Here is a 144,179-nt window from a genome sequence, read left to right as displayed (position 1 = left end):
ATAAGCATAAAGAATACAGATAAGATTTCATGCAATAATTTAGAGAAATATATTTACGATAAATTTATAATTCAATTAAGCATTCATGCAATAAAAAACCATTATTAAGCATGAAGAAACATTTAATAAATAATAGAGAACACAATTTTAGTAATACAATCATTTAATATGCTTTAGGGAACAATATTATGCATTCACCAACACTTAACAATTAAGAGAACAAGTAAACATGCATGATCTAATGCATAGCAGAAATATGCATGATTTATATGCAATGCATGAACACTTTATTATCTCTCCTTAAAGTTTTCTTTTCCATATGCATGTACTATTAAATGCACACAATTTAAGTTTTTTTTTAATTATCGTTGCTCGCGGATACATCAAACAGGTAAAAAAATTTTAGGCCAAGTAAGGTTCCCAGAGTAACTTAGCACACAAGTTGTATTTTTTTACTGAGTTTCAAACTTAGCCCTCGACCGAATCACCTTCGGAACATTAGACCTCCACATCTAATGTCGGGACACCAGGGACCCCACATGCCCACAAGTGTCACTTTCTTGGTATACCAAAATAATAGTTGTGTCTACACACCACCTCCAGGCAAAGTGGCGGACTCTCCCTAAAACCATGGCTAGGAGAAAGAACCTCAATATCGGGTTCAGGGGTAAACAATAATGCACATAGAGTTTTTATATCTTTGTGGTCTCCTAAAATCGAAACTTTAAGGTTCTCATTCTAACGATGGAAGATCTCAGAACATACATTACACTGTTCTTTTATCTTTATTAGATTATTATTATTCTAATTCTTTAATTTGCAATTCAGCATGTAAACAAAGGCAAAAGCTCACATATTCTTCTGTGAGAACCATCACGAGACCACCACCCGCAGAAAAGCATCGAACAATGCAATACTATGCAAAATATTAATGTGATTTTTGTGATGCATTATAAACAAGTAAAGAAAAAACAAACCAAAGCTCAGGGCTCTCAAGGTCTACGATGATTCATTTCGATCATCGATGCACCATATGCAACAATCATAATGATATGCAATATATATAATGATGTTAACATCTTTTCAAATGCACAATTATTCATACCAATTTGATAATGTGCATGAGCCACCATAATCTTATGCATGTGTTCACCATCCATGTGCAAGTGTTTTAAGTGTGGTCATTTTTGCATATGCTTTTATACAATTCATATACTTATGACAAGTGCACGCTTTCATTTAATGCATATATTCAAGTCAATTGCATGTTTGTTTATTGGTCATGCATGTGAACACCCACGCAGCCCCATACATGTGTGCCTTTATGAATCTCATGTATGCTCATGCACTATGCACAAACTTTGTACTTAATATAATACATAGGCATGTCACATCCCACCAACGCACATGAAAGATGATGCTCATCATGTAGAAAAAAATTAAAGTGCTAGCTTTCATAACAAGATCAGGGAAAAATATGTTTACTTTTTTTACTCGACTCCCAGAGTTAAATCACATTGTCAGCATTCCAAAAATTAAAGTTTTATGTATGCATGTGATAACCAATATGCATATAGAGCCAAAGCAAGCAAGGTGTGTCAACTCAGCATGTGAAACATTCCATTATTAGCATGAATAAGAGTTAAACTGCAAGGTTGATCCAGTATAAATCATCATGTTTCTCAAGCAAAGATCTGAACATGTAATAACATCACAGGTGTGTCCATCATACCAAGAATCTTGCAAATTTAACATGAATACAGAATATGAAATTTCTAGGTTTGCATAACACCAAGTGTTAAAGACAAAATTTTTAAAGTTGGCTTATTAAACCTAGTTGACTTCATCGACTGGGGTTTAGCCCGACTCAGCTAAATCCAAACAGCCCACCCACTGGTCCCATAACTAATTTTTTGTCTTAGCAACCTTTGCCTTCAAGTAATGTAGTTTATATATATATATATATATATATATATATATATATATATATATATATATATATATATATATATATATATATATGCATAAAAATTTTGAAAACAGAGCGGCATTGAGCTCGGCTTCAACCCAACCGAGTTGTGTCGGTTGGATGGCCTGGACAGGCCCTCCTACTAGTCCTGCTACTCGGCTCGACTGTTCCTGGTAGGACCCAGCCTGCCTTAGTCCACTCGAGTGGTTGGATTGGGCCTGACAAGCCGAGTCAAGCACACAGGGCTGTCAAGCCAGCCCCAACTTGACAACCGATGCACAGGCCTCTAGCCCGGGCATGCGTGGGAGGTCTTATCTGAGCATGGCAGTCAGTCGAGTGCCCCTCCACTGGCTGCCAATCAGCCCAGCACTGTAACTGTTTTAAAACCTTTTTTTTCAAACTGTTGCTCAGTCAAGTATCACTCGGTTGGGCCCTGTTGGCCAAGTCAGGCCTGACATGCAAGCTGAGTCATGCTCGGCTGGACAATAAGGGCATAAGTAATAGGGTTCTATACCATAAAACAAACGTAAATGCACATATTGGGTGTACTTATAAACACAAGAAGCGTCATAACAGTATGCATGTTTATACATATATGCACTTACAAACTTCATGGCTCGAGTATGCTTACTTAGCCATAACTATATGCAAGTATGCTCACAAAATAAAACACATCAAGTGCTCATGGTTATGATGCCTTTCATGAAAGATTAGCTCACCATGAAATATGTCTTTGTATCATGGTCACAAATCGATTATGCATTGTTTCATGACATACCTATACAATTTTTTTTCATGGAACAACACCTATAAATCTACCATTATCATGAATAAAATTTTGTTTTACCACGAAAAATACATCTATAGAAATTTATTTTTAAAAAAGTGAATGAAACCAAAAATGAACCCATGGAAGAGGATCCATAGATCCTATTTCATGTATTATAGAGTAGACATATAGATCTACCCATTTTTTCCTGGATTTACATCTAAATCTTGCATAGAATCGAACCAACATTTGATTTCTGACTTGGATTCAAAAGAGGAGACCTATACCTTTGCAAACATTGAAGAAAAATTGGGGTTGAGGTGCAAAAATGTGGGTACCTTCTTCTCTCACTCTTCTTCCTCCTTCTTTATCTTCCTCTCCGCTTTTCCCTCTCTCTCACTCTCTCTCCTCTTTCCCTCTTTCTTTCTTTCCCTTCTTCTTCTTTTTTTTTTATAAAGTGAGAAAGAGGGGGTGACGTTCCCCCTTTCTCCAACCCTTTTAGAAAGGGCTGGAGAGTCTCTAATAGGAGAAACTCTCCCCTAGTTTCCTAATTTTTTGAAACTCTAAAAAAAAGTTTACTTTTCTTTTTCTTAAAACTCCCAACCCTTTTAAAACTCTCTTAGGTAAGAATAGGTACTCTTTTAGAGAGTCCCACTCAGCCCAAAAATAAAAAATCAGAATTGATATTATTTATTTATTTAATTAATTAATAATTATTAATTAATTAAAATTATCTAAAAACTTCCAAAAATAACCAAATTAACCCAGAAGGCTCCCTAACTTTATTAAACTCCAAATTAAAGCTTTATATTGAATTTAAAGCTGGAAAATATGGGGCTTGGATTTGGATCCGGATCTGAATCTAAAAATCCAAACCCATGCCCAAAACGAAAATGAATCAAGAACTGGATTAAATCCAAATTTAAGTAGGTCTTAAGTAAGATCCAAATCCATAAAAATTTGGAACCTAGGCCTTGGATCCAATCCGATCCAACTCCGGATCCATTTCAACAAACTGCTCAATTTTTAGAAAAATATGATTTTCGGTGAAACCGAAACTCGAACTCAGAAAAATAAAACATTGTTGCGCTCAACATTTTGAGACGCATCCAACAATATATTAGACAAATACCAAATTCCAAGTTTTGCCCGAATATAACCTTAATTTCACTCAAATTTAAAGGTCAAATTTAAAACTCTTTACCACATTTCGATTGGCTCACCTCGACCATGTCGATGAGACATGGGTCAAGCCCAGACTCAAAGACATCAGTCTAAAAATTGAGTCTCAAATGATTTTTCTCACAGACAGCCAAATTTTTGAGAAAATTATAAAATGGCTAAGTACCGAAATACACGATATTACATAGGGAGCCGAAGGAGCGAAGGAAGGAAAAAGAAAGTCAGAGGATGGAGGGAGTAGATGAGGAGGAGAAAAGTGTGACAAAGGTACGTAAATCAATCATATCTATCTTGATTTACTGTGAGAGTTATTACTATATATAGCAATTAATATGATAGTGATTACTATGTATAGCGATTACTGTGAACGATTTATTGTTATAGGTATGATTATGTATAACAATTATTGTGATAGCGATTACTATGAACGATTTACTGTGATAGCGATTATTGTGAATGATTTATTGTTATAGGTATGATTATGTATAGCGATTATTGAGATAATGATTACTATGTATAGCGAGTGTGCAACGATTATTATTTATAGTGATTATGATGTAGAACGACGTGTAGAAGTACAAGTGGTTCTAATTTTGATTTGATACAAATAATATGTTATTTTGTGTTACAGGGAGGTCGCAAGAGAAGTAGAGAACCAGGTGAAAAGCTAAGAGGGCGGTGTCAATGGCTTATAGTTCTGTCGTGGTATGAACAACTTAGTGAATATCAGAAGGATCAATTGTGAAATATTCACTTCAGCGGCCTTGTAGACCAGCATTCTTTTGAAACATGCTAGAACACCATGACCCACTTGGTAAATAAGTGAAATAATAAGACGAATACATTCCAGTTTGATTCATTTGAGATCACAATGACCCTAGAAGATATGGTGCAGATTACAAGCCTTAAGTGACATGGAAGTGTTGTCTTATTACGGGATTCAAACTATACCGCAAGGGACAAGTGCATGGCCCTTCTAGGAATGTCGATGGAGGACTGAATGCAATGCATTTCTGATGGAAGCAAATCCACATTGATGAAAGTTTATTCTTTTTATAATAAATGGAAAGGTCGGTCTGCTACATATGCATATGAAAGAGTTGACCAAGAGTTACATGACTTCCTTCTTTATTTTTTTGGACTTACTTTATTTTCTGATTTGTCTGGTTCGAGAATAAGTTACATGTGGCTGCAATTCTTGGAAGACTTAGATAAAGTCGACAACTATGTATGGGGTGTTGCTATGCTCGCACACTTATATAGTCAATTTTACCATGCAAGTAATGGTACAAAAACCGTCGTAGGGTTTTGGACATTTGTCCAGGTAATTGTTTATTACATATTTTGTAGGTGTAGACTAAGATAGTTGAAGGTTATAGTCTTACTAATATGTATGATTTTATAGGCCTGGTTGTGGGAGCATATTGTCGCCTTGCATCCTCAGTGTGGCCCTGTGATTTGTGATTTTTCAAAGATCAGTCGGTGGGCTAGAATAAATATAAAGCAATATAATACTAAGTTCATTTTATATAGTCTACAATTAAATGAGGTAAATGGTTTAAAATTGTTTATAATCGTTTCAACATTTATCATTCATTAGTATAAATCGTTGAAATGTTTAGCATTCTTAAGTAATCATCGCTGCAGGATTTTTACTTCGTTAGTACAAATCGTTCTAATGTTTAACATTCTTAAGTAATGATCGTTACAGGATTTTGTATTCCTTAGTACAAATCGTTATCGCTTTAGCATTTAACTTTTGTTAGTGTAAATCGTTGTAATCGTTAGCATTCTTAGGTAATGATCATTGCAGGATAAATCGAGTTAACTTCAACGATACATTACAACCACATTCATTTACAAAATATATGAGTATTTAGTTACAATACATGACCATCATCATCAAAGAAAACAAATATCATCATCAACATCATCCCCACGTCCAAATAGTTATGTGTTTCGAGTGCAATTCAGGTGCGCAAGAAATCTAGCTTGCTTTTAGGCAAAACTGAAGTATATCGAAGGTATGGATTGCAACATGAAGAGAAGATGCAGCCCGCACAACTAGCACCTTCAGTTTACTGAGTGGCCTTTGCTAGTTATAATACACCATGAAAAGTTATTTATGGGAGGACATTTTCGTTAAACGCATATCTATCTTTTAGAGACTCTCATTTTTACAGAAGAGATCATAAAAACAACCATATTGTTCATCATCGAGTTTATTTTCTACTACAAAATGATTCTATGTGCAGCTGAGGGTACATCCTCTCCAAGAACATGAGTTCAAAATGATTCTATGTGCAACTGAGGATACTCCCACTGCACTGCACCATTTTGTCATGAAGTATATCAAAGATTAGTCAGATATTTTTATAACTGTGAAGTATGGTTTGTGAACAATGGAGGGACCGACAGTAGGAATAGATCAAATAGATGGACATCAACATCACCCCTTGTCTATCATGCAGAATATTTATGCTTGCTCCAGTATGACGGCAACGATTGAAGATAATTATGGTCATTATATTTTGTGTAAGCTTCGATATACTTCATGACAAATATGCCACAATCGTATGTGTCATGAATATATCGATGTATAGACATAAGATAACAACCATAATCATCATCGAAGATTATACAGATCTTTCCTCACGACATGAAATAACTACGTTATCAGCATCAAACCCCATCTATCAAGCACAGGTATAGTGAACACAAAAGAACAAAGAAGAAAGAAAAATGCAAGAAAGAAGGAGAAGAAAAAGAAGAAGACGAAGGAGAAAAAGGAAGAAGAAGTTGCGTTGCCGCAGAAAAGAGGAAGAGATGTTAAATAGATTAAGGTTTTAGACGTGGACAACAGTTTAGGTAGGGTTTTACACAGATCTATATTATGGTTTTACATAGAATAGGGTTTTACCCATGTGTACACAAATCGACACAACATTTAGACTTAGTAAAGTATAAATCAATTTACAACTTGATATAAATATTTAAGTAAAGTTGCAAATCACTATCACCGTTTTATAGAAGGTATTTTATCAGGATCTGTACAACAACAGACATAAAGCGAAAATGATTTGTCCTATCGTGATTTGTGTTTATGAGCTTTGTCTATGTGAATGATGTCCTATCGTGATTTACACAATGCTATATTAGTAAGAATCCATTATTATAAATCATCAACTCACGTTTAGCACTCATAAATAAAAATCGTGATTTACACAATAATGCTATATTAGTAAGAATCATGATTAGGGTTTGTTGTCCTATCGCAATTTGCTTTTATGAGCATTTTCTACATGAATGATATGTTGTATCGCGATTTACACAATGACTGATTCATAAACAAATCGATGTGATGTTTAGACTTAGTAAACTATAAATCGAAGAAAATAGACATCATCATATGCCCAATCACAATTAGGGTTTAGGATTTAGGGTTTAGGATTTTAGGGATTTAGGCTTTATGGTTTAGGATTCAGGGTTTGCGGTTTGGGGTTTGGGGTTTGGGGTTTATAGTTTCGGGTTTAGGGTTTAGGGTTTCGGGTTTTAGGGTTTAGGGTTAAGGGTTTAGGGTTTTAGGATTTAGGATTTTAGGGTTTAGGGTTTATAGTTTAGGGTTTTAGAGTTTAGGGTTTAGGGTTTTAGGGTTTAGGGTTTAGGGTTTAGGGTTTAGGGTTTTAGGGTTTAGGAATTAGGGTTTTAGGGTTTTAGGGTTTAGGAATTAGGGTTTTAGGGTTTAGGGTTTGGATTTCATGAGAGCTAAATGGGTCTCACAACCAACCCAATCCAATCACCCCCCCCCCACCTAAACCCATAGACAAACAGGATTTATGTTGACAAGCATTGTCTATGTGAATGATATATCCAACGCGATTTACATAATGACTGATTAATAAAAGGCAGAAAACTAAAACAATAAAAAAATCAAGACAATGTTTAGAATAGATAAAGTAAAAGTCGAGGTTACTTCTTAAATACAAATCGATTTACAACTTGATACCGATTTAAGTCACAGTTGCAAATTGATTTCACTGCAATGATTTATCCTATAGCGATTTGGTTTGACGAGATTTGTCTATGTTAACGATTTTTCTATCACAATTTTTACAATGACTGCTAAAAGGCGAAATAGAGGATGATTAAAAAAATCGACACGATGTTTATTGGTAATGTGAACGATTTGTCCTATCGCAATTTGTTGTTATGAGCTTTGTCAATGTAAACAATATATCAAGAAAAACAATAAATAAATCGACACGATGTTTAGACTTAGTAAACTACAAATCAAGACTTAGTTGCAAATCGATTTCACTATAACGATACATGCTATCCGATTTGCTTGATACGTCCTATCGCATTGACTAGTTTTATAAAAGGTAGACGAAATGACATTTTTTAATTTAATTAATGCGCAATGCAATTTATTTGCTCACGCTTTTTGAAAACTGGTGGTATGTGAAACGATGTTTCTTTTATATATGAATGACACATCGCACAAGTTCAGGACGGTGTTGCTTCGCTTTGCTTCATGAACAAGGAATAGATTAATCGATGTTTCATTTATAAACGACATGTTTGTAAATCGAACATATAACCAGTTTCATTGCAAGGGGGGTATCGATGTCGAAGAAGGAGAAGGCGACAGCTACACGACCTGCAATGGCAGATCAGGCGTATATTGTCTAAACCTCATGACTAGTTTCTTCAAAATATATTTTTTATAGCGTATATTCAATTTATGTTGTGTACTGTAGAAAGAAATTTCAATATCATTTCTTGAATATTTTGCTAATGTCAGTGGAACATCCATAAAAAGTGGTGCCTGAAAAGTCAGCAAAGAGCTCCAAGATAACATCAAACGGCTGCAAAATGAATTTGGAAAAGGAAACACTATCAGTAATTTTATACGTATGAAACCACTATCAGTTATATATTACATATGCCATGGGTATGTATGTTAACACATGCATATTTATTACAAATAGACTATATTTGATTTCGTCATGTATATTCAAACCAACGCAACAACCAATACTAGATGCATTGTCACCCCTTATTTCATGGTATATCGGTTCTCTTATATGTTTATTTTCTTTTTTGATTTACTCTTGTTGCTTCGTGTTGTAACCTTACTATTATTACTATTTTGTTCAACAGACTTCCGTTCGTCGATTGCCATACTCCATTGGATTTCAAGATGGACTACCATACTGGGGTAAAGATGATCACTGCGGAGACTTTTGGTCAAGCAAAAAGGTAAGTGAAGAAACCTCTTATCCAAGGTTTAGGCATAACAGTCCTAACACGATTTGTACTATCGATTTGTAAGATATTTTATCGATTTGCAGATATTGATTCCTACACTTTGGAAAACTGCTCAACATTGGGTCTTATATGTGATGGATTTACAGAAAAAACTAATATGGTGCTACAACTCATTGGACTCACAGTGGTGTACATCATGACATTTTGCATTTGGTAAGTTTCCATCTATAAGGGTATCATATCATGTATGGTGGCCAGGAATTTACTTGCTTCTGCATTAACCATAGGTGGGATTCGTCAAAGATGCTTTGGGTGTCGACATTGGCGAGTGGAGGTTTCACTCAACACATGATGCTCCTTTACAAAATAATTGTGTCGATTGTGACATATTTGTAATGAAGTATATTAAAGCAATATATAATGAACGAGAACCTGATTTTGATGTTGTATGCTCTTTATTATCCTCTATTATTAAGGACTCAATTTATATATTGGTGTCACATTACATTTTTGTTGCAGGATGATATACCTGGATTTCGCACAGAACTATGCAAAAAATTAACGGAGTTTCTAATTGCGGAAGAGAAAAAAACTCATTCGGCAAGAATACCTAGAAGGAAACGAACGACGCAACCCCCCAGAAGTAATATGATATACATCAACTTCTAACAGATTTTATAGACTGTACAACAAAATTTTGTAAGACTGTGTATATAAATTATGTAAATCTCTCTGGGTTGAAATAAATAAAATTTTAATTTTACTAAACATGCCAATAAGTTTGACTGTTATTTGTAGTAAAGGAAAATCGTTGTTATGTTCGCCCTTCATAAATGAAAATCGTAAAAGCGATTAGCGTTGTGTATAGTGAAAATGAGCTATTTTTTATCATGTGACATTCTATAAGTGTAACACACAAATGTCACTGAATAAATCATTGTAATGATCGGCCTTCATAAATTAAAATCGAACAAGCGTTTATATACGGCTGAAACAATTTGCACAAACATTGATAAATGGCTGAAACGATTTGCACAAACATTGACTGTGCACTTTTACAGTGATTTAAACTCATGCACAGTGCGATTTTCATCCAGTTGTGGTCGACATAGACGTCAATGTGTAAATCGTTATACCATCGCGATTTACACAATGACGTTTGTCTTTTAGACAATGAGCTTTGTCTAAGTGAATGATACGTATTATCGTGATTTACACAATAACGTATGAAGGCTACGTGCTATCACGATTTTCTTTTATGGGCTATGTCTATGTCAAGGATATTTCTTAATCGCTTTTACAGGCGATTCAAGTTGAGGGTTTAGGGTTTAGGTTTTGGGGTTTGGGGTTTGGGGTTTAGGTTTTAGGTTTAAGGATTTTGGGTTTTACTTCAACTATACAAAACGAGTTAACTTCTTAAATATAAATCGATTTCGTTCACAAAGATAAACAAAGACATATCATTCTCCAAGAAAATAAGCTCATTAGTAATGGCAACCCACTGCACCATTTTCCTCGGACTGAGACTGATTCTTAGAGACTCTAGCAATGGTGCACTCTTGAGAATATGCTTCACAAACTTTAGCTCAGGCACTCTCCCCTTGAAGGAGCCGATGGGCTACACGATAAATCATTTTTATGTATTTGTCATGAAGTATATCGAAGATTAGGCAAATATTTTTTCAACTATGAAGTATGGTTTGCGAACAAAGGAGGGTCTGGTAGTAAGAATAGATCAAATAGATGGACATCAGCATCACCCCCTGTCTATCATGCAGAATATTTATGCTTGCTTCGGTATGGCGACAACGATTGAAGATGATTATGGTCGTTATATTTTGCGTAAGCTTTGATATACTTCACGACAAATATGTCATAGTTGTATGTGTCATGAATATATCGATGTATATACAGAAGATAACCACCATAATCATCAATGAAGATTATACAAATCTTTTATCATGGCGTGAAATAACTATGTTATCATCATCAAACCCCATCTATCAAGCACAGGTAGAAGGAACACAGAAGAACAAAGAAGAAAGAAAAATACAAGGAAGAAGAAGAAGAAAGAGAAGTATAAGTTGCGCTGCCGTAGAAAAGAAAGAGGAAGAGAGGTTAAATAGATTAGGATTTTAGACCTGGACAACGGGTCAAGTAGGATAGAGTTTTATATATAGATCTATATTAGAGTTTTACATTTTGTAGGGTTTTACGCACATGTACACAAATCGATACGATGTTTAGACTTAGTAAAGTACAAATCGATTTAAGTAACAGTTGCAAAACGTTATAAGTAAATTACGATATTACATATCGATATCGTTCACATAGACAAACAAAGACATATCATTGTCGCAGTTACTTCATAAATATAATTAGACATCCTGATAATTACCTACTGATAATGATATCTATTTTTTTATGATGATGGTCATGTATTTCATCTAAGCCAAACCATTGTGGTCAAGTAAAAAAGAGTAGGTTTTTTCATAAATGATTGCAGTTGTAAATCACATCGATTTGTAGTTTTAAAGTTATCACGACAATGATATGTCTTTGTTAGTCTTTGTGAACAAAATCGATTTGTATTTATGAAGTTACCGCGATGACGATATGTCTTTGTTAGTCTTTGTGAACGAAATCGATTTGTATTCACAAACTTTTATCGTGATTTGTACTCATGCAGATTACGATTTTCATCCAGTTGTGGCTGACGTAGACGTCATTGTGTAGATCGTGATAAGACACTATATGGTATAACATCTTACAAATTGATACTAAAAAAGACATAATATCTTACAAATCGATATACATATTGCATAATATATTACAAATCGATACAAAAATTCAGCATAATAGCTTACAAATCGATACTACAAAACACATAATATCTTACAAATCGATATACATATGGCAAAATATATTACAAATCGATACGAAAATGCAACATAATAACTTAAAAATTAATATTAACAAACAAAACAACATCTCACAAATCGATAGTATGTTACTACAACTGTGATTTGTGATACATTGCATATACTGAGTGAATGGACGATACCAGATGAGGTAGAGGCTCTCCTATACAATATGGATGATACAGTATATGTATAACAATTTGTATATGTGAAGGCTAGATGAGACAATAATTTTTACTAATTGCATAAGCACTGAGCAACAGCAATTTACCTACGGTATCAAAACTGTAGCTCTATAGGCTATATGAGACAATGATTTATATATGTGAATGATACATATTACAACGATTTATACATGTGAAAGATATATTATTAAACAAAATTCGCACGTCATTCCTGTGTTTTATAGTTTTTTGGATGAAGCCATTTTCATGAACGATGATCCACAAAAATATTAACAATTCTATTTTTGTAGCTCACGATTCATGAAAATAGCTTCATCCAAAAACTCTTTTTTAATAAGACCATCTAGTGTATAAGCATATTCAACTCCTATTTTGTTAAACTCTTAACAAATCCGACAATATGAAAATTAGGTCATGCAAAGAGGCATAACAACTAACTTTATGGTAAGACTTAAATAGAATTCACACGCAATTCTTATATTCCATAGCTTGCTTTCGAATTGATCTGATCCTCTCATGAAATAGAACGATATAAGACATTACATTAAGTTTCACAAGAAATGCAAACATCCTCTCAACATTGATTACATACCAAAAGACTTGTAAAACTGAAGCTATCATTTTGGAAAAACTGGTTGGAAAGATTGAAGGTTACAATGTTGTAGTGCACGTCTGTAGGGTATTGTTGTATGTTGAAAATTACACAAGTTAGATATTGATAAGTTGCACGTAATGCAATTTATATGGGGAAGCAATATAATGTATTACAAACATATTTATGTGAAGGGATTAGTTGCTTTTGCTTAGAGGTTGGTTGTTTTTTAGACCTTTTCTTGTCAACCAATTCTAGTGCACCCTTTATCCTCTGACGACTGTGATTAGAGGTAGGTTTTTTTTTTTTATAGCCTTCGCTAGGTAATTTTTTTCATCATAATCTACAACATTCACTCCTGACTTGTTGAAGATGATGTTTATGCTTCGATGCAACTTCTCATGAGTGTCCAGAAAAGCATGATTTTCACCTTTGTGGTTAGCTTTCATTTTCTTATACTGGTCTTTATGAGCTGCAACAGACTGATGGTGAATTAATTGCACATTTTCAAGTAACTTCCTTAACACTTTTCTCATGCATACATAGGTTTCTTCACTTTTCGATGCCAAGTCTGCAATATGCATAAGTGACCTACATAGTTGTTGGTAACGGGCAGCTAGCTATGTGGCACTTTTCATCAATACCAGATTGACTGACATTATCTGTATCCAGCAGTTCAAACTTTGCTTGTCTCATCTATCTTCATATTAAATATGACTCAGGTATTTCTTGTATATTCTCTTGATTATCTTTAATGCATGATAACATAAAATACCTTTAAATTCATACATTTTGCATGTATATTCAACTGTTATATTGTCAACATTGTACGTAACATATGCTTCTTGCCTTTTCGGATGCTCTTTGCCCTCCCATATAATATGGTATTTCTGTATATTCTCAGTTTGCATGCATCCTTCTATAATGCAATTCATGACCTGTATAACCTCATTAATTCATTCAAATACAGTTAATGTGTACAGATCTGCAGGTCATATCAATATTTTTATACCCAAAGTTACAGGGCGTGTATTGAAGCATTTCACATCTTGTTCAAGCCCATTTTGTCTAAGACCGTCTATAAATAATTCATATTATTCCATAAAGCAAAATATTGTTAAACATGAATACAGGGTTTTCTTCAGTGTGGCATATATAGATTCAGCTCTTTGTGTGCTTATCATACCTGCACAAAAGTATTGTCTTCCATATGTCAATGTCAACTTCTTCTTTTTTGCATATAAATTTTATAACCACAGACAGTCTTCAAGGTCATATATCTGAATCATTGCCTCCCAATCAGACATAAATGTAAGCTCGTTTACGCTCTCAAGTACATACATTGTAAACTTTTCATCAAACCCTGTCTTCTGATTAAATATGTGTCCTATGTTCTTTGCTGCATTTTGAAAGGTATGCCATAAACATTAGCGATGATATGCATCTGGCCATACATGAGACATTGTAGTCGTTATTGCGTGATCACCATCTGTAAGTATAGCTTCAGGTTGCTTCTCATTCATTGCTTGTGTAAATACTCTGAACAACCACTCAAAGCTTTTTTTGGTCTGGTCATACAAAAAAGTGTCGCCTAATATACAACTCTGTGAGTGATGGTTCACTCTGACAAATTGCGCAAATGGCCAGTGTTCAATATTAATCTTCACTGTCATATAAAAAACAAGCACATCATTGAAGCATTCATAATCAATTCTTGACTTTGAATCTGCCCAAAATATATTCACAGCATATTCATCTTCATCCAGTTGCATTGCACTAAAGACATCAGGGTCAATGCTTGATTTCTTCTGTAAGTAATCAACCAAAGAACATATTTCTCCATTCTTCATGTTATCTGTCATCTTCCTTCTCAAGTGGTTTCTTAGATCCATAGGTGTGAATGGCACATTCTTGCGACCACCATCTATGTGCACGCATAAATTGTATGTCTTCCTTGGTGCAATGCCGACGCTATTAGCTATTTCAACAATTGCAGCATGCACTTCAGTTACTTTACGATGTGACCTTAACATAGGAGTCATAAATGAAGCAGATAAATCATAGTTATGATCACTGATTAAAGTCTTCTTAACACCATTCTCGTTGGACATCCACATCTTGAATCTGGCTTGCTCCTTGTTGGATTTTCACTTGACTTCTTTCAACCTTCCTTAGAACAAACATATGTCTTTCTCACCACGACATCTTATGCATTTTTTGACCAAGAATACCTTCTAACACTGAAGTCAAGTTTTAATGCATAATCATTATAAAATTTATATACAACTTCCTCATTATTTAATTATATTTCTTCTACGGGAACAGAGTCAAGTGTACTATCATGTTCTTTCCTAGTGCGTGCACTTTTATCAAGTGTATTGTCATGATCATCTACCTCATTATCAAATTGCATTTCTTATGCTGAAACATTCAAGTCAAGAGTGAATTCAATGCCTGCACCCTTCTTATCATGTGCATCATTAGTGTACACATTCACTTCTTCATAACTTTCCAATGATTGAGATAGATCATCTTCATTGCAACCATGTCATAAGCTCACCACTGTCATAAGCAAGATATCATTTTGCGTTAAACGGATACCGATAAGGTTAAGCAAGTCAAAGAAACAATTGAATGAATCATAGTATAAAAGCAACATCGATTTCTTATTTGCTTATACTATGCATCGAGTTGTTACTTACCATGCCAATAAAAGAAATGATTTGTCGTATATGTGTGTTGACGATAGCGATTCACGTGACAGCGATTTAATTATGTTTACGACGCTATGAAGCAATTTCAATAAAAATCGCTAGATGAGCAGGGATTTGAATATGAAAATCACCACCGCAAGCGTGCAACAATGTATTTTCGCACGCACACGTTTTAAAATTCTTTCTACAAATATCTTACAAATCGATATTAGAAAACACATAATATCTTATAAATCGCTATACATATCACATAATATATTACAAATCGATACGGCACTTCAGCATAATAGCTTACAAATCGATACTACAAAACACATAATATCTTACAAATCGATATACATATCACAAAATATATTATAAATCGATAAGGAAATTCAGTATAATAGCTTACAAATCAACACTACAAAACACATAATATCTTACAAATCGATATACATATCGCAAAATATATTTCAAATCGATACAAAAATTCAGCATAATAGCTTACAAATCAATATTAACAAACAAAACAATATCTCACAAATCAATAGTATGTTACTACAACCGCGACTTGCGATACATTGCTTATACTGAGTGAATGGATGATACCGGATGCGATAGCGACCCTTACTCACATCTGTAAACAAGCACTCTTGTTAACAGGTCCCAGTGTCTTACAAATATCTTTCAGTTTCCAACCATCGAGAGGACAAGATCCACCTGCAATAACAAAACAACGCTTTAATGACACTCACAATGATATACGTTCTTCAACAATAACATGATGACATGGAAAGGTACTCTCGATGCCTTAATGGCACTTGTTGGAATGTTTGTGTGCCATTGCTTTCTTCCATATTGCCTAACGACAACGAAAAAGAAGAGAAGACTGTAAAAAGAGATGGCTGACAAATGCTCCTATGATGCCCACCAATGATCGAACCAGTCGATCGCGAACCCAGGAATGTTTTGTAATACAAGGCAGGAATGAGAAGGCGGCAATGTGTTGTAACACAAGCTAAAAACCAAGGAGAAAACCTGGACTTGCGACAATAACAGAGGTTGCTTTGTCGGCAGCAGACGACAATAAAGGGTGCATCGTCAAAGGGAGCTCATGTTACAGCAGATGGTGCAAAAGTTTACTGCTTAGGGCAAAAATAGAACATTTGGACTTTAAAGAATTAACATCATCCTCGACTTTATGGATGGAGGATATTTTTGTTTTCTCAAACCATCGTTTCCCTTTTTTTGAATAAAGGACATTTTTATCATTTTCTCTAACCGTCGTTTCATGGCGAGAATTGCAGGAAAGGGTACTTAAGTCTTTGCAACTGCACCAGACTTCGATGCTAAGTGATGCCAACATACACGAGAATACAAGCCCCACATGCTTATATACATGACGCTCATTCGGACATTGAACACGCACTGTAGCAAATAGTGCATCTTCGGGGGAGAACACGCAACACCCTCCCACAACCGCACGTTCATTTGGGCAGGTCTCTAGCTCATACTCAAATGGTGTGCCAATTGAGACATTTCTCCAAGAAAATATGAAGGTCCTCCCATTGGTCCCATGCTCGCTAAGGGAATATTTTGTCAAATAAAGTAGTAGAATACCCTCATAGACAAGTTGCGGAGAGGAGAATATCGTTGAAAGTCACCGTTTGCCATAAGGTCAAGTTGGCGATCGCAAGAGAGTTAGGGGTGGCAATCGGGTCGGGTTGGCGGGTTGGTGGGTCAGTATACCTCAACACGAACCCGACCTGTTTATTAAACGGGTCGGCTGTGGCAAACACGAACCTGACCCATTTATTAAACGGGTAACCCAACACGACACGGTTAACTTGTTTAATAAACGGATCGGGTCGGGTAAACGGGTTGGCAGGTCGAGGTCGGGTAAACGTCGGGTTGACCCACCCTCCTAACCCGTTTATTAAACGGGTCAGCCGGGTTGGCGGGTTGGCATACCCCTAACATGAACCCGACCCCTTTAATAAACGGGTTAGGCGGGTCGATCCGTTTATGACACGAACCTGTTTAAGCCAAACACGAACCCGCCTAAGAAGCGGGTTGGCGGGTCGTGTCAGATTTTGCCACCCCTAAAGAGAGTTAAGAGGAGCGCATGTTCTGAAGGCTTTAAACAATCAACGACTATGAGTGGCCAAAAGAGCTTGAAAGGTGGGCCCCTATCTGATATTAAAACTTATGAATCTCTGTTATACTTTCTTGTATAAGATGTATAAATTGAAGTGAGCACTCGGAAGAGCAGTGCCAAACCCTAGAGATGGAGCAGCAACCAGTGAACATCAACCCTGACGATGGGTTCACAAAGGACGGAAGTGTTGACCTCAAAGGCCGACCCATTCTCCGATCACAAAGAGGAGGATGGAAGGCCTGCTCCTTCATCGTAGGTAATCTCTCTCTCTCTCTCTCTCTCTCTCTCTCTCTCTCTCTCTCTCTCTCTCTCTCATGGGACTTATAAGCTGCTAGGTTCTGGATCCATATGGGACAAGGAAGCTTAGCTGATTCAGTACAGTTCTTATTTGTTGGTAGCCCGCAGGACTTGCCTGAGTTAGCTACCTGATCCAATTGGGTCACATAGGTTTTGTACCAGTCATCAGATCGACCGAGAAATCCATATAGGCTTGATTTTAGCCCGAGTTGTCCTGCTTGAAGCTGCAGCTAACATGGAGTTTGTGACCTAGAGACTAGTCATAGCTGAAACCATCAAAGAAATCATTTTGGGACCATAAATCATGCATGGAAGTTGGTATTTTCTGAATAGAAGCGTACACAAAATTCTATAGATACAATTGGTATGTAAATAATAGCTTTGTGAACAAATAATTTTCACATGAAACATGCTTAATTTAATTTACTCAAAGAAATAGAGGAAATCTATTAGATGGCTAAATATTCACCTAGAAATGGCAACCAAAGGTGCATAACTCAGCTGTAGGGTTGATAGTCTTTAGGGGACTGGTTTTGATGCAGTGTCCCCTTTTTTTTGAAAGAGAGAATTGATGCAGTGTCCCCTACCACACTTAGCAGGCAAGTTAAGCTCACGAATCTATGCAGTACTAAAGATATGGGAATAAATGAATAGCGATGATTTTGTGTATGTTTAGGTGCAGTAGGCTGGAACATGAAGTTGGTCTGGAGTGGTAGTTTGTTAGTTGTGGATTTTCAGGGAGAATTAGCCTATGAGTTTAGCCCAGTTGCTTCACACAATGGATTTTTATTGTTTTCCTCTTTCTCTGGCCGGATACTGACTGGGGTGGTTTACCAAGGCGGTGGACTGAGTTGGCTGTGACGTCTAAGTTTGGTCTGTGTTAGGTTAGCCTGGTCAAACCAGTAAGGGGTTAGGTATCAACCCGTCATAGAGTCGCTGGCAGGTAGCCCGTCATAGAGTCGTGGACTGAGTCCATGGTGGAGTGCTGGCAGGTAGCGGGTTCGGTGTTCTCTTTTTATCATATAACTGGCATAGCGACAAATATCACGATATTTTTTTTGAAATATTTCAAAAAAAGTGTTTCTTTCCAAAAAAAGATGAAAACAGAGATCAAGTCACGATATGTTCTCTAAAAAAAGTCGCAATATGTTAGGATGCAGTGATTTTGTTATTAAAACCAAAAATATTGCAAAGCATGGTTTTTGCTTTTTATAGGCATTTTCTTTGGAAAACAGAAGTTTTTTATATTTATATTGTTCTCTTATATTATTTAGTTTATGTAATTGCAAGATTTCCCAAAAAATGGAAGAATTACACATTTTTTCTGTCTTCCGATAAGTACATGGCCGAAAAATTGCCATTCTTTAATTGTGTCGCTGTGGTCGACACCGGAATGGCTATAAACTAGGGATGTCAACAGGTCGGGTTTACCCAGACCCGACCTGTACCAAAAATTATAGTCCGGGTACGGTGATAAATAAGAAGACCCAAATATGGCCTGGGTCTGGACCCAAATGTCTGATTAATACATGGATCTGGGATAGTTTGTAAAATTTTATACTAGACCCAGGCCCAACCTGAGTTTCAATTAAAACCCGCAAATTTTCAATGTAAAAATGATAAGTAACATTATTTTCAATTTTTCAATGTATTTCTCGGGTCCAGGTATAGTTTCTCTTATGGTAGGTCTGATTATACCAGGGCCTAGACCCAATTTCATACCCGAAAATCGGGGTCAGGTGTGGTTTCACCTGAGTCTGAACCAAACCCAACCCCTTTGACACACACACACACACACACATATATATATATATATATATATATATATATATATATATATATATATATATATATATATATATATGTGTGTGTGTGTGTGAGAGAGAGAGAGAGAGTGAGAGAGAGAACTAAAAATATGGGCATTTCCAATACTTTTTTTGCAAATCCAACCATGTGGATGTGTTTGGCATGTTGAATTTGGTAGGAATCAACCATTGGATTGTGTGTTTCATGAAAAAATGTGATTTTTGAATGATTGAATATTTATGAAGATTATTGATTTTAAAGCTTTCAAAAAATATCATTTATACATCAAAATCGGATGATTCAAGAGCGGGTTCTTATAAAAGAAGCATCTTGATCACATCCGGGTTAGATTAGAAAGAAAAGAATTAAAAAATCCATGATAATCCTAGCATGAAGGTTCATTGATCAAGATAGATTTGTATTTGCATGAATAAATATAGGGACGTTGATGGGTCCAGTTTATGACATCATGAGCTTAGAAATATGAGGTCAAATGCTACTTTACACCCTTAGTCAACTCAACTAACTCCTTTTCACATGGACCGATTCCAGCATCCAAACATTATGTGACCTGGTTGACCGTAATTGGCGTCCCTTAACCAGGTCGTGGATAATCTATCAAAACGTACCAGTATTTAGGGTTAGTGGATAGCACAGATTGAGTGATTGGTATGTTTCCGCCTGTTAAGGTGTACACTCATGTGCACCCATCTTTGACCAAGTCAAAAGACTCTCTCTCACTGCATATGTGTGAAATGATAGGTGCTAAATGATTTTCAGGGTTTTTCCTTTTTATTTATCAACTGTCCAAAATCTTTATAAATTTTTGAAGTTTCAAATATCATTCTTTTCATCGAAAACGGATGATCCATGTATGAATAAATCATAAATTGACCATGCCCAACGAACCGTGAAAAAAAGTACGGAAATGGTAGAAAAACCCTGCTAAAATTTTGCACCTACCCATATATATGAGAGGGTTGTGTATGTTCGCCCCCGATGATTCACTGAATCCCACGTCTGTGTTTGGGGCTTTGAATGAGCACCACGTATACAAGCACATGGGGCTCGTATTCCCGTGTATGTTGACATAACTTTGCATCGGACTCTGGTGTTGTTGCAAAGACTTAAGTACCCTTTCTTGCTATTCTTCTCATAAAGTGATGGTTTGAGAAAATGACAAAAATGCCCTTCATTCAAAAAAGAAAAAACAAACAGTTCAAAAAAAGGATAAACATGTCCTCCATCCAGAAAGTCGAGGATGATGTTGACTCTTCAAAGTCTTCTTCTTTTTCTGTTCAAAAAAAGGACAAACATGTCTTCTTCTTCTTTCTCCGTAAAACACTGTAAAACCCTCTCTCTGTAGAGAAGAAATCAAGAGAAACAAAGAGTTCTTTCTAGAGAAGGCCATGAACAACAACTCTCTCATTTTCTCTCTCTTCTCTCTCTACTTCTGTGCACATCCAACAGACGATCCTACATTGCTCCATCATCATCTTCTTCTTCTTCCTTCTTCGTAAAACACTGTAAAACCCTCTCTCTCTGTAGAGAAGAAATCAAGGGAGGTAAAGGGTTCCTCCTGGAGAAGGCCATGAACACCAACCCTCTCACTCTCTCTCCCTTCTCTCTCTACTTATGTGCCTGATTTAGAGTTTTTGCCCTTACATGAGGGGGGTCCGAGGGCTCCCCCCCGGCGCGGATCCTGCTGCGCGGTCAGCGGGCGGGGGTCCAGGGGGGGCCGCCCCTGGCGGGGGGCTCGGGGGGCAGCGCCCTCCGGACCAAATTTTTTTTGGGCCTTCCAACAATGATTTGTAGTATTATCGGGCTTTCCTACAACAATTTGTAGTATTTTCGAGTCTCCAACGAAACGCTATAGCGATTTGTAATGTCTTCCGTAAATCGCTATAGCGATTTGTAGTGTCTTCCGCAAATCGCTATAGCGATTTGTAGTGTCTTCCGTAAATCGCTATAGCGATTCGCAAATCGCTATAGCGATTTGTAGTGTCTTCCAACAATGATTTATAGTATTATCGGGCTTTCCTACAGCAATTTGTAGTATTTTCGAGTCTCCAACGAAACGCTATAGCGATTTGTAGTGTCTTCCGTAAATCGCTATAGCGATTTGTAGTGTCTTCCGCAAATCGCTATAGCGATTTGTAGTGTCTTCCGCAAATCGCTATAGCGATTTGTAGTGTCTTCCAACAATGATTTGTAGTATTATCGGGCTTTCCTACAGCAATTTGTAGTATTTTCGAGTCTCCAACGAAACGCTATAGCGATTTGTAGTGTCTTCCGTAAATCGCTATAGCGATTTGTAGTGTCTTCCGCAAATCGCTATAGCGATTTGTAGTGTCTTCCAAAAATGATTTGTAGTATTATCGGGCTTTCCTACAGCAATTTGTAGTATTTTTGAGTCTCCAACGAAACGCTATAGTGATTTATAGTGTCTTCCGTAAATCGCTATAGCGATTTGTAGTGTCTTCCGCAAATCGCTATAGCGATTTGTAGTGTCTTCCGCAAATCGCTATAGCGATTTGTAGTGTCTTCCAACAATGATTTATAGTATTATCGGGCTTTCCTACAGCAATTTGTAGTATTTTCGAGTCTCCAACGAAACGCTATAGTGATTTGTAGTGTCTTCCGTAAATCGCTATAGCGATTTGTAGTGTCTTCCGCAAATCGCTATAGCGATTTGTAGTGTCTTCCAACAATGATTTGTAGTATTATCGGGCTTTCCTACAGCAATTTGTAGTATTTTCGAGTCTCCAACGAAACGCTATAGTGATTTGTAGTGTCTTCCGTAAATTGCTATAGCGATTTGTAGTGTCTTCCGCAAATCGCTATAGCGATTTGTAGTGTCTTCCGCAAATCACTATAGCGATTCGCAAATTGCTATAGCGATTTGTAGTGTCTTCCGCAAATCGCTATAGCGATTTGTAGTGTCTTCCGCAAATTAGGACCAACTTGTCAGAGTCATATCTCCCTAACCGGAGGTCATATTCCAAATCCGTAAAAAGTGGTGTCTTCGTTATTGAGTTTAGTTTATTTCTGTAAATTTTCAGCAAATTCTATTGTCATTTCATCCCCCATTTTAACTTCAACGATACATTACAACCACAATCATCAAAAGAAAGATTGCCCAAGCTAAGAGTCACTGTTCTCGCCCTCCTCCTCGACATCAACCCAGTCGTTGCAGTCGCGCTGAGGATGGTCAGCAGAAGCTCGCAGAAGCTCCACCACGTCGTCTTCCTCTCCCTAGCGAGGAGGTCTCAGCGGAGCCGTCATTCCGGTGACGGGTGTTCATCTCGTTCCGGTGATGGGTGTTTTACGAAATGTAAATCCCCCCTTCTGTAAGGGCAAAAGGCCATGAACACGCTGGGAGGAGCCCTCAGACCCCCCTTCTGTAAGGGTAAAAGCTCTGAATCAGACTCCATAACTCTTCAAGTTGAATGATGCTACCCACACTGGGAGGAGCTCTCAGACTCCCCTTTCTGTAAGGGTAAAAACTTTAAATCAGACTCCACAACTCTTCAAGTTGAATGATGCTACCCACGCTGGGAGGAGCCCCCAGACCCTCCTCTTGTAAGGGTAAAAACTTTGAATCAGGCTCCACGACAGTAAATGTGCAGGTCAGTCGGTGCTTGATGGAGCAATGTATGATCTTCTAATGGATGTGCATAGAAGCAGAAATAGAAGAGAGAGAGAGAGAGTTGAATGATGCTACCCACGCTGGGATGAGCCCCCAAACCCTCCTCCTGTAAGGGTAAAAACTTTGAATCAGGCTCCACAACAGTCAATGTGCAGGTCAGTCGGTGCTTGATGGAGCAATGTATGATCTTCTAATGGATGTGCACAGAAGCAGAAATAGAAGGGAGAGAGAGAGAGTAAGAGGGTTGATGTTCATGGCCTCCTTCAGGGGAGATTTCTTTCTCGGATAATCCTGCAGTGCAGAGACTGGGTCTTAAATAATCATCTTCGGGGCACTTAAGTCTTTACAATCACTCATTTTCAAGAACCGTCATTTTTTTTGCACCAATGGAGGAGAGGGTACTTAAGTCTTTGCAATCGCATCAAACTCCAACGCTAATTAATGCTGACAAACATGGGGATACGAGACGCACATGCTTACATACGTGGTGCTCTTTGGGACCCCCGATCATGAGATGTAGCTAACTGCCCTGTTCGGGGGGGGGGGGGAACATATAACCTGCTTCGCATATATATATATATATTCAACATTGCTTTGTTTGTTAGGGATCACAATTTTGTAACAAGGTTTTTAAGTAAAAAATCGCTACTTTTTTTAGTTAAAAAAAGTTTCTAGGTTAGGGATGGTTGATTTGCAAAGCCCTTGAAAATCCTTCTTATACGTCAGAACGTTGTTCTGTGTTCGGAGGTGAACACCTTAAAAGGTGTTCGCCCTTTTAAGAGGGGCGCAGACAGGGCGGTACACTGAACACTTGCAAATTTTTCATGAGTCACTATTCATTATATATCTTACCTTGTTCTAATCTCTAAAGTTGAGTCAAGTGTGTACCAGTAGAATTTACAAACAACCCAACAAACTTGGTGGACTCATCCATGGATTTGCAAGACAGAGGATGCTAAGGAACAAGTTTAAGTTGTCAAACCTTAATATCTTGCACCTATTCTGTGCAGGGTATGAGGTGTTTGAGAGATTGGCATACTATGGGATTTCATCAAATCTTATACTGTATCTTACAACAAAGTTTCACCAAGGCACGGTTTCTGCTTCAAATAATGTGACCAATTGGGTAGGCACTGTTTGGATGACCCCTATCTTAGGGGCTTATATCGCAGACGCTCATCTTGGTCGCTACTGGACATTCATGATCGCCTGCATCATCTATCTCACGGTAAATTTCTCATCTAATTTTGTGCTCTTAAATCATCGTAAAGAAGCCCCGAGGGTTTGGCATAGTGGGAGGAAGCCTTCACTACCAGGCGGGTGGTCAGGGTTCCATTCTCACTGATTCCAGCCACTTGCATTATCAAGAGTAAGGGTATCATGGCCCTTGCTTATGCCGAAGCATGGTGACTCCCTAGGGGCAAAAGGTGTGCCACAGGTTTACACCATTGGGACAGTGACCGTAAGTACCGCATGCAGGCATGGCCAGCATGATTAGATCTCTGATCCTCGGGTGGTTTTCCCATTCCTCATTATATATATATATATATATATATATATATATATATATATATATATATATATATATATATATATATATATATATAAGATCATTAGTTTTCATGAGTAAGTTCATGAATTCCAATGCACATGCACATGCTAGTGAGTGAGATGCAAGATCTTAAGTTCCAGCATGGGTGGTGTGCATGCTGTCAGGCATTCACTTTAGATTGTGTAAAAAAGAAGTAGCAGCAGGTATCAACAACTAACTGACCTTGGAAAACTGCCAAACAGGGGATGTCCTTATTGACACTGGCTGTTTCAGTCCCAGCACTAAAGCCTCCCTCTTGCCACAACCAAGCTGCCGACGACTGCCATGATCACGCCAACTCATTGCAGGTTGGCGTCTTCTTCCTCGCACTCTACATAGTTGCACTGGGCACGGGAGGTACCAAGCCCAATATCTCGACCATGGGTGCCGACCAGTTCGACGACTTCGAGCCGAGGGAGCGGAAGCAGAAGCTCTCCTTCTTCAACTGGTGGATGTTCAGCATCTTCTTTGGCACCCTCTTTGCTAACACTTTCCTGGTTTACATCCAAGACAATGTGGGTTGGAGCCTAGGCTATGGAATACCCACATTGGGGCTGACTCTGTCAATTATTGTATTCTCGATTGGCACTCGATATTACAGACATAAAAGGCCATCAGACAGTCCCTTTGCTAAGATGACAATGGTCTTAGTGGCTGCCACTAGAAAATGGAGGGTGTCTCTACCTAGTGACCCTAAAGAGCTCCATGAGTTGCAGGAAGAAGAGTATACTAAAACCGGGAAGTTTCGGGTGGAGCCTACCTCTAGCCTCCTGTAAGTTTGAATTCCTTATACTGTCGGGTTTAGTTTTGATGTAGACCTAGCGACCTTGTTGCTTGGTCTAATCGCCAAAATCTTTGAGAGATTTTACAAAGATAAAAAAAAGTGCTGGCAAATTGGCATGGACGATAATCTTGGTAGTTGTGCTTCTGTGTTCAAGGGAAAACTGTCAGGGCAAGTCAACTTGCCCATATAACTAATAACCTAGTTCGGGTTTTGTCGTATTACAAATAAACTGCCAAACCCAGACCCGAATAATTAAAAAAAAAAATATTTTACTAATATATATATAATACTCGGTAGGTTCGGCTACCTGGAAAAAAAGACAGGTTGGGTTGGGTGCCCTGCAAAAATCATAACCCAAACCTGGCCCACATATTGAACGGATTGGGTTCCGGTTTACCCAAATATTATTTTGGTCAGCACTTTCCACGCCCATACCTGGAAATTCAGGTTCGGGTAGGATCACATATCCGATACAAACCGGATCACATTCATGAGTTATGAATTTGAGATATGAGGATACCTTTTTAATATTTAATTGATATAAATTACTTTTCAACATTTTTGTATATACGAATTGAAATATAAAAAAATATAATCTTTCATAGCGTGTCATGTCTAGGGGATACGACACCCCAACTAGCGTCCCCTTGTAACATATCTTGAAACCTTTCGAGTCTTTGGTATCCTAACGATTCAATGGCCTAATTGCTAGGCATGTAACATCTTTTTGCTGCTACCAGCATGATTAATGTCGATGGGTTCGACTTGGTCCGGATGCAGTCAATGCTGGATTTGACATAATCTGAGAAGGTGTGGATAATCAGTTCAAAGTCAGATCGAGAATTATATGGCTGCTGGGTTCAGGTCAGCCTGTCAGGTTGAGTTGGCCCAATTGAAGCCCGGTTGTCATGGGGTCGGGCTGGGCAGGGCAGGGCCAATATCTATACCGTTTACAGTTCGGGCCAAGTTAGGCCCGATACCTATTGGACTTCGGTTTGCTGTGGCAGCCCAAATCCAGGCTCTCTCGGGTCAGGTACCAGCCCGATGTCCACCACGCATAACATCCATTCTAGGCATAGTGACTGTGTTCTTTTTGGTATAGATCGGCAGCCCAATTCTTGTGATAAGTTCAAATTTTCTATTTTTTGGCATTTTTCTATCAAAATACGACAACAAAACTAAAAAAAAATTAATTACTTTTAAAAATAAAACATTAAAAATAATTTCTGCTGTTCTATCGAAAAATATCAGCAAGCCAATTTCTCACTTTTTTTTAGCTTTTTTTCGAGAAAAAAAAAAGATATTTTACACTTTTGCATATGGGTATATACTTGATGAATCATTCAAATGTTTCATATTTTAAACACGAAGGTTTCTTAACAAAGCGGCAGTGAGAATTGGGCCGATTACACCCTGGACGCTCTGCACGGTGACCCAAGTGGAGGAAACCAAGCAAATGATCAAGATGGTCCCAATCTTCCTGGCATCAATCATCCCAAGCACAGTCATTGCCCAAAGCCAGACCCTGTTCATCAAGCAAGGGACCACTCTAGACAGGAGCATGGGCCTCCACTTCAAGATCCCCCCAGCCAGCCTGGTGGCCTTCATCACCATTTTCATGCTGGTCAGCCTAGTCATCTATGACAGGTGGTTCGTTTCCATGGTCAGGAAATACACCAAAAACCCTAGAGGAATCACACTGTTGCAAAGGCTGGGAATAGGACTAGTCATGCACATCATCATCATGGTGACTGCTAGCTTGGTTGAGAAAAAGAGGCTCAGCTATGTAAGGCACCATGGTCTTCAAAACAGCAAGGAAGCAATCCCACTCACAATCTTTATCCTCCTTCCTCAGTTTGCACTAATGGGCCTGGCTGATGCCTTTGTGGAGGTTGCCAAGATTGAGTTTTTCTATGACCAAGCCCCTGAAACCATGAAAAGTTTAGGGACTTCATATTTTACAAGCACCCTTGGAATTGGCAGCTTCTTCAGCAGTTTCCTTTTGAAGACTGTGTCCAAAGTGACTAGGCATCGTGGGAATGGTTGGATTAGAAACAATATTAATGTGTCTCACCTGGATTACTATTATGGTTTGTTGGCTACTTTTAGTGCGCTCAACTTCATTTACTTTCTCATAGTGTCGAGGAAATATGTGTATCGGATTGAGGCACATGGGTCAGATGTGAACTTGCAAAGATCCTCCGAGATGAAAGCCAACAAGACTTATGCCTTGGAGGGTGCAGCAAGTGAGGTGGAATTGTGAAAGCTCAAAGAAAAATATCATGTACAATTAATAGCCCTTTTTTTTAGAATAAAGGCAAATTTTATTCCTGTAATTTCACTTTAATACGCCATTACATATACATGTTCCATTACAGTGCTTTTAGGAGTGACGAATTGTCACCCTAGACCCCGTTTGATAACCATAACCAAAACTCGCTTTGATAGTGATGCAACAGCCTAGCCGATGCAGTGTTTTTCTGTTTTCGGCTCCTTCAAGGAAATGGTTCTTGACCTTAAGTTGTGAAGCTTATTGTCAAGAGCGCACCAATGCTAGAGTCTCTAAGAATCGGCCTCAGACCGAGGAAAATGGTGCAGTAGGTTGCCATTACTATTGAGATCATTTTCTTGGAAAGGATGTATCATCAGCTGCACATAGAATCGCTTTGCAGCATAAAAGGGCGTGACGATGAACAATACAAATATTTTCGTGTTCTCTTCTGTAAAAATAAGTGTCTTTAAAAGATAGATATGTGTTCGACGAAAATGTCCTCCCATAGATATTGTAACTAAATACTAATAGTTTTTCTATATGAATGTGGTTGTAAATCATGAAAATCATGTGGATTTGTAGTTACGAAGTTATGACGAGAATGATATGTCTTTGTTTGTATTTGCGAACAAAATCGATTTGTATTTAAGAATTTAACTTATTTTATATCCTTGAAGTAAAACCCAAAATCCTTAAACCCTCAGCCCTAATCGCCTGTAAAAGCGATTAGAAAATATCGTTGACATAGACATTGCCCGTAAAAGCAAATCGTGATGTCACGTAGCCTTCATACGTCATTGTGTAAATTATGATGGTACATATCGTTCACTTAGACAAAGCTCATTGGCTAAAAGACAGATGTCATTGTGTAAATCGCGAAGGTATAACGATTTACACAATGATGTCTATGTCGGTCACAACTGGATAAAAATCGCTCTGTGCATAAGTACAAATCATGGTAAAAGTGCATTGTCAATGCTTGTGCAAATCGTGATCACCGTTTATGAATATTTGTGCAAATCGTTTCAGCCTTATATAAATGTTTGTTCGATTTTAATTTATGAAGGCTGATCATTACAACTATTTGTTCAGTGACATTTGTGTGCTACACTGATTAAAATAGATTTATACACTTATAGAAAGTCACGTTAAAGAAAATAACTCATTTTCACTTTACATAACGCTAATCGTTTTTACGATTTTCAATTACGAAGGGCGAACATAACAATGATTTGCTTTTACTATATAACAGTCCAACTTATTGGCATGTTTAGTGAAATTGAAATTTTATTTATTTCAACCTAGAGATATTTACATAATTTATATACATAGTCTTACAAAAAAATTTATACAAAATTTGGTTGTAGAGTCTATAAAATCTGTTAGAAGTCGATCTACATCATATTACTCTTGAGGGGGTCGCGTTGTTCATTGCCTTCTAGGTATTCTTGCCGGTTGAGTTTTTTTTTCTTCCGCAATTAGAAACTTCGTCAATTTTTTTCATAGTTCTGTGCGGAATGCAGGCATATCAACCTGCAACAAAAATGTAATGTGATGCCAATATATACATTGAGTCCCCAATAATAGAGGTTAATAAAGAGCATACAACGTCGAAATCAGGTTCTCGTCCATTGTATATTGCTTTAATATATTTCATTACAAATACGCCACAATCGATGCCATTATTTTGTAAAGGAGCATCGTGTGTTGAGCGAAAGATCCACTCGCCAATGTCGACACCCAAAATGTCTTTGACGAATCCCACATGTGGTTAATGCAGAAGAAAGTAAATTCTTGGCCACCGTACATGATATAATACCCTTATAGATGGAAACTTACAAAATACAAAATGTCATGATGTACACCACTTTGTAAGTCCAATGAATTGTAGCACCATAGTTATTTTTCATGTAAATCCATCACATATAAGACCCAATGCTTTTCAATTTGCCAAAGTGTAGGAATCAATATCTGCAAATTGAGAGTACAAATCGTGTTAGGATTGTTATGCCTAAACCTTGCACAAGAGGTTTGTTCACTTACCCTTTTACTTGACCAAAAGTCTCAGAAATGATCATTGTTACCCCAGTATGGTAGTTCATCTTGAAATCCAATGGAGTATGGCAATCGACGAACGATTCTCTGTTGAACAAAATAGTGATAATAGTAATGTTAAAACACGAAGCAACAAGAGTGTAAACACCCCAAATTTTTACCTTCATTCACAAACACCCTTTCCCCTTGCCATTGGGACCCGCTCTCTAAATCCTTCAATGAACCAGTTGGTCGACATCTGATCCAGGGTCATCCAAAGCCCAAATTTTGCCCTAAATTCAAATACTTCAAAATTTAATCTCAATTTTAATCATCAAATTTTGCCTTCGAACAAAAATGTTCAATTCTTTGTCTCTGCCAGGGGTCCAGGACTTCAAATCCCTCATATAGGGTTTGCATTTTGCATCTCATTTCATATCATTTCATTGCATTGCATGTCATTTTCGAGATCAAGCACTTTGGCTTTTCAAAATCTTTAAATCCAGATTTGATTTTAAAACCCTATTTTGAAATCAATTTCAAAAACCTAGGTTTTTAGATCGATATTTTGCCATTTGTCAACCTCCGGGATCTTATATTTTAAAATATTTTCTTTAGAAAGCGATCTGGATTCATTTTAAACTCAATTTTTAACTGATCTCAATTCTCGAATGACACCCATCTAGGTGGTGTCGCTTTTAGATCCCTTCTTTTATTCAAATTTCTCAAATTTCAGAGTTTTAGTTTACTTAGGACTCTATCTTTGAACCTTTTCAAAATTTTATTTTGGTTTTAAATCAGAGGCAGTCTTATCCCTAGTCTATTTCTTTCATTTTGGCCAAAATCCTAGAGTTTCAGTCGAATTAGAACTCTATCACAGAGTTTCAGTCGGATTAGGACTCTATCTCTTATTGATATTTTTACCTATTTTCAATAAAATCTTTCATTTTTGGCCCAAAATTTTAGAGTTTTAGTCGGACTAGGACTTTGTTCTAGAGTTTTAGTCGGACTAGGACTTTGTTCTAGAGTTTTAGTCGGACTAGGACTCTATTCCGATTTCATCCTTTATTCATGTTTTTTACTTGTTTTCAAAAACCTTCTCATCTGACTTTCAAAAGACAAAAATTTAGAGTTTCAGTCAGACTAGGACTCTATCACAGAGTTTCAGTCAGATTAAGACTATCTTTAATCTATATTTTTTACCTATTTAAAAAAAAAAATCAAAAGAGATCAGAATTTTAGAGTTTTAGTCGAATCAGGACTCTGTCCTAGAGTTTCAGTTGGATTAGGACTCTAACCTTGACTTTATTTCAGAGAAAAATCTTTCAAAAACTTTTTTGTTTATCCTTCAAAAAATCAAATTTTAAAATTTCAAGACTTTATTATAGACTTTCAAAATTTTAGGACTCTGTCCCAGAGTTCCAGTCGGTTCATAACTCTACTATGATTTCATCTTTTTACTTTTATTTCACTTATTTTTCAAAAAACATATTCAATTCTAAGTGTTTTAAAATTTTATGACCCTATCCTAGAGTCCCAGATGATTAGGACTCTAACCCTAGTTTCATCTTTTGTTCACTTTTACTAACCTCTGAGAAGATCTTTCAAAATCTCTTTGTTTATCCTTCAAAAACCAAAATATAAGAGTTTCAAAATTTTAAGGCTCTAGCTAGGAGTTTCAGTTGGTTTAGAACTCTAATTTTCTTGAATTTTTTCCTTTGTTTTTATTTTCATCTGTTTCAAAAACTTTTTTTAACCTTTATTTTAACCTGTTCAAAAACTCAAATGTGGGGCTCATATACCTGGCACCACATTCGAGAGTTTTTTAATTCATCTAGGACTCTAGAAGATTTAGAATTTTGATTTTCACCTTTTATTTTAAACCCTTTTTGAAAATCTTCTTTTTAACCCCATTATTTTTAGATTTTAAAATCATTTTCTGAAAAATCAAATAGGGCCCACACAGTTGTTGCCACATTTGAAGAAGCTTAGGTTAGTTCAAGTTTAATTAGTTAGATTAGAAGTCTTGAAGAAGTCAAAATTGATTTTAAAACCTCATTTTCATTTTAATATATTTAAACCTTGTTTTTAGCTTTTATTCAAAGTTTTAAAATCAAATATGGGCCCACAATAGGCGGTGTCACATTTGGACTTGTTTTAGGCTAATTAGGATTCAATTAGGTTAATTAGAGTCTAATTAGGAAGGTTGAAAAGTCAAACCTAATTAAGAAAACTTCCCCCTATTTATTAAGCCAATTAGGAAGAGTTTTGAGAAAACAAAACTCTCAAAACCCTATCATAATTAATGATTTTGAAAAACTACAAATAGGGGACCTCTTGGTCGACCCCCACATGCTTTTCTCTCCTCTCTCTCTCTCTTTATCTCCCTCAAGCTCCTCCAGCCTCCTAGATTGAAGCTTCAAGGTAAGCTCTTCTTCTCTTTTCTTAATTTCGTTTATTTTTCATTAAAATCATCGTTGTCACCCTTTTTTAGCATGCTTTTCCTTTTTTTTTTCAAAAAAATCATGTGAGGACCTCAAGATGATGTTTAACTGATGTTTGATGGTACCTTACATATTTTTGATCCATTAATAATATTTATTTTTCATTTATTATGTTAAACTCCTGAAAAGGATCGAGATTTGATCGATCAATGGATTAAATCCCTCTTTTAGTGGCTAAACCAAATTTCAACCATGTTTTCCCAAAAAAAATTCCTTTTTTTATCATGTTAATGTTTATTTCATGTGTTCAAGCATCAAAACATGATTTGTTGCATTATTTGCATTTTTTTAATATTTTTATATGCTTAAATTAGGTTTATGCATATGCTTTATTAATAATATGCGTTCTTGATTCCGGGCATGCGGGAACGGTGTTATTTTATGTTTATTTTTCTATCATTAAATTTTGATTTTTTTAATGTTAAACTGTGCATGTGTCAATGATTTTTCATAAAAAAAATCGAATTATTTTGAGTTTTGTAACCCTACTAAAAAAATAAAAAATTGAACCCTGATTCTGGTACTATGAGAGCGTTATAAAGAATCAAGTATGGTTTGTTGAAGCGATATCTCCCTCATCGAAGATCCGATCGATGATTTGTAAGCTGCAGAGTGTTTGTTATTGTGTCTAGCATATCCTGTGAAATATTTAGATTTTTATATGTCTATTTGCTATTTTTCCTCTATCAAAAATCCGAATCTATTTCAAAGCAACCGTTATATATTGTTTAAACCCTAGTTTAACTTGCATAGATCGTATTTCCCTAACCGTTGATCTGATCGATGATCCATAAAAAGTCACGGACTTAGCAGCATGTCTAGTTCTATCAGTATGATTTCTGCAAATTTTTTAGTATTGCCTGCTATTTTTAATTGAGTTAAAATCAGAATTGTCTTTTCTGGAGCAATTATGTATTCGCCAGAATCAAGCATATATTGCCGAATTGATATCTCCCTAACTGAAGATGATTTTTCTGATCTGTAAAAAAAAATATTTTTGTTTAATTGTCTAGATTCTTCATATAAAATTTCATTATTTTTCATTATTGTTTGATACCTAATTTGGGTCTTACACTGTGATAAGTATGTGCCCACGGGCAAAATCACATATTTTTAGGTTTTATTTAGTTTTTATATTAAAATAATCTCAAAAAAGGCTTATATCTGGATAAACTCATCAATTTCTAATATTGTTGGATAAATCCAGAAAAGTCGACATATCTTCACTAACAAGTTTGCTAGTTTTGCAGGGACACTCAAGACTGTATTTTCTTTATTTTTTTATTTTAATTTATTATTTATGTAAATTATAAAAATATTGGAATAAGAATTTAATTTTCTGCTTAGAATAGGATTGCATTGCATATAGTTTTATTTTTTAATAATGTTAATATGTGATGGATGATGATCCGTACATATTCAAACCCACCATGGTCTACACGAATGGCACGTGCACTCGCTTCTAAGGAATTAATAAACTCGATTGAGTTTATATTTGTGGCCATAGTCAGAATACGAACAATATTCAGATTTATCATCTTCTTTTAAGCCACAAATGACCTACACTCTTAGGCTATCTTTAAAAAATCATTGCATATTTTCAAAACTTTTCTAAAGTATTTCTCTTTTTAGAATCAAATAAACTATATTCAATGCATATTCGTGGCAATAGTCAAGAACATGTGCTGGATCTATTTCATCTAAATTCTATAAGGCTCAAAAAATCCTTTTTACAAATGATTTTCATCAAAATTCTTAAGAAAATATTTTCTCAAACTGCATTCATGCATCATCTAGGTTAGATTGCATCATGAATAGTTTTTCATAGGGTTGCACGCCTATCCTTTTTATCAATTCAAGAGTTCAAAAATCAAAAAATCTGATTTTCTTAAAATCTCTAAAGTTTCTTCAGAATTTGATTTTCTCAAAAATATCTTTTCTTCAAAAATCAATTTTGAACAACACTTCTCAGATGTGGCTCACAATTTTTAAGGTGCTCTCTTTTACAAAAATTTCAAAATATTTGAAGCATACGTCAGGTTTTCAATCACAAAATTTTCCTAAGTCATAGCACATGTCTCATTTTTTGTGCATTTAGGAATAAAATACTGATTTAAACAAGTTGAGCAAAGCAAAGCATAAGATTGATCCTTGGTTCGATTACCCTTGGTTATGGTGTCAGGAATGATTGAACCTCATACTGACAGGCGAGTCTCATTCTTCAGAATTATCCTGTATTTTAAAATGGAGGCAAGTTATTTTCAAAATCTTTTTCAACGGTCAGTTTGACTTGCAAAAGTAAAATTTTGCAATGATAACAAAGAGTAAATCAAAAAACAAAATAAACATAAAAGAGAACCGATATACCATGAAATAAGGGTTGACAATGCGTCTAGTATTAGTTATTGCGTTGCTTTGAATATACTTGACGAAATCGAATATAGTCTATTTGCAATAAATGTGAACTTGTGAACATACATGCCCATGGCATACGTAAATATATAACTGATAGTGGTTTCATACATACAAAATTACTGATAGTGTTCCCTTCTGCATATTTGTTTTGCATCTATTTGATGTTATCTTGGAGCGATTTGCTGAGTTTTCGGGCACCGCCTTTTATAGATCTTACATTGACATTAGCAGAATATTCAAGAAGAGATATTGAAATTTTGTTATACAGTACACAACACAAATCGCATAAACGCCATAAAAGAGATAAATTTTGAAGAAAATCAACATGATGTTTAGACAATATACGCCTGATTCGCCATCGTTGGTCATGTAGTTGTCGTCTTCTCCTTCCTCATCTCCTTCATCGATATTGATACCCCAATTGTGATAAAGCAGGATATATGTTCGATTCACAAATACGTCGTTTATAAAGGAATCGTCGGTTTGTTTGTTCCTTGTTCACAAAGCGAAGTGAAGCCACACCATCCAAAACTTATGCGACATGTCATTCATATATAAAGGGAACGTCATTTCACAGACCGCCAGTTTTCAAAAGGCGTGAGCAAATAAATTGTATTGTGCATTAATTAAATTAAAAATTATCATTTTATCTACCTTTTTACAAAACTAATCAACGCAATGTATCAGCCAAATTATGATAGCATGTCACATGTGGATTTGTTTTTCAACCTCTTTTTCATTTTTTATGTCATTGTGTAAATTGTGATAGGAAAATCGTTAACTTAGATAAAGCTCATCAAAACAAATCGTGATAGGACAAATCGTTGCAGCAAAATCGATTTGCTACTATGACTTAAATTGACATAAAGTTATAAATTGTGATAGGATATATCGTTCACATAGACAAAGCTCGTCACCCAAAACCCAAATCCCTAAAACAAAAACCCATAAACCTAAAACACAAAGCTTGTCAGTCTCGATATTATATATCGCTATCGTTTACGAAGACAAACAAAGATATATCGCTATCACGGTAGCTTCTTAAATCCTAAAACCCTACTACCTAAGCCCTAAACCATAAACCCTACTACCTAAACCCTAAACTCTGCTACCTAAACTTTAAACCCTAAACCCTAAACCGCTTATGAAAGTTTTTGCATGAGTACAAAATGCTATAAAAGTGCACGGTTAATGTTTGTGCAATTCGTTTCAGCCATTTGTGAATGCTTGTGCAAATCTTTCCAGACTTATATAAATGTTTGTTTGATTTAAATTTATGAAGGTTGATCATTGCAGCGATTTGTTCAGTGACATTTGTGTGCTACACTTATAGAATGTCACGTTACAAAAAATAGCTCGTTTCCACTGTACACAACGCTAATTGCTAATAGGATTTTGATTTATGAAGGGCAAACATTAAAACTTTGTTCTCTGTACACAACGGTAATCGCTTTACGATTTCCATTTATGGAAGGTGAGCATTACAACAATTTCTTAACAGTACACAACGGTAATCGTTGTTACGATTTTCATTAATGAATGGCAAACATTACACTGATTTGTTCATCGTACACATTGCTAATCCCTTTTGCGATTTTTATTTACAAAAGGAGAACATTACAATGATTTGTTTATATAGACAAACTTCATAAAAAGCAAATCTTGATAGGACAAATACTATTTGCAAGATGACGTCTATGTTGAAGCCAACCTACGCATGGTATACTGAGGCATATTGCCTTCTTCTTTTAGAAACCACACTAATGGCCTTAAAGACTTCAGATTTCTCAAATTGTAAGTAGAGATACATGTGCAAAGAGTAGTCGTCCATAGAGGTGACAAATAAGAGTCAAACTTATTTACGTGTTTAGTAAAATTAAAATTTTATTTCAACCTAGAGGGATTTACATAATTTGTATACAGTCTTACAAAATTTGTATGCAAAATTTGTATACAAAATTTGGTATACACAGTCTACAAAATCTGTTAGAAATCCTTGTACATTATATTAATCTTGGAGAGGGGGTCGTGTCGTTTGTTGCCTTGTAAGTACTCTTGCCAGCTGAGTTTTTTCTCTTCTGCAATTAGAAACTCAGTCAATTTTTGGCATAGTTCTATGCAGAATCCAGGTATATCATCATGCAACAAAAATGTAATGTGACACCAATATATAAATTGAGTCCCCAATAACAGAGGATAATAAAGAGCATATAATGTCGAAACCAGGTTCTCGTCCATTGTATATTACTTCAATATACTTCATTACAAATATGCCACAACAGATGCCATTATTTTGTAAAATAGCATGGTCTGCACAGAGCAAGCTTCACACGCCAATGTCGACACCCAAAATGTCTTTTAGGAATCCCTTCTATGGTTAATGCAGAATAAAGTAAAATCTGGGCCACCGTAAAAGATATGATACACTTATAGACAGAAACTTACCAAATGCATAATGTCACATTGTACACCAGTGTGAAAGTTCAATGAGTTGTAGCACCATACTTGTTTTTCCCGTAAATTCATCATGTATAAGACCCAATGCTCAACAGTTTGCCAGAGTGTAGGAATCAATATCTGCGAATTGATACAATATCTTAGAAATTGATAGACAAATCATGTTAGGAATATTAAGCCTAAACATTGGACAAGAGGTTTGTTCACTTACCGTTTCACTTGACCAAAAGTCTCTGCAGTGATCATTGTCACCCCAGCATGGTAGTGCATCTTGAAATCCATTGGTGTATGGCTTTCGACGAACGTAAGCCTGTTAAGCGAAACAGTGATAATAGTAAGGTTAAAATACAAAGCAACAACAGTAAATCAAAAAAGAAAAAAAACAAATAAGAGAACTGATATACCATGAAATAAGGGTTGACGATGCATCTAGTATTGCTTGTTACATTGCTTTTAATATACATGACAAAATCGGATATAGTATGTTTGCAACAAATATGAGCTTGTTAACATACATACCCATGGCGTACGTAAATATATAACTGATAGTGGTTTCATACGTACAAAATTACTGATAGTGTTCTCTTCTGCAAATTCATCATGCAGCCGATTGATATTCTCTTGGATCTCTTTGCAGCATTTTCGCTCACCTTTTTTTATGGATGTTCCACTGACATGAGCAGAATATTCCGTAAACGACATTAAAATTATTATCTACAGTACACAACACAAATCAAATATATGCCATAAAAGAGGAAAATGTTAAAGAAACAAGTCACGAGGTTTAGACAATATACGCCTGAATCGCCATCGTTGGTCATGTAGTTGTGGTTGTCTCCTTCGTCGCCATCGTTGGCCATGTAGCTATTGTTGTCTTCTTCATCGATCTCGCTAGCCGTGTAGTTGTCATCGTCTTCTTCCTCAACATTGATACCCCCTTTGCGACGAAGCAGGTTATATGTTTATTTCACGAATACATCATTTCTAAAGGAATCGTCGGTTCATATGTTCCTTAATCATGAAGCAACACCCTCCTGAACTTGTGCGACATGTAATTCATATATAAAGAAAACATCATTTCACCTACCGCCCGTTTTCAAAAACCGCACGCAAATTAATTGCATTGCGCATTAATTAAATGAAAAAATGTTATTTCATCTGCCTTTTACAAATCTAGTAACTGCGATAGGACATATCTAGTCTGAACATTTGGTATCAAATTGTAAAACAATTTGTGCATATGAAGTTACCTCGATTTTACTTTATCTAGACTAAACATCGTCTCGATTTGTTTATTATTTTTCTTTTCTGCCATTTATGAATCAGTCATTATGTAAATCACGATAGGACATATCATTCACATTGACAAAGCACATAACAGCAAATCGCAATAGAACAAATATTGTTAAATTATGAAACTTAAAGTATTTTGGTTGTAAGTCGATTTGTATTTATTAAGTTACCTAGATTTATAGTTTACCAATAAACATTATGGCGATTTGTATATCAATTTGTATTTATGAAGTTACCTTGATTTATAGTTTATCTAGTCTGAACAACATCTCGATTTATGTGATGGGTTTAGGTGGGGGAGTGACCCGACTTGACCCGTTGTTCAGGTTTAAAACCCTAATCTATTTAACCTCTCTTTCTCTTTCTTTTCTGCGGCAGAGCAACTTCTTCTTCTTCTTCTTCTTCTTTTTTCTCCTTCGCCTTCTTCTTCTTCTTCTTCTTCTTCTTCTTCTTCTTCTTCTTCTTCTTTTCCTTCTTCTTCTTCCTAGTATTTTTCTTTCTTCTTTATTTTTTTGTGTTCCTTCTACTTGTGCTTGATAGATGGTGTTTGATGCTAATACCGTAGTTGTTTTATGTTGTGCTGAAAGATTTGTATAATCTTTGATGATGATTATAGTGGTTAGCTTCTGTGGATATATCGATATATTTATGACACATATGATTGTGGCGTATTTGTCATGAAGTATATTGACGCTTACACAGAATATAACGACCATAATCATCCTCAATCTTTGTTGTCATACCGAAGCAAGCACAGATATTATGCATGATAGACAAGTGAGTGTTGATGACCATCTATTCCTATTGTCGAACTCTCAATCGTTCGTAAACCATAATTTTCAATTGGAAAAATATTTGCCTAATCTTTGATATACTTCATGACAAATATGTTAGTCGTGTGGGAATATGCATCTTCTCTGCTTGTTGGGATCCATGCCTTTATTTGCTGCCAATATACTTTATAAAAAAAAAACTTGCAAACAGATAAGGACCTCTATTGGTAGATAAATTTGGCTTCAGTCGTTCCCAGTGTGACTAGCGAAGGCCACTCAGTAAACTGAAGGTGCTGATGATGATGTTGATGATGTCTGTTTCTAAGCACATCACTATTTGGACGTGAGTTGATGCTGATGATGACGTTTGTTTTCTTTTATGATGATGATGGTCATGTATTGTATCTAAGTCAAACCATTGGTTATGATGTATTGTAACTAAATAGTCATATAAATTAATGTGGTTGTAATGTATCATTAAAATTTTTTATAATAACGAGTGCTAAACATCTTACGACTGTGACTAAGAATGCTAACGATTATAATGACTTACACTAATGAAAGTTAAATGTTAAAGCGATAATGATTTATACTAAGGAATACAAAATTCTGCAACGATCCTTACTTAAGAATGCAAACGATTACAATGATTTACAGTACTGAAAGTTAAATGCTAAAGCGATAATAATTTGTACTAACGAAGACAAAATCATGCAACGATGATTACTTAAGAATGCTAAATATTTCAATGATTTATACTATTGAATGATAAATGTTGAATTGAATGTAACCGATTTTAAACCATCTACCTCATTTAATTGCAAACCATCTAAAATGAACTTAGCATTATCTTGCTTTGCATTAATTCTAGCCCACCGATCGATCTTTGGAAAACCACAAATCACAGGGCCACACTAAGGCCGCAACGCAACAATATGCTCCTGCGCCCAGACCTACAAAATCAATACATTAGTAAGACTATAACCTTTAACAATTTTTTCTTTCTACCTTTCATTTTTTATCAGTCATTGTGTAATTCGCGATAGGACAAATTGTTGTATATGTATTGTGTTGAATCATTATACCAGATATTGTCCCAGAGCGATATACACAATGACGTATGTATCGGTGAAGTTAACTTGATTTGTTCTTTACTAAGTTCAAACATCATGTCAATTTATTTATTTTTTCTTTTCTGCCATTTTCGAATTCATTGTGTAAATTGTGATGGAACGTATCGTTCCCTAGGACAAAGATCATGAAGGAAAATCGCAATAGGATATTCAAACAGATTTGGTTTGATTATTTGATGGGTTTAAGTGGGATGGTTGTACAGATCATGATAGAACACCTTCTATAAAAAACAAATCGTGATCTCTTATATACAACTGCTTGCAAGCCGATCATGATCTCTTATAAAAAACAAATGCGATCACTTTTATTTATAAAGGCCAAACATTACAATGATTTGTTCAGTGACACTTGTGTGTTACACTTATTAAAAAAAGAATTAAAGAATGTCACGTTACAAAAAATAATTATAAAATTATAACAAAGAATTATAGAATTACAACAAATAATTATCGGGATAAAAAGAATCGTTATTGTTTATTTAGTGGCACTTAATGACTCAGATGGACATTGACGACATACAAATCGTCTCTTTCTTTTACTTTATGGACTCTCTATCCTCAATGGCCTCTTGGTTCCCTCGATCTTATTATAAAAATTGGTCATCATCTCTACCAGTGACCATATTTGTCTCCCTAAATTGCTCACCTCCTTCCTTAAGTCCTTATTCTCCCTCTCCAACATCTCGAACCTTGTGCTGAAGACTACGTTCTCTTTTGTGAGCTATGTTTGCTCTTCATCGTGTACTGCAACTGAGGTAATCGGTGTTGTAGCCAGAGGGAGACGAAGGATGTGTTTTCTATGCTGGGATGTGACATGATGGGGGACAGGAGGGAGGCATGGGTTCCCAATATTCTCAATCTCCAGATTTTGATGCATGGGTTCCTAATATTTTTGGAAATAGTTGGGATCATATTATCGTTCTTTAAAATCATACGCTATGGCACGGACATCTCCTTTGTTCCAATTATCCAATTGTTCCCTGTAGCATTCATGCCAATTTACGTTCCTGGCCCCACCACTATTCATCTTCCTTCTGACTTCCACAGGCTTCTTTGGGATAGACTGTCCCAAACTAGATTGTAGGAGAACTTGACTACTATGCTGCAACTCGACTTCATAATTGTTAAACAACCAAATATTGCGGTCAGACAGTCTCGCAGTCTCAGCAACAAGCTCTTGGTCCTCGTCCTACCCATCTCCATACGGTCTCCACACAACTTGTACAATAAAAATTATGGTTTAGGTATAGACAATTATTCATGCTAATGAATCATAAATATTAAAATTATTTATAATAACAAGTGTTAAATAAATTATAACGACTGTTACTAAGAATGCAAACGATTACAATGATTTACAGTACTGAAAGATAAATGCTAAAACGATAACGATTTGTAGTAACGAAGACAAAATCCTGAAGCGATGATTACTTAAAAATGTTAAACATTTCAATGATTTATACTACTGAATGATAAATGTTGAAACAATTATAAACGATTTTAAACCATTTTCCTCATTTAGTTGCAGATCATCTAAAATAAACTTAGCATTATCCTCCTTGATATTTATTCTAGCCCACCGACCGATCTTTGGAAAACCATAAATCGCAGGGCCACAGTAAGGACACAATGTGACAATATGCTCCAACGTCCAAGCCTACAAAAATAATATATTAGTAATACTATAATCTTCAACGAGTTTAGTCTATAAGTACTAAATATGTAATAAACAAATACCTGAACAAATGGCCAAAAACCCCCGACGGTTTTCGTATCCTTACTCGCACGATAAAGTTGACTATACAAGTGTGCGAGCATAGCAGCACCCCATGCCCAGTTGGTTGCTTTATCTAAGTCTTCCAGGAACTGCATCCACAAGTAACTTATTCTCGAACCAGAACAATCAGAAAATAAAGTAAGACCAAAAAAATAAAGAAGGAGGTCGCGCAACTCTTGGTCAGCTCTTTCAGATGCACATGTAGCAGACCGGTCTTCCAATTTATTAAGAAAAGAAGAAATTTTTATCGATATAAAATTGCTTCCACCAGAAATACATTAACTTCAGTCATCCATCGACATTCTTAGAAGGGTCGTGCATTTTTCCCTTGCGTTATAGTTTGAATCCCATAATAGGACAGCACTTCCATGGCACTTAAGGCCAGTAATTCATGCCACATCTTCTAGGGTCATGGTGATCTCAAAAGAATCAAACTGGAATGTGTTTGTTTGATGATTTCACTTATTTATCAGGTGGGTCATGGTGTTCCAGCACGTTTCAAAATAATGTTGGTCCAGAAAGTCATCGAATTACATATTTCGTAATCGGTCCTTCTGATATTCACTCAGTTGTTCATACTATGATAGAACTATAGGCCACTGACACCGCCCTCCAAGCTTTTTACCTGGTGCTCTACTTCTCTTCTGACCTCCTTGTAACACAAAATAGCATATTATTCGTATCACTTATAAATTAGTTCAATTTATACTCATATACCTCGTTGTACGCAGTAATCGCTATAAATAATAATCATTACACACACACAATCACAGTAATCGCTATACATAGTAATACCTATCACAGTAAATCATTCACAGTAATCGCTATCACAATAATCGCTATACATTAATCAATATCACAATAATCATTATACATAGTAATCACTATCACAGTAGTACCTATCACAGTAAATCGTGACAGACAGAATCGATTTACGTACCTTGGTCACACTTTTCTCATCTTCATCCTCTCTCTCCATCTTCTGCCTTTCTTGTTGCTCCATCGCCTCCCACTACTTTTCTACTTCTTCTGTCCTTCGCTCTATCATCTCCCTCCTCTGCTTTTCAATTTCTTCCTTCCTTTCTCTTTCTTTCTCTTCCTCCTCCTGCTTTTTCCTTTCCCTTTCTTTCTCTTCCTTCTCCCGCTTCCTCCTTTCTCTTTTCTTATCTTCCTCGTCCTCCTTCTCCTTCCTTTGCCTTTTCTTCTCTTCCTCGTCCTTCTCCTTCCTTTGCCTTTCCTTCTCTTCCTCATCCTGATGCTTCTTCCTTTGCCTTTCCCCTTCCATCTTCATCATTTGCATTTCCTTCTCTTCCTCCTTCTTCTTCTTCAATTGCCTTTCTCTCTCTCCTCCTCCTTATTCTTTTTTTGTCTTTCCCTCTCATCTGCCTCCTTCATTTGCCTTATCCTCCTTTGCTTTTCAAAATATTCCTGCTTCATCTGTTGTCTTTCCTTCTCTTCCTCCTCCTTCTTCTTCAATTGCCTTTCCCTCTCCTCCTCCTCCTCATTTTTTTTTTTGCCTTTCTCTCTCCTCCTCCTCCTTCTTCATTTGCATTTTTTTTCTTTGCTTTTCATTCTCCTCCTTGTTCTTCCTTTGCCTTTTTGTCTCCTCTACCTTCTTCCTTTGCCTTTGCTTTTGATTCTCCTCCTCCTTTTTCCTTTGCTTTTTCTTCTCTTCGTCATCCTTCTTGTTCTTCATCTTTAGTTCTTTCTCATTCTTCCTTTGCTCTTTATTCTCAACATCTGATGGATAATTCTCCACATAATACAATTCCAACGCTTTGTCCTTGTCTTTATCATTCTCAATCTTCATTATATTTTGGTACCTTTCATAATGCTCATATAGATGGGATTGGAGGATAACTTCTCTAATATTCATCCCATAGAACAAAGAGAGATTTCTTGTCTTACGAATTGTAGCCATTGCTAACCTTCACAACATATAAATTTAACCACATCATTATATGTTACAACCCCCCCCCCCAAGTATATAATAATACAAATTATCTCATTTGTTACACAATCACCAACATTACAAATCGTCATAATATTTAGCTTCATAAGTAAACATCATTGTAAGATTTAGCAAACTTAAGTACAAATCGAGGTAACTTCATAAATACACATCGCTAGTGCTTTAAATGTATAAATCGTTGCTATTTCAAACTTACAAATCGTTGTATAAATCACAACCTTCTTAAGTACATATAGTTGTAATGTTTGGCTTCATACGTATACATTGTTGTACGATTTATCAAACTTAAGTAAAAATTATGGTAGTTTTATTAAATTGTTACTGTTTTAAACGTATAAATCATTTTTGCATCGAACGTATAAATTATTGTAGAAATTTAGCCTTCATAAGTACACATCATTAAAATGTTTGGCCTTCATAAGAACAAATCGTACTGACTGTTTTTTGACGCCTAGAAGGTGGATAGGTATAAATCGATTTGTTTCAATATGAAATAGGTGCTATTTAGCATGAATAGTAAAACTAGTTGTAAGATTTAGCATTCATATTTACAAATCGATTTGTTTGCATAACTTAACCTTGGTAATCCGACAGTGGAGGAGAAACACCCAGAAGGTAGATGCAGCTGATGGTGGCAACGATGCTGCCACTGCGCAGTCAACGACAAAGGATGCTCTAACGGTAGTAGACGATGAAAAAGAGTGCTCCGGCGGCAACAGACGACGGCAAAAGATTCTTCGACGACAGCAAACAATGGTAAAGGAGGGTCTGATTGGTCTGGTGGCAGCAGACGATGGCAAAGTTTTCATCGTCAAAGGGAGCTCCTGTTACAGCACATGGTGCAAAAGTTTACTGCTTAAGGAAAAAACGGAACGTTTGGACTTTAAAGAGTTAACATCATTCTCGAACCAACGTTTCACTTTTCTAGATAAAGGATCTTGAATCGTCGTTTCCCTTTTTTTGAATGGAGGACATTTTTGTCATCTTTTCGAACCATCATTTCATGGCAAGAATGGCGGGAAAGGGTACTTATGTCTTTGCAATTGCATCGGATTACGATGCTAAGTGATGCTGACACACACGGGGATACGAGCCCCATGAGCTTATGTACGTGGCACTCATTAGGATGCCTGAACACGCACTGTAGCTAACGACTGTCTTGGGGGGGGGGGGGGGGGGGGGGTGGACATATAACCTACTTCGCCCCTTACTCCCCACTACACGTTGTCGATGGGCCGATGGGCAAAAAATAGGTAACATGGGAGACTATACTGTCTCGGTGGGAACTGTTTCCAACGATTGAAATGTAATTCCCTGAACCACTTGCGTTTATCGAATAGGTGTTTTGTGTTATCATCATTTCCTAATAACATGCACTTGCTTGCAAGGTGAAATCTCATTTATTACAGGCTGCTATCCTTTTTAGTTTTTTTGTGGATCACCAACCACTCAAAGAGGAGAGGGTATGGAGGAATATCTTGGGACCCGCGATAATTCATATGCCATTGTTGCCCATGATGACTTTATAATAAAATAACATATAAAAATGGTAAATATGCTTTTGACGGAAATATCCTCTTGTAAGATAGATATGCATTGGATGAAAATGTCCGTCCACTCCCTGTAAATAGATTTGTATGTTTCGCCTTTGTTTTTAGCTTGTGTTACAACACATGGTTGCCTTCTCATTCCTTCCTGATGGGTTGTGAAGCCTGATTCGTAGTTTTTCTCTTACAAAAAGGGGGGTTTGGAGGTTCCCCTGGTGCGGGTCCCGCTGCACGGTCAGCGGGCGGGGTCTAGGGAGGTCGCCCTTGGCAGGGGTCATGGGGGCAGCGCCCCCCTGAACAAATTGTTTTTGGGCTTATGTTTGAGACTCAGTTTCTTATAGATCAGACCCAACTTTTTTAGGTTTAGGGTTGTCGCCCTTGCCTTGTATAAATTCTTTCTTTTCATTCTCTCTTGTAATTGTTGAAAAGATAAATAAGATTTCTCTCTGAGCGGTCGTGGTTTTTTTTATTCTCTCTCTGTTGAAAAGAGCAATTTACAGTAGAAATCAAATCAAAGAGTAGCGATTTACAATAGAAATCAAATAAAAGAGTAGCGACTTACAGTAGAAATCAGATTAGAGAGTAGCGATTTACAGTAGAAATCAGATTAAAAAGTAGCAATTTACAGTAGAAATTAGATAAGAGAGTAGCGATTTATAGTAGAAATCAAATAAGAGAGTAGCAATTTATAGTATAAATCAGATAAGAGAGTAGCGATTTACAGTGGAAATCAAATCAGAGAGTAGCGATTTACAGTAGAAATCAAATCAGAGAGTAGCGATTTACAGTAGAAATCATATCAGAGAGTAGCGATTTACAGTAGAAATCAGATCAGAGAGTAGCGATTTACAGTAGAAATCTGATTTGTACTGTAAATTGTTACTCTTTGATTTGATTTCTACTGTAAATTGTTACTTTTTTATCTGATTTCTACTGTAAATCGCTACTCTCTGATTTGATTTTTATTGTAAATCGCTACTCTCTGATTTGATTTATATTGTAAATCGCTACTTTCTTATCTGATTTCTATTATAAATCACTACTCTCTGATTTGATTTCCATTGTAAATTGCTACTCTCTTATCTGATTTATATTATAAATCGCTACTCTCTTATCTGATTTCTATTGTAAATCGCTACTCTCTGAATTGATTTCTACTGTAAATCACTACTCTTTTATCTGATTTCTATTATAAATCGATACTCTCTGAATTGATTTCTACTGTAAATTGCTACTCTCTTATCTGATTTCTATTATAAATCACTACTCTACTCAATTTGACGTTGTCATCATTATCTCTGTTGTAAATCGTTATTCTTTGTCTACTTAGTTTGATGGTTGCACCCTGGTATCATGATGAACAATAGACAGAATGCTAATTTTTCTGGTAGTTCAACTATTTCTCACGAACAGACGACGACAAAGGGTGCTCCGACGACAGCAGAAAGCGACAAAGGGTGCTTCGATGACAGCAGACGACGGTAAATGGTGCATCGTCAATCAGAGCTCCTGTTACAGTAAATGGTGCATCGTCAAAGGGTGATTCGGAACGTTTAGGGTGATATATTGCGAGGAACTTCTGTTAAAGCAGAGGAGTTTACTCCTTAGGGCAAAAATGATTTTAACCCTTTCTGACGGGAGGACATTTTTGTCATTTTCTCGAAACATCGTTTTATGATGCTAACGGCGAGAAAGGGTACTTAAGTCTTTGCAAACGCATCAGACTCCAATGTTAAGTGATGCCGACACACACAGGGAAATGAGCCCCACGTGATTACATACGTGGTGCTCATTCAAACCCGAGAACACGCACCTGCATGTTTAGGGGGGGGGGGCTGCTTCACCCAAAGAGCGAGGAATATGGGGTACAATCCCAATTAATGGCCAGATACACATGTGAGTCTCTCAAACGTATACTTGTGTTTTTTAGCTTCTCATCCCAATTAATGGTCTTTTAGTTGAAGGAATATATTTTATTGCATGTCAAAAGTGTGTTCTTGGTAGTCCACTTGCTGCTTGTTTTGTTTGTTTGTTAGAGAGAGAGAGTTCACTAATTCATTATATCAATGTACGGATTCAATTCTTTAAAAAATGTAAGGATTCAATTACAAAGAAAAGTATCATGTAAAACTAATAGTCTTTTATTGGAAGGAATTATATTGCAAGTCAAAGTGTGTTCTTGGCTATTTGTTAGCTGCTTGCTTGTTTGTTTGTTTGTGTGAGAGAGAGAGTTCACTAATTCATTATATCAATGTAAGGATTCAATTACTTCTTTCAAAAATGTAAAGGATTTAATTACAAAGAAAAGTATCATGTAAAACTAATGGTCTTTTATTAGAAGGAATTATGTTGCAAGTCAAAGTACGTTCTTGGTTATTCGTTGGCTGCTTGTTTGTTTGAGAGAGAGAGTTCACTAATTCATTTTATCTATGTAAGGATTCCATTACAAAGAAAATAATCATGTAAAAGTAGTGGTCTTTTATTGGAAGGATTATATTGCGTGTCAAAGTGTGTTCTCGATTATTTATTAGCTTGTTTGCTTGTTAGAGAGAGAGAGAGAGTTCACTAATTCATTATCTCAATGTAAGAATCCAAATTCCTTTTGGATGACATTTGACAAGGCAATCTGCACTATAAAGTACCACAAGTGTTTGGCCAATCATGTGTATAGGAAATATACGTTATGCCATCCATATAAACAACTGTTAGCCTTCCATCTTTTCATAGTCCCCTCCTTTCAACTCAAGCACTGTAGATCCAAACACCTCTCTCCTGTAGACATAGTTCTTGTTCACAATCAGGAAAAACAAAAAGTTCAAGAGATTCAATACTGCAAAAAAATGCGTAGTAACAGTCTAGATGGGACGCATTGAGGTTGTCCAGTATCCAGCTCTTGTGCCCCCATCTTCCAGTCACACTAGCCACTGTAGTAAGGAGGAAGCTACCAAGGAAATTCCCTGTGCCCAAACTGGTTGTAGAATATGAAGTGCCCAAGCTTTTCATACTCTCCGGTGCTTGGTCATAGAAAAACTGTAACTTTGCCACTTCCAAGAAGGCATCAGCAACACCCATAAGAATAAACCGTGGAAGCAACATGAAGATGCTAAGAGGTGTGATGCCTTTTCTACTATCAAGTATACCATGTTCTTGGGAAACTTGGAGTCTCTTTCTCTGTCACAGAAGAAACTACCATGATTATGATGTGCAAAAGAAGGCCAATTCCCATTCTTTGGAGAAGACTAATCCCTCTAGGGTTCTTTGTGCATCTTCTCACGGTCTTGACAAAGCATCCATCATATGTGACCACACATATGAGCATTGATAGTCACAAACGCTGTCAAGCTTGATGGTGGTATCTTGAAATGAGGCCCAATGTTCCTCTCCATGGTGGTCCATTGCTTCACAAAGAGGGTGTTGATCTGGGCTAGCATGGTGCTGGGTACAAAGGTGGCTACCAGGATTGGAATCATGCGTATCATTTGCTTTGTCTCCTCCACTTAGGTTACGGAACAAAGCATCCATGGTGTTTTTGGACCACCACTTTTAACTGCTGCTTTGTCAAGAAACCTGCACGCCAAAAGGAAATCAATAAACCAAGCATTACCTGCCGGTAGTTTTGTTGTATCCATACTCAAAGCATCGAAATTGGCATCTTCACTGCTTCGTTTCTTCGTCTCTCTCTCTCTCTCTCTAGGAGAGAGTAAAGGAAGCTGCCTGCTCAGTTTTGTGCCTACCGTAGCCTCTCTCAAGAAAACAGGGGAGCATTCGGCATGGTCGATTTGTTAGGAAACTACATTTGGATAGTGTTTTTTTTTTATTTAAAAAAAACAAGATTTTTTAAACCTTGAATATTTAAGATATTTATAAAAAATTTATACTGTCAATTTGCAAATCTTATAAAAACCTACCTGCACATCCGAATCAGACGATGCATGAGTTGATTCCTAGAAAATCAAGCAATACATCTGTATGATCATAATTGATAAAAAAACGTGGAAAAAAACCCTTCAAAAGCCCGGTAAGTTATAGTAGGCACGGATGGGAGTAGGCAGCTATATATATATATATATATATATATATATATATATATATATATATATATATATATATATATATATACCACTAGAATATGAGAAGCAGAGTGTGAACTGAAATTTTCATAATTTATTTTTCTTAAATCTGACAATACCGATGTGATTTACATAGTATTATAAGGACCGGCTCTTGGATCATCGATTTGCCACGCATAAGCAAGATTTTTTAAGGAATGAAAATCATTGGCTCAAATTTTTTGTAAATATTAAAGCATTCAAAATAGTAATTTTTCATCAAAAAAATCTATCCAACAGTCAATTCATAACAAATGAACCATGCCTAACACATTTACAGGATCAGATCTGCAAAAAAGTATCTGAATTCCTATTTCACAATCTAGTTCCGAGTTGATGCTTAAAGGAAAGAGAGAACAAAAAATAAATCATGTACCTTAGAGAAGGGGTTGACTGGATACTAAGCTTCCCAGCCTTAGGGCACTCTTCCACCTCCTCATGAAGCTCCTTTGGGTCACTTGGGACTGGGACCCACCATTTCCTAGCTGCAGCCACTAAGACCCTAGCCATTTTAATTAGTGAATGGACTACCTGAGGGCAACTTATGCATGTAGAACGGTGTGCCGACCAGAAAGACCAGCACCGACACCAGGACACTACAACAAAGCAGTAGATTAGCGACGACCACATTCCGTCGCTACACATGTTAGCGACGGATTAGCGACAACGAGGCGACGGTATGCTTACGTCGCGAATATTTCGACGCTAACTGGCGACAGAATTATTCTGTTGCCAGGTCCGTCGCTAAGTGCGACGGACTAACAAGTGCTATATTCCGTCGCCAATCCGTCGGTACTAAACGGCGACCACGGCTTGGCGACGGATTTACTTCCGTCGCTATGCCGTCGCTAGATTTATATTACTAGCGACGGATGGTTCCGTCGCAAACACGAAAAAAATTTAAAAAAAAAATATTTGAAAATTAAATACCGAGAACTGTACAATTTATATTTCCTGTACAACTTATATTTCCTGTAAATAAAAAACAAACCACACAAAAAATTTCATATAACAAGAATTTACAACAATTAATCATTCCACCTTAAAATTAACAAGTTTAATTATTTACAATTCAACAATTACAATTAGGAAACATAAAAAAATAGAACTTCTTCAACACAGTTCTCTAATCATTGCCAAGATTTTGTGTGTCTTCTTGTTCATTGTCTTTATCTGTCCCTTCAGCTCCACTACGCTGATTATCGCTAGCAGCCTACACAAGAAAAGAACAGTTAGTATTGATAAACAAAATATAATAAAATAAATTACACACTATATGTGATTCTATCATGTGCTCATGTGTGATCTAAGGCAATAAAAAAACTCTATATGTGATTCTATCATGCTCATATGTGCTCTAAGGCAGACAAAAAGTTATATATATATGTGATTCTATCATGCTCATATGTGTGCTAAGGCAGTCAAAAAATTGAATATGTGATTATAGCATGTTCATATGTGTTCTAAGGCAGCTAGAAAAACTCTATATGTGATTCTACCATGCTCAGATGTGCTTTAAGGCAGGCAAAAAACTATATATGTGATTCGATCATGCTCGTATGTGTGCTAAGGCAGTCAAAAAATTGAATATGTGATTATAGCATGCTCATATGTGCTCTAAGGCAGGCAAAGCAAAAAAATTTATATGTGATTCTATCATAAATGATATATGTTCTAAGGCAGTAAAAAAACTCTATATGTGATTTGTGCATGCTCATATGTGTTTTAAGGTAGTCAAAAAACTGAATATGTGATTATAACGTGCTCATATGTGTTCTTAGGCAGTCAAAAAACTGAATATGTGATTATAACATGCTCATATGTGCTCTAAGGCAGGCAAAAAAACTTTATATTGATTATAGCATGCTTATATATGCTCTAAGGCAATAAAAAAACTCTATATGTGATTCTATCATGCTCGTATGTGTGCTAAGGCAGTCAAAAAACTCTATATGTTATTATAGCATGCTCATATGTGCTCTAAAGCAATAAAAAAACTCTATATGTGATTCTATCATGCTCATATGTGTGCTAAGGCAGTCAAAAAACTGAATATGTGATTATAACATGCTCATATGTGTTCTTAGGCAGTCAAAAAACTGAATATGTGATTATAGCATGCTCATATGTGTTCTAATGCAGTCAAAAAAACTTTATATGTGATTCTATCATGCTCATATGTGTTCTTAGGCAGGCAAAAAAACTTTAGATGTGATTATAGCATGATCATATGTGCTCTAAGGCAATAAAAAAACTCTATATGTTATTATAGCATGCTCATATGTGCTCTAAAGCAATCAAAAAACTGAATATGTGATTATAACATGCTCATATGTGTTCTTAGGCAGGCAAAAAGTTATATATGTGATTCGATTATGCTCATATGTGTTCTAAGGCAGACAAAAAACTGAATATGTGATTATACCTGAGAGGGACCTGGAATCGAAGATCCCCTTTCCAGAACAGTGGCCTTGATCTCATTTCGGAGAAAGGGGGCGACGGTGTATTGGAAGTAGTTATTCAGTGATTCATTAACGATCTGGCGTACATCATCACCTGAAACAATAGTCGGTTGCTTGGAGCTTATGTCAGCGCAAGAAGTCGGTGAGCCGTAACTGGAAGAACCAATAACTGGTGAAGTGTTCATATTACTCCCAAACCCGAACACGCGACCTTTTTTGGATTCACCTGCTGCAGTCACCCATGCTGTAGGATCAAATGATGGATGCTGAGTAGCGTCATCGCCATATCGCTCTACCATCTGTTGCTCATATGCCTCCTACAAAATAATGTTTAAAGTATTCATTAATAATTAATGATAACATTATGATAACTTGCATATATATTGCAATGATTATTAATAGAATTAATACATACCGTTGTCGTTCTCGCCTTCTCTGATACGAAGACTCCCGTGGTCTTCCGTTTATGTGTTTCAACAAACACATCCTTATATGGTACACTGCCTCCTTTTTCTGCTTCCTGCAAAGTTAAATAACAAAAGATTTAGTACACAAGTTTGCAACAATACTTATAAAATTAATATTATATATTAATGAGTTACCATTTTCTTCAGGTGGCTCTCAAATGTCCTAGATCCACCTGTGTGTAGATGGGCTTCGGGCATCTTCGATCGATTTTGTGCAGCCTTCGCAGAGCGATTTCTAAATGCATCTCCCGCCCACTTATCGCACATTTCATCCCAGTAATCTCTCCTGATAGTAATAGGACCATGGCCCTTCCACAGTAATGGATCATCTACTATGCCAGATGCTTTTTTTTGCTGCAGTCTTCATAGTGTGCAGCATGTCTGCAAATCGATTGGCAACCACCTTCTGCCACACCTTCCTTGCATCATTTTCTTTCACCGTAGTTGTGAAGCGATTCGAAGCCTACAAATATTTTCAAAAAGTTAGTAGACATTGCTTAAATAAATTAAATATGAAACACATTAACTATGAGGAACAACTGTATACCATGAATGAGGACCACAATCTGTCTAACACCTCCTTTGGGTACTCTTTCCATTGAGCAACTGATCCTGGTAGATGTTGAAGAAGTGAATTCCTAATCTCCCGTACTACTTCTTGTGGCTCAAACCTCGTGCTGCACATGAATTGTTACACAGTAAATATCATTATAAAATATTTAAAAGATATGCAAAAAACTGAACAAAATACTTACGATCGATTATCGATATACACTATTCGAATGAGTCTTCTTGTGCCAGCCTGAGAAGACCCTGTTTCCTGTGTTGGCTGTTGACTTGTGTGATCAACTGGTGTAGGTGGGTCGTGTACAGGCGCAACATCATCAGTAAAAAAATATATTAGAAATTCTCAGAATGCGCATTTGAACTAATTAAGCATCCAATTAGTTATATGATATACCTATCACAGGAGCCCGTGAAGATGAAGGTTGAGTCTGGCTACTACTGGATGTGCGACCACTATAACCTCCACGAACCATATTCTAACAAATAACATATGTCATACAATTCATTCAAATAATTCACATCAAGTATTACAATGCATTCATGTCATTCACATCAAGCATTGCAATGCATTCAAATCATTCGCATCAAGTATTACAATGCATTCAAATAATTCAAATCATTCACATCAAGTATTGCAATAATTCAAATCATTCGTTGCATAAATTATAATACATTCAAATAATTGAAATCATTCACATCAAGTATTACAATGCATTCGAATCATTCGTATCAAGTATTACAATACATTCAAATAAAATTTTTAATCATTCACACCAAGTATTGCAATACAACTCACATCAAGTACTGCAATGCATTTAAATAGAGGTTTGTAGTATAAGATTTTTGCTCACTAGCTTGAGAATTCTTCCTCGTCACTAGTTTGACTTTCTTCTTCTTCTTCTTCTTCTTCTTCTTCTTCTTCTTCTTCTTCTTTTTCTTCTTCTTCTTCTTCTCCTCCTTCATTGTTTGCCCATCCACTTGGTACATCATTTGGATCACATTCCTCTATGAATGTTTCATCGGCCAATGGAGATATGACATGCATATCATGCGCAACATCGTGACCATAAGCGAAGTCATAGACATCATCTGATTGATAGTAATCGTTGTCTTCAGCTAACTCATCTTCCTGTAACTGATCATACTCGGGGTATAGGTTGGATTTCACCTTGCAAACTGTCCACCAATCATTTCTATCTGACTTTTTTATACAATGGCCTTCATGTTGAAATTTTGTTTTTTGTGGGCATCATACGTGGTAACACCGTCATCCCATAGTACTTTTAGTTCATCAATCAATGGCCTTAGATATATATCAAGATTTTGGCCAGGTGAGGTCGGACCAGGGATCAACAGAGACAAGAAAAGATTTGGACGTTTCATACACAAGCTTGGTGGAAGGTTGTATGGAGTTACAAATACTGACCAACATGAGTATGGAGTTGATCTACCCCCAAATGGATTAAATCCATCTGTACATAGACCGAGTCTAACATTTCGCACTTCCATTGCGAAGTTCTGATGAGTACGATCAAAGTGCTTCCAAGCTTTAGCGTCAACAGGATGCGTGGTCTTGTTTTCATCGTGTCGAACTTTATTTGCATGTCATCTCATGTGTTTAGCTGTCCTTGAAGACATATACAATCGCTGCAATCTAGGAGTGATAGGAAAGTAGCAGAGCGACTTGTATGAAACTTCCTTTGATCTCGTGTTACCATTGCCTCTTGTTTTTGGCTTGAACCGAGGATGCCCACATGACGGGCATGATATGTTGTTTTCCTGCTCCTTGAAATACAACATGCAGTGATTTGGACAAGCATCAATCTTTTTGTAACCTATACCTAGAGCGTTGACCATAACTTTTGCACGATAGAAATTTTGTGTCAATTTCTCATCTTTGGGCAACATACTCTTCACAATCATGCACAAACGGTCAAAACATGATTAACTCAAATTATACTCGGACTTCAAATTCATTAGTTGAAGAACTGCAGACAAGATAGTGTGACTCTCACAACCGTTCCAAAGTGGCTCATCAGCATCTCTAAGTAAATCATAAAATCTACTAGCTGCATCGTTTGGTGATTCTTCATCTACGGCAGTTCTTACATCACTAGAACTCATAGCAAAACCCAGTTTTGTTCCTGCGGCATCAAATATCAAATTCGTATATGGGTTATCGTGCACCACATTCACCCGTGCATCAAAATCGTTTCTAAATTCTTCTCCATGAAACGTCCAGTTCTGATAATCACTCACAAAACTCTTCCTGTATAGGTGATGTCTAACGCCATGAGGTTCTACAAATCGATTATTCTTACAAATCTTGCAGGGACACCTAATCTGACCTGTGGGATCTACTGTACTGACACTTGCCGTTGCAAATTCAATAAAATTGTCAGCACCATCCATATATTCATGCGATAACTCATTGTCCACTATCCTACGGTACATCCATTCACGGTTTGCAGTCATTTTGTCCTATGATGTTGCGAATAGTATCCTAACCAGTTAAAAGAGAACCATCAGAATGTTATGATGAAGAAAATATCAAATTTATCATGCAATATATGATGTCATACAATCATAAGAATTATGATGCATGCATTGATAACTTAATATTTTCATGTGCAAATTATTCATGACACGATACATTTATTTGAAGCATGCTTTCAGTATACAATTTCATATGGAAGACATAATCAAATTGAAAGTAACTACATGTAAGCATGGATACAATCACATCAAACATTGCAATACATCGAAATAATTCATATCAAACAAATCTCAAACATGTACCTGCAGCAAACACACTTCAATATCCCACTAACTACTACCATGCCTAGCATGGACTCCGTACTCCAAAAATAAGAACACTTTCATATTCATACATTAAAATCATGCTCAGCATGATCTCCGAAATCCAACAAAGCAGTCCTCGATATCAACAACTAAGTGAGTGTGTGAACAATAAAGTGTTACATTCAATAAATTAAATAACATGTGATGCGCTTGCATCACTTACTCACCACGGGTATTTACCCGATTCGCATTGTTTTTGTCACTTACTTACCACGAATGGCGAGGCACAAGCGAGTTCTGTTGTGAAATCTGCAAAAAAAAAATGATGTTTTAAAATGAAGTCACCATGAAAAAAAAAACTTTCAAACTTAGGACAATAGGATCCTGCCAACTCATCCTTGGGCGGATATGGATCCACGAATATCATATTTGTAGGAATTGTGACTAAATTTGCTAATGGGCAGCGCCGTTTGAAAAATGAGGTGTGGAGGGGGCCCGCTGAGCATTCAATGGGGCTCAGCTCTTGTGGAAGATTAGTTGAGGTGGCTCTGGCGATTGGAGGCACATGTAGGTGACTCCAATGAGGCTCCGACGAACATGGGAGAGGCTTAGGAGGCTGTGGATGGAGAGGTGTGAGGGTTGAACTCGAGCGCAACGAAGGAGAGGGTGCAATGGGAAAGGGCTTTTTCTTGCTGGGGTCGACCCCCTGACGGGGTCAAGCGCCTGCCGGGGTCGACCCCCTCACGGGGTCGAGCGCCTGCCGGGGTCGACCCTCTACCGGGGTCGACCCCCTGCCGGACATGACAAGGGGTTGACCCCCTGCCGGGGTTGACCCCCTGCCGGGGTTGACCCTCTGCCGGACAAGGCAGGGGGTTGACCCCCGGCCGGACACGGCAGGGGGTCGACCCCCTGCCGGACATCACAAGGGGTTGACCCCCGGCCGGACACGGCGGGGGGTCGACCCCCCCCCCCCCCCCCCCCCGGCCGGACCCGGCAGGGGGTCGACCCCCTACCGGGGTCGACCGCTTGGCGGAGTCGACCCTCTGCCGGAAAATGCAGGGGGTCGACCCCCAATCCATTTAACGGTGGGGGGCCAGAAACACCTGTGGTTGCTTCGGGCGGCGGCGGCGGAAGGTTGACGGAGATCAACTTCCGGCGAACGGTGGGGGCCGGCAGAGAGGTCGACGGGATGGATAGGGCGGCCGAAGGAAGAGGGCGGCAGGAGGGAGAGGGCGGCGGGCGGGAGCAGCGAAAGGAGAAAGGAAAAAGAGGGCTGGGATTAGGGGTAATGCGACATTTCGCGACGGCTTAGCGACGGATTAATTCTGTCGCTAAGCCATCGTAATTCAAAAAACGAAAAAGGGGACAGAAAATATTCTGTCGCCTAGGTCGTCGCTATTTTGCGACGGAATTTTAGCCATCGCAATTCCGTCGCTAACTGTCGTATTTATTGCGAAAAATTATTCTCTCGCACAATCCGTCGCTACGTAGCGACGGATTTTGCGAGGGAATATAATCTGTCGCTAGTTTCATAAAATTCTCCAAATATAGCGACGGATTCATTTCTCTCGTTAATCCGTCGCTAAGTAGCGACGATATAACTCCGTCGCTAAATTCCGTCGCTAATCAACTGTTTTTTTTGTAGTGGGAGGCCAACTGTGGGCAGCCCATACCCTAGGGTTCAACCCACATTGTCTTGGATGTACACAAGGATGGTGTTGAACGAAGAGGGTCCCAAAGAAGATGTTGAACATCTACCAGTTGAAGAAAAGAGAGCTTCTGGGCCAACTCGGTTCATTTACCAGCCCTAGTGTTTAGTAACCGATCAGATTACAGACTCTATTAATGTTTTTCTTCATATTTCAAATTAAATGGGTAGATTGAACATAAGGATTTGGGAAGATTTTAAGGCAATAGATATGAGGGTCGTTATTCGACATGGTTTGGTGTTGGCTTTTAAAGAAATATTCATTCTCATTTGGGTACATGGCCCTTGGTCAAAGTTCTTATGAAATTTGACATATCGAAAACTCTCATTTCACTACCTAATGTTTTTGTGAAAAGTTGGCAAAAATCAACCTGGATCACTTCTAAGGATGGTAGTGGATTGGGGAAAAATAAGGATCCGCTCGGGGTGGGGATGGAGGACATGAAACAAGGAATGGACTGGGGATGGACTTATTTTTTCTCCATCCCGCACCAACCCTGATCTTCATTATTAAAATTACTAATATACTTTTTACTTTTTTATAAAATAACATTTAAATCTGTTATATATATATATATATATATATATATATATATATATATATTTTTGTTTTCTAACCCTAAGTTCCACAACCCCTTTGGCAACTTTCTCCTTCTAACGGGTCTAACCCTCCTTCCTCTAACGAGCAACGCACACAAACAACAAAATGAATTAGCGCCAAGATATGTGATCAGTCATGCAAGCCATGAAAAATAAGCCTGGATCAGATTCCATCACATGGCACACTTTGAGTGTGCCATTGCATCTGGTGGGCAGCCAGGTGCAGAGGCACACTCAAATTGTGTCATGTGATGTCACCTGATCTTGGCTCATGAAAAAGCACATGCGTGCCAACCTACAGTTAGGGTTGTTAACGGGTCGGGTTTGGTTCGAACCCAACTGGAATCAGACCTGGCCTCAATTTTAAGGTATGGTATTGAGTATGGACTTGAGTCTAATTAGACTCATCATAAGAAAAATCATACCCGGACCAGATAAGAACTACATGAACCAGACTCATACTCCGTAAAATACTATTTTTTATCATATTTACATTGAAAATTTCAGGGTCTTAATCGAAACTTAGGTCGGACCGGGTTGGATATAAAATTTCACAAACTATACCTAGATTTATGTATTAATCCGACCTTCGGGTCCGAACCTAGGTCTCAATGGGGTCGTCTTATTTATCACCGTAGCTGGACCCTGTAAGGTTTGGTAAGGCTCGGTCCGGGTCAGTTGACACCCTACCTACAGTCAACTTTTGTAAACACATATACTTGCCGAGTTCCAATTGGGTGCAATATGATTGCACAAATATTTGTGCATGAAGCACCTGATCACCCTCCAACTTGGGAGAGGGTGGTGTATGTCCCCCCCCCCCCCCCCCCGATGATTCACTGAATCCCACGTCTGTGTTCGGAGCTTTGAATGAGCACCACGTATACAAGCACATGGGGCTCGTATTCCCGTGTATGTTGACATAACTTTGCATCGGACTCTGGTGTTGTTGCAAAGACTTAAGTACCCTTTCTTGCTATTCTTCTCATAAAGTGATGGTTTGAGAAAATGACAAAAATGCCTTTTATTCAAAAAAGAAAAAACAAACAGTTCAAAAAAAGGACAAGCATGTCCTCCATCTAGAAAGTCGAAGATGATGTTGACTCTTCAAAGATTTCTTCTTCTTTCTCCGTAAAACACTGTAAAACCCTCTCCTTCTCTAGAGAAGAAATCAAGGGAGGATTCTTGAAAAGACTTAAGTGCTCCAAAGATGATTATTTAAGACCCAGTCTTTGCACTGCAGGATTATCCGAGAAAGAAATCTCCCCTGGAGGAGGCCATGAACATCAACCCTCTGACTCCCTTCTCTTTCTGCTTCTGTGCACATCCAGCAGAAGATCCTACATTGCTCCATCAAGCACCGACTGACCTGCACATTGACTCTTGTGGAGCCTGATTCGGAGTTTTTACCCTTACAAGAGGAGGGTTTGGGGGCTCCTCCCAGCGTCGGTATCATCATTCAACTAAATGAGTTGTAGATCCTGATTTAGAGTTTTTACCCTTACAAGAGAGGGGTAAAACCTCATCTCACTCTCTCTCCCTTCTCTCTCTACTTCTGTGCACATCCAACAAACGATCCAACATTTCTCCATCAAACACCGACTGACCTGCACACTAACTGTAGCATCGTTCAACTTGATGAGTTGTGGAGCCTGATTTAGAGTTTTTGCCCTTACAGGAGGGGGGTTTGGGGGCTCCTCCCAGCGTGGGTAGCATCATTCAACTTGAAGAGTTGTGGAGTCTGATTCAAAGTTTTTACCCATTCATATTTTAAGGCATTAGAACTCATGTTTGAACATCCACGCATGTGCAGTTTGCTTTTATCATGTTCAGTTGCTTTCTAGATTATACTTTGAATTCTGGTGCATTTTAGATCTATCAATTTGTATGTAACCAGAGCTCATTTTAATATGAATTTTTTACTGCAACTTCATGCATATGTCTTCATGCTCTCCACCAAAAATCCGATCATTCTGAGTTTGTTTGACTCACTTTAAAAATCGAGACTCAAAACCTGTTATTTTGCACCGTCAGGATTTTAGCAGAATCAGGACCAACTTGCGGGAGTTATTTCTCCCTAACCAAAGATGATCTTTCCGATACGTAAAAAGGGTTGTTTTCTAAATTGAATCTAGTTTGTTCATACCAAATTTCAGTGATTTCTATGGTATTTTCATACCAGTTTTGGGTCAAAAACCATAACCCTATCATCCTGTGTCATTTTAATGGCTCAGATTTTGATCCATTTTGTTTGAAATTTATTTCCCTAATGGAAGATCATTTTTCAATTATGTAAAACGGGTTCTCTTTGTTTATGTGTCTAGTTCATCCCTGTAAATTTTCAGAATTTTTCATGGTCAATTACTATTTTATTTTGATTAAATACCAGAACCTTGTATCCAGATTTTATAAATGTTCTGATTTTGGCCCCCATATCATGATTGTTGTAGCACTTCTTCAAGAAATCGTTATTTGATTGGCAATATTATTAAGCAAATTATTGTTATGATTTTTTTGGGTCTCTAATGAGTCCCTACTATGATTTGTAGTATTTTTGGGTCTCCAACGAGCCTCACAATGATTTATAGTGTTGTTCGGTCTTTTAACTATGATTTATAGTGCTTTGGGGTCTCCAACAAGCCCCACAGCGATTTATAGTGTTTTTCGGTCTTTTAATTATGATTTATAGTGTTTTCGAGTCTCTAACGAGACCCACAGCGATTTACAGTGTTGCTGGACCTCGCTATAGCGATTTGTAGTGTTTCTCGCTAAACACTACAGCGATTTGTGATACAAATCGCTATCCGAATCAGGACCAACTTGTCAGGGCCATATCTCCCTAACCAGAGATCGGATTTCAAATCCGTAAAAAATGGTGTCTTTGTTATGAAGTCTAATTTATTCTTGTAAATTTTCAGCGATTTCTATGGTCATTTGATACCTCATTTGGATCTAAAACCAGACCCTTATCAGTCTGCCTTATTTGAGTGACATAGGTTTTTATTTCATTTTGTAAGAGTCATATCTCCCCAACGAAAGATCATTTTTCAAATCCGTAAAAAGGGTTTTCTTACTCTATGTGTCTAGTTTATATCTGAAAAGTTTTATAACTTTTTATGCTCATTTAATATTTCAAACCTGTTAAAAACCGATACATGTTATTATTCCATTTTAAGTGAGTGGATGGAAGTTAATCCAAACCCTTCTCCTGTAAGGGCAAAAACTCTGAATCAGGCTCCACAACAAATCAAGTTGAACGATGCTATCCACATTGGGAGGAGCCCCCAATCCCTCATCCTATAAGGGTAAAAACTGTGAATCAGACTCCACAACTCATCAAGTTAAATGATGCTACCCACGCTGGGAGGAGCCCTCAGACCCCCCTTTTCTGTAAGGGTAAAAACTTTGAATCAGACTCCACAACTCTTCAAGTTGAATGATGCTACTCACGTTGGGAGGAGCCCCCAGACCCCTCTCCTATAAGGGTAAAAACTCTGAATCAGGATCTACAACTCATTTAGTTGAATGATGCTACCCACGCTGGGATGAACCCCCAAACCCTCCTCCTGTAAGGGTAAAAACTCTGAATCAGGCTCCACAATAGTCAATGTGCAGGTCAGCCGGTGCTTGATGGAGCAATGTAAGATCTTCTGTTGGATGTGCATAGAAGCAGAAATAGAAGGGAGAGAGAGTGTGAGAGGGTTGATGTTCATGGCCTCCTCCAGGGGAGATTTCTTTCTCAGATAATCCTGCAGTGCAGAGACTGGGTCTTAAATAATCATCTTCGGGGCACTTAAGTCTTTACAACCACTCCTTTTCAAGAATCGACATTTTTTTTTGCACCAATGGAGGAGAGGGTACTTAAGTCTTTGCAATCGCATCAAACTCCAACGCTAATTAATACTGACAAACATGGGGATACGAGACACACATGCTTACATACGTGGTGCTCTTTGGGACCCCCGAGCATGAGATGTAGCTAACTGCCATGTTTGGAGGGGGAACATATAACCTGCTTTGCCAACTTGGAGACAGGGCCCAAGACTCGGGTACTTGCCTGCCGCATGCAGTGGTGTCGTACATGCAGTGAATGTGACTAGCAAATGAAGTCCTCCAAAGATGATGTTTGGTAGCACAGAAAAATCCAGAACTTTCTTGGGTTTTTTATCTACCACACATGCTAATAGTAGGAGACATTCAGATCCAGCAAATCGAGGGGCATTGGTAGCAAAGAAACGTTGAAGCTGCCAAAACTCTAGGTTGTCCTATAAGCCCAATAGCAACCCTACCAGCAATGAGGAACTTCCAATATTCAGGAATTTCTGGGTTTTGAAAAGGAATCCAAACGCCAAGTGATGTTGAAATTGTCCTCATCTACTCTTTAGCACTGTAACACTAAAATATTCTCTCTCTCTCTCTCTCTCTCTCTCTCTCTCTCTCTCTCTCTCTCTCTCTCTCTCTGTGCCTAACCATTGACAAGCAGTTGGTTTAGACTGCAAATAATAGAGTTTATCCATTTTCATTTACCAGCAAATTAACACATAATAGTCAAGTGAACAAGTTACATCTGTCTTGAAACCATAAACTAAGGGGAAATGATCTTAACATTAAGAGCATATGTTGTAATCTCTGTGATTCAGAAACCCATGTGATTATGCATCCAAAAACCATGGAAACATCACAACCGTGTTCAGGATTTGATTTGAATATATATTTCTTTCAAAAAAAAGAATTGATTTTTAAGAGAACCCGGTTGGCAGTAGTGCCTTGTTAACTGGAGTAGACTGTTATTAACCTTTTTAAAGAATTAATGCTACATACAACTTTATTAAACAAAGGGGTCATCCTATTACACCCTACTTGTTCAAAACCTTCCCGTCAAACTAGCAGCAGCATCTCAAGCACTCCATCACAAAGTCTCTCTCTCTCTCTCTCTCTCTCTCTCTCTCTCTCTCTCTCTCTATATATATATATATATATATATATATATATATATATATATATATATATATATATATATATATATATATGGTAAAAGGTCTGCAAAGGAGGTGAAATTTTACGGATGTCGAAGGAGCAGGCAGTTCATCTCCCACCTTTGGACTGAAGAACCAGACTTCCTTTAAGGTCTACATAGCCATCCTCGGTATAATTCTCCCCTCTCATCAACCCCTCCATAATTATTCACCATTTTGGGCCTCAACATGAACCGCGTGATGCCCACTTTGTATAGGCTATGTGCAGTCCTCATTTCACATAGGCCTTGTAACACCCTGATTCGAGACCTCTCAAGTTCGTGTTCGTAAGTATTACTTTTTAGAAGAAAAAGTATAAAGTGAGCACATCGGAACCATGGTATAAAATTTTTTTTTTTAAATTAACATCATAAGATCACAATCACACCCTTAGACTTCATTATTCATATGTATCATAGGTTAAATAAAATAAAAACAAAAATAGTGTCTTATAATCTCCGTTTAGCTGCCTAAAGATACCTACTGGAACACACTCTTGTCAGTCTCTAGTCAATTGTAATTATAAAAGGGAAGGTGAGTCTATAATTTAGTAAGAAATATTTATAAACAACTAAAAACCTTAACTTACAACTATAATGGACTCTAAAACCCTACTCTTAATTTAGTTTTACACCATATAACACACATGTTTGTTTCTTTTAAATCCTCTCATTGATCCTCTAAAAAATCATAAGCTAGCACCTACTTAATGCTAACTACTGTACTAAATTGGCTATATCAGTAATAACCTACTTGAGTGTAGCAACTCATGTAAAATACTACAATTTTATGATGTTGGTCAAACTATAAACCACTTTTTATGCTCCCACAAGAGTCACGAGACACTACAATAAAAGAGGACACATCGATAGCTAGCCGGAGAGTCAGACTAGAGAGCTATACATGCTCCCCAAGATTTGTGGTTCATGCAACATCCTGTTCTACCTACAATCTTAATTGTTGTGTGAAATGTAGTCCATAGGATGTATTTAGCAACTCATTGTTTTTCCACATGAACTACCTAGAGTTCATTATTTTCTTTGTAACTTGGTTAAGTTTCTCAAGTTATTTTTAGGATTCTGATATTCACCAAAAGATCTAAGCATGCAAACGATGTAGTAGCACTATATTAATAAATTATCGTTAGCTCATGTTTATGATAGCTCGCACTCTAACGGCTATCGAGTAGCCCTTTTCATCTGTCATCTCTTCTAGGATTTATAGGGGTAAGTTTAGCATGCTAAGTTGACTTAAGTTTCTAGTAAACTAATTGAAAGAAAGGAGTCCAAGGACTTTACTCAAGTACTCAATTTTGTTCTTGTGAATGTATTCTACATTCTTTATATGTGCTTTTGTCTTAAATACCATATCTCTTTAACATTCAATTTGCATTGAAAACTTATAAATATATGAAAATATTTTTGGCATTATAACAAACTCATATGTCTTCATTTTCTCTTTCATAAAACATGAAACACATTCTAGAATGCCACTACATCAAATACACAATACAAATATGTTCTCAAACATAATTGAGTTCAGGTAAGCTAACTCACACAAGAAACAAACAGACTGTATATTATTAACTAAACATGTTTATAATATCCTTTACCTTGAAATCCAGATACTAAACTTTTAACCTAAACTTGAGTCACTCGTTGAGGTATTAGGAACTGTTCAATACATAAAACTTACTCACTTAATTGTCAAACCTACATTTCTCATACTTTATAAAATTACCAAACTATCGTTTCTCATAAAGGTCTATCGATACTCATTTTTCTATATTATGTGTTTGACTATGAAAACAAGATATTTAAATTCTTCTCTAAGTTCTGAATCCAACACTCCAAGATTCATCTAGTTTCGAGTTCTGAGTAAAGGGTTATGCCCAAATTATTGAGAAGGGTAAAAGATCATTTTACCTCTCGAACAGGCCTGGATCTTTCAAATCTAAACTTTTTATTAACCTAACCTAGTACTTGTTTGGTCTAGGTTTAATTTGAACCTGAACCTTCCTTATTCAGTTTTGGATTCTTCGACTTGGATCTATATCCAAATCCATTTACTATGGATCTGACTGGATAGAGATTCTGTCTTTGCTAGGTCCAAATCTGATATAACATATTCAAACCCTGGTTCTCCGCTTTGGTGCAAAAAACTGAAATCAGACTGATACAATCTAGATTTGAGTTCAAATTAGATCAAAATTGGATCCAAACTTGCTCTATTAAGTTTTGGTCCTACTAGATCCAAATCTGCTAACTTGATCCAATTCTGATCTGGTTTGGTTTGAGTTGGGTCCTATTGGATTTGTGTTATAATAGAAAATTGAAATACCCTATATCTCGATTTTCTCAATAATTATGTATGTTAATATATATGTTCTTTATCTCTTTTTTTTTGCTAGACCAAGACATATAAGCAAATCCTCTTTGTTTGAACGCACCAGACTTGAATCAATCTAGAATTACGCAAATTGAGTCGGTCCACGTGTATACCATGAAACCAAGACAGAGTTGCGTCTTGTTCAACTTTTTTAGCATACTCAGTTTGGGTAACCCGAACTGAGTCTGTCTGCCAAAACTGACCGAGACAGTGAACAAAAAGTTCATTGTCCCGGTCCTCTCATAATCTGACTCACTCCGAGTGATACTGAATCGAGTTGGACATGCCAACAAACGAGACAGAGAGCAAGAGCCCTTGCTCTCTGTCTCATTTCATTCAAGATTGACTCAGTTTGAGCACAAGCTTAAACTGAGTTGTTCTAAGAAATTGCAGACAGCGAGCAAGTGCTCTCTACCTTGGGCCACTGACTCAATCTAGAAAAATCCAGACCAAGATGGGTGGTTTCTTTTGTCAAGACAGAGAGCAATAGCTCTTTGTCTCAACCTAAAAATGGTGGTCTGGCTTGGTCTGGACTAAGCCCAAACCGAGTCAGGTCACTCGGTGGTTGAGACAAAGACTACCCTCTTTGTCTCATCTGTCAGCGACCAGGCTTAATCTGGGAGGCCTAGACTGAGTTGATCGTTGGAGGATACTAAGATAGGGAACTTTAGCGCCTTTTTTTTGTTACGATTTTGGCCTAGCTCGGGTTGAGCATGCCCAAACCGAGGCAGACTCAATATGAGTAGTGACAGAGAGCCTTCTTGCTCTCTGTCTTACTGTACCTGACTGCCCAGACCGAGTCGGTCGTCTCTCAACTTCTGGCGTTGGCAATCATTTTGGTTGTCGTCCCTAATGGATTTAGCATTGGCATTGACAACCTCCAACATAATCTAAAAAAATATGAGAAGAACATGGGAAGAAGACTTATCGGCCACTGAACGCAAACTTTCATGTTTCTCTCTCTCTCTCTCTCTCTCTCTCTCTCTCTCTCTCTCTCTCTCTGGGACGTCGCGACAGCCTCGTAGAAAATGAATGAAATCGTAGCAGTAATATAGCTCTATTATGAATTTTATTTTGTCCAACCTGGCCACCTTGCAGAGGATTGTTTGGTGACAAAATCTTCCTCATGTAGTTACTTCAAATCCAAAAAGTTTTTAGGTTAAACATCATATCAGTCAGCTCAATTTACTGATATAATCTTTTCATAGAATGGTCTTTCTAAAGAAGAATCTGCTTATTTACATTATTTTCCTCCTACATAGGTTCTAATTGAGAAGGATCCAAGTTCTAATACTATATCTAGAGATCTCAACATGTATCGAAGGTTTTCTTTGCTCATATCATATAGAGTCCTTGGATCTTTCCATATTATCCTATCTTGCAAAAATTTGATATGAACAAGAAATTGTTACTAAAGCTTTCATCAGTTTTATATCCATCAAAAAATTAAGACTCTCATTGTATGATCGCCTACCAAAAAAAAAGCTATTGTTGGTATGAAATTTAGGCAAACCTGCATGTTGTTTGAACTCTCTCTCTCTCTCTCTCTCTCTCTCTTGGACGATGATGAAACTCCAAAAGCCTCTCCTCATGTCTTCATCACCATGTTTCTTCTGGGGTATAAGCTCCAACCGTCCTCTGCACGTCAATCAGCAAGCCCTTCTATCCATTCAGGATGCTTTTAATGACTGGGGTGCTGCTTTTGCCCTATGGCGATGGGGTTTTGATATTGCCCTTTTGTTTTGTCTATCATTCAAGTTATTCTCATTCCTTTTGGTCGTGTTCTCTTCTTGTCTGGCCTCCGACTCACTCCTCCCCCAAGACATTCGGTACTTCATCCATGCCGTTAGGATGGAGCCTCTTTAGAGTTGCTCGACGGGAGCATGCTCGACGGAAGTTTTGTTGCGCGAGCCATTTTTCTTTTGGGTTTCTCCTTGCGGGGGCAATGCCCAGGGTTGGCAGGATATTAAGCCCTTCTGGCAACGCTCTTTCTCAGGTGTTCTCTCTCGGACCGAGCTGCGTTGTGTGAAGCCTGGCGACTAGTGGTGTGCCGAGTGTTTCTCCCTCAACTTTTGGAAGCACGCCACCTGTCACCATTGTGCCTCCTCTTTTTTCTCCCAGCGGGATCTTGTCTGGAAGCATCATCGTGCCAATAGTCCTCCCTCTCTCTCCTTGTGGCAGAAGTCGATATCCAGTTAGGGTCCTAGGCGTTCTCAGATGCCTCGGCGCCATGCCTCTTTTTCGCCTTGGGTGCAGGTTGGCAAGCTGCTTGAACCCAAGTCATCCTTTTTTGCTATCAAAATCAGTTCTTTCTGAGTTTCGACCAGCCAGTTGCCTGCATTGCCAATGTTGTTCACTGGAAAATCCTTTGTGCGATCTTCGGCGGGTCCTTCTCCGTCAGCAGCTCTTTTCGATGGCAGCTCTCGCTTGCCTGGTGGTCTCCTCAATTCCTACTCCTCTCAGCCGCCATCTCTATCTCGGAGTGATGTTTCCAAGTTCATTGGAATTCTTCTCATTGATGATTGCTTTTCTAAGTAGTTGTCCTCTCTCCTTTCGTCTCCCAATGCTCATGGTTTGCAAGGGATCTCTAGGTATCCTCAATCCCCTTTGCATTTACCTCTTGTCGCCCCTTCTCAATGTGCTCTAGCGACTCATGGTGTCGTTGGTGGTATTCTCAGTTTCCATTTGCTTTGGTCTCTGCCCTCTCTCCTTTTCCCACTCTAAAGGTTTCTTAGCTATCGCTCCTCTCAGTCGCCAAGCGCCTCTGCGACTGGCATTCTTGTGGCTTTTGGGTTCCCGCACTTTGATGATGGCTCTCATGCTCAGCAGTTTGCCACCTGCTCGCTCCCCCAGGCTCAAGTCTCATTATTCTCCCCTCTCAGAGTCGTAGGGCCATCAGTAGCATGTGCTCTCCCTCAAGCCACCATTTTGCAAGGTTTTTTGGTTGCTTCTGGAGTCATGTGCAGCCTTCGTAAGTCTCAGTGTGGGGATTCACTTCTGATCCTTTCCCCATGCAGGCGTTTTGATGGCCCTTCAGTTCATATGATGATTTTTAATACCATTTCCTGTCATGCCTCTATTAGCATGGTTATCCTCATGCAGGTTCTTCTCTGCCCCCCCCCCCCCCTTTACGGTTTTCATTTTTTGTTGTCTTTCTTCGTTTATGTCGGTCGACCAAGGTTCACCTTGCGAGCCCGACATCACTTCCTTTGGAGTTTCTTCTCCTGCGGGTGTTCACCCACTTATAGGGCTCTGTCATCCCTCCTCTCCTTTGAGCATCGACGTGGATGACGTTGCCTGGTTGGGGTGCGAGCTCTCGCAGAACGCCTAGGCAAAAAATCAGCACGTGAGGTCAAGCATTGCAAAAAGCGATGACGCCCACGGCACGTGGAACAACAGCACCTCAGGAAGGAAACAACTCCAACACCTGGTGAAGGGGACGAGGAGGCAGTCGGCCGACCAAGAATGGTCTCCATTTGGAGAGCCACATAGGAAGGCAGAAGGTCAGAGATCACAGCAACAGAAGCTAGCATGACATCAGAAATATGAATAAGCTGAAGGAGCCAGATTTCAAATTTGTGGTTTTTTGTTCATGGAATTGGCCTTCCAATGCAATTAGAGCTGCCCCCTGTTATCTTGTGAAGCTCTTCCGTCTGTCCTGCAACATAAAAGCTTGGCTTCGGTCTAATAGCATCAGCAAATTCTAGCACCTAAATGCCTGGGAACAAGAGCTATCTGTCGCTCATCACTCTTTGTCGTTCCCAGACTCTCTTTCTGATTCCTCTATTTAAAGCTTAAAATCCAGATCTGTTGAGCTTTCTCTGCTTTAGCAATTCTGGTGGATCAAGGATGAAATTCGATGGAAGCAGCTGTCAAGAGTGTATTGGCTTACCACTGGTGACGGCAACACCAAATTTTTTTCACTCCTTCGCTTCGCATCGGCATAGGAGGCATGTTATCCCTTCTATCTTCATTGAGGGAGTAACCTATTCTGTCGATAATGTCATCCCCGCGGTTTCTCTCTACTTCAAGGCCCTTTATGTTGTCCAACCCTCCGCCGGTGGCTCTATTGGTCCTCTCCTCGTTCGGACTATTGACCTAGCCCAATCCAGATCACTGCAATCTTCGTTCACTGACGATGAGATCTTTTTGACTATTAAGGACCAGTCAAGTTGGAAACCTCCTCGCTTCGACGGCTTTTCTGAAGACTTCTTTTATATCTTTTGGTCCTACACTAAGAATGATAAAGTTTTTGTGGAGTTACATCACAATTGTCGATTGTCAGTCCACACGCACTTAGCCATTGTTTCTTATCCCTAAGGACGTGGCGTCCTCTGATATCTCGAGATTCCATCCTATTTTAGTTTTTTTTTTTTTTTTTTTTGGGGGGGGGGGGGCTCTATCGTATTATTGCTAAGGTTTTGGCTAACAGGCTCAGAGCCATTGGTTCTCGAATTTTCTTGGATTCTCAAATCGCTTTTATCCCCATTAGGCAGATTCATCACTCCTTCATCCTGGCCTCGAAAGTCCTGCACTCTTTGAATATCAGCGGCCAGCCTTTTTTCTCTCTCAAACTCGAACAATTTTGGACTTGGATTCAACTTAGGGCTTTAATGCTTTATAGTGGAAGCCAAATCTAGTTAAAACCAAACCAAATCAAAACAGGACATATCCAAATCCAATTTTGTGTAAAAAAAAACATATCCAATTAGCTAGTTTAACCTCATTGGTCCAGATTAGGTACTACACTTTCCATCAGCCAGCTTCGACCTTTCAGATAGGAATGCCCTCAGTGGATTTTAAACTGTGGTCATCCCATGTTAGGTGACAAACCACGATCAGCCCTAACCAAGAAGGCAAAGCCCTTGTGAGTTGCAGTTGTGATTAGTTGATGTGTTGATTTTTTAGGCAAAAAAAAAAGTTTAGGGAGAATGAATGGATCCCAACTAGATTTGAGGCATTTTACACTATCTTTTAGATAGTAGACGTTCTGCACAAAGTTGCTAGATAGAAAATTAAAATCTACTTCATAAAAAATATCAATGAGTAGCGGTGGCAAAACCTGACACGACCCGCCAACCCGCCTCTTAGGCAGGTTCGGGTTTGGAAAAAATGAACCTGTTTAATAAATGGGTTGACCCGCCTAACCCATTTATTAAACGGGTCAGGTTCGTGTTAGGGGTATGCCAACCCGCCTAACCCGTTTAATAAACGGGTTAGGCGGGTGGGTCAACCCGCCAACTCGTCTGCCAACCCGCCAACCCTGTTGAGAAACTCTGTTTTGATGTCACACAATATGATACACTGTCTCATTTGATTTTATATGATATGATAATATGTCCTCTTGAAAAATGTTATATTATGACTGAATATGTTTTGCCATAAATCTAACGAGTATTTGATGTAAGGATATCTCACCCAATAAGGATGGAGACTTCCTGTTCAAGTACAAATATGGTGCAATCATACTCCTTGAAGAAAAAGCTTGATGAGTCATGCATTCCTAAAGTTCAAATGAAGAGATCGGCTACCTTAAGATGAAGACTTATTTTCTTCTTTAGAGTCATATGTAACATAACCTTCAGGAACTTGCATATTGCATATTACATACTCATTCATAAACACTATATCATAAAAGTATACGATAGTTTCAAAAAGCTCCTTTTTGAAAACTAATAATTGTACCTTCTTACAACCTTTTATGAAAAAGATATTTTGTGATATAATAATTGTACCTTACACTATATACAAGACAACATGAAAAAGAAATGTAGGAAAAAGACAAAAACATAAAATCGGCTACATAAGAAAAACAAATATAATATGTTTTTTTGAAAAGACTTTAGTTATCTTCTTTAAAGAAATGTTTTTTTATAAGAAGACGACAAAAACATAAATCGGCTACACAAAAGAAAAACAAATAAAATATGTTTTGAAAGAACTCTAGTTACCTTTTTACAAAACCATAGAATATCGACTTACTTGAAGTCATCATTCTCTTTACAAAGCATTAAATACCTCCTGTAACAAATCCTTGTTAATATCCTTCTCAAAGAATGTCGACCTTCTTTTGGTCCTCATTCTCTCTGGAGACTTTGAAAAACACAACATAAAGAAAACACTTGACATGACTATGTACAAATAAATATCTCAAAGCACTCATTGTACTTACACTCATTTAAAGCAAAGAAGTACTAATGTACCTCAAATCATTAATTAGAATAAAGACAAAACTACAACCCAACGTTCAATGTACTATTGTAAGAAATAGACTTTTTACATAAAATATGTATTACCTAAAATATTACAACGACTAGTGTACCCTCTATTCTTCTTTTATGGAAAAAGGCATTCTCGAATTTCTCTAAAAGATATTTTTGAAATGACATAACATTTCACATTTCAAAAAGTTACAATTCCAAAAATGTAACGACTACTTTTTAAAAGCTATATAAACACATTCAAATAAACTATTCAAACAATGGAATGGAATAGACATGTGAGCTTACAACGAGAAAAATTCCTATTCGATATTTGAAAAGAGAGCCTTGAAAAAGAAAGAGAAAAAGAAAAGAAAGAAAAGAGAAAAAGTCAAGTCCAGCTCTTTGACAAAGAGTATCCTCTGAGTGACAAACAGAACATTCTGAGAATCCTTCATTCGTGCATTCATATCATTCTGAAGGTTCTATAGGAAGTATTGTAACTCTGTTATTCACTGTATTCCTTCTTTGTTGAAAGAAGTAGACCTCTGTGAAAGAGGGTGTTGCCCTTCTCTGTTGAGAGAAGAAGACCTCTGTGAAAGAGGGTGTTGTCCTTCTCTGTTGAGAGAAGAAGACCTCTGTGGAAGAGGGTGTGCCCCTTCTCTGTTGAGAGAAGAAGACCTCTGAGGAAGAGGGTGTTGTACTATTTATCCGGTGACTCGGATGTTATAGTGGAAAGCTCAAGTGGTTTGCTTGGGGACTGGATGTAGGTCTGGATACTGACCGAACCAGTATAAATTCTGTGTTTTATGTGTTGTGCCTTATTGCTTAATTATTTTATTTTATCGATCTTTATCATATTTCACTATTCACCCCCCCTCTAGTGGAATTTCATTTGGTATCAGAGCAGGTTTGCTGGTTTCGACGTAACAAGTCTTCCAGCACAAATGGCATCTACTTCCTATGCTCGTGATATTGAAGGTCAACACGCATCTCGTCCACCTTTCTTCAATGGCTCCAACTATGGATACTGGAAGTGCAGAATGGCTATATTTCTCAAATCCATAGATTTTGCTGTATGGAAAATTGTTGAGCATCCATACACATCTCCATCCGCAGACTATAGCTTATGGTCTGATGAAGAAAAGAAAATGGCAAACCTAAATGCAAAGGCTATGAATGCCCTATATTGTGCCATTGATCAAAACGAATTCAATAGAATATCTATATGTGAATCTGCATATGATATTTGGCATTCTTTGGAAGTTATTCATGAAGGAACCAACAAAGTGAACGAAGCCAAAATTTCATCTCTTGTTAGAAAATATGAGTTGTTCAAAATGAACAAAGATGAACCTATCACAGAGATGTTTACCAGATTCACCAACATCACCAACGATCTGAAATCTCTGGGTGTAACATATTCCCAGACTGAAAAGGTGAAGAAAATCTTGAGATCTCTCACAACTGATTGAAAGAAAAAGACTACTGCTATTGAAGAAGCTCAAGATTTATCTAAGCTTACTTTGGACGACTTAATAGGCAATCTTATGGCCTATGAAGTTCACATGAAAGAAAGAAGGGAAGAAGAGCAACCAGTAAAGAAAACTCTAGCTTTTCCAGCCCTATCTGAGAATGAAGACTCAGATAAAGAATCAGAAATTGCGCTACTTACCAAAAAATTCCAGCGCTTCATGAGAAGGAACCGGCTTCCAAATAGGCACAAGGAAAGAAAAGATCCTAAAGAAGATCCCATGTGCTTTCAGTGTAATAAGCCAGGCCACTTAAGACGTGATTGTCCCCTTCTCAAAAGAAAGTCCAAGACTGAGAAACCAAAGAAGAGGTTCTTCAAGAAAAAGGCTCTGCATGCTCAATGGGATGGTTCAGAACCATCCACTAGTGAAGAGTCAAGTGATGATGAAGCCGAAACTGCAAATATGTGCTTCATGGCAAGCGAAAGTTCGGTAAGTGAAATCTCTGATTTTTCCTTTGAAGAACTTCTAGATGCTTTTCAAGAACTATTTGAAGAATCTAGAAAATTGAGTTTCAAAAATAAAGATTTAAAATCTGAAAATCTAAAGTTTTCCCAAGAGAATGAAAAACTCAGTAGTGAAAATTCTGAGTTGAAAAAGGAAAATCTTATGCTTATGTCTGAAATTTCTTCTACTAGCTCCAAAACTAAAAATCTGCAAGTAGAAATTTCAGAGCTAAAAAGTAAAACTGAGAACCTCATGAAAACGGTTTTCAAGTTTACTAAAGGTAAAGAGAACTTGGATAAACTCTTATCCTCTCAGAAGGTCTCTTTTTACAAGAATGGTATTGGCTACTCTCATTTCAAAAAGCCTTCTTGTATGAATCAAAATATCACGTTTGTGAAAAGTTCATCTGAACCAAATAAGGAGTATTATAATGATAATCTTTTTAACTCCTCTAAAGATATAGACAAACCCAAATCCAAATGGATATGGGTTCCAAAGTCTAACAAAAAAGGACCCGATTGGGTACCAAAAAGGAGATTTACTTAATGTTTTGCAGGCTCCAAAGAAGAAGAACAGATGGATACTAGATAGTGGATGTTCAAAGCACATGACAGGACATCCAGACCTTTTTGTTGTTCTTCATCATAAAGAAGGAGGAACCGTCACCTTTGGAGATAACAACAAAGGTTTAATAATTGGTATTGAAAGTATTGGTAACATAGATAAACCTCTTATCAAAGACGTTCTCCTTGTTAAAGGCTTAAAACATAACCTTCTAAGTATTAGTCAAATGTGTGATACAGGTTATAATGTTAGCTTTAATCACAATGCTTGTCTTATAGCAGACACCAATGAAAATATTATCTTAAAAGGTATAAGAAAAAATAATATATATGAACTATACCTAGAAAACATCACAGAACATTGCCTCATAGCTAATAATTACTCTCAACACTTATGGCACATGAGAATGGGTCATGTCAATTCTAAGTACATGTCTAAATTAGCTAAAAATAAGTTAGTACGTGGGTTACCCAAAATTTCTTTTAAAAAGGATTACTTTTGTGATGCATGTCAATTAGGAAAATTATCAAAATCATCTTTCAAATCAAAAAATATCATTTCAAGTAAAAGACCTTTAGAGCTTCTCCACCTGGATCTTTTTGGTCCTTCTAGAGTAGCTAGTCATAATCACAATAAATACGTTTTTGTTATTGTAGATGACTACTCAAGATTTACTTGGGTAATATTTTTGAAAAACAAAAGTGACACGTTTTGTCAATTTGAAATCTTATGTAAAAAATTACAAAACGAAAAATCTTGTTCTATTGTTAAAATCCGTAGTGACCATGGAGGAGAATTTGAAAATGAACTTTTTGAAAATTTTTGTAACTTGCGTGGTATTTCTCATAACTTTGCCTTTCCTAGAGCTGCACCTCAAAATGGTGTAGTAGAAAGAAAGAATAAAACCCTTCAGGAATCTGCCAGGACTATGCTCCAACACAATAATCTTGCTAAATCATTTTGGGTAGAAGCTGTTAATACTGCATGCTACATAACAAATAGAGTTCTCATTAGACCCTTATTAAATAAAACTCCCTATGAACTATTCTATGACAGAACTACAAGAATAGACTATTTCAAAGTCTTTGGATGTAAATGCTTTATCCTAAACACAAAAGATAGCCTGGATAAGTTTGATGCTAAATCTGTTGAAGGCATATTCTTAGGATATTCGAGTCATAGTAAAGCATATAGAGTTTTCAATAAGAGTCATAATACTATTGAAGAATCTATGCATGTTAGTTTTTGTGAATCTATTGATCAATCTGTTCATGAGCAAACTAATGATGATGATGTTGAAAGTACAGATTTATTTTTAGATAACACAGCTAAGTCTAATGAAGATGATCATCAAAGAACATTTGTCGATATCAAAGATCATCCTCAAAAGCATATTTTGGGAGAACTAACAAAGGGGGTTCAAACTAGAGCTCAGCTAGAACGGATTGCAAACATGACATTCATTTCTCAACTTGAAACAAAGAAGATTGATGAAGCCATCATTGATGAGTTCTGGATGCTAGCCATGACTGAAGAACTGAATCAATTCCAAAGAAATGATGTTTGGGATCTTGTTCCTAGACCAAAGGATCATTCAATCATTGGGACAAGATGGATCTTCAGAAACAAGCTAGACGAAACAGGTAATGTTATAAGAAACAAGGCCAGACTAGTAGCTCAAGGATACAACCAGGAGGAAGGTATTGATTTTGATGAAACATTTGCTCCTGTTGCTAGACTTGAATCTATTAGAATGTTGTTAGCATATGTAAGCTATATGGATTTCAAATTATATCAAATGGATGTTAAAAGTGCTTTCTTAAATGGTTTTATAAATGAAGAAGTTTATGTAAAACAACCTCCAGGATTTGAAAATGAACAATACCCAGATCATGTTTTTAAACTCAAACGTGCTTTATATGGTTTAAAACAAGCACCTCGTGCTTGGTATGATAGACTTAAAACCTTTCTATTAAAAACTGGTTTTTCTGTTGGCAAAGCAGATTCTACATTATTTGTTAAAGTAGTGAATAATCATACCCTAATTGTTCAAATATATGTCGACGATATCATCTTTGGATCTTCTAACAGCACTCTTTGTGAAGAATTTTCTAAGTCCATGCAGAAAGAATTTGAAATGAGCATGATGGGAGAACTCACCTACTTTCTTGGACTGCATATTAAGCAAACCAAGGATGGAGTTTTCATCAATCAATCTAAGTATGCTCGTGAACTTCTGAAGAGGTTCAACATGAACTCAACTGCTTCAAAATCTACTCCTATGAGCACTACTACTGTTTTGGACAAAGATGAAGATGGTAAGTCTGTTGATACAAAGGTATACTGAGGTATGATAGGATCACTTCTTTATTTAACTGCTAGCTGTCCAGATATTATGTTCAGTGTTTGCTTGTGTGCTAGATTTCAGTCAAATCCAAAAGAATCACATCTTAAAGCTGTAAAAAGAATAATGAGATATTTAAAAGACATAGTTGATTTTGGATTATTCTATTCAAAATCCTCTACATTTGATCTAATCTCATACAGCGATGCTGACTTTGCTGGAAGTAAATCTGACAGAAAAAGCATAAGTGGAACATGTCATATGCTAGGGCACTCACTAGTATCATGGTTCAGTAAGAAACAAAACTGTGTATCCTTATCAACTACTGAAGCCGAATACATTGCTGCTAGCCTAGCCTGTACACAAGTCATCTGGATGAAACAAACTTTGAAAGATTTTGGTTTAAAATTCGAAAATACAACTATTTTATGTGATAACACAAGTGCTATAAACCTTTCCAAAAATCCTATTTTACATTCTCGAACTAAACACATTCAAATTAGACATCACTTTCTAAGAGAACAAGTCTTAAATAATATAATTAAACTAGAATTTATACCCACAGATAAACAACTAGCAGACATCTTTACTAAACCTTTAAAAAATGAAGATTTTATAAGAATAAGAAGAGAACTAGGTATATGTAAATTGAATGATATATAAAACTAAAGTATTGAGTTCACTCGAGTTCATAATATTTACTAAATTCATCTTAATAAGGATAATAAAAGAACTTTAAAAATTTAATAATCGTGTCTTCCTTTTACAATTTTTTATTTTTACAAAAGAATCATTTCTAAGGGTCTCGAATACCACAAATTGCCTTAAAAGTTGAAACTTCATTCTACCTCTTGTCACAACATCTTTCACATCACTTTCATAATTATTGTTTCTCATAACTTGACTTTCTCTTTACTATATAGTTACTTTAGTTACTTTTCTCTCTCACACACATACGATTTGAATCTCCATTCATAACTTTGACTTCTTCACTATTTTCCTAAAGAAACTATGAACTCCTTCAATCGAATTCCTCCAAAAACCTTGTTCATCAAACCAAAACTTCTATGAATAACAACACATTCTTTATGTCTTTCATTTTGTCACCTTTCAAGTACACATTAATAATCACACTTTGTCCTATCCTCCTCCACGCATACCCATGAGTACTACCTTCTTTAAATATAAGTAATTATGACACTCTTTCATATCACTCATCTCATAACATCCTTTCATCACCTTTTGTCCTCTTGTGAAAACCCCTCATACGAATAACAATCTTCTACACTTCAACCCATGCATTATATTTTAATAACACCCACTTGTTTCTTGTTTTAGTAGGCCATCATTTCTCACTTTTTTTCTCTCTCTCTCTCTCTTCACGAGTTTCTCTTTGTTTCTCTCAAAACAACTTTATGTCTAATCAAAATATCTTCTTCTTTCCATCATCATCACTCCTCTCTCTCACGATAGGCTAGCCGATCTTCAACAGAATAGTATATTCCTCATATTCAAATGATATATCTCTTTTTTTTCTATCAATATACTTCTCAAAAAACTTGGGTCCAAAAATTTGATTATTTATCCATCAATCTTTTTGTTGCTACATTTCACGTAAATTTTTACTATATCATCTACTATATCATAGTCTATGTACAATCAATTATCGTCTTTAGCAATTATGACCTTTTTCATATTGTATATCTTAAATCAAGATTCATTAAAAACTTGTCCTCAAGAAAAACTTCATCTTATGTCACTCACACATCTCTATTTGTCTTATTCCAAACACATTCTTCACGAATACTCTCCATAAAGTAGAAACATCTTATAAAAGGATATTTGTTTTTATTAGGCCATTATTTCACCTCATCTCTCGAAAATCTTTAAAAAACCATAGAAAAATTCACTCTTTTGACTTTATCACACATCAAGTCACTCCATACATGACACAAACTCACAATTCGATAAAAATCTCACATGATAATTCTTTCTTATATAAAAGAATAATTCAAAACCATGTCCTCCTTGACTTCTTCTCAAATATAATACACTATCCTCCAAACTTGATTTGATTTGTCATTCACAAGCCTCTTAACTTACTTCTCACGGATTTCCTTATTTGACTAAATTCTAAAAATCACTCACTTCCAATGTCATTCAAAACCTATGAAAATTATTTTCATTCTTCTATTTAATGGATTGGTTCATCCCATACCAATTTCACTCGTATCTATCAATTCTCCTACAAACTATTACCCACTTCAAACTCGCTCTCCTTAGTCCTTTTTTTCTTACAAACTCTTGCAATGGCCTCTTCCTCCTCCAACAATGTGATTACCGCAGCAGATCTAAGGTATCCAGACTTGTTTCACACTTACAACTTACTATGCTCTCGCCCCATTCATGAAGGTAAATTGGTTAACTTTGACGACTTCATGCTCTTTGACTTAGACACCTATCTTCCCGAACTCAAACCCCTACTAGGATCTTCACCCCAAGCTGTCGTTTATCCCGAACTAGTTCGACTGTTTTATACCAACTTCTCTACTTATCATGAACAAACCTCAATCACCAGCAAAGTCCGAGGAAAGCTGATGTTTTTCGATGCTTCTGACCTAGGTAGAATTCTAAACCTACCTTCCACCGGTACCGACCTTAACACCATAGTACCAATCGAACGATCGGTACTTCGAAAAATACTTCTCTGCACCAACTTCCGTGGCACATGAGGAATCTTCAACCTCATGCTCAACTACTTGCCCAGATTCTTCTCCACAACATCTATCCCAAGCTTCCCCGCCAGGGATTAGTTCCTCGAAAAATCTCTCTTCTTATCTACGCAATCTTTTCTTCTCTTCCGATAAACTGGTCATCCATTCTTTTCGACCTTTTTATTCGGTACCAAAAATTCGAGCCTCTTCTTTTTGGGTGTTTCATAACTCCCATTCTCAAATACTTCAAAGTACCCCTTCACAACGAAGTCATCCTCCGTCCCTCTCAAGTCCTCGATGGTACCACCTTCAATCTAAGGTCCCTGCACATGCCCGGCTCTGATGAAGCAGATCCAACGTCCTCCTTCAATTACTTTTCTGCTATGATGGATATCGAGCACTCTCAGGATCGTATCCTTCGTAATCAAGCCCTGTTGCAGCAGACTCGCAAGCGGAATCGTGCCGACCGAACACATTCGCCTCCTCCACTTTCGAGATAAACTCATTTTTTTTGTCTGTAATAACTTTTAAGTACTTTTTATTTTTTGGTCTGGAATAACTCTCTTACTCTGATCCCTTCCTTTTTGTCCATGACAAAGGGGGAGAAAACCTGTCTCCATTATTGGAGAAATACTCTCTTTAAAAAAAAAATTAACATTTTATCATATTATTATTTCTATGCATAATGTCTTTTTGACAGGGGGAGCATATTTTGTCATCATCAAAAAGGGGGAGAATGTTGAGAAACTCTGTTTTGATGTCACACAATATGATACACTGTCTCATTTGATTTTATATGATATGATAATATGTCCTCTTGAAAAATGTTATATTATGACTGAATATGTTTTGCCATAAATCTAAAGAGTATTTGATGTAAGGATATCTCACCCAATAAGGATGGAGACTTCCTGTTCAAGTACAAATATGGTGCAATCATACTCCTTGAAGAAAAAGCTTGATGAGTCATGCATTCCTAAAGCTCAAATGAAGAGATCGGCTACCTCAAGATGAAGACTTCTTTTCTTCTTTAGAGTCATATGTAACAGAACCTTCAGGAACTTGCATATTGCATATTACATACTCATTCATAAACACTATATCATAAAAGTATACGATAGTTTCAAAAAGCTCCTTTTTGAAAACTAATAATTGTACCTTCTTACAACCTTTTATGAAAAAAATATTTTGTCATATAATAATTATACCTTACACTATATACAAGACAACATGAAAAAGAAATGTAGGAAAAAGACAAAAATATAAAATCGGCTACATAAGAAAAACAAATATAATATGTTTTTTTGAAAAGACTTTAGTTATCTTCTTTAAAGAAATGTTTTTTTATAAGAAGACGACAAAAACATAAATCGGCTACACAAAAGAAAAACAAATAAAATATGTTTTGAAAGAACTCTAGTTACCTTTTTACAAAACCATAGAATATCGACTTACTTGAAGTCATCATTCTCTTTACAAAGCATTAAATACCTCCTGTAACAAATCCTTGTTAATATCCTTCTCAAAGAATGTCGACCTTCTTTTGGTCCTCATTCTCTCTGGAGACTTTGAAAAACACAACATAAAGAAAACACTTGACATGACTATGTACAAATAAATATCTCAAAGCACTCATTGTACTTACACTCATTTAAAGCAAAGAAGTACTAATGTACCTCAAATCATTAATTAGAATAAAGACAAAACTACAACCCAACGTTCAATGTACTATTGTAAGAAATAGACTTTTTACATAAAATATGTATTACCTAAAATATTACAACGACTAGTGTACCCTCTATTCTTCTTTTATGGAAAAAGGCATTCTCGAATTTCTCTAAAAGATATTTTTGAAATGACATAACATTTCACATTTCAAAAAGTTACAATTCCAAAAATGTAACGACTACTTTTTAAAAGCTATATAAACACATTCAAATAAACTATTCAAACAATGGAATGGAATAGACATGTGAGCTTACAACGAGAAAAATTCCTATTCGATATTTGAAAAGAGAGCCTTGAAAAAGAAAGAGAAAAAGAAAAGAAAGAAAAGAGAAAAAGTCAAGTCCAGCTCTTTGACAAAGAGTATCCTCTGAGTGACAAACAGAACATTCTGAGAATCTTTCATTCGTGCATTCATATCATTCTGAAGGTTCTATAGGAAGTATTGTAACTCTGTTATTCACTGTATTCCTTCTTTGTTGAAAGAAGTAGACCTCTGTGAAAGAGGGTGTTGCCCTTCTCTGTTGAGAGAAGAAGACCTCTGTGAAAGAGGGTGTTGTCCTTCTCTGTTGAGAGAAGAAGACCTCTGTGGAAGAGGGTGTGCCCCTTCTCTGTTGAGAGAAGAAGACCTCTGAGAAAGAGGGTGTTGTACTATTTATCCGGTGACTCGGATGTTATAGTGGAAAGCTCAAGTGGTTTGCTTGGGGACTGGATGTAGGTTTGGATACTGACCGAACCAGCATAAATTCTGTGTTTTATGTGTTGTGCCTTATTGCTTAATTATTTTATTTTATCGATCTTTATCATATTTCACTATTCACCCCCCCCCCCTCTAGTGGAATTTCAAACCCGACCCATCAACCCGCCAACCTGACCCGCAAACTTGAGAACCCGTTTACCCGACCCAACCCATTTATTAAATGGGTTGGCGGGTCGTGTCGGGTTACCCGTTTATTAAACGTGTCGGGTTCGTGTTTGCCACAGCCGACCCGTTTAATAAACGGGTCGGGTTTGGGTTGAGGTATGCTGACACGCCATGCCGCCAACCCAACCCGATTGCCACCCCTATCAATGAGTGAAGATGTCCATTTACATAGCATAATATAAGGTTAATCTAACTTTAAATCCTTTATATTAACATTAGCAGCATTTTCCTTACAAGCGGTCGTGTGTGTGTGTGTATATATATATATATATATATATATATATATATATATATATATATATATATATATATATATATATATATAAAGAGATAAGGTGGTAGCTGTTTTTCCTCGTGTATTATTTAAATCTAATCATATAGATGTGTTCGACACGGTTTATTTGCTAGAAAACGATATTTGGGTCATATTTTTTTTATAAAAATCATCTTTTAAGCCTTGAATATTTAGAAAAATCTTAGACCATCGATTTTTTAAACCTTATAAAAACCAAGAGTCCATTCTTATAAAATCAAGCAGGTAGAATGCATCTTTGTGGTCAGATTTAAGGAAAACATGAAAAACCCTTGGAAAGCCCGGTTAGCTAGGAAAGTGGTTAGCAGCGGCGACCTTCTCTCTCTCTCTCTCTCTCTCTCTCTCTCTCTCTCTCTCTCTCTCTCTCTATATATATATATATATATATATATATATATATATATTAGAAAATCACTTTCACCATTCTACTAAGAATTACAAAAATACCTTTGGTTACTTTTTAAATTTATGCTTGATTTTTTTTCTTTCAAAAAAAAATACTTGTATACCCTTAAAAATAAACATATATTTTAAAAGTAGCATCACCTTTTAGGTGTTCTGATTCTTTTATCCAGTTGAATGCTGCGGAAGTTAATATAAAGAGTTTAAAGCTAGATTAACCCTATATTACAAATGATAAAAAAGATTGCAATCGCTTTCTTAAAAGTGTTTATTCAAAAGTTCCTACTATATATCCTACTAGATAAAAGGACGCACCTCTTTCACAAAACACCTTATGAATTTAAATGGATAACTACACGTTGATAATCATGAGCTTAAAATGAAACAGTTGTGATCCTCAATTATCAAACTCAAAGGTCAAGGTCAAGGATCATGATTATCTCAAAACAATTAGTTGTTTTATAAACATTTAAAAATATTTTACAAAATAAAATAATCATTTTACAAATTGTATAAAGATCTTTTGAAATTTATTACATGCAACAGTTATTTGTTTTCCCCTTTAATAACATTAGGACAGAGTAGGATAGCAACATTGTGTGCAAAATTCCCCACGGACATGACCCTTTTCATGAAATGTAACTAAGGAAATCTAAAACTCTCAAATCCATTTGCATTTAATGGGAAAAAGGAAAAAGATCAGTATCTTCCTGTGATTATTGGACTTCTATCTTCAATTTAATAGCTTTAAATGCTTCTATTTTTGACATTTCATTCGTGGTGGCAGTTTGGCAGATAAGAAAAGCAATGTCAATATATGTGTACTTTTGGTCATCTATGTTGGATGACAGGATCTTGGATCTTGAAGTTTGAACTGTTACAGTGAGCAGTTTTTCTTCATGAGATGTGGTCCTTCCAAGATACCTTGGCAGGAGTTCATGTGACTCCTCTTTGTAAGCTGACATGGACATATTAAGGGGCTATGTCACAATGATTTGTGGACTCAAGGACCCGGGATTCGGATTCAAATAGAAAGTTCAAAAAAAATTCAAAAAATGGGACACAAGGATACAGAACTTTTAAAAAAATTTAATCAATAAAATTTTTTTGGATATTTTAATATTAAAAACAGCTTTTTATTGAAATAAAATTAAAACATAATAAAATATTAAAATAATGCTGTACCTGTCAGTATCTAAGTCAGCGTGTCACTAGGGACATGCAGCCAAAATGGTGTGCCCCTAACATAGATTAAGGGTGTGGGTAATCCAACTAACTTAATGATCTATAAAGTTTCGACCTTTTCTACTTATACAAATGTTAAGAGATCATGAACTTGGTCACGTTCATACATGCTCTTCCTCCACACATGAACCTAGAAGTCTAAGGGTAAGTTAGGTTCGATCACATGAGATTCACTTCCTCATACACTTTATAAAGTGAATCTCATTTGCTTTCAAAAGCAACCAAACCTAAAAAGTACCCTCATGAGAATGAATCTCATTTGTCTTTGCGAATGAGAATCGTTTTAAAAAGTGAATATCATTTGTGTGAGAACTCGAATCTCAAGAGACCTCATGAGATTCAAGTTCTCATGAGATTTAGAAAGTGAATGGCATTTGCGCAGCACCCCACAAGCAACCAAATGTACATGTGTTGTTTCATTGTTTTTAGAAAATACTGGCTACCCTGAGTTGTACCATATCCTCTAGTAGAAAACACTCATTCCATCACATTTTTTTTGTGGATCTTGTCCTACAGACATTATTTATATGGTTTGTTTAGTGAAAAGCATGCATGTTTTTTATCGTCTGATCGTGTTGTACAAGTTGATTTTCTAAGAGCTACAACTTTTAAAAAAAAGTTTTTCTAAGATCTACAAACTTCAGCGGTCTATAATGCATGAACAGTTCACTATTAAGAAAATCATTTTTTACATTGAAATCATCCAATCCAAAGTGCATTTCTTAATAAATGGATCACGTTGAGCAAACTTATATGGCCAAATTCGTCAACTAAAGCTCACAGCTATGAGATTCAGTTAGAGAGTATACCTTACCGTAGAGTGCACCCAATATTTTCGGTCGAGTTTTTAACTTTTTTTTTTGCTCCAATATGTGAATTAACATTTCCTTTATGGATCCAGTTTCCTTGAATTCATATGCTTTTTTGGCGAAAACTTTAAAAATGCAAAAGAATAGGTGGGATCCAAGATGGTTCCATTCTTTGAATCACATACTTGACTCCATATATATATATATATATATATATGAAGCCCGCGGGCTGGCCTGACCCAACCCATGATTTTGTCGGGTCGGGTTTAAGCCTGTTTCGGGTTGGGCCTTCTTCCAAAAACTAGGCCCAAGCCCGACCTGTTCGGACTGGCCCACAGTCCAGCCCTAAATAGTATGAACTTTAATTTGGGGCTTTTTACATTAAATATCTTTCTCTTTACATATAAGAACCTTATCAGGTCTGAAATTTTTCATTGGAGTCACGCTTCTGGCGCCATTTATTGAGACTAGTTATGAAGCTTCAACAGTTCTTCAAGCCTACTCTAGCCAATTCTCTTTCTATGGTTTTCTTATGGCCATTATTGTTCAATTAGATTCAGAAGGCTTTCTATTTTTAGCTAGTTGCACTTGCACCAGCAATTGTGGCTACAAGTTTGAACCAATGAGCTCCCTGGTTATTCAGAAAAGTCAAGTAGGTTTGCACCAATCTAACTTGTCCATATTGTCCATTGACATTGTATCAAAAGCCGCTTCCATATCAACATTAAATAAAATAATGAAAAGATAAACTATCGTAGCATAAACTCATCCCATATTGGAGCTTGATACTAACCGTGCATTGCTCATTCTTAAACAATCCTTTTTTATTTAGCTTGGCATGCCTTTTTTTCCTGCTCATTGGGCCTTTAGATGACTGGAGGAACTTTCTAAGAAAGCCATCAAAGAACCATGTTTATGGTTCACGGCTGAGGGGCAGTGACATCTATTGAAATGAACATAAAGTTGCAAAACAAATTCAAATAACCATGAGCCACTCATGTCTTAGGCTCGTGTTGGAGGGAAGATGAAAGGGTTGATGAGAGTTGTCAACAACATTCTTGTGAGGATGTAGTTAACAATGGCCCATCTCCACTCTCAATCTCCTCGTCTCCCAAATCAGAGTTTCCAAACACCTTTGAGGGTAGGTGGTATTAATTATACCCTCATTAAATCCCATCTCCAGCTCCCAAACAGAGCTATTCTTTTTGTGGAAACGAGGGGCCTTTGCATTTGGTAAACAAATTGAAACAAGCATGAGCTACTGACATCCTGTTTTAAATGCTTCCACAGGTCATAATTGACATTTGAAAGAGCCAAAGATAATTGTGGCTCAGCTTAACTACCAATGGGGTATCAACTAAGAGTGGTGTTTATTGCATTCCAGTCGTTTCCTGGTTGCAGTACGCAATTTTATTTGTTGCATTGCCATACCAAGTCAAAATGAGCAACATGGAAGGTTTTTGTTATCAAATGGGTAAAATTTGCACATAAGCACCTAAGGTATGTAAAAAATTTGCTTAGCTGCCTTGGTTTTGAAATATTTAAGATAGATGCCTACCGTATGAAAAAATTGTATGACCGTGTAAATTAATTTTTATATCACCTAGCTTTACTTAACTCTTTAAATGTCACCATCGGAGGCTCCGCTTGTCTGGTAGGAACAGCTGGTGCATGTCACCTTGTGCTGGGACGTTGCAGGTTCAAAACCCAATGGTATAGTTGTATAACTGGCAGGGGTCGGACTAGGGGTGGCAATCGTGTCGGGTTGGTGGGTCGACCCGACGGGTTGGTGGGTCAGCATACCTCAACCCGAACCCGACCCGTTTATTAAACAGGTCGGCTGTGGCAAACACGAACCCGACCCGTTTAATAAACGGGTAACCCGACACGACCCGCCAACCCATTTAATAAATGGGTTGGGTCGGGTAAACGGGTTCTCAGGTTCGCAGGTCGACGGGTTGGCAGGTCGGGTTGGCGGGTTGGCATACCCCCAACCCGAACCCGACCTGTTTAATAAATGGGTTACACGGGTCGACCCATTTATTAAACGGATTGGCTTAAGCCCAACCCGAACCCGCCTAAGAGGCGGGTTGGCGGGTCGTGTCAGGTTTTGCCACCCCTAGGTCGGACTAACCCCAGCTTGACTATCAAAAAAACTCTTTAAATGACCCAGTAGTCTCCTACCAGGTGTGTAGGTGCCTTTCACAGGTGGGTTCCATAAGGCCTTGGGCATCAATGACCCCACCCAGAGATTACCCGCTTCGGTGGTAGTGAACTGTCCTCAAAAAAACAAAAAATGACAGTCTTAACCTTTTTTATTTGAATTATTGAATGTGCAGCCTAGCATTTTTGAAGTTACGGTCAAGAGCACAGAAATAATTTTAAAAAGTAAAAGTAACACAAATGACCAACCAGGCAATTTTTTTAAAAATGAGGAGTTTTCCTTAAATATTTAAAACATAAGACAGCTAAATGTAAATTCATCCTCCACTAGGTGCTCGGGATGGCATCGTGCAGTTATTACTAATAAGAATGATGCTACGGAATCATGAATATTCATAAGAATAATTTTAAAAAAAAAAACACCTGACTTATCAGCTATTTACAAAAAGGCACCTAATTTTTCAATTATAACATTTAACTGCCTACTTTTAAAACTTATATTTCAAAAACACTTTTGGTCCTGAATTCAGTCAGTTGACCTTGACTGAGTAAAGAAAATGACTAAAATACCTTGGTTCTTAAGAGAGAGAGAGAGTCCACGTCGGACACACTGTAAAAAATGAGGGCAAATGATGTGATGTCTCTCTTTCTAAAAAATGAGAGAAATGGTGGTGGTGATGGTGCAATCTCTCTCCCTCAAATTTGGGCAATGGTGGTGGTGACGAGGCAATGGGGGCAGAGCTCTCTCTTTCAAATTTGGGCAATGGTGATGGTGATGAGCCAATGGGGCAGCTATCTCTCGCTCTCAAATTTGGGCAATGGTGGTGGTGATGAGGCAATGGCTGGGATCTCTCTCTCTCTCTCTGTTTTAAGAATCAGGGTATTTTAGTTATTTTCTTTAAGCAATCAAGCAGTAAGGTCAACTGACAAAATTCAAGACCAAGCATACCTTTGAAATATAAATTTTAAAATCACAACTGCAAAATTCAATTTAACTAACTAACTATATATATATATATATATACACACGGTGGTGGTGTACCATGATACCACGGGGTGGTATACAATATTTTGTTTGCATAGATTTAGCCATCAACTGGTGGGTACAGATGTATTTAGCATGGTTTATTTCCAATGTTAAAGGTTTTATCATGTCTAATAGATCATAAGATTATACTTTTGAGACTGAAAATCAATGGCTCACAATTCATGAAAATATGGGTGGTCTAAAAATGTCTTTCAAACAAAAAAGGGTGGTCCAAAAATCGTATAAAATATCATATTTTAATCCACTTTAACACATGAAAATAGTAAATAGAATACGTGAAGCATGATCCAAATGTTAGATTTTGCATTTGGAGCATAGATCTATGTAAATCAAATGTGTACCACCATAAGCTACGGTGGTGCCACAGAAGCTTTTATATATATATATATATATATATATATACTGTAGGTACAATCTATTGTAGCAAACTTAACCCATAATACAATGCAGAAACTCATTAGACATGTCTCATGTAACTGGTACGACCTTGACAGGCTAGGCAAGGTCCAGTTCTCTATGGGCAACACAAGAAGAATTGATGGGAAATGCTAGGAGCAGACCCCACAAGCAATTTGAAGTCGAGCATGCTTCTCCATGAGAGAGAGAGCTGCTAAAGAATACCTCTCATTACAAGCTAGAAAACTAACAAAGAACATAGTCACAATTCCTGTTTTCAGGAAAATGCCGATGAGGGAAAATCTCACAAAATTTTGAAAATATGCTTTCTTGGAAGAATCGCAAGAAAATATCAGTTTATATAAGATATATAAATAAAAAATTATTAATAATGTAAAATTAGGCAAAAGTTGACATTAAGGCAAAAGTGTTTTTATCATGTTAATATTGGATGAAAAGCAACATTTTTAAAACAGGTGATATTTTGAAAAAATCATGTCTTTCTTGATATAATATCATCCTCACAATTTTAAAAAAGTTGCTGATATTTGTGATTATGACACAGAACAACTTCTGTTCATCCTCGAAAGTATGAAAGACAACTGTGAATCTGCACCTACATAAATGGGTCGAATTATACTAGGTATCTAAAAGCAACACAAATAGACCCACTATAAATGTATTCAGACAATGTCGAAGTTTCCTTACAACTAATCAGATTCACTTCAAAGTTCAAACCAAGACCCTGTCACTCTTCCACTGGTAAAGAAAGATATGCTAGAAGAGAAAAAATCCATGGAGCAGAGCAGATCTGGTGATATGCCGAATCACTCACCTTCATTTATTTAATTTACTTTGGTTTGCATGTAATCATTGATCTTCTCATTCAAGAATGTATTGCACCAAGCTGAACGATTGTGGATCTTAAAAACTGTTTGAAAATAGATTCAAGTTGCAAGGCAAGTTATCCGATAGTTTTGCACCATTAACATTAAAATGAAGCAACATGGACCCGATTGGATCCACACCGAAGGAATCAGTAATGTGTCAGGAAAAGTTTAAGTCTGATGCAGGGCAGGACCCGATTGGATCCATCGTGCCACCCGATCCACCACAAAGGGCGATCAGACACATGTGTCCAATCCCATTGCAGGTACGAAGCCACGATGCAGGGATATACCCTTATGCACCTACTCCAGACGTGGTCCAGTTTGAACATCACAGAAACAGCAGTCGATTGAAGCCGACCTGGATTGTGATTTGGGTCCAAAGCTGGACCCATGACCCGGGTCCAACAACAGTCTTTAAAAAACCCTCTCCGAGGGTTTCGTGGGGGACAGATTACAGATTTCTCTGGCAGCAGCCTTATTGTTCAGCAGTTTCCTTTTCTTTGCCTTTACCCATTGTTTTATTCCTTATTGCATTTGTTTACGTAACTTTATCATTCAGCCTACTGTCTTTTGTTTATTGAATCCACTATTGCAAATAAAAGAAAACAGGCCAACTGATTTCCAGTGGGTATTCCTTTCCAATTCTAGGCATTGTTCGACCTTAAAAGTTAGGTCATTACAATCAGTCGACTGGTGTCACGCTGCCAGCATCTCCACTGCATCAAAGTCTTACAATAAATTCTCTCAGAGATGCCAGAAATTCAACGTCATACACAAATACATAGATTATAACTATTATACATAAAATCCACAACAATGAGCTTTTCCCCTTGCCCCCAAGGAGTCACCACGCTTCGGCTTGCGCAAGGGATGATGCCCATGGGATTTGAACCTAGACTGCCTGCCTAGCGGCCTAGGCCCCATCCCACTATGCCAAACCCCTTTGGGGCACAACAATAGGACCTTGCTTAAACATACATAGCCAAATGCTTCATGCCTTGGGACAAAAATATTATCAAATTATAGTAATGAGATCCCACAGGCTACCCCGCCATGCACGCTTAAAATGATGCAGATCTCATGTAGTCTTCAACAAGAGATAAAGAAAAACAACATACAGATAAAGGCAAAAGATTAAAGAAACTACCTAGCACAGAACTTGCGTCAGCAAACCAGAGGCTGAAGTCTGCATGCAGCTATGGAATCCAATAACCGTGTGTGACCCATCACTTTAGCACCAACATCTGTAGCTAAAGACATAGCTTCTCTGACCCTCTGCTCCATAATTGAATCAACTTCTGCGGACCCAAGACCTTCTGAACAAACCTCACTGTAGACTATTATGGTTAAGGCTTTAGAATTTGACTGGTTCTCAGAGAGAGGGGAAAAGGAATCACTTTGTAGGACACCACCCCCAGCTGCCAGCACCAGATCTTGTAGATAGCCTTTGTAAGAAGCCTCATAATCACCAACAAAATAGAAATCTAGGCAATTAAAAAGCGGAAGTTCCTGCATAACCAAATTCAGGATACAAATGGCTTATGTTCTAGCTAGATTCTCCGCCCCTGTCTAGGTGTGATGTGTGTATGTGTGTGCTTGTGTCTGTATGTGCAATGATGCATAATGTTCGTTCTTCAAATAGATAATGCCTTCATAAAAAAAGAAAAATACTGAAAATAGCATAGGTTATCTGCTTTTTCCATTTAGCAGTTGTAATACTTGTGAAAATTCTCCTGCTGTAAGAGGGGAAGCATGGTTTCGTAGATAACTTTTGCAAGGACAGATTGGACCTATGAAATGCACTCTCATTACCATAGAATGCTGCTGAAATTGATGCAAGGACGTCACAAGTTCAAAAACAACAGGTGTGTGTTCCTTGCCACGAAGCCAAAGCTAAATGTTTTCTGGTGGGCAAGGGGGGCTGAGGCTTTACGCCAATGAACTCAAGGAGCAAGGTAGTTTTTCCCCAGTTATCTGAAAAAAGAAAAACCTGAAAACATTCCAGCATCATGGTTGGTGCCATCCTATTGGTTCCTGGCCGATCTGACGTGGATGATATAGGACCATGACGAGAGAGAGAGAGAGAGAGAGAGAGAGAGAGAGAACCTTAGCCATTACTCTGTGCCTTCCACATTTTGGACCTTCAAAACATCCATGAATGTCATGATCTATTTCATAAGGTTCTTCATTGACTAGACACATAGCTTCCATGCAGGCTTTGATCCCTGTAATCAAGAACTTGGCACAGTAAAATACCAAGTATGCATTTTCTGGTTGCATGACACACATTACTAGATTGATAACAGACTTTAAGTGGCTGCTTCTCTGAGTGTTTCACTTCAAAAGACAATGATTTGCATTGTTTTTCCTCTTCAATGAGTTTTTTTATGATTTAACGAGTTATAGCAAATAAGGGAAAAGTGCATTTGAAAGATAATAAGAAATTAAAGTATGCTGTAGAGTGATGCGTAAAGTTCATATTTTGAAGCATTTGGAAGAGGGATACTTAGAGTACAAAAAGCAACCAATAATTGACTACTGCCATAAAATTATGATGGTGAATCGGTGGTATAGTATCATTGATTTCATCAAATGATGTATCTACTTATTGTAGTGACCAGCAAAAAAAGATCCTATCAAGCTTTCATTTGATGGTTAAAGCAAGAAATAGAGAAATATGTTTAAAAAACTATTAAAAATAGAAAAGGAAATAACAGCATCAACAAGACTGTATCAAGCAACAAGTCAAAATAAGTGTGTCCATTTCTTTAGATAGATTATGGCAGCAAGTGTTGAGCTTACAATTGATATTCACAATCCAACTCCCAGCCAAGATAGCCATGAGCACCTTCAAAGTTCTCTTACAGCAACCATTCTCATCAACAGACGCAATGACATGTGTGACATTATGGTCCCATGCCTTAGAGACGACTGCACCAGTTAGCCGTGCAAATTCTGCGACATAATCCTACAGAACAACAAAAATATTTTGAAGACTTAAAATATATATTGCATATGAAATCCGAAGTAATCAGAACTTTTAACAAATGTATAGTGATGTTCGTCTTTGTTAAAAAAAACTATATTGTTGCAGATATTTTTAACTAGTCTTACAGTAGAAAAGCACAACCAAACATACAGCATCTACTATACAAAGTATTGAGCAATCATTAAAGCTACTAAGCTTCAATACCATATATAGTCCCCCACAAGGCCACTACCTAATCATGGCCATCTTTCCACAAAAAGAGATGGAGAAATAAAAGAACATGAAATGTGCAATTCGAGCGTATCATTTACCTTCTCTGAAGCAGTCAGTGCAGACCCACAAAGCACCCATCCTTTTGATTTGTCAAATTGGGCTGTCCATTTCCTTCTATCCTGGTTTGGTATAGGATAGAAAGTTCTTGATGATTCAAGTGATGCTCTAGAAAAATAATATAAGCAAAGAATTTTCAGCATACAAATCCTCAAATCAACATTCAAATCCACCAAACCAAGCACCATAACCAACTTGACAATGAATTTCTGTTGAAAGACATACAGACTCAAGAAGAACTTGAACAACATGATTGAGTTGTGCTTCAGTGCAAAGGTATATAGGAAAAACAAAGACCAAAAAAGAAAGAGCTTCTTAACAATTGGAATAGACTACCTAACTTCTGATAAGTTAGCAACCCAAGCTGTTCATTACCATTTAGAGAGAGAGAGAGAGACCAAGTCCTTAACCTGGTAAACTCTTCACCTCAGTTCAAATCGGATCAGAGGCCCGGTAAAGTACAGAATTTATAACTTGATACTGAATACAGTGGTAGCAAGTTTGGGGTGATTTTCTAAAGAATAATGAGGTAGAAATAAACAGTAAATATTGAACAAAATGCATATTTATCACAGCTCATGTTTATTGGCACCTCATTTAGCAAGTTAAATCAACTTCAAAGGGAGAGTTTACCGGCGCCTCTTTCCAGGCTTAGTCTTTTCACCGGGAAACTTTAGGGAGGAATGAGCAGGGCAGTACATTGCAAAATTTTCCTGTGAAAACACAACAATCATTAAAAAAGCACTTCAAGGATCAAAGGTGGGAATAAAACCTCATTAAAAAGAGAAAATTTGACAAATCATGACGCCTTACACAATCCCACCGGCAATCATAAATTTCCACAGCACATGGCACATGAAAGGTCCTCCTACAACTCTTTGCTAAGCACCCAAGAGCTGCTCCCTTTTGTCCACATCTGCTGCATTTTAGCTTTGCACTCCGCACAATTTCAGATTCCAAATTCTTGATAGTTTCATTCTCATAGTATATCTGAGGAGCCCTGCATTATCAATGGACATTTGATGTGGCATTCCTAATCTCAATCTTCGAAGAATTACAAAACCGGAAAACAGAAAGAGAAAAATAGCCTCTTAAATTTATTGATAGGTACCAGAAAGCATATAATACATCAGCAATTGCTTTCCTGATTTGCTAAGTGATTGTAATCACAACTGTTGTTAAACTCTGAAAAGGGTTTTTGTAATGAAACAAGAAAAGAGTACAAGATAATGTCTCTAAGGACTTACAAGAGTACAAACACAAAGTGTCACTTATGGGCAAAATACAAATCCACGATGAATCTCACAAACACAAGCCACTAAGGGCTACAACATAAAAAATATAAGTGTTTATTGATGTGAAGAATGCTTAGAAAAGCATGACACTACATAGGGAAGAATCCCCTTATATAGAGCCAAAAGGAATACAAAGGGTCTAGCCCAACTAGCCATTGGACTAGCCCAATGGCTAGTTGGGCTGTCCCAACAGCTATTGTTAAATTGTATCTCCTGTTATATACATATATTTTTATATGTATGTAACGAGAGATACATATACATATATGTATCATGCATATATGTATATGTATCTATCGTTATATATATATATATATATATATATATATATATATATATATATTGCTTCATGTAACCCCAGGGGTATTTTTGTCTTTTTACTGTTTTACGCATAAATATGTTTGTAATTTATTTCTCTTTCTTTTCTTTGTTTTTCCTTTTTTCTTTTTCCCTTTTTCTTTTTCCCTTTTTCTTTTTCTTTTCCTTTTTTTTTTCTTTTTCGACTTAGTCAACATTGGAGGGGGTCCAACACTAGATGTTGGACCCCTCCAACGGTTAGATTTCTAACCATTGGAGGGGCTCCAACGTCTAGTGGGAGCCCCTCCAAGGCTTCCTCTTCTCTATAAAAGGGGTTGAACCCCTATTGTAAATTCATTCTATGCTTGGAGCATTGTTCTCCAATTGTTCAATAAAATTCTTTATATTTTTGCATGTGTTCTTCATTTGTACCTTGGATACATTTTGTTCTAAGTGTTTTTGTGCCTTTGTGCACATGTCCCTTTGTGGAATTGGAGCTTGGGCTGCACACTACCTCTTTATGAGATATTTTCACATGGTATTTGGTGATAGAGGATTGTGGGATTCTTCGTTTTTCGAGTCCCTCAAAAAACGTGCCTTTGGTGTTTTGAAGTTTGAAGTGGTGGATCTTGCTTCTCCAATATTTTAGAAGAATCTTACGTCAAGTAAGATTTGAAAAACTTTTTGTGGTACGCATTTTTTCTCCACTCTTCTCTCTCTAATGGGTGAAAAAGAGTCGCATTTTTCACTAAATTTTAAATTAAACGGCTCCAACTATCATGTTTGGGCCGAGAATATGGAGGCTCATATTAAGGAGAAAGGTCTTTGGGGATACGTCAAAGGAACCATTCCTGAACCCAAACCTAAGATCACCATTATGGAGAGAGGAGAAATCAAGGTTCTTGATGGTGAAGAGAGAGAAAAAACCTTTGAAGAATACAACAAAAAGCATGAAGAATGAGAGATGAAGAACTACAAAATTCTTTTGTGGTTCTTCTCTTCCGTTGAAACAAAAATAAATGTCAATATCTTGAAGTTCAAGAAAGTGTTTCAAGTATGAGAGTATCTTGAAAGAATGTATACTTCAAGAGACTTGTTCCATAAATATTATCTACGAAAAGAGGCATTAACTCTTCAACAAGGTGAAATGACCATTAGAGAAAACTTTGTCGAGTTATCCACGGTTTGGGATGAACTTGCTCTCCAAGAACCTAAATGGAGTGGAGAGGCAATTGAATTAAGAGCCAAACAATTAGAAGAGAATCACCTCTTCAACTTTTTAAATGAGCTTAGACCCGAATTCGAACAAACTAGGTCCTCTCTTTTGTCTTTGTTTTCTTCTCTCCCATTGGAAGATGTGCTTACCAAACTAAGTGGAGAAGAAACTAGATTGGGATGAATAAAACCAATCAAAGTGTGTTGGCCGTTCTTTCGAAGGATGAGGATGAGGGTGCTTATGCCGTATCAAGACCGGGGAATAATGTTAAAACATATAAACCCCTTCACTTCAACAAAAATTGAGGAAGAGAAAATGGTGGGCATTATGGAAGAAGAGACTATAGCAAGATCATATGCCACTTTTGTAAAGAACCAGAACACATTAAACCGATATGTCATAAATGGAAAAAGATGGTGGCTATGTCTACAACTTTCTAACCAATCAAAGAGGAAGGACCTTCAACCTCCAACCATGACACTTTATCTCTAAATCAAATCATGGAAGTTCTTCAACCACTCATCAAGAGATCCGTCTCCGGAGCCGCCATGACCACCTTCTCTCCTCCCGGTAAGACTCTTTGGCTCTTAGACTCGGGTGCATCATTTCATATGACTCCAAATGTTTTTGATATTTCTAAATACTCAAAGAATTTTTTCCCTTCTTTTGTTTCTACCGCGGATGGGGCTTCTCTTGAAATAAAAAGAATTGGAGATTTTGAAAAACAAGGATTTTCTATTCCTAAAGTTAGATTTATCCCAAAATTGAATTTAAATTTGCTTTCCGTCTCTCAACTATCGGATCATGAGTGTGATATCAAGTTCTCATCAAATAAATGTTGGATACAGGATCACCAGTCCGGGAAGTTGATTAGGAAAGGCTTTAGTAAGGGAGATCTATACTTCATGGAATTTCTTCAAATTCCAAAACAATCTTTTTGTAATATTGCCCAACATAAAGATATAAATGTTTGGCATAAACGCCTTAGGCATCCAAATATTGTCAAGCTCTCTCATTTACATTTTGCTAAAACTTTATGTAAACACAATTTCAATTGTAATGATTGTATTCTTGGTAAAATGAGAAGCTTACCTTTTGTACAAAGAACTATGTTTTCATCTAAGCCTTTTGAATTTGAGCATTCGAATGTATGGGAACCGGCACTCGTAGTATCTAAAGGAGGTTTTTCATATTATGTTATCTATGTTGATGACTTTTCAAGATATAGTTGGATTTACTTCCTGAAGCATAAACATGAGGTTTTTTCAATCTTTAAGGTTTTTCATATGATAATACAAAATCAATTCAATAGTAAATTACTAATTTTTAGAACCGACTCCTGAAAAGAATACATTTCAAATGAGTTCAAAATTTACATTGAAAATAATGGAATCGTTCATCAAAGGTCTTGCCCCAAAACACCTCAACAAAAAGGACTAGCCGAACGAAAACATAGACATATAATAGAAACTACAAGGATCTTACTCATTTCTCAAAGAATTCCAAAAAGATTTTGGGCCGAAGCGGCTCTTGCATCGGTTTATCTCATAAATCAACTTCCTTAAAAAAATTTGAATCAAATATCTCCTTTTGAAACCTTGTACAAAAAGGAACCCGACTATAATAGACTAAGAATTTTTTGTTGTAAATGTTTTGTCCTCACCGATAAGAATGATAAACTATCTCTCAAAGCTATCCCTTGTGCATTTTTGGGATATTCCGAAACACAAAAAGGATTTAGGTGTTATGATATTAAAAACGACAAACCGCATGTCTCAAGAAACGTAACCTTTTTAGAAAATAGGAGTGGTTTTGAAGAACATAAAACTCATGAAGATAATGCTGACTACTCCTTTTTGTTTGAGTTATTATCTAGGAACAAAGATTTGTTTAGCGATGACGAATTAAATGAGGATGAAGACTTAAGTGAAAGTATTCCACAACCCATCCAACATGAAGAAGAAATAACAATTGAACCAATTACCTGTACACATAGAGATAAAAGTACTTTTAGAAATGCAATAGAGAAGTATAGTGACCTTAGTGAACCTTCCAACCACTCTCGAAGAACCGAAAGACCTAGGAGAAATCCTTCTAGATTTATATCCTATGAATCCTTCTCCCCAAAACATAGGGCATGTCTCAGTGCCATTCACTCATATCAAGAGCCTAGGAATTTTGAAGAAGCTAAAAAAATGATAGAATGGAGGGACGCCATGGATGACGAACTTAGAGCCCTCAACAAAGCTAAAACTTGGATCTTTCAATATCTTTCAAAAGAAAAGAAATAAATAGGATGTAGATGGGTTTTTAAAGTCAAAACCAAGAGTGATGGCACTCTTGAAAGATATAAAGCCCGCCTTGTCGCAAAAGGATATAGCCAAGAATACGATATTGATTACGAAGAAACATTTGCCCTCGTTGTTAGGATGGTCGCTGTAAGATGTTTGATCACCATTGCATCTATTAAAAAATGGAATATTTACCAAATGGATATTAAAAATGCTTTTTTAAATGGGATCTTAATGAAGAAGTTTACATGGATTCTCCTCCTGGCATGGACATACCGAAGGGAAAAGTCCTTCGTTTGCAAAAAGTACTCTATGGTTTAAAACAAACTCTTAAGGCTTGGTATGATCGATTTAATAAGGTTATGATTCAAGAAGGTTTTACTTTATGCTATACTGACACTGCTCTGTTTGTTAAAAGGTCTAATGCAGGAATTGTGATTTTATTACTGTATGTTGATGACATGTTGATAACAGGTAGTGACATAAAGGGCATCAAAAGTATTAAAACTACTTTAAAAGAAAGGTTTGAAATGTCAGACTTGGGGTATTTGACATACTTTCTTGGTATAGAGGTAGCCTACTCTCATAGAGGCTATTTTTTGTCTCAAACTAAACTTGCATGTGAGATTCTTGAAAGATCAAGTATTTCTGACGATAAAATCTGTGAGACTCCTGAAATTGTGGGATCAAAGATGAAGATCAATGATGGGATTCCTTTGGAGGATCCTACTCCCTACCGAGAACTTGTGGGGTCTCTAATGTATCTTAGCATCACAAGGCCAGACATCTCGCATGTCGTGCACACTGCAAGCCAATTCCAGCATGCTCCTACATCTGACCATATGGGCGTCGTTCTCCGAATTGTCAGATACATAAGGGGAACCTTAAATAATGGAGTCTTTCTTTCATTGTCCTCTGAGTTAAATTTAATTGCATATACTGACTCTGATTGGGGAGGTGACCCAAATAACCGTCACTCCATTACAGGTTTTTGCATTTTTTTAGGTGAATCATTAATCTCATGGAGATGCAAGAAACAACAAAAGGTGTCTCGATCATCCACAGATGCAGAATATCGAGCCATGGCATCCGCAACCATGGAAATTGTGTAGATTCATCAACTCTTACAAGACATGGGGATTCAGATTCAAGGACCCACTAAGTTATGTTGTGACCTATGTCATAGGGACTCGGCAAAACATATGCCGCACCCGCGTCGACGCGACGCGGGTGCGCGTGCGGGTGCGGCACCGGGTGCAGTCAACACGATTTTGGGTGCGGTCAACGCACCCAGGGTCATTTTTGTCCACGATTTGGGCGTAAAAAAAAAAAATCCCCGATGAAAAGGAGGATTAGGGCAAAAATTTGTTTTTGCCCTAATCTCTCCTCTATCTTCCCCTGAGCTCGAGCTCTCTCCCAGCTCCGCCGCCCCAGCTCCGCCGCCGCTGCCCCAGCTCCTCCTCTCGGCTCATCGTCTCAGCTCATCCTCTCCTTTCGCAGGTACCCTCTCTCACTCTCTTCTTGGGTCGACAGGGGAGGGGCCGAGCCCCTCCCCCATGTGTTGTTTATTTTGGGTCGACAGGGGAGGGGCCGAGCCCCTCCCCCATGTGTTGTTTTTTTTGGGTCGACAGGGGAGGGGCTCGGCCCCTCCCCCATGTGTTGTTTTTTTTGGGTCGACAGGGAGGGGCTCGGCCCCTCCCCCATGTGTTGTTTTTTTTGGGTCGACAGGGGAGGGGTCGAGCCCCTCCCCCATGTGTTGTTTATTTTGGGTCGACAGGGGAGGGGCCGAGCCCCTCCCCCATGTGTTGTTTTTTTTGGGTCGACAGTGTTGTTTTTTTTTTGGGTCAACAGGGGAGGGGCCGAGCCCTTCCCCCATTTGTTGTTTTTTTGGGTCGACAGGGGAGGGGCCGAGCCCCTCCTCCATCTATTTTTTTTTTGGGTCGGCAGGGTAGGGGCTGAGCCCCCCCCCCCCCTGCTCCCTCTGTTTTCAGCAGGGGGAGGGGTCGAGCCCCCCTCGCTCTCGCTCTCTTGTTGGGTTGGCAGGGGAGGGGCCGAGCCCCCCTCGCTCTCGCTCTCTTGTTGGGTTGGCAGGGGAGGGGCTGAGCCCCCCCTTCTCCCTGTGTTTTCGAATTGATTTGAAAATTGTAATGTATTTTTTTTTTGTGTTTTCAGGATAAAAATGACGGACAAAGGGAAAAGACTTGCGTCATCCTCATCCCAACATGCGAGTTCTGCTGCTATTTTTGTTGATAGTTGCAGTGTGATTGATGATGTGGGGCCACTATGGGTACATGTAGATAAACTCGCAAAAACTGGAGAAGGAGGTGGTGGAAACAAGAGATTTCGATGCAAGCTCTGCGAAAGAGATTTTGTTGGGTCTTACACAAGAGTGAAGGCTCATTTGTTGAAGATACCAGGACATGGCATTTCAGCTTGCAGAAAAGTTGATGAGGCAATACGAAGACAATACAAGAAAATACAAGAAGAATATGAGAAGAGAAAGGCAATGGCCGATTCTTCTGCAGTCAGTGTGCCATTTGCAAGCCACCAAGAAGATGCTGAAAAAAAAAAAAGCCAATGTAGGAGGTAGAGGAACGATACAAGCAGCATTCAATACATATGGAAGAGAAGAATTGGATAGAAAAGTTGGGAGGTATTTTTATTCTGGTTCACTCCCATTTAATGCGGCTAAAAATCCTTATTGGAAGGATTTAGTAACATCCTTGGCAAATTGTAATTTGAGTGGTTATGTGCCTCCAAGTTTAGAAAAAATACGAACCACACTTCTTGCAGAAGAGAGGGCAAATGTGGAGAGGTTGCTAGAAATTAAAAAATATTCATGGGAGCAAAATGGAGTTTTCATTGTGTCTGATGGATGGACAGATATTCAAAGGCGTCCATTAATCAATTTCATTGCTTGTTCGCTTAGTGGCCCAATATTCTTGAAAGCAGTTGATGCATCTGGGGAATATAAAAATGCAGAGTATTTGAAGGGATTGTTTATAGAAGTGATAAAAAAAATGGGTGATCAGAAAGTGGTACAAATCATTACTGACAACGCTCCAGTTTGTAAAAGTGCAGCGTTGAGTTTGGAGAGTGAGTACCCTCATATTTTTTGGACTCCCTGTGTAGCACACAGCTTAAATCTAGCCCTAAAGAGCATATGCAACCCCAAAGAAGAAGAAAATTCACAAGCATATGTTTTATGTTCATGGATTGAAGATTTAGAAAGAAATGTCAAAAGCATTAGGAATTTTGTTGTTAACCACCATCGTGCTAATGCTATATTTAATAGGCATTCTGATTTGAAATTGTTGAAGGTCGCTGAAACACGTTTTGCTTCCATCATTGTGATGATGAAGAGGATTAAAAGAGTGAAGAATGCTTTGATTAACATGGTGACTGATGAAAATTGGACATTCTATCGTGTTGATGATGATATGAAGGCTCAAGAAATTAAGAAATTCATTCTTGATGATGAGTTTTGGGACAGAGTGGTATACTTCCTTCAATTTACGCAACCTATTTGAGAAATGTTAAGAGAAGTTGATAAAGATGAGCCCATGCTTCACAGAGTTTATGAAATGTGGGATAATATGATTGAAAAAATACAAGCTATAGTTTTCATGCAAGAAGGAAAAAATCCTGCATTGGATGATTCAGATTTTTTTAATCATATTCATTCAATTTTTGTCAGAAGATGGGATAAGAGCAACACTCCTTTGCATTGCATGGCACATTCTCTTAATCCAAAATATTATGCAAATAAGTGGCAGGCTGGTGGTATTGGTCGTGTCCCTCCAAATTTAGACCCAGAGCTATCAAGACATAGAAATATGTGTATGACAAGACTTTTTCCAAAAGCATATCTTCTACATCAAGTCACACAAGAGTTTGGAAAATTTTCATCTTCGAGATTATATGCACCAGCATTATTCGCGAGAGAAGAAGATAATATAGATCCTATGACATGGTGGTCAACATTTGGATCAGAAACACCTCTTCTGCAACGTCTTGCATTAAGATTGCTATCGCAGCCTGCTAGTTCATCTTGTTGTGAAAGAAATTGGAGCACATATTCTCAAATCCACAACATGAAGAGAAACAAATTCACCAGCAAGCGTGCAGAGGATTTAGTATATGTTCATTCAAATCTTCGATTACTTTCGTGAAGCAATGATGAATACAGGTACTAATTTGCTCTCTTAGTTATTTGATTATTTCTTAGTTTTCATTTAAATATACTTGTATTGTATTTATCATTTTCAAATTGGGTTTATAATACAGACAAGGAACATCCAAATTTTGGAACGTAAACCCAGAAGAGTGTGACTTCGAAGGAGAACATGAATTCAACGTAACAAACATGGATTTAGCTGAGCCCAGTATTCCTTCTAATGATGCATTTGATGATGAAGAAGAAAATTATTAGCATCCATTACTTCATCAGGATATACTTTGGTATGTAATTTAGTTCTTTTATGCAATACTTATTTGATTGATATTTAGGTCGATTTATGTAATTGCTTTACTTATTTGATTGATAATTTGATATTTAGGTTGATATATTACATGCATGATGAATCATATTATGAGTTTATGACAATGTTTAGTGTTAAATGTTAAACTGTTAAAACTTCAAAATCATATATATATATATATATATATATATAAATTTTTATATTTTTGCCCCTGCCGCACCCCCGCACCCGGGATTTTTGGAAGTGCCGAATCCCCGCACCCACACCCGCACCCATGTGACATAGGTTGTGACAATAAGAGTGCAATCTACATTGCCAAAAAATCACACATTTTATGAACGTACAAAGCATATTGAGATGGACTGCCACTATGTTAGAGAAGCATACTTGCAAAGAGTTATAGATCTTCCATACGTGACCTTGGAATATTAGTTGGCATATTTCTTCACTAAGGCACTCTGCTCTCCCAGATTCAATTTTCTTCTTCGCAAACTCTCGATCATTGTGCGTCGTAAGTTTGAGGGAGGGCGTTAAATTGTATCTTCTGTTATATACATATATTTTTATATGTATGTAACGAGAGATACATATACATATATGTATCATGCATATATGTATATGTATCTATCGTTATATATATATATATATATATATATATTCCTTCATGTAACCCCAGGGGTATTTTTGTCTTTTTACTGTTTTACGCATATTTACATTTGTAAATATGTTTGTAATTTATTTTTCTTTCTTTTCTTTCTTTTCTTTCTTTTCTTTCTTTTCTTTCTTTTCTTTCTTTTTTCTTTTTTCTTTTTTCTTTTTTCTTTTTTTCTTTTTTTCTTTTTCTTTTCCTTTCTTTTTTCTTTTTTGGCTTAGTCAACATTAGAGGGGGTCTTGTTAGAAAGTGACTTTGAATACATTAGGTTCAATAATGAACCCATACATATGCACACGAAGTGCGAATATACCCACTCAATGGAACAACACAAGCACATCATATGCTAATACATAAACCCATAAAAGCGGTAAATATGACTTAAAGTCATAAGTTGAATATTATTGAGGAAAAAGGAAGAATAGGGTAAAAACCCTATACAATGGAGCATAAGCTCCTACAAGGAGTGAGAGAATTACAAGGGGAAAGCCCCTATTTATAATACAAGCAAGGAGCCACTTAGGGGGCTCCCAAAGGAGTCGTTGGGAGCCCCCAACGGTAACATTTGTGACCGTTGGGGGCTCCCCAACGACTCTTTGGGGAGCCTCCCTAGGTGGCGCAAACCACTAAAAAAGAAAAAAAATAAAAGTAAAAATTACAAACATATTCCAAATGGAATATGCGTAAAACTGTGAAATGACTAAACTACCCCTATGCCTATAAATAGAAAAATATATATTTTATATATATAATTAGGATAATACATATGCATATATACCATATATGAATATGTATCATCCTTTATATATATAAAATATATATAAGATTACATAAGTTGAATGATACATTTTAACACCCCCCTCAAACTTTGCGTGGGGGAACGAAAAGATTGAAGAAAGCAGGAGGAAGACTCTCAAGGCTTCAAGAGCCTTCCGTACGAATATCATTGCAAATGTCTTCCTCCAACGTCTTTAACGATGAGCACCTTCCATGATTTATCCAAGGTACTTCTTTTTCTCTTATCTTCAAGATCCTGTGGAACAACAACAAAGAAACAAGTAAAACATATATTTGCACTTTACTCAATTGGAACATTTCTACCAAGCTTAATTGAAACCATATCGGATGACACATCCGCAAAACAATGGTGCAAAAATATAACTTATGCATAGAAATTTAAAGCACATGATAGGATAATTATTTTAGCATGAAAAGTAAATTTAGAAAACCAAAGTTTCAAAATCATACATCATGTTAAAGAGTGAGCGAAAGCAAATTATGCGAAAATGAATTGCAAGAATGCATAATGCATTCATAAGGTCCAACATTGGACAAACATAACCCCATAATGGGGAATAACAAAATGGTCCACTAAGAGACACCACAATAAGCCTACGAAGAGTCATAAGCTATATATGCTTTATTGAATGAGGGCCTAAAAGGTTATAATGAGCATATGAATGTACTATCATGAAATGAATTAATCACTTAAAGAAAATCATTAATGAACATGCTCCAAACATACTTTAGTCAAAATGAATACGGATGCAAATGTTCAAAAGCATGATGAATATGAACTTCAAGGGGCTTTAACACGCATAGATCAACAATAGAGTTTCACATTTTTAGGGAGAAGATCTATGTCAAACAAATGTCATATATAAGAAGCATGATTTGACTAAATATATTAAAGCATCCACCCAAGATTCAAAAATGAATATCATTTGAGACAAAAGACTCATTTTGCATATCAAATACAAAAAATGCCGAAAAACTGTAAGCACTTCATATATAGATTAAATACTAAAATATCAATTTGATTTAAAAACATATCATAGATATGATTCCCTTGTATCTAAAAACACAAGTTATGAATGAAATTTTGCAATTTTCAATAGTAGTTCATCCACTACAAGCAACTACCTCATTAGTCCTCCAAAACCCGTAAATCAAGTGTATAAGCTACTAGATCAAGAATATAAATAAAATGCCATTAAAGGCCAAATGACACACACTAAGGTGTGTAAAAATACCTCTTGTCTACATATAATAATACTTGAAATGAGTGCATCAACGACAAGAACAAGAGAATACACGTCAACATGGACAAAAGCATCTCTTGTCTACGTAAAAATACACTCAAGATCAAGTATGTTCAGCTACTAGAACAAGAGTATTAAGTCAACCATGGGCTAAAAACACAATACATCTCTTGTCTACATAAAATGGCACTTGAATTGAGTGAAAGAAGCCAACCATGGGCATACAACTCAGCGACTAGAACAAGGACACAAATGCCAACATGGACTAAAGATCACACACCATGGTGTGAATCAACGTGCCTTGTCTACATATAATAACACTCAAGACAAGTGTGTTCAGCTACTAGACCAAGAAAGCAAAAGCCAACAAAGGGCTATCAACACACAAAGGTGTAATAAAATTCTTGTCTACATATGATGACACTTAGATAAGGGGCATAAAAGGAGAAGACTTTTGAGGCAATAAAACTTGTAATGACAAACATATAAATAAAACCTTGAAACAGTATTCTTCAAAAAGAATACCCATGACAATATCATTTTGGAATAAATGTGTGAATATACACACACCAAGAACACTTGTGCACAAAAGCACAAAACATAAATGTGCAAATGCACTCATATGATTCATAAACAATAAAAGGTTGGGCAATAATCCCCAAAACCTTGATTTTAATATACCTTAAAACATTTAAGGTTTTAAACACCATATATCCATCACATTTACATATAAATGAGAGCATCCATTAGATCAATGGCCAAAAGAGAAAAAATAAGTGACACACTCATAATTAGAGATCATATAACAAATCATTTTAGAGTCCCAAGGTGCCCATAACTCACCTCAACAACCATCTATAATATGGCAAGTGGACAATCTAGAATGATATAACACGAGGTGCCCATAACTCACCTCAACAAACATCTCTAATAAAACAATAATAAGGCCAAACAAATGATGCATTAAATAACATGTGATGGACAAATATAAATGCCACAAAAAGGCAATAAACACTTTAGGAATCATTTTTCAAAGAAAAGGGAACCGATTAAAAATTGAATCAAAGGTCCAATATAATCAATCACAATAATATGCTTTATAACAACAATTTTGCATAAACATGAATTATGCTTAATCTTCAAAAGAAGTCATTTATACAAAAAAGACTTATTATGCAACTAACACAATTATGAAATATTAAGCAACATCATGCGTAAGAACCGATTTGGAATAATCAAAAAGTCAAAAACAAGCCTCAACTATGATAGATATAAAGTGCAATTAAATGCACACCAAATGATAATAGATGCACTTTTATGCAATGCAAGATTTTTAAATGACAATAATCTTGAATGAGCAAATAACAAACTTAGGCCAATATAGGCATTCATAAAGATGGTGAAGTTTGAAAATCTTATGAAATCCACTATTGTAACTTAAAAAATGATGCTCACAACCAATCTTCTCACAACAACCATGAAATCTTCATAAAAGAGTATATACTCACAAGAAGATTATAAGGACCGAAAGGCTCCTTAAAGAGAGCTCAAAAAACACACAAAATTCCCAAAGAAGGGGGAAACTCCACTAAAGTGGGAGAAATCCCAACAAAGAAGAATAATAGATTTATTAAAAAACCTTATGATAAAATAAGATTGTACTATGACATAAATCTATAAAATTAAACATTTATCGAGGAAAAATTCAAAACTCTTAAGTTTTATCAAAAAACATGACTTAATAGATTATTACCAACTCCTAATGCAATAAGTACGCAACAAACATTAGTGAAGACCATAAATTTTATAATGAGACAAGCTCTTTAAATCAAATTGAAAAATCTTTTAAGAGTATAAAGATGCAAAGAAAATCACCATATTCCATAAGACCATTTTAAAACTTAATTCAACCGGAAAAAAACCTTCTTAATTAAATGTTGCTCATATAAAAAGGACACATTAGGAAAGTGAATCAAGACTTATTAAGGAATTTTTCATATATGTCAAGCATTTTTCAAAAAAAACTACACCTCACAAACATTTTAATCTTAACATACCTTTCTTTAAAGACTTACCATTCATATAAAAGGTATTCTTATAAACAAAGTTAGGTTTAAAATATAAATTCAAAGCTCCAATGGTCATAAATTTTTACCTACTCATTAAAGCAAGTTTTGAGCAATCATATATCTAATTTTTCGCCAAACAAGTTATCATTTAAAATTTTTCAAAGAAAAACATACGAAAAAGTATGTATACGAAAAAGATTCAATAGAGTATCAAGTAACTCAAATTTTTATAAAAATACATAATGACAAAGAGTACACATAAAAAAAAGAACATATTAAATTCTCCATACAATACTTAAAGAAATAGAATGCATACCGAATAACTTTAAGAAAGAAAAGAGAGAGAAATAAATACTTCACCATTTTTCTTTAAAAATTTCTTGAATACCACGCTTCCCGATGCACCAAAGTGCGAATATACTCACTCAATGGAACAACACAAGCACATAATGTGCTAATACATAAACTCATAAAAGGGGTAAATATGACTTAAAGTCATAAGTTGAATATTATTGAGGAAAAAGGAAGAATAGGGTAAAAACCCTATACAATGGAGCATAAGCTCCTACAAGGAGTGAGAGAATTACAAGGGGAAAGCCCCTATTTATAATAGGGGCAAGGAGCCACTTAGGGGGCTCCCAAAGGAGTCGTTGGGGGCTCCCCAACGACTCTTTGGGGAGCCTCCCTAGGTGGCGCAAACCACTAAAAAAGAAAAAAAAAAAAAGTAAAAATTACAAACATATTCCAAATGGAATATGTGTAAAACTGTGAAATGACTAAACTACCCCTATGCCTATAAATAGAAAAATATATATTTTATATATATAATTAGGATAATACATATGCATATATACCATATATGAATATGTATTATCCTTTATATATATAAAATATATATAAGATTACATAAGTTGAATGATACATTTTAACAGGTCCAACACTAGACGTTAGACCCCTCCAACGCTTAGAAATCTAACCGTTGGAGGGGCTCCAACGTCTAGTGGGAGCCTCTCCAAGGCTTCCTCTTCTCTATAAAAGGGGTTGAACCCCTATTGTAAATTCATTCTATGCTTGGAGCATTGTTCTCCAATTGTTCAATAAAATTCTTTATATTTTTGTATTTGTGTTCTTCATTTGTACCTTGGGTACATTTTGTTCTAAGTGTTCTTGTGCCTTTGTGCACATATCCCTTTGTGGAGTTGGAGCTTGGGTTGCACACTACCTCTTTATGAGATATTTTCACAGCTATATCATACAAAAATAACAAATACAAATATAAAAACAGTTTTACAAAAATGTCCCTACAAAGCAATCACTATTACAATATAACAATGACCAAAATACCTCTAATGGGCATTTTCTGTTACATAGATATAAAATATAATATATATATATATACACACGCACATACGTTAATACTCCCCCCTCAAACTTGTGATGTAAACACTGAAAGTTTATCTAAAAGAAAGTGAAACCTAAGTGACAGTAATGTCTTGGTGAAGAAGTCGACCAATTGAAATTATGAAATCAAGAAGAGTAAAGTGATGGTCTTCTTAAAAAATTATGATCATGAAATGTACAATTGTTAGTTATTTATATGGCACTTTTGTTGTCACAACATAATTTTGAGGGTGACTGCAAATAAACCCACATATCTTCAAGCAACCTTACGAGCCATACAATCTCTGATGTTGTAGTTGTCATAGCACGGTACTCAGCTTCAACAGATGACAAATATACCTTATGTTGCTTCTTGCATTTCCATAACACCAATGAGTTACCTAAGAAAACACAGAAACCAGTAGTTGTGCATTTGTCATTAAGATTTTCTCGCCAATCTGATTTAGAGTATGCAATTAATTCAAAAGATGAAGAGGATTTTGTGTTGAGGAGGATTTTCACCCCAATCTTTGATGTTGTTTTGTTATAAATAGGGGTTCTCCCCCTGTATTCTCTAATGCTTTTTTAAGCATTTTGTGTTAAGCAATACAATTTATATTTTTTACATTGTTGTTCTCTTGTGAGTTGTTATTGTTGTGTATCTCTTTTATGAGATTGTAATTGGTCCATTAGAGGCCCTCTTGTGTTTTTGCACTTTTGTAGCCCTTTGTTGGCATTGTGTCTGTGCACATCTTGTTTCATTACAAGATGATTGAAAATTATACTCTTAACCTTCAGGATCTTTGTCGAGCATTTTGTGATCAAATATTCACAGGAGCACAATTCCAAGTTGGAGTAGTTTGTGATCCTCAATTTGATGAGTATGTATTTAAGGCAGACAGAAGCAATCCAAACTATTTGTGCTTTCTTTTGTTCAATAAGTGTTCTGTGCAATTAGAACATTTTGTATATCCTGAAAGTGTAATCTTATCAAAACCCTACAACAGGTTTTTGCATGATCACTTTGATGTCTTTATCTATTTGAGAACCTAAAAGCTATAAAAGGAACTCATCACTATTCACCAGGCATGAGAACAAAAGAATCACGTGAGTGTAGCATTTATCCTATTCCTCAACATGCCTCGAAATATATTTTATTTAAGAGCTTATGAAAGAGCACATTTTTGCCTCCAGAATCTCACAACTTCCCCCAAGGGCCTTGGAATGAGCCATATGCTCCAAAACTTCAACTGTGCCACTAAGAGGTTATGCCTCACATTTCAACTCTTAGGCTTATTGAAGGGTTTCCTGTTCATTTTTTCTTTATTTTTCTTTTCAAAACTTATGTTCTTTTTATATCAAACTACGTTTTTTAACAAAAGGAAGACAAACACATTATAAGTTTTCCAAACCAAAATAAACAAGCATAGACTGTTCATATTTTTCTTATAGCATTCAATAAACGGTTTTAAAGGAGAATCTAGAGCAAAATAACAAAGATGTATGCATCAAACTGCTTCTAAGCCTGCTGCCTCACCTATATGCCCACAACCAAGGTACAAGAAGTATTGGTATTCTCAAAAACACTTCAACTGTCTAAACCTATCATATGGACACAAAACAAAACAAAACAAAACGAGGTACCAGCCAGACAGCCATAGGGCACAAGGCCACATCTGCATACTTCACTATTTAGATCATTAATTATATATTAAAAGAAAAGTGAGCAAATCTGTCTCTTAATGCCTAAATGAGAAGTATATAATACCAAATAAAGTCTCAAGATCATTAAGAAATATAAACTAACTAACCCCACAAGCAAATTTCAGAAAGAGAAGAAACAATTATATACTGAAGCCAGCCAAAATATCACAAAGAAAAAATTTTGTGGATATAGACAAGGAATTGAACACCCCAAATTTGATGCGCTAGAGACCATGTTCAGAAAATAACAAGACAAACTCTCGTTATGATCCCCAGGAACACCAATCATGTAGAAAATCACCAACCCTCTTTCATTTACCTTCTCATACACAATCATTGAAAACAGGAATACCTATGATCTATGTGTAATGAAATATGCGGAAGAATCCAAGAATGCTAAAGCATTCACTATGTCCAACACGGACAAATGCAACAAGCATAAGAGAGGAAATCCACTAAGGGATATACGAAGGGCCTTATAAAAAGGCTACACACATAAAAATAATATCTCTTTTATTGAAGAGGAGCTCTCAAAAGCAATACAAAATACAAGGGGGGTTCCCCCTATTTATAAGAAAAAGGAGACCAAAGGGGGCTCCCAATAGAGTCGTTGGGAGCCCCCAACGGTCACAATTGTGACCGTTGGGGGCCCCAACGACTCCATTGTGGGGCCCCTTTTGGTATCCCAAAATGCATTTTAAAAAATAAAAAAACAAAAATTAAAAAACAGGAAAATAAAAGAAATAAAACAAGTACCCCTATTGGGTACTTGTGAAAAGACCATAATACCCCTAATTATGGTGAATACATCTATATTTATATATATAGATGTATTATTACATATGTCTTAACACCCCCCCTCAAACTTTACGGGGAGATGACCGAAAGTTTGCCAAGAAGGAACAAGAAGCGAGGGGCAGGCAGAGCTTTGGTAAAGAAATCTGCAAGTTGATATTCTGAAGTGACGTATGGCAGTGTAACTGTCCCACGAAGATATTCATCACGTACATAGTGACAGTCCATTTCAATATGTTTAGTCCTCTCATGAAATGTGTGGTTGCTGGCAATATAGATGAAACTTTTGTTGTCGCAGCAAAGCTTCGAAGCACCGGTAATTTTGACTCCCATATCTTGAAGAAGACTTCGAAGCCACACAAGCTCCATTGTAGTAGTTGTCATAGCCCTGTATTCGGCTTCAGTAGAAGACAATGAGACTTTCTGCTGTTTCTTACATCTCTAAGCAATTAGCGAAACTCCTAAGAAAACACAAAAGTCAGTAGTTGAGATTCGATCATTTGGGTTTCCTCTCCAGTTAGCATCAGTATAAGCCAGTAAATCTAAGGAAGAGAGTGAGGATAGGAATAGCCCTTTAGTCAAAGTATTTTTGATGTATCGAATGATCCGAAGCACAGCACTCATATGCACAGATGTAGGAGCATGCTGAAATTGGCTTGCAGAGTGCACAGCATGAGCAATATCAGGCCTGGTGATAGTCAGATAGGTGAGGGAGCCAATGAGTTGCCTGTAAGGCGTAGGATCATCCAGCAAAACTCCATCCTCCAGTCGTAGTTTAGCATTGATAACCTCGGAAGTCTCCACCTTTTTGTCATCTGAAATCCCAGATTTGGAACATATGTCTGCAGCAAGCTTCATCTGTGACAATATATACCCTCGAGGGGAGTATGCTACTTCTATACCAAGAAAGTACTTGAGAAAACCCAGATCAGACATATCAAAATTATGTTTTAACATGGTTTTAACATTAAGAATACCACTTTCATCATTTCCAGTGATGATCATATCATCAACATAAAGCAGAAGGATGATGATACTATTACCTGCACGTTTGACAAAAAGAGCAGTGTCAGTATAACATGAACGAAATCCCAATTGTAACATGATAGCACTAAATCTATCATAGCAAGCCTTAGGGGCTTGTTTAAGGCCATATAAAGCTTTTAATAATCGAAGAGTTTGACCTTGGTTAACATTAATTCCCGACGGAGGGTCCATATATACTTCTTCATTCAACTGACCATTAAGAAAGACATTTTTAACATCTAATTGAAATATAGGTCATTTCTTAGATGATGCTACAGCAATTAGAGTTCTAACGCTTGTCATGCGAGCCACGAGGGCAAAAGTCTCTTCATAATCGATGTCATATTCTTGTGAATATCCCTTAGCAACTAATCTAGCTTTATAACGTTCTAGGGAACCATCACTTTTTGTTTTGACTTTGTAGACCCACCGACATCCTATAGCTTTTTTATTTGAAGGAAGTTGAACTATTTCCCAAGTTTGAGCCTTATTTAAAGCATCTAGTTCAACTTTCATTGCTTTAACCCAATGAGGAATATTTTTTGCTTGATTATAATGAGAAGGTTCATAGTAAGAATGCAAGGCTATTAGACAAGCTCTATAGTTAGGTGAGAGAGTTTCATATGAGACAAACCTATTAGGTGAAATTGATTATCTAGAAGATCGCCTAAGGGGGTTTCTTCTAGGGGTTCATTAAGCCGCAAGAATTTTTCTAAAGCACTAATAGGTTGTGCTTCCTCACGCCGAGTGTAAACTTGGAGATTGTCACCATTAGTTGGTGACACATTATTATCATGAGAATCATGAGTATTTTCTAAAAATTCTGGATGACTCAAAGAGTCATCATTTGAATCTTCTAAAAGATCATTGATAAACATATAATCAATTTCATTTGGTTTTTCCAATATTTCAAATCCATTTTCATCTTCTAAAAAGGTCACATCTTTGGAGACAAATAACTTATTGTTTTTAAAATCAAAGCATCTATAGCCCTTTTGATTTTCACCATATCCTAAAAATACGCATTCTATGGCTTTAGGTGACAATTTATCTCTTTTATGTAAAAGAACAAAGCATTTACACCCAAAAATACGAAGACGATTGTAGTCGGGTGTCATATTGAAAAGTTTTTCATAAGGAGAGATATTGTTCAATTTTGAAGATGGCATTCTATTGATTAAATAGGTGGAGGTTAACACGGCTTCGGCCCAAAAACTTTTAGGAATATTTCTAGAAATGAGCAAGGATCTAGTGGTTTCTAAAATATGTCTATGTTTTCTTTCCGCTAGACCGTTTTGTTGAGGAGGTTCTTGGACAAGATTTTTGATGACAAATGCCATGTTGTTTTAAATACGATTGAAACTCATTTGATAAGTATTCTCCACCCGAATCGGATCTAAGAATGGATATTTGACTCTGAAATTGATTTTGAACTTTTGCATGAAATTCTTTGAAGAAGTTAAAAACTTCCGATTTTTGGTTAAGAAAATAAATTCACACATATCTAGTATAATCATCAATAAAGGTAACATAATACGAATAACCACATTTGGATAGAACCGGAGATGGTCTCCATACATCGGAATGCACCAATTCAAAAGGTCTTGTTGTCACAAAGGTTCTAATAGGAAAAGGAATAGACTTCATTTTTCCAAAAATGCAATATTTGCAATTGATATCTTTTTCTTTACAAAACTTGTTTTCAAAAGGAAAAAAGATACATTTTAGAGTAACTTGGATGTCCAAGCCTTTTATGCCAAGTTTCAATATTTTTGTCTTGGACATAAGTACAAAATGAGGTATTTTGAAGCATTAAGTTATCCATAAAATAAAGATCTCCCTTCCTATGGCCTTGCCCAATCCGCTTCCCGGACCGGAGATCCTACACAAAGCACCCTTGGGATGAGAAAGATATTTCACATCCATGGTCGGCAATTTGAGAAACGGAAAAGAGGTTAAGATTTAGTTTAGGAACTATTCTAACATTTGGAACAAGAAAATTTTGAACATTTTTAGAATCAAGAGTTTCAATACCATTTATTTTGAGAAAAGTTCCATCGGCCGTAGAGACACAAGACATTTTTGAATTGGTGTGCACGTTGGTTAATGCATTTTCATGAGGAGTCATGTGAAAAGAGGCTCTGGAATCTAAAATCCAAGAGTATGTACCGGGAGGTGATGATGAGGCAATGGCGGCACCAGAGGTGGAAGAAGTAGCCTTTAGAATTTGTTGGAGAGCCAAGGAGATTTGACCAAGAGTATCTTTGAGATCCCTGTTCTTGCCGCCATCTTCTTTGGTGGATGATTCTTCAACGGAAGTCACCTTCGGCTTGAATGCCCCATTTAGCTTTGGGCAAACGAGTTTAATATGTCCCGGCTCATAACAATGATGACATATAATCATTTTTCTTCCACCACTCCCTTGTTTACCAAAATGAGGTGGTTTGTATGTTTTAACATGATTGCCGGGTTTAGATACGGCAAGAACTTCATCTATGCTTTTACCCATGCTATGCCTAGTTTCTTCTTGAGTAATCTCGGCAATAGCCTCTTCTAAAGGAGGAAATGTAGATCTATGGAGAAGTGAGGATCTAACTTGTTCAAATTCGGAACGAAGCCCAAATAAAAATGGAAACAATCTATCTTGTTCCATTTGTTTTTGTCTTAGTACCACATCCTCCATAGCCACCCATTTAGGCTCTAAAAGAGCCAATTCATCCCACAAAGGATTTAGAGCACTATAATAGTCTTGTATGCTCATGTCACCTTGTTTTGTGGTTCTCACTTTTTCTTGCAAAAAATAAGCTCTTGCAAGATCCTTTTGGGTAAACATACCCTTCATAAAAAACCAAGCTTCATTTGCCCGGCGGAATTTTGCAATATTTGCACATACCTTAAGTTCGACATTATTCATAAACCATGCTAGGATTTTTGCATGGTTGCTCTCCCAATCTTTCATTTGGTGATGATAATCTTCTATGGCCTTGAGACGAGCATCACCTTCAAGTGCTTTCTCTTGATCTTCTTTCATCTTTGTGAGCTTAAGTTGGGGTTCCGGAACGGTTCCCATTACATAACCCCAAAGCTTCTTGCCTTTGAGATTATTCTCCATTGCGGATGCCCACATCATGTAATTTTTCCCATTGAGCTTGAATGATAGATCGATCTTAACTTTCATTGCTACATAATGTAGATGTGAAAGAAAAAAAAGGAGGTAGAGAGAGACACGATTTTACCTTAGAAGATCGTATGGCTTTGATACCATGTAATGAAATATGCGGAAGAATCCAAGAATGCTAAAGCATTCACTATGTCCAACATAGACAAATGCAACAAGCATAAGAGAGGAAATCCACTAAGGGATATACGAAGGGCCTTATAAAAAGGCTACACACATAAGAATAATATCTCTTTTATTGAAGAGGCGCTCTCAAAAGCAATACAAAATACAAGGGGGGTTCCCCCTATTTATAAGAAAAAGGAGACCAAAGGGGGCTCCCAATAGAGTCGTTGGGAGCCCCCAACGGTCACAATTGTGACCGTTGAGGGCCCCAACGACTCCATTGTGAGGCCCCTTTTGGTAACCCAAAATGCATTTTAAAAAATAAAAAAACAAAAATTAAAAAACAGGAAAATAAAAGAAATAAAACAAGTACCCCTATTTGGTACTTGTGAAAAGACCATAATACCCCTATCGGGTATTATGGTGAATACATCTATATTTATATATATATATAGAGATGTATTATTACATATGTCTTAACACTATGTCACACAGACTCTTCTAACAGGGCACCGCACCGGCGTCGCACCCGCACCCAGGCGGGTGCGACACTTGGACACAACTTCCTTTATGTTAGGTGAAGTCAACCACACTGAGGTCCATTTCTGTCCAAAAGTAGATTCAGTTAACCCTAATCAAGTCCATTTTTATCTACATTATATATATAAATACATAAATGCACACAAATACACAGTGTAACTTAAAACTGTTATATATATATATATATTGTAATGAAGTGTGCAGAAATATAAAGAATGCAAAAATGCATTCACAATCTCCAACAACGGAGAGAAATCACGAGAGCAACACACAAGTCCACTATGGGACAATACATACACAAGCTTTATAAAAAGCACAACTAAAATAAAAAAACTCTTTTATTGAAAGAGTGAGCATGAAAAATGCTTAAGAAATACAAGGGGTCTCACCCCTATTTATACAAATGAGAGAGGGCTGAAAAGGAGCCAAAGGGGGGCTCCCAAAGAGTCATTGGGAGCCCCCAACGGTCACATTTGTGACCGTTGAGGGCCCCAACGACTCTATTGTGGGGGGCTCCTTTTGGCATGAATCCAAAAATAAAAAGGATCAAAAAAGAAAAAAAAACATTGTTTATTAAAACAATGTAAAAAGACTATAATACCCCTATCGAGTATTATAGTCTTATACATATGATTTAACACCCCCCCCCTCAAACTTTACAGGGTGATGACGGAAAGTTTGCCAAGGAGAAACATGAAGCGAGGTGTAGGAAGTGCTTTAATGAAAAAGTCTGCTGGCTAATATTCTGATGTAACATATGGCAATGCAATTGTTCCACGTAGATACTCATCTCGAACATAGTGGCAGTCCATTTCAATATGTTTGGTCCGTTAATGCAAGGTTTGATTGCTGACAATATAAATGGCACTTTTATTATCGCAGCACAGTTTTGAGGCGCCAGTAATGTCTATCCCCATGTCTTTGAGAAAACTTTGAACCCATACAAGTTCCATTGTAATAGTTGTCATAGCGCGGTACTCAACTTCAGTAGAGGATAAGGAGATTTTTTGTTGCTTCTTACATCTCCAAGCAATTAAAGAATCTCCTAAAAAGACACAAAAACCAATAGTTGAGATTCTATCATTAGGATTACCTCCTCAATCTGCATCAGTATAAGCAAGTAAATTTAATGAAGAAAATGAAGATAGAAATAGCCCTTTAGTTATAGTATTTTTGATGTATCAAATGATCCGGAACACAGCACTCATATGCACAGTTGTAGGGGCATGTTGAAATTGGCTAGCAGAGTGAACAACATGAACGATGTCAGGTCTGGTGATAGTAAGATATGTGAGAGATTCAATGAGTTGTCTGTACGGTGTGGGATCTTCTAGAAGAACCCCATCCTCCAACCTTAATTTTGTGTTGATTACTTCGGGAGTCATTACCTTTTTATCATCTGAAATATCAGACTTAGCACATATATCTGCAGCAAGTTTCATTTGTGACAATATATCCTCGGGGAGAATATGCAACCACAATGCCAAGAAAATATCGAAGAAAACCTAAATCAGACATGTCAAAACTATCTTTTAACATATGTTTAACATTAACAATATTATATTGATCATTTCCTGTGATAATCATGTCATCAACATAAAGCAACAAGATAACAATATTCGTACCTACACTTTTCACAAAGAGAACAGTGTCAATATAACAAGAACGAAAACCCAATTTGTTCATGATATCACTAAATCGATGATACCAAGCCTTGACCATATAAGGCTTTCAAAAGTTTAAGAGTTTGACCTTGTCCAATGTTAACTCCAGGTGGTGGATCCATACAGACTTCTGCAATTAGATTTTCATTTAAAAAGGCATTCTTCATATCAAGTTGATATATAGGCCGTTTCTTTGTTGACGTGACAGCTATTAAGGTTCTATCACTTGTCATTCTGGCTACAGGAGCAAATGTTTCCTCGTAGTCGATTTCATATTTTTGTGCATATCCTTTAGCCACTAATCTAGCTTTATATCTTTCTAAAGATCCATCGCTTTTGGTTTTAACCTTAAAGATCCATCGACATCCAATAAGTTTTTTATGAGAAAGGGTTACAATTTTCCAAGTATTGGCCTTTTTTAGAGCATCTAACTCAATTTGCATGGCTTCAACCCAATGTGGTATAGTTTTGGCTTGATTATAATGCGTCGGTTCATAATATAAATGTAGTGTTAACAAACATGCTCGGTAGCTAGAAGTAAGAGACTCATATGACACAAACCTATTAGGTGGGATTGATTCTCTATAAGATCTTTTAATAGGATTTTCTTTTGAAAGTTCGGTGAGATGAGAAAATTTCTCCAAGGCACTAATAGGCTTTTCTTGATTTCTTTTGGTATAAACATTAATGTTTTCATTACTAATATCACCATTAGATGGTGATATACCAACATTGGATACATCACATGTATCCTCTATATCTTCAAGATGATTCATGGAATCATCACACACATCATCAATAAGGTCATGTAGAAACATATAATCAACTTCATTTTGGTTATCTAATTTTTCAAATCCATTCTCATCTTCCAAAAAGGTTACATCTTTTGAAACATATAGTTTGTTATTTTTAAAATCAAAACATCTCTAGCCTTTTTTATTTTCCCCATAACCTAGAAAAACACATGCAATCGCTTTTGGAGATAATTTGTCTCTCTTATGCAAGAGAACAAAGCATTTACAACCAAAGATGCGAAAACGATTGAAGTTAGGAAGAAATTTAAAAAGTTTTTCATATGGAGATACATTCTTTAGTTTAGAAGAAGGCATTCTATTGATCAAATATGTTGACGTTAAGACGGCTTCGACCCAAAAGTTCTTTGGAATATTTTTGGATACAAGTAAAGTTCTAGCGGTTTCGATAATATGCCTATATTTTCTTTCCGCTAGTTCATTTTGTTGTGGAGTCCTAGGACACAACTTTTGATGACAAATTTTATTTTGTTTTAAATAATTTTGAAATTCAATAGACAAGTATTCTTCACCAGAATCGGATCTGAGAATGGATATATTACTTTGAAATTGATTTTGTATTTTTATATGAAATTCTTTAAAGAAGGAAAACACTTTTGATTTATGACTAAGGAAGTAAATCCAAACATATCTTGTGAAGTCATCGATGAAAGTGACATAATAAGAGTAACCGCCTTTAGACATAACCGGAAATGGACCTTAAACATCTGAGTGTACCAATTCAAAAGGTCTTGAAGAAAGAAAAGTTTTAGTTGGAAATGAAATAGACTTCATTTTCCCAAAAATGCAATCTTTACAATAGATGTCTTTTTCCTTACAAAATTTGTTTCCAAATGAAAAAAGATACATTTTCGAATAACTTGGATGTTCAAGTCTTTTATGCCAAGTTTCAATGTTTTTATCTTGGAGATAAGTACAAAAAGAATTTGTAGGAAGGTTTAGATGATCCAAATAGTAGAGGTCGGCTTTCCTATGGCCTTGCCCAATCCGCTTCCCGGACTGGAGATCCTGCAAATAGCATCCATTAGATGAGAAAGATATTTCACATCCATAGTCGGCAATTTGCGAAACTAAAAAAAGATTTAGATTTAATTTTGGAACAACTCTAACTTTTACAACAAAAAGATTTTGAGAATTTTTACAATCAAGAGTTCCAATACTTGTGATTTTTAAAAAGGTTCCATCGGTCGTGGAAACACATAAACCTATTGGTGCATACTATTAGAATATGGGTTGGATATGGATCCATTTAATATTGGATCCATATCCATTCCCAGGCTTTGTATTTTAATATAATGAGTTACTTATACAAGGGCATTTTTGTCCACGTGTGAACTATTGTAACCCTATTAAACTAATGATGTATTAGCGCAGACCCGTGAAGGAAAGTGGGTGCCGATTCTCAACAACATCAGAGCTCTCTCTCTCTCTCTCTCTCTCTCTCTCTCTCTCTCTCTCTCTCTCTCTCGTCTTTGATTTATGCAGGTATTCTATTATGGTATCAGAGCGGTGGCAGGTCTGGGCATAAAGCACGATCCTTCAGCTTCTTCAGTCAGCCGAGTCTTTCCCATTCAGCATCGGCTCCATCTCTTCTTCCAGTTAGCCGAGTTTTCTTCTCATTCAGGGGCTGAAATCATTCAGCCGAGTCTTCTTCATCTTCTTCAGCCACATCCAACAGTTGACCCTCATCTTATCCAGCGTAACGTGCAAAGCACGATCCTTCAGCCGAGTCCTGACATTCATCTAATCCAGCGTAACGTGAAAAGCACGATTCTTCAGATCGAGTCCCCTGTGCCGAGTCCCCTTCACCACTTCAGCAAATCACCTTCTCCAGGTCGAGTTCCCTGTGCCGAGTCCCCTTCATCCTCTGCAGCAGATCACCTTCTCCAGGTCGAGTTCCCTGTGCCGAGTCCTATCTTTCTAGTTTCTAGTTTGACAGAAAAAGATTACCTATCTTTCTAGCTTTTGCTGTGAATATCTATTGGTCGAAGTTTGTTTTTCAGTTTTCCTCTAATATTTCTTCTTTCTATTCTTTAGTTGTGAAAATTTATTCTTTAGTTTCCTGTTGATTCATCATATTTAACATCTTATATTCTGATTTCAGTAAAATCGAGTTCCCTGGTTTTCCAACCAGGAATCTGTTTTGATATCCTCATTCCTTTTCTGTCAAACTTTCCATACCCTAGAGCTCTTATTTCCCTTGTCGTGACATTGTGCCGATTTCTGCCAACTGTAATAAAACAGCTCAGTTTCAGTCACTAGTATTATTTCTCTCTCTAAAAAAAAAGTTTGTCAACAAGCCTACAAATGGATACTTCAACCAATTCGGGTCTTTCTTCCAATTTCTTGGGGCAGCTAGTTTCGGAAAAGCTAACTACAAACAACTATCTGACTTGGAAAAGGCAAATTGCTCCTTTTATTCGAAGTCAAGACCTTTCAGGTCACTTGGATGGCTCCATTCCTATGCCCCCAGAATCCATCATAACCGAAGCCAAAGAGGATGGAGGATTGTCGAATATTGTTCGCAATCCTGCCTTTGTTTCTTGGATGAAGCGCAATCAGGCACTTGTCGCATACATCACTTCCACGTTATCACAAGAAGTACTGATTTCCATTCCTGATGATTGCACATGCAAAGTTTTGTGGGAGGCTTTAGCTCAAACCTACTCTCAGATATCGGAGGCCAAAGTGTTGTTTCTCAAACGCGAATTTCAAATGCTAAAAAAGGGGGCAATGAGCATCATTGAATTCCTAAATCAAGTCAAAAGCATCACAGATCAGTTAGCCATGGTTGGATATCCAGTGTCAGATAAAGAAAAAGTGCAGCAGACACTGAATGCTTTGGGACCAGAATATCATGTTCTTGTAACGTCTTTATTGTGTCTACCTACGCTACTCAGCTTTGAAGAATTATGTGCTAAACTCTTTCAGTACGAGATGACTCTGAAAAGCATGTCTGATGCTTCAGCAGGACAATCATCTACGCATGAAGTTCTTGCCACAGGAATAATAGCTGATCGTTCACGAGGAGGATGTGGCAGAAGCAGGGGAACTCCAATCCAGGGTGGACGTGGGTTACTACCTACACCAAATCCTAATGTCAGTACTTCAAAGAATGTTCCCACATGCTACCAGTGTAACAAACGTGGTCACATCAAAGCCAATTGATGGTTCAATCCACAAAATCGGAATAGAACACAAAATAATAGAAATGTTATTACATCAGGAACTGCAGGTACATTTCGAGTCAGTGATGATGCCAAGGATCTTCTCTTATCTGCGATGGCCAACTTGAATCTAAAACAGAGTGATGATGGAATATGGTATGTTGACTCTGGGGCAGCAGCACATGTCACTGGCAATGCAGGTAAGTTCTCTGCGTTGACTCATTATCTTGGTAAATCTAATATAGTAACTGGAGATGGGACTCACCACCCTATTTCAAACATTGGCAATGTCCTCATTCCTTTGTCTGAGTCATCTATTTCTTTATCTGATGTTGTTCATGCGCCAAATATAAAGAAAAATATTATCTATGTTTCTAAGCTTGTTGACTCTACCAATTCATCTGTGGAATTTACTCTTACTTCTGTCTTTGTCAAGGATCTTCAAACGAAGGAGATGTTCGCTAAAGGAGAGCGACGTGGAAACATGTATGTCTTCAATGAAGATTCAACCTCCAGTGTCCTGAAGCCCAAGTCTGATCATATCTCCAAAAGCGTCTTAAGTATATCCAAATGTAATAAGCCAGATCTCTGGCATTCTCGTCTTGGTCATTGTAGTCAAGTCTTTATTGAAAAGTTAGTGTCCAATGGTTTTCTTTCAGAGTATGTTTCATCTTCATTGAAGGATAAAATGTGTCCCAGTTGTCAGGTCTGCAAAAGTCATGTACTTCCTTTCCATCAAATAAATAAAAGAGCCTCCATGCCCTTTGAAATAATATGTTCTGATGTTTGGGGCCCAGCCCCCAATCCTTCCTCTTCTGGAAGCAAATATTATATATCTTTTATTGACAGTTTCTCTCGTTTTACCTGGATATTCTTTATGAAACACAAATCAGAGGTTTTTTCCATCTTTCGTCATTTTCATGCCTATGTTAAAACTCAATTCTCCCAAAACATTCAAATTCTCCAATGTGATGGAGGTGGTGAGTATTCCTCCAAAGAATTTTTAGACTTTCTCCAAGATAATGGGATACATCGTAGAGTTTCTTGCCCGTACACTCCACAACAAAATGGAATTGTTGAACGTAAACATAGACATATTGTGGAAAGTGCAATGAGTATGATGCATGATTGTAACTTGCCCATTAGTCTTTGGACAGAAGCTTTTCACACTACCACTCATGTGATAAATCGTCTTCCTATGTCTATCCTTGAAAATCAGTCTCCCTATTACGTTCTCTTTGGTGCACATCCTGATTATGATGAGTTACGAGTTTTTGGATGCACATGTTATGTACACATTGATAAATCCATGAGAACTAAATTTCAGAACAAAGCCTCCATATGTCAATTTGTTGATTATGCAGATGAACATAAGGGCTACAGGTGTTATGACACTGCCAATAAGAAGGTCAGGATTTCCAGAAATGTTGTTTTTGATGAAAATAGTTTTCTGAAAAGTAAAGCAAATCACAATCGAGAACACGGTGATGCAGCTGGTAATTGGTATGATCCATGGCTTAGTGCTGAACTTATTTCACATATTGCCGAAGATACTATTTTGATCCCTGAAGACGTACATGGTGAGACAATTTCAGATGATGCATCACAAACAGCATGTCTGAGATACAAAGGTAATGTGTATACCAGGAGACCCAAAGAGCAAACAAATGTACCTGCTGAAGAAAACGTTGCATTGCCTGATAACAAAGAAGCACCAAGAAGATCAGGTAGGATAAGACATCCTATTGAAAAATGGGTTAGTTATGACAACTTTTCTATGGACTTTCAAATTTTTCTATCCAAGATTGAGAAACATGATGAACCACTTGGTTTTCATCAAGCTGTCCAATCCAACAAATGGATTGAAGCGATGAATGAGGAGATCGAGGCACTTCATGAGTGTCAAACATGGGAGATAGTTGGGCGTCCTCCAGATAAGAATGTTGTTGGTTCCAAATGGGTATATAAAATTAAATATAAATCGGATGGTAGCATTGAACGGTACAAGGCACGTCTCGTAGCCAAGGGTTTCACTCAAGAATATGGTCAGGATTACGATGAGACATTCAGCCCAGTGGTGAAAATGGAAACTATTCGCATCATACTTGGCTTGGCAATTGAACATGGCTGGACCCTTAGTCAACTTGATGTTAAAAATGCATTTCTTCATGGAAATTTAAAGGAAGAGGTCTACATGGAGCAGCCTCAAGGTTAAACAGAGGGAGACCCAAAAGAGTATGTATGCAAGTTAACCAGAGCCTTGTATGGTTTGAAGCAAGCTTCCAGGTCATGGTTCGAAAGCTTCTCCTTAGAAATTCAGAAACATGGTTTCTTTCGTTCCCAACTAGATCATTCTCTGTTTATATACAGAAATGATACCACCCTGGTTTTCTTACTCATATATGTTAATGACATTGTGATCACAGGTAATGCTCCAGACCACATTCAACGAATTAAAGTTTTATTGAGTATGCAGTTCAAAATGAAAGACCTTGGGGAACTGAGATATTTTCTTGGTGTAGAGGTGGACAGACAAGATAACAAAATGTCATTAACTCAACACAAATACACTCTTGATCTTCTGGCTAAAGCAGGAATGACAGATTGTAAACTTCTACCTACACCCAGTGTTGTCAACCAAAAGCTTAGTATTTGTGATGGTGAGTTATATCCTGATGCAGTCAAGTATCGCAGTTTAGTGGGTATGTTGCAATATCTTACCTTTACTAGACCAGACATTGTATATTCTGTTAATCAAGTATCTCAGTTCATGCATGAACCAAAGACTGGTCACATGGATGCTGTCAAACGCATCCTTCGCTATCTAAAAGGAACAGTAGGCGATGGACTTACGTATATTCAATCTTCATGGAAGTTCCCAAAACATAACATACTGTCCTATACAGATGCAGACTGGGCAGGGGATCCAGATGAGAGGAGGTCTGTTTCAGGATACTGTGTTTTCATTGGAAGAAATCTTGTCTCATGGAGTAGCAGAAAACAGAAAGCTGTGGCAAGGTCTAGCACAGAGGCAGAGTATAGATCTATGGCAGCCACCACTGCAGAAGTGACCTGGATTAGGCATCTACTTACAGAAATGGGGGAGGATATTTCAAATTCGACACTTATGTGTGATAACAAAAGTGCTATACAAATTGCATTCAATCCCATTCATCACAGTCGAACTAAGCATATTGAGATTGATCAACATTTCATCAGACAAAAGATAGCAGACAAAGAGATTGAACCAGTTTATGTGCCTTCAGAAGATCAAATTGCTGATATGTTTACCAAAGGTCTTACAAGTCAACGTTTCTGGTATCTGAAGAACAAGTTGCACATGGTTCACTCCCATGCACAACTTGAGGGAGGGTATTAGAATATGGGTTGGATATGGATCCATTTAATATTGGATCCATATCCATTCCCAGGCTTTGTATTTTAATATAATGAGTTACTTATACAAGGGCATTTTTGTCCACGTGTGAACTATTGTAACCCTATTAAACTAATGATGTATTAGCGCAGACCCGTGAAGGAAAGTGGCTGCCGATTCTCAACAACATCAGAGCTCTCTCTCTCTCTCTCTCTCTCTCTCTCTCTCTCTCTCTCTCTCTCTCTCTCTCTCTCGTCTTTGATTTCTGCAGGTATTCTATTACATACAACGGTTAATGCATTCTCATGTGGGGTCATATAAAATGAGGTTCTAGAGTCTAAGATCCAAAAATACTTACCGGGAGGTGAAGTAGATGCAATGGCCGCACCCGATGTGGAGGAAGTAGCATTGATAATTTGTTGAAGAGCCATAGAAATTCGACCAAGCGTTTCTTTGAGGTCTCCGCTCTTGCCTTCATCTTCTTTGGTAGTGGATTCTTCAAGAGAAGCTACCTTAGGCTTGAATGTCCCATTTAGTTTCGGGCAAACGGGTTCAATGTGACCCAGCTCATGACAATGATGACATACAATCATTTTTCTTCCTCCACCATAGTTGCCTTGCTTTCCAAAGTAAGGTGGTTTGTAGGTTTTGACATTGTTGTCAGGTTTGGATACGGCTACGGCAAGCACTTCATCAATGTTTTTACTCATGCCAAGCCTAGTTTCTTCTTGAGTAATTTCGGCTATGGCATCTTCAATAAAAGGAAAAATAGATCTATGGAGGAGTGAAGACCTAACTTGCTCAAATTTGGGGCATAGACCAAACAAAAATTGGAACAATCGACCTTGTTCAATTTGTTTTTGCCTTAGTTCAACATCCTCCATAGAAACTCATTTTTGCTCTAAAAGACTCAACTCATTCCACAAAGGGTTTAGAGCACTATAGTAATCTTGAATGCTCATATCCCCTTGCTTAGTAGTTCTAACCTTTTCTTGCAAGAAATAGGCTCTTGCAAGATCTTTTTTGGTATACATACCCTTCATAAAAAAACAAGTCTCATTGGCTCGGCAAAATTTGGTAATATTTGCACATACCTTGAGTTCCACATTGTTCATAAACCATTCTAAGATTTTTGCATGGTTGCTCTCTCAATCTTCTACTTTTCTTTGATGATCTTCAATAGCTTTGAGTCGAGCATCTCGCTCAAAAGCTTTTTCTTGACCTCCTTCAATCTTGGTGAGCTCAAGTTGAGGTTCCGGAACGGACCCCATTGAATAACCCCAAAGTTTTTTTCCTTTGAGATTATTCTTCATTGCGGAAGCCCACATCATGTAATTTTTGTCGTTTAGCTTGAATGATAGGTCGATCTTGGCATCCATTGCTCCAATAAGGTAGTGTGAGAATAAAGAAGAGAGAGAGTCACAACTTCACCTTACAAGATTCAAGTGGCTCTGATACCATGTAATGAAGTATGTGAAAATATAAAGAATGCAAAAATGCATTCACAATCTCCTACAACGGAGAGAAATCACAAGAGAGCAATATACAAGTCCACTATGGGACAATATATACACAAGCTTTATAAAAGGCACAACTAAAATAAAAAGACTCTTTTATTGAAAGAGTGAGCATGAAAAATGCTTAAGAAATACAAGGGGCCTCAACCCTATTTATACAAATGAGAGAGGGCTGAAAACTGTCATATCCTATGAAGGAGGAGGGTTGCGGTAGGCCTGTGACAGCCAGCATAAAAACTGTCATATCCTATGAAAATGAACCAATATGAGAATTTCGTTGGGGCGTTCCCTACTGAGCGACGCGCTGTACTCTCTAGGCCCGGAGGCAGTGATAAATGTGCAAGGGTTGCTAGGTCGTCGCCCAGAAGCGACGCGTCACACCGGCGCCCGGGTGTGGTGTCAAATAGGCAAGGGTTCCCTCACTTTGTTGGACGGGTGGGGGTAAAGAAGTTAGTCCAAGACCATAAAATTAGGTTAGCCACTTGGAACATAGGGTCTTTAACTGGTAAGTTGGTAGAGTTAGTAGATGTTATGTGTAGGAGAAAGATTGATATTTTATGTCTTCAAGAGACCAAATGGGTAGGTGAGAAAGCTAAAGTGATAGAACCTTGGGGATATAAGATTTGGTATACAGGAATAAATAGGAATAGGAATGGAGTAGGGATTGTTATGAGTCGTCAGTTTATAGATAATGTAGTTGAGGTCCGTAGGAAGGGTGATAGAATTTTACTTATTAAATTAGTATTAGGTACGGATATTATTAATATTATTAGTGTTTATGCACCTCAAGTAGGTTTAGATGATTCCATTAAGCATCAATTTTGGGAAGATTTAGATGGAGTAGTACAAGAGACATCTTATGGAGAAAAGCTTTTCATCGGCGGTGACCTTAATGGACATGTAGGCATTAGTAGGGATGGATTTGAGAATATCCATGGAGGCTATGGTATAGGAGAAAGAAATGAAAGTGGAGAAAGGATTTTAGATTTTTGTTTGTCCTATGATATGATCTTAGCAAACACTTGGTTTAGGAAGAGGGAGTCTCACCTAGTAACATTTAAAAGTGGGGTTAATACGAGTCAGATAGATTTTTTCCTACTTAGAAAGAGAGATAGGGGTTGTTGCATCGATTGTAAGGTTATACCAGGAGAAAGTGTAGCTACACAACATAGAGTCTTAATTTTAGATCTTAGAATTAGACAATGCCGCAAAAGGGATAGACATAGGATAGATCCTAGAATTAAGTGGTGGGCACTGAAAAGAGCTAAACAAGGAATGTTTGTAGAGCAGGTAGTTAAGGAAGTTGATTGGTGTCTCGAGGAGGATTCAGAATCAATGTGGAATAAGATAGCGGGTGGTATGAGAAAAGTAGCTAAGGAGGTATTGGGTGAGTCTAAAGGCGGTGCACCACTAGGTAAGGATACATCATGGTGGAACGAGGATGTCAAATTAGCTATTAAGGTTAAAAGAGAGTGTTATAGAAATCTAAGTAAGAGTCGTGATAATGAGAATTTGGAGAAGTATATGATAGCAAAGAAGGAAGCTAAAAAAGTTGTTCGAAACGCGAGGGCTAAGGTATATAAGGAGGTTTATGACAAGTTGGATACCAAAGAAGGCGAGAAGGATATTTATAGGCTTGCAAAGATGAGAGATAGGAAATCGAAGGATTTGGGTATGGTTAGATGTATCAAAGATGAAACGCAAAGGGTTTTAGTCAAAGATGAGGAGATTAAGGAGAGATGGAAAAATTATTTTGATAAGCTATTTAATGATAGTCATGCACAAGATCTTGGAGACTTCTCCATTCCTTTTCATGAGATAAATCGTGACTTCATGCGCAAGATTCAAAAGAAAGAAATTGCAGAGGCTTTGAAGAAAATGAAATCAAGAAGGGCAGTTGGCCCAGATGGTATACCTATCGAGGCTTGGAAATGCTTGGGAGAGAAAGGTTTAGAATGGTTGACAAATCTTTTTAACTTGATTTGGCGAACAAATAAGATGCCTAATGAGTGGAGGAAGAGTACTTTGGTGCCTTTATATAAGAATAAGGGTGATATACAAGATTGCACAAACTATCGTGGTATAAAACTCATGAGTCATACTATGAAACTTTGGGAGAGGGTGATTGAGTCTAGGTTGAGGAAGGTTGTCATGATATCGGAGAATCAATTTGGTTTTATGCCTGGAAGATCAACTATGGAAGCTATACATCTTCTTAGACAACTTATTGAAAGATATAGAGAGAGGAACAAAGATTTGCATATGGTTTTTATTGATTTAGAGAAGGCATACGATAGAGTACCTAGGGACGTTCTCTGGTGGACAATGATGAAGAAAGGTGTTTCTCTCAAGTACATTAGTATAATTAAAGATATGTATTAAGGAGTAGTAACCAATGTCCGCACTTGTGGAGGGGTGACAACCAATTTTCCTATAACGGTTGGGTTACATCAAGGATCTGCTTTAAGCCCTTTCCTATTTGCGATAGTGATGGATGAGCTTACGAGATCAATTCAAGAAAATGTACCGTGGTGTATGTTGTTTGCTAATGATATTGTTTTGATTGATGAGTCTAGAGCTGGGGTTAATGCTAAGTTAGAATTATGGAGACAGACATTGGAAGCAAGAGGTTTTAAGTTGAGTAAGAGTAAGACTGAATATATGGAATGTCGGTTTAGTAAGCAACGAAGTAGTGATGGGAGTGTAGTGAAGCTTGGTGAGCAAGATATACCGGTGAATGATTATTTCAAATATTTGGGATCCATCATTCAAAAGTATGGAGAAATTGATGGAGATGTAAATCATAGGATAAAGGTTGGGTGGATGAAATGGAAAAGTGCTACTGGAGTGCTGTGCGATCGTAGAATGCCATTGCAGTTGAAGGGAAAGTTTTATAGGACGACTATTAGACCCGCTTTACTATATGGTACGGAATGTTGGGCTGCCAAGAGACATCATATTCAAAAAATGAGTGTAGCTGAGATGCGGATGCTTAGATGGATGTGTGGAAATACAATAAAAGATAAGATTCGGAACGAAGAGATACGTAAGAAGGTAGGTGTTGCACCCATTGAAAATAAGATGCGAGAGAATCGTTTACGGTGGTTTGGACATATTCGGCGAAGGCCTAATGATGCTCCAGTTAGAAGGTTGGAGAAATGGGAAAATATATTAGTTAAAAGAGGTCGGGGTAGGCCTAGGAAGACTTGGATGGAGATGATAGGAAAGGATATGAATGCTTTGAACCTCACCGAGGACATGGCGTTGGATAGAAATGATTGGAGGAAAAGGATTCATGTGGAAGACCCAAAATGAATTTCTTTTTTGGTTCATATCGCTGACCCCAATTGTTTTGGGATGAAGGCGTAGTTGTTGTTGTTGTTGTTGTAGAGAGGGCTGAAAAAGGAGCCAAAGGGGGGCTCCCAAAGAGTCGTTAAGGGCCCCAACGACTCTATTGTGGAGCCCCCTTTTGGCGTGAATCCAAAAATAAAAAGGATCAAAAAAGAAAAAGAAAACATTGTTTATTAAAACAATGTGAAAAGACTATAATACCCCTATCGGGTATTATAGTCTTATACATATGATTTAACATATATATCGTCCCCGCATCCAAGTTTTTTTAAAGTGCCGCATCCGCACCAGCACCTATGTGACATAGCCTATGATATACATATCATCTGAATATCAATTAGAACTTATCCTTCTTGAACAAACATAAATTAGGTGAGAAGAATACCATTCAGAACATTTCTTGTGAACATGCACCACATGAGATTTGCTCCCTTCCCATGCAGATATAGCTCTACCATTAGCATAGTGCATCATTGAGCCAGAACCCTGAAAGTTTTACATTTTAGCAAATTTCAAAAGAAACTAGGAGAGAAGGAAGTCAATGTTTCTTTTACAACATGCTAACAAAGTAATTTAAGAAAGAATAGATTTTTTTTCTTCAACCTGTATAATAAAAGTTCACGAAAAAATTTGCAAAGAGTAACTGAAGGAATGGAGTGCTAGAGATAAAGTAGATGAATATATTCAATCACACGAAATACAATTTATCTTCTTAATGCATATTTATCCTTGTAGGAATGACTTCTTGCTCAATCATATTTATTTCTCGTTTTAAGGTGTTTAAGTTGCTTCCAATTTTTCTACTTTGAAGTAAATAAAGGCAGGTTATTTGCATGTCTATTTGATTTCAAATGCTCAAAATTTTCTCTGCCTTCAAATTGAAAGCTACAAAAGTTTCATTCGTATGAAATGAATATAGAATCATCACATAATTGGAATTGCAATAGTCAGTTATAAAGTAAAACTAATATTTTACTTCTTATGTGCCATGCCAAGTGCCTTCAAGATTTTCTCCCAAGGGCTCCAATCTTAAATTGTATGATTTTCTTTATTGTATGACTTTCTTTTTCTGTTCTTTTTTCAATTGAATGTTGAGTCTCCATCTGTTTGCCATTAAAAGGAATTGACAAAAAACTTTTGAAGAAAATTTGTTTTTACTTTACTGTAGATTTAATTTAAGTATACTCTTTCAGCACTTTTCAGTTTTTTTGCCAAAAAAAAATACATATAATTTTATTACAAAACTGCTCCTGGTCATTATTTTACATTCATAAGTTTAACTATATTTTTTAAGATTATATTTTTCGTTCATATAATTCCATAATTGATGTTATTTGCATTTATATAATTCTACAATTCTTGGACTTTTTCCCGAGTCAAAATTTTAGTGTCTTTGATCTGATGTGATTTTGCATTTATTAGCTATTTCTTCTAAAATGTTCTTCATCTAATTATCGAGGTTATTCACAAAAATAAATCACATTCACAAATTGAATGAGAACCAATTAAGTTATTAAGTTTTACAATTCCACTTTTCTTAACTGTTTATCCATTATACATGAAGCTTAAAGAAGTAAATGCAAAAAAAAAAAGAAAAGGAACATGCTACTGATATAAAACAATTATAGGCAAATTCATTATATTTCAACTGCAGTCAAAGATAAAACCTAGTGAAGTACCTGTAATAGCAACACAAAAAGATAGAAGCCAAGTAATGGATTCCACTATTTTCCAAAATTAAAATGGAACAGAAATCCCATCTACCACAGTTTCAGAAATAACAGTGTGAACATTTTTTCAACCGTCTAACCACCCAAAACAGGCCAAACATAGTATTTTAAAGACTGTTAAGACATTATAACCGGCAAATACAGAGAGTTACATTACCTCTGTTTCCCTGGAAGTTTGGCAAAAAGCACATTTCACATTGTCAAGGACTGACACCTCGATAGGACTTCTGCTCACAGACAATTGCTCCAGAAAATTATGTGATTCCTTTTGCACATCAGCAGCGATGGGTTTACACTCCATGTTTGTATCAGTCAAACCTCCACCAGTGATTTCAGTTCTTACTTTACCATGATCAATTCCTAGGTCATCAACTGTAAGTCCATGGTTTGCTTTAATAAAGCCATTTTGCAGCCCATTGTTCATGATTTCCTGGTCAAGCTCAGCACTGGAAGTTCTTTCCTTCTTCAGTACTCTACTATGGTTCTCACTGGAAGTTCTTTCCTTCTTCAGTACTCTACTATGGTTCATGATTTCCTGGTCAAGCTCAGCACTGGAAGTTCTTTCCTTCTTCAGTACTCTACTATGGTTCTCACTGGAAGTTCTTTCCTTCTTCAGTACTCTACTATGGTTCTCATTGGGATTCCCATTCTTCTCTGTCACAAAATATGCAAAACAATATATTTATCAATTAGAATTTACATGCCAAGAAGAAGACATAACACCTGCTTCAGAACTATGTTTACAATTCAATCCAAAATGGTTTCTTCATCAATGGGCAATTTGTCCTTAGCCATCCCAAGATCACTACTTCTTGAAAGATGATTACCATGCAGCCCTACAAGTTCATCCTTGTCATTATAATTTGATCTAGGGAAATTCTCAGGCCCATGGCATGCACCCAAATCATTTTTCAATGCCATATGGAGAAACTTGCATTCTTCTCTTGGGTGGGAATGAAGAGCCTTTCATATTTATCATAAACATATTTTCAGCATGCTGATGTTGTCTAAATTTAGTCTCTGGCTTTTTTATCAACTTTTTTCTTTATTCATAAACTGTCATGAGAAGAAACTGCACAAGCATTGCATTCATGTCTTCAAGCCTATATGGTGAACAAAGCCATCCACATATAAAAGTTTAAAAGTAATCATGCCTGGAGAATGGATATGTGAATCTGTGCGCATAAGGGCAGCATCAAAAGCAGCTTCCATGCCTTTGTATATAAACATTAAGCGTTCCATGTGTGGAACAGGCCGTAGCTCTACAGAAAAATAAATAGAAAAAGAAAATTAAAAGAAAGAATACAAGGAAAATCATGTAAATGCATCAGCCCAAAAAGATAGTAACCAATTACAAACTCAATAGGGCATGCATTTAGTAAAGTTGACAATATTAACAAAATATAAAATACCCAGAATCAAAACACAAATGTATAAAGGGTGATTTCTCTTTCAGTTTCTGAAAGGCAGTTAAAATATTAAGTTGAATTGCACAGAGAACTGGACATGTAATGTAATCCAATAATTTCATCATTTAGATCAATTTATAATTGATAAAAATTATAGGCACGTAAATATTTTGGCAATTTACCTCGCCCAGAATACGATGATTTACAAACAGGGCAATCAACTTTCACTGTCTTCAGATAACAAGAACTGCATACATATAGATAGCAAGCAATAAGTAAATCAACAAATAAACTTGAGTATAGGAACACAATTTGATAAATGTTTTACCGGCAGAATATGTGGTCGCAAGAAAGAGATACAGGCTGATTCAGAAGTTCTAAACTGCAATAGGAAATAGAAAAGAACATGAAACTTAGCAAATATGCCAGAGTATTCTCAACATTGGAAACACTTGTAACCCCTTTCCAGAACACATGCATTTCAAAACTTATCTGTTACAAGATATTTCCCAATAAAGAAATGCACAATTAATCCATATTAACATCCACGACAATGCCAAACAGAATGTATGTGCGGTCAATGATGAGAAAAAAATTTGTCGGCTCGCAAGGGAGCGTGAATACTGGTGGTAGGGTGAATAACAACACCCACCTAGGGCTGGTAAACAAGCCAAACATACCAATCAGGGCATGTTTGGGCTAGGCTCGTTTACCAGTAGATTGAGCTCGTGACTCGGCTTGTGCTCATGTTTAGCCAAGCCGAGCTCCAACTCTGGCTCATCCCTGAACGAGACGAGCCAAACACAAGCTGGCTCGTGTAAAAACATTCCATGTTACTATACATGGAATATATATATATATAGAGAGAGAGAGAGAGAGATTTGTATATTTTATATATTTATCTATTTATTTATTTATTTATTTGTTATAAATTACACAAACAACAACAACTACGCCTTCATCCCAAAACATTTGGGGTCGGCGATATGAAGCAACAAAGAAAATCATTCTGGGTCTTCCACATGAATCCTTTTCCTCCATTCATTTCTATCCAATGCCATGTCCTCGGAGAGGTTCAAAGCATTCATATCCTTTCCTATCACCTCCATCCATGTCTTCCTAGGCCTACCCCGACCTCTTTTAACTAATATATTTTCCCATTTCTCCATCCTTCTAACTGGAGCATCATTAGGCCTTCGTCGAATATGTCCAAACCACCGTAAACGATTCTCTCTCATCTTATTTTCAATGGGTGCAACGCCTACCTTCTTACGTATCTCCTTGTTCCGAATCTTATCTTTTATTGTATTTCCACACATCCATCTCAGCATACGCATCTCAGCTACACTCATTTTTTGAATATGATGTCTCTTGGCAGCCCAACATTCCGTACCATATAGTAAAGCGGGCCTAATAGTCGTCCTATAAAACTTTCCCTTCAACCGCAATGGCATTCTACGATCGCACAACACTCCAGTTGCACTCTTCCATTTCATCCACCCAACCTTTATCCTATGATTTACATCTCCATCAATTTCTCCATACTTTTGAATGATAGATCCCAAATATTTGAAAGAATCATCCACCGGTATTTCTTGCTCACCAAGCTTCACTACACTCCCATCTCTATTTCATTGCTTACTAAATTGACATTCCATGTATTCTGTCTTACTCTTACTCAACTTAAAACCTCTTGCTTCCAATGTCTGTCTCCATAATTCTAACTTAGCATTAACCCCAGCTCTAGACTCATCAATCAAAACAATATCATCAACAAACAACATACAGCACGGCACATTTTCTTGAATTGATCTCGTAAGCTCATCCATCACTATAGCAAATAGGAAAGGGCTTAAAGCAGATCCTTGATGTAACCCAACCGTTATAGGAAAATTGGTTGTCACCCCTTCACAAGTGCGGACATTGGTTACTACTCCTTAATACATATCTTTAATTATACTAATGTACTTGAGAGAAACACTTTTCTTCATCGTTGTCCACTAGAGAACGTCCCTAGGTACTCTATCGTAAGCCTTCTCCAAATCAATAAAAACCATATGCAAATCTTTGTTCCTCTCTCTATTTCTCTCAATAAGTTGTCTAAGATGATGTATAGCTTTCATAATAGATCTTCCAGGTATAAAACCAAACTTCCTCAACCTAGACTCAATCACCTTCTCCCAAAGTTTCATAGTATGACTCATGAGTTTTATACCACGATAGTTTGTGCAATCTTGTATATCACCCTTATTCTTATATAGAGGCACCAAAGTACTCTTCCTCCACTCATTAGGCATCTTATTTGTCCGCCAAATCTTGTTAAAAAGATTTGTCAACCATTCTAAACCTTTCTCTCGCAAGCATTTCCAAGCCTCGATAGGTATACCATCTGGGCCAACTGCCCTTCTATTACACGTAATATATATATATATATATATATATATATATATATATATATATATATATATATATATATATATATATATATGTTTTATATTATTCACTTAATAGTTCTTATTTTAATTATGGATATCACATGCATCCTTCCCTTTGTATATATTTTTTATGTATTTAAAATATATTATACATAAAAATATATATTATCTATACGAGCTCTCCCGAGACGAGCTGAACACCACGTGTTCGGGTTTGACTCGTTTAAGCTAAACGAGCTGCTCATAGGGTGGCTCACCAGCTATACAAACCGATCACGAACAAGTTCGTTATGAGCCTAACCTAGCCAAGTCACGAGCTGCTCGGTTCGTTTTCCATCCCTACTCCCAGCTCCTACTTCTCCAGGAATTTAATATACTCTCAGAAAGAAGGACAAAAAAGAGAAAGAGCTTCTTTCAGTTTCTCATCTTACTTGCCCCCTCTCTTGAGAGAGAAAGAGAGATCATGAAAGCATTATTTCACCCCCAAGAGAAAACAATTGTAGAACAAAGAAATGACAAGCGAATAGCAGATGCTTCGATAACAATTACAGAAAAAACTGCACAGATTTTCCATTACTTGAACCAAACGACCCAAACTTTGCCCCAATCACAAAATTAGATTCACCACACACTATTCCGAGTAATTAAACAACAATTCAATGGGATTCCACGTGACAGAAATAAAAAACACTAGAATTCGAATTCCCTTCGCCTTCGATTCCACGTCACATTAATCTAACATCCTAGGGTTCGAACCCGCCGACCTAAAACAACGATTAGAAGCGAAAGATTTCGCCATCAAAGAACCAAAAAACCGAAAGAAATCCCTCACCAGATCGGGCATTTCAGCTCCATGGCCAACTTCTGGAGATACAACACGCAGGGGTTCAGAAGCTCCCTGGAAAGCATCGGATCGGCCATCACCGTTGCAAATCGCCCCTTCCTATCTCCTGCAGATAGCGTTTAGGGTTTTGATTCGCACGGGGAGAGCGAGGAAGACGGATGACACGAAAGGTTTTAGTTTATATACAGTGAGTCGGTGCGAAAGATGGGGACGAAGGCGCGGTTTTGAGAATCCCGCCATTTTTCGCCAGTTTCTTCAAAATGCTCTATTCAAGTAGGCCTTTTGAGATAATTACGTGAGCGCCATCCGCCTAAAACCCATAATAAGCACCCATGGACGTCACACTCGTATATGTTACGAGACTTCGTAACTGTCATATAACCTAACCTGAGAGTCACACTCATATATAATCATTTACGTGCTCATGTCAATATGGGTAACATTTAAGTTAGATTTAATCCGATCTAAAATTCAACATTCTCTCCCTTCACATAGTTGATTCCTTCACATAACTGAGGTTCTTTGTTATTTCAATTTAATTTTCATATAGGTTCGTGTGCTATCATTTATTACAAGAATAAACTATACGAGTCATAGAAATGAACACCTCTATATAAGATATCATATTTTTATTACTACAATATTATTCATTTTTAATGTTTAGCATGTTAAAAATATCTTTATAATTGGATTGGTTTCTGACTCATCCTATTAGTCTTTTTAATATTGTTATTTTATTATTCTTTTTACCCAAATGAGAAATACTTTATATAAAATCAATAATACACAAACCATAGAAAATCAATTTAGTTTCATAAATGTGATTACATATAACCATAATGTATTATCATATATCAGAAAGAATCAAACAGCCTCATCTCCGTTACATGTTGAAAATATAATACCAGTGATAACCCTTTGGTAAGAGAATTCACAGTCATTTTCTTTGTATTGATATTAATACACACTAAATATTTTATTATTATTTCTTTAACAACAAAGTACTTTAACTCCATATGTCGACATGAGGTGGAGTGCTTGTTGTTATTCGAGAAGGACACGATAGCTTCATTATCACATAAGATCTTTAATGGCCTCCCAATAAAATATGTTATATCAAGACCCATAATAAAACTTTTAATCCATATGACCTAATTCATTTAAATCAATAATTTTTTTCAATGGCTATCAAAACTTTCTTTATTGTCTTATAGTGAGAGATGATACCTTAAATATTCTTAGCCACTCACTATTGCAAATGCAACATGCTAAGATTATTTGAGCACTCCTATTTCCAATAAACAACCTTTTGAGTGTTCTCACTTCTCATAAACAACCTTTTGTTCGACTATGTTATTCTTTGTATGCGTAACAGATTAATCGTTCTATATAAGATTCATGTTGAAAAGGTAAATGTCAAACCCTTTATTATTTAGCTTTTTTAAGGAAGCGTAATAAAGTCATTATCATGTAACTTTGGTGAAAACAATAATGCTCGAAGTTGTTTCGCTTCCTTAATTCTCAAGGAATTGATTTCAATTGATGAAACTATAAGATCATGTAATTAGAAGCAATTCAACACTGTACCTTTGGGTACGAACATGCTTCAAGAGCTGATATACAGATCTACTATCACACCTTGTGTGAATTTAAAACACAATAACCTATCATTGGGTTGAATCATTGTTTCATAAAGTCACACATAATTGCAATATTAGATTTCAATCTCAACACGGTCCAAGAAACCCTCAATCAATAAAACTCGGATTACTCTGGTGATAACCAGAGTGAGTTGATCAAAATCTTTTATTGTAAGCTCATGTAAAGCATGTCATAACACAAATAAAATACATACATTCATAATTTCATGCTTAAATAATCATAGATAACTAAAAAATAACATGAAATACACTTTATATTATGTTAAAGTTACCAAAAATATGAGATCAATGACAAGACATACATTTACAAGTCATATTCAGGATTGAGGCCTTAAAATAGCCTAAACGGGTCTTAAAAAAACTTAAACCGGTCACAAAAAGCCTTGAACCGATTACAAAAACCTTAAACTGATTTAGAAAACTACTGAAACGATCAAGAAAACCCCCAGACCAATCACAAGTAGCTCAAACTTGCCTAATAAATCATTGAATCGGTCCCAGAAGGACCGCACCGGTCCCTAAAAAACTAGAACCGATTAAAAAAAGCATGAACCAGTCTCAAAAACCAGTGAATTGGTTTTTAGGATGCCTAAAACGGTTCTAAAATGTCTGAATCGATTTCAAAAATCCCAAAACTGATCCTAGGAACCCCTGAACTGATTTAATCCTTAATAGGTTAAATGGTCTGGTTCTAGATCTCACCTGACCCATGGTTACTAACCTAGTTCACCCAGGAACAATAATGGGTCTTTGATCGAGTCTCAATGGGTGGGGACCAGACCTGATGTAACACCCCAACTTTTTATACTGAAAATTTTGGAGTAAATTTTTTTTTTCCTTTGAAATAGCGGAAGTGCGAAAAACACAAGTCAGGTGCATTACAGGGTAAAACAGAGAAGTAATAAAAGCATAACATTCATTAATTAAAGCATTAATGTCATTAATTACATCCCATGAAAAAAATGTGAATCTACCAATCAGAGTTCAAACAGAAAACACTGAATAACTGAGATCTCTTGACTACTTCCATACGCGACGCCCACGATACTCCGATTTAGTTGCTTCCTGAAAAACATTTAAAGCAGAATGGTCAGACTCCCCTGTCTGCGTAAGAAGCAATGTATTTATATGTGGTGCTCAGTGTCCTGTGTACAAATATGTGCAACAACTGCAGATATAACTAGCATGGAAGTTTATATCATTATAAGAAGATAATTATGATTTCTAATTCATGATACAGTGCAAAAGATGAATGAACTAAAGGTATATTTATTTACATTAGTACAAGCTGTAGATTCCACAAGTTTCACTAAAGCCAAATCAACAGTATATAATTCTTCAGAGATAAGTTTCCAGTCAACTTAAATTATTTAATGCTTAACTTACTCTTATCCTGTGGGTACACACAAGCATAGACATCGTAGTAAACTGAGACCCTACGGTGATATGCCTAGCTCTCACAAAAACATGAACGTTTACGAAGCTTGTACCACATACCCTCTCCAAGGTAGATCAATGGGTCCAGTAACATATATCGTCTTTCAGGTATACCCAGAGCCCAGAGAATCCGGCAACATATATCGCCTTTCAGGTATACCCAGAATCTCGAAAATTTTATGTTTATGTTATCATTTAATATCTTCTTTATAATCACGTGCAAATCATCACACCACGAGGGGTCCGGTAACATACATTGACTTTTAAGTGTACCCAAACCCTAGGGAAAACTAGTAACATATACCATCTTTCAGGTACACCCAGAATCCCATAATTATTATATATGTGCATAATTTTCATTCTTGTTTGTTTGGGTCTAGTAACATACATCATCTTTCAGATGTACCCAGAACCTCGGGGAAACTAGTAACATACACCATCTTTCAGGTATACCCAGAATCCCATATTTAGGTTATGTGTGCATATTTTTAATTTTATTTATTCTTATGTGCAAGTCATTGCACCACAGGGGTTTTCCAAAATCCCAACCCACATTCGAGGTGATCTTAGTGTATGCACATTACTCACTAGAAGTCCAATAGGCGACAACCATAATTTCTCAGAATTTTGGTTCAACTTTGTGTCGAGTACTTATACATTCGGCATTTTAAGATTTCTTTATGAGCTTGAGTGTACGTTTCATACCCCCACTAGTTATGCCGCAACATGGCATTATCTAACTTTATCATTTCTTAAGTGCTTGTTTGGCACTCCCAACATTTAGCGAAACCACATGTTTATTCTTGAACTCTTATATTATCCTGAACAAGAAATGATCTTCATTGTGCAAAATATATGTATCATGTGTGTTCCATGTATTGGACATAATTCTAAAGTCCATATGTGAATCACATATTTAGTTTACCATCGTACCATTTCCTTCATAGATATTTCAATATCATTTCACCTAAAAAGTCTTTAGAAAAACTTTTCTAAAAGAACCCTTCATTAAAATCATTTTAGAAAACCCTTTACTTAATTTTTCATGTTTATTAGTCGACCAATAGACTCATCGGTCGACCAACCTTTTTGCTTCAAATCTTTTAAGCAGAAACGTTACTTTTTTATAAAATTAGTCGACCGAAAGTTTTATCAGTCGACCGGACAAAATGTCTGTTTTCTGGAAAATTTAGTAGCAGTCGACTGAAGGGTTTATCAGTCGACCGGACAGAATGTCCATTTTCTGGAAAAATTTAGGAGCAGTCGACTGAAGGGTTTATCAATCGACTGATCAGAATGTCTGTTTTCTGAAAAATTTTAGCATCAGTCGACTGAAGGTTTTATCAATGGACTGATCAGAATGTCTGTTTTCTGGAAAATTTTAGCATCAGTCGACTGATCAGAATATTTGTTTTCTGGAAAAAAAATTAGCATCAGTCGACAGAAGGTTTTATCAGTCAACTGAACAGAATGTCTGTTTTCTGGAAACTTTTAGCATCAGTCGACTGAAGGTTTTATCAGTCGACTGAACAGAATGTGTGTTTTATGAAAAAAATTTAGCATCAGTCGACTGAAGGTTTTATCAGTCGACTGAACAGAATGTCTATTTCTTGGAAATTTTAGCAGCAGTCGACTGAAGGTTTTATCAGTCGACTGAACATATTATCAATCGACTAACTATTGTTCCAGTCGACTAATTTTGCTATTTTTCTGTAACTTTTAAAAGGGTGTATCTTTTTATTTTTCAAACATTTTGATCATTCTAAATGAACTGTTTTGCCATCCCTTTCACCCTCAATGTATGAAATCTTTCAACTATAAATATGAGTGCATTCTACACTCAAAAACATTAAATCCAATCAAATTACCCAATATGAATGATATATCTTTATTTTACCATGATGTGAAATAGCAATCACGTATACATAACTTCAGACATGATTAAGACCATTCAATCTACAAAGTATGAAAGGTGTATTGAACAAGAAAATACAACCAAACAATAATTTCATAAATAATAATTCGAGATACTTAAGGTTCCATGCCATTCGCCTACTTAATATTGTTTCGATCTTGAATCTGTCATGGCTAACGCCCGTACCAAAAATATATGCATTTCCCTACATAGATTTGAATTATAGATTTTGATATGAGTACTACACATCACCAGGCATACGCATAGGAACATAATGCCCTTACAAAGAACACCACAGTGCCCCAACATTGGCCAAGGGTGAGAACCATTGGCTGAACCACTACATATTGACCTATTGGCGAGTAGGTGTTTCAGGTCACGCCACCTGGGTCTCGAGGCCCTAAACATACCTACATATAGGTGGTGCTTGTCGCATAAACTCCATGATATTGCAACATAGATGTGCAACAAGGCATCAACCACTTACATACAAATAGCAATGCTCCTTACCTCTTTGGAGTCTCATGACGGCAAGGCTGCAACCCCTTCTCTTCGTTAGAGCGGCACCCCACGTCGATAATGGATGTTCACGCGTTCAGCAAGGGAGGTCCACACAGTCCAACAATGGAGGTCGACCACCACCGTGAGAGAGAGAGAGAGAGAGAGAGAGAGAGAGAGAGAGAGAGAGAGAGAGAGTAGCCGTCTCCTCCTTTTCATCCAATTTAATTTTCTTCCCTATTTAGGGAAATTTTTGATTTCCAAAAAGATCAAACCTCCAGCCCCACGTTTTGTGTGGTTTGTTTAGAAACTTCCTAGATTGCCCCCCTTTCCCCATTAACAAAGTGTTTTTCCAAGGTTGCTTTATGAACCCCACCACATTTGGGGGGATTTCCCATATTTCTTGGAAAAGGGGAAACACAAAGGCCAACTCCCACACGTTTATTGTGGGAGAGGGTCTAGAGAGTAGGGTTTTAACTCCCCCCCCCCCCCAAGATTTTCCTTTATATATATATATATATATATATATATATATATATATATATATATATTTTTTTTTTTTTTTTCAAGTAAAAATTCTAACTTGTGTGTGTAAAAAGAAAAATCGTGCACATGGGGTTTTGAAACTTGGGTTGTGGTATCACACACCGTGTATCCTACCACAACACCACACCATCACTTGGTGTTTACTTTTGCAGAAAATTCTCTTTATGTCACAATGGGACATTTTTCCTTGTTGATGGATTTCTTTCGTTTTCACATAGATTTTTCACCGTTTGGTCTAAACTTGCACTCACTTACTCTAATTGTGTTTCGGATCTCATGCTATCATCCTGAAACCATCGAGTTTCCTTACTTGGCCTTGTGAACCGGGTCGGATCATCGGATCTCGTCAAAGTCCGGATCCAAGTACCCTTTCCAGTATTCGTTATTGGGTTCGCTCGACTGACCCGCATGCCTTAAAATCACATTGAATATCTCATAAACCATATTATCTCACATAAACACACATTTTTATTTCATTAAAAATTCTTTAAAATTCTTGGGTTTTACATCCTACCCTCCTTAAAAAAAGGATTTCGTCCGCGAAATCATACACATCACTCGACAAAAAGGTTATGGTATTTCTTACTTATTGGCACGTTTTTTCTTCCAATGGAGTCGAATCAGCTTAAACAAAATTTTCAGTAGACTTCTTTGGGCAAAACTTAGCAATATGTCCTGGTTGCTCACATTTGAAACACTTGCCATTATATAGAGGGCAAACTCCGAAGAGATGATCCTCCTTGCACCGTCGACAAATTTGTTGAACCTTTGGTTGTTGTGATTTCCTTTGCTGTTGGCGGTTCGGGTAGCCTTCCTGTCGCATTCTCTTTTTTATAGGTGATGTGAACTCACTTTCACTAGGATTTTTCTCATTAGTACTCACATAAACCTTGATCTGTTGCTCGGGTTTATTCCATTGGTTCTTTTGCTCTTTGACCCAGTCTTCTTCCAATAGGGTCGCTACTTCGATGTCCTCATCGAGTGATTTTGGCCCTCGGGTGAACACCTTGGTTCTCAAAGCTGGCTTCAATCCATGAGCAAACTTCATTTCTCGATCCTCTTCCATGGTGTATACATTTAGGCAATATCGTTCCAGACAACGAAACTTAGTGATATAATCCGCCAGTGTTGTTGCCCCTTATTGTAGGTCTAAAAATTCTTGCATATTCTTACTACGTTCATGCTTAGGGAAATATGCAGAGTTAAAAACCTTAACGAACTTGTCCCAAGTAACCTTTTCATTTTGGAACTTGACCGCAGAGATCGTGTCCCACCACTTCTCAGCATGGTCCTTCAAACGATAAGTACCAAAGTTCACCTTATGTTCTTCTGGAACATTCAGAACACGAAAAATACGTTCTATCTCGTGTATCCATGTCTCTGCAGCTTTAGGGTTCGTCTTGCCCTTAAAAGCAGGAGGATCCATTTCCATAAAGCGCTTGTAAGTGATTGTCCCTATGTTCTGCCTATCTTGGGCCACCTGTTGAAGGTTTGCACCCACTTGTTGCATTGCAACCACCTGTTGTTGCACAACCTCGGCAAGGTTGT

General features: G+C 36.9%; 2 protein-coding genes and 1 pseudogene across 2 annotated transcripts; 1 reads left to right on the top strand and 2 right to left on the bottom strand.

Moving 5' to 3' along the window:
• Positions 1-17,877: 17,877 nt before the first annotated feature.
• LOC149845457 (protein NRT1/ PTR FAMILY 5.2-like) lies at positions 17,878-28,183 on the top strand. The gene is made up of 4 exons (XM_089997635.1): positions 17,878-17,996; positions 24,503-24,720; positions 25,287-25,855; positions 27,239-28,183. Exons 2-4 carry the CDS (start codon positions 24,634-24,636, stop codon positions 28,128-28,130), a joined length of 1,548 nt encoding a protein of 515 aa, XP_089853761.1. The 5' UTR covers positions 17,878-17,996; positions 24,503-24,633; the 3' UTR covers positions 28,131-28,183.
• Positions 28,184-48,749: 20,566 nt separating this feature from the next.
• On the bottom strand, positions 48,750-69,695 carry LOC149845456 (protein NRT1/ PTR FAMILY 5.2-like; annotated as a pseudogene).
• A 21,262-nt stretch (positions 69,696-90,957) lies between these two features.
• Positions 90,958-136,668, bottom strand: LOC149845455 (BRCA1-associated RING domain protein 1-like). The gene is made up of 13 exons (XM_089987996.1): positions 136,563-136,668; positions 133,624-133,677; positions 133,478-133,542; positions 133,041-133,148; positions 132,044-132,540; positions 130,542-130,642; positions 94,012-94,198; positions 93,832-93,911; positions 93,180-93,306; positions 92,682-92,847; positions 91,986-92,104; positions 91,053-91,388; positions 90,958-90,966 (listed from the first exon to the last, which is right to left on the bottom strand). Exons 1-13 carry the CDS (start codon positions 136,649-136,651, stop codon positions 90,958-90,960), a joined length of 1,938 nt encoding a protein of 645 aa, XP_089844122.1. The 5' UTR covers positions 136,652-136,668.
• Positions 136,669-144,179: the final 7,511 nt, after the last annotated feature.

This window comes from Nuphar pumila, chromosome 2 (genome assembly GCF_984573655.1).
Source record: "Nuphar pumila chromosome 2, dmNupPumi1.hap1.1, whole genome shotgun sequence".
Classification (NCBI taxonomy): domain Eukaryota; kingdom Viridiplantae; phylum Streptophyta; class Magnoliopsida; order Nymphaeales; family Nymphaeaceae; genus Nuphar; species Nuphar pumila.
The sequence above is the reverse complement of the archived record's forward strand: the minus strand, read 5'-3'. Positions and strand labels throughout refer to the sequence as shown.

Bases quoted from the DNA above. Each gene is read 5' to 3' on its own strand.
- LOC149845455 (XM_089987996.1), bottom strand. From the start codon at position 136,651: ATGGCCGATCCGATGCTTTCCAGGGAGCTTCTGAACCCCTGCGTGTTG. The intron at 133,543-133,623 runs GTAAAACATTTA...ATATGTATGCAG, and splicing joins TGCGACCACATATTCTGCCG to TTCTTGTTATCTGAAGACAG. The intron at 93,912-94,011 runs GTAAGGCGTCAT...GTGTTTTCACAG, and splicing joins ATGATTGCCGGTGGGATTGT to GAAAATTTTGCAATGTACTG.
- LOC149845457 (XM_089997635.1), top strand. From the start codon at position 24,634: ATGACCCCTATCTTAGGGGCTTATATCGCAGACGCTCATCTTGGTCGC. The intron at 24,721-25,286 runs GTAAATTTCTCA...ACTGCCAAACAG, and splicing joins CCTGCATCATCTATCTCACG to GGGATGTCCTTATTGACACT. The intron at 25,856-27,238 runs GTAAGTTTGAAT...TTAAACACGAAG, and splicing joins GAGCCTACCTCTAGCCTCCT to GTTTCTTAACAAAGCGGCAG.